Source organism: Cryptomeria japonica, chromosome 5 (genome assembly GCF_030272615.1).
Source record: "Cryptomeria japonica chromosome 5, Sugi_1.0, whole genome shotgun sequence".
In the NCBI taxonomy this organism is placed as follows: Eukaryota; Viridiplantae; Streptophyta; class Pinopsida; order Cupressales; family Cupressaceae; genus Cryptomeria; species Cryptomeria japonica.
In genome coordinates, this window is record NC_081409.1 from 159,335,113 (window position 1) to 159,479,291 (window position 144,179).

At 37.5% G+C, this 144,179-nt stretch overlaps 1 protein-coding gene across 1 annotated transcript; it reads right to left on the bottom strand.

Annotated features, from left to right (window-relative positions):
* Window positions 1-15,541: 15,541 nt before the first annotated feature.
* LOC131072701 (uncharacterized) lies at window positions 15,542-47,450 on the bottom strand. The gene is made up of 6 exons (XM_059220435.1): window positions 47,024-47,450; window positions 46,873-46,932; window positions 18,416-18,463; window positions 18,041-18,173; window positions 17,874-17,950; window positions 15,542-15,913 (listed from the first exon to the last, which is right to left on the bottom strand). The coding sequence occupies exons 1-6, from the start codon at window positions 47,315-47,317 to the stop codon at window positions 15,542-15,544; spliced, it is 984 nt and encodes a 327-aa protein (XP_059076418.1). The 5' UTR covers window positions 47,318-47,450.
* Between the last annotated feature and the right edge of the window lie 96,729 nt (window positions 47,451-144,179).

Consider the following 144,179-nt stretch of genomic DNA (forward strand, 5'->3'; position numbering starts at 1 on the left):
GGATATACCCTCATGTGCACCAAAAGGATATGTGGTCTCACTTTGTTGATGAATGACTATGAGCTACACGCTGATTTTTATGTGGTCAACATGGGAGTAGCGGATGTAGTCTTGGGAATGAAATGGCTCCAAGACATAGAAGAGTTTACCCTCAATGTGCCTAAGTTGGAGATGAAGTTCAAATCAAACAAGGATTATGTGTTGAGGGGAATTGTGGATGGCAGCTTGCACTCTATCTCGCTTTGTAGGGAGGACAACAGTGTTTGCCCTCTCGGGTAAACGGTTAAATGCAGAAAGTAAATGCATAGAACATAATGGAAATATATTAAATAACCAGCCTCTGTATTAATTCCACAGTCCATGTACAATAAGTGCTTATAACATTACATCTGACACAACTAACATGATCCTACTTCGAAGAAAAGGTACACAATATATAATACCCAAAGGGGTGCGACACAACCGTCGCGACTCCAACTACCTACCCGTCAGCTAACTAATTGACCACCGTAACTCATTATTACCGACGACAACATAAACATAATACAACAACATAACATAATGATTATTCCCGGCAACATCATCCCCCCCAAGAAAAGAAGTCGACTCCGACGACTTAATACAAAATGGAGATGAACGGCAGGAAGGAACTACTGACGCCAGTCGGGCCCGGATCTTATACACTTGCTGCGTCCTCGCCTGAAAACCCTTTTCTGCTACCATCCAATGCTCAAGTGCGGATTTCACCAATATTGCTTCCTTTGCCATCACAGTCCTCTTGTGCCTAACCCAAACTTGTCTGCAAAACACGTTTTTCAATCTCAGCTTCCACCAACTGCTACTCAAATGATACTGTCTCCCTAGCCAATTTGTCCTCGATAGCCACCCGTGCTGCTCTCCCGGCATCCAACTCCTAGGTACGTTGAACTAAGTCTCACGCGACTATTGCCTCCAACCTGGTGGTCAGCTCCTCCCAAGCCCTCTGTGCATCCACCAAGGCAACCTCACGTCCAGCCGAGACATACTCCGAGTTCCTCAAAGCCTACTAGTCATGCCTGGAGGTGGCCACAATCCGCTGGCACAAATGCTAGGAGACACATCAAATCCTCCATCACACTCCCCAAAGGCTAAAAACTGAACTGAATAACTCCCTGGTGTCATACAACTGCTCGGACCTACAATGCCTTCCCTCAAACTCTGTTTGTTCCCAACCTCCAAATCCGTCTCCCTCTACGGCTTATGGCTTCCTCGCCAATGCTTAGCTGCAGGCTTCTTTCTCACAGTACGGACAACCAAAACACTTCCCGTGGTATTCTGTAGCTCAAAAATAAACTGGGGGTCTGGGGGCAACGCCCCCAGCGAGGTCGAGGGGCAGTGCCATACGAAAGTCCATGGCGCACAGCATTTCTGTGATATTTTAAGATGCCAAAAACCCTTCTTTTCCACTCTGAATTTCCAGTGTCCTGGCTTCAAACTCCAGCGAATCATTTTAAATCTGGTCGTCGTCGTTTTTTTTTTTGGCACTGTAATGTCCTCGATGGCACCCCGGCCATACAACCTCCCTGTACGGTCAACAACAGCACTAGCACCTCCGATCGTGCGGCCACCTTCCCAATCGTGCGGCCTACACCCCTCCACCGTACGGCGGACCATGACGACGGAGCGGCTATGCAGGGGTTTATGCTAGGTGTGCGGTTGACCACCGCACGATGGCATCCACCTTTGGTGGCATCCACCATCGGTGGTCCCACTGCCGATGTGACCACCTTCAGTGGTTCCACCGTACAGTGGTTCCACCATACGGTGGTCCCACCGTCGGTGGTTCCACCGCACGGTAGTTCCACCTTCGATGGTCCCACCTTCGGTGGAGCCGGTGGCCTCACATCTTTTTTTTTGTTTCTTCCAGCCGTATGGTCATCTGTCGTACGGCCCCGTGCGGTGGTGTTTTTTCACAATTTTTTTTCCTGCCATACAGTTAACTGTCTCGTACGGCCATACGGTTTTTTTTTTTAAGTTGTCTAGAGAGTCTTCGGCTCGGGTCCCCTGTCTCTGGGATCGCCCTTCATCCTTCTCGGTTTTCCTTGCCCAAAAGTCTCTTGCTTTTGTCCTGTGCCTCTCGAGTCGCCTGCCCGGCCTCTCAGGTCCCCTTCCATCCTCTCGGGTCCCCCTTGGGGCTCTCGGATGTCCATCCGGCCTCTCGGGTCCCCTGCGTGCTTCACGTGGTAGGGTTTCAATTTGTACCTGTTGGTGGCCAATCTATTTTCAATGTCCATCCGAAGACCTGGAACCACAAATTCTATAGGGACCACGGTCTCCTTCCCGTACATAAGAAGAAGAAGAATAATAAAGATTTTTGAAGACTGCAGTCTTCCACACAGGGTTCCAATCGTTGCCAACACTCTTCGGATTATCTACGTCGCCAGGGTTTGAGGCATCTCCCTTCCAATATTCTTTGTATTCCGGCAGGTACACCTCTGTTGGTTGCTCTGGTTCCTCTACTTTGAGCTTGTAGCTTTGGAACATTTCATAATCCTCCATTTGCCAGTGGAAGAGCCCGTTAAGTGAGCATACCTCATCTTCAGAACATCCCTCCAATTCGAGCACCCCTTCAGTGTTCGGCTCCATCGCGTTCTTGCCCTTGCTTTCATCGGGACCCCCTTCCCCTTTATTAGAGTCCTTTGAGTCCGAGTCGGAAGAGGTGAGCTCTTCGCCGACATCTTGGGTGTGTAGGTCAATGGTATATTTCCGCCCTCCCTTCTCCATGGAAAGTGTATTTTTCTTCCAGTTGTGGTTTACCCTCGCATTGATGAACCACGCTCTCCCCAAGATGGCGTCATAGCCTTTCTTCTTCGAGGGAATAACCACGAAATCTAACAAGAATGGTTGCGTACCAATTGTCACTTGCTGGGCCATCAACAGGCCGAGTGGCTTAATGCCGTGTTGGTCCGCTCCCACCAGGTTGAATGTGGGTGGCCACAGGGTGGGCTTCCCCAGTCACTTCCATGTTTCTTCTGGTAGTACATTCACCCCAGATCCCCCATCCACAATGGTGTCCTTCAGAATGGTCCCACGGATACCCATTTCTACCACAGCTGGGTGTCTACCACTGCTCAAGGCTAGTAACATCAGGTCAGTCGAAGGGCTGACGGAAACCTCCACCTGTGGTGTACTCTTCGAAGCGGTGGCGGGAACCCCTACCTGTGGTGCACTCGACGATGCGTTGGCAGGAACCCCTACCTGTGGTGCACTCGACGATGCGGTGGTGGGAACCCCTACCTGTGGTGCACTCGACGATGCGGTGCTTTGCACATTGGTGAGGATGGCAGTCCTCAATTGTGGCATAGAGTCTAGAAGGTCTTTTACCTTTATCGGCACCTCTATCTGCAAGATTTGCCCAATGATGTTATTTTCCGCTTCCGTACGGAATGATGTACTCGCCACCTCGTTGTCCCGTCGTTCGGTCGTCATCTCACGTTCAATATTAGCCTTTGCCTCCCGTAATCTCTCCTTCTCCGTACGGGGGTCGAGATAAGTGGCTTTTTTCGTCTGGGCGCGGGTGATCGCCAGTACTTCTTTCTCACCAGTCTTCTCAGCCTTCTCAATGTTGAGGAGATTAACACCTGCCTGCGGGCAATTTGCGTCCTCATGGTCGCCTGGCCCACACCAACGGCAGAGGTGCTGAGGGGTGGCTTCCTTCGTGCAATCACAGGCGAAGTGCCCCCACTGATTACAGGCCCTACATTGGATAATTGGCCGGCCCTTGGCGTCATACTGTGTAATGTCCCCTTAGGTTAGTACTTAGGAAGAAGGGAGCAATTAACTTTTAAATCAATTGCAGGATACTTCTTTCCTCAATAACCTTAAATAGTGCTTAAGATATTAACAATAAAGCTGTGATACTAATTCACAATTGACGCTTATTACAAAATATAATTGATATTACTTATATTCCAATATTGCTACTAACTCTGGTATGGCTCTAAAACATATGCGAGATGGTTTGGCTTCCTTAATATAGTAATGATAAGATTAGCTTGCCATCACAAATATGAAAGATAGATAAATATGCAATGAAGATCTTTATTGTCTCTGATTATCACTTATAAATATTTATACAACTCTATTATTGACACGGGGTCAATTTCTCAACTGGAGCGATCCCAAAGGATAAGAATAAGAAAAAAATAAATTGATTCCATGCCCCCTTCCTTCATCTCAATGATTTGTCTTTATATCTACGTCTTGGTTTGTAAAGGTGTGATTCTTCTCTAGAGTCATATCCTTTGATAAATTATATTAACCTTTAATGAATCGCACCTCTTGGTAATACAATTTCTAATTATTGATTAGTTCCCTATTGAACCTAGTCCTTTCTGAAATAGTGAAGGTCTTGATTTAATTATTAATTCTTCTCGTTATAGTAATCAATAGTGTGGAGCATTTGGGCGGCACCATAGTTCTGATACATATTATTATTCACGACACTCTCAAATGACATATTCATGCTTTATCGTATTTGGAAGTATCAATTGCTCTATTCATACTTCTTATAGGGGATCGACCCATGATCATAGTGAATTTGCTTCAGTTGTACTATCAGTCGGTTATTTTAAACATAATCTTCATGTGGTCTTTCCATCATTTTCCTAATAGAATCTCTTGAGAAGTTATCTCAGACTATGGTCAAAGGAATTGACCACCAATACATAAAGGCACCTCACTTTCATCATACCCAGAATCTGCGTTCTCATTCTATGATTCGGCAATAGAGAAGATTTTCCTTATCGCCGTTAAGTTTGGTTCCATCATTGAAGATATGGATATATCAATCTTCGATATACCTTCAATTTTATGTGGCGCTCACTATAATGTGATTGCTGAACATGAGCAAGTATGGGAGCGATGGATATAAGAATATCGATATTACTACTCTTATTAAGTCATCGTTTTCTTTAGTACCTCATTACCAATATTACTGCATCTTAATTTCTCCAATTATTCCTTGATAGCTTTTGTTTACAATTATGAGTGACTCATATGCGATTATTTACTGTAAATGGCACGTCTTGATATGGCTATGATGGACCAGGATCTGGATGTTGTAATATGGTCAACTATCCTTTGATGACCCAAATCATTACCTTCATATAAGCACTGTTCTTTAAAATTTATTACACCCTTCATCATTTGCTCATTATCATTTTATATTTTGCTTTTCTCCAACATTTTTCTTCTCATGGAATCGAATCATATAATAGTTGATTCATATACATAATACAATGTATATTAATTAGTGAACTAAGTTGACTCGGTCAATGCAATATATTTAATATATCTATTTTATGTTTTAATGGTAAAACTTCTTTAATAGTTAATATAATATTAATAATGGAAATATGAACGTTACATTAAAATAAAACAATAATAATAAATAATAATCATAACAAATAATAAATATTAATAATCATCTATTAAAGGAAAATCGTGAAGTCTCATAAATGAGACGATTTTCCAATATTATTAAATGTTAATTAACAAATGTTTTAATTATCATCTTTATTTAATCCCATGCCCAAAGAGGGGTTATGACATACTGGATATGGCTTCCGTTATTGTTATTGTTGCTATTCCTTCCGCCGCCGCGTCTATTGTCCCGGTATCCTCCAGATGATGTCGTTGTGTTAGTATGTTGGCCGGTACCCGCTGGTGCGGATGTTGTGGTCTGCTCCGTGAACAGCACCTGGTTCATTTGCGTACTTCGAGTTTTCATGTTGTATGGGCACTCCTTGGTGGAGTGTCCCATCACTTGGCAAATCTCGCAGAACGCCTTCTTTTGGCAAGTACCCTTTGTGTGCCCTTCCTCTTTGCACTCAGTGCACCATATGTCCCCTTCGTTCCAACCAGTGCTTCTCATTATTTTGAATTCCTTTCTCATTTGCTCCATGTCTTTCTAGAGCGCTTGCACCCGTTTGCCAGCCTCATCGTCACTGCTGCTTTCTTGTGAAGAGTCATCGTCCTCGGATGAGGATTTATTACTTTTTTTCTTCTTTGATGTTTTGTGTTCGCTCTCCAGGTCCATCGCCCTATTATAAGCGTCGTCATATGACATCGGGGGTACAATTTTCATCTTCCTCCGTAGGGAGGATTTCAACCCTTCAACGAACCATCGTTTCTTCAATCCATCTACAGGTTGGCTTTCCATTTTACCCAAGAGTTCTTTTAGCCTCCGACTATATGCCCGTACTGTCTCCTTGGTACCTTGTTTGGTACTGTATATCTCCGTTACAATTTCATTGTCATCACGGAGCAACCGAAACTCCCCCGTGAATTCCTTCTATAGATTGGCCCACGTGGCCACTTTTTGCTTGTCCACATCGGAGTACCAATCTATGGCAACTCCTCGTAACGTGGCTGGGAACTACTGTACCCAATCATCCTGGTCTGTTACTCCGTTGGCGGACCAAATGGTTTCACATGTACGGCAGTGCCGTAAGGGGTCTTCCTTGCCCTCCCCTGTGAACTTTGGCAATTTTTGTTTACTCGCCATCCCACCGCTGGGTCTCGCTCCTCTAATTCCTTGTGTGCTTGTACCTGGCGATCCTCCGCCTCCTGAAATTGAACCTCCACTCGTGGGTCCTCCGGAAAAAGTTGCTGACACCGAACCGAACAAATTGCCTCTCGTACGGTACCCTTGTGCTCCCTCGGCACCTTCGGTCGTACCGTCACCTTCTGCTGTCTCCCTCCGGTTGTCCTCCGAAATGGACAAATTCTTTAGCAAGTCTCTGGTAGCGTCGATCAGGTTTAGACTTCGCCTTGTCTGTTCCACCAACTCTTCCCGACTTCTTACCCTACGGTGGTATTCTGGCGAACTGTAGAGTTCTCCTTCGGCACCCTCCGTGACTCCTCCTCCGTTCCCTTCGGGCAACCCTACGACAGTGTAATTCTCTTCGTCTATCTCTGCCTCTGCAACCTCCGTGACACCTCCTGGGTTCCCTTCGAGCAACCCCTCGGCCGGTCGTCCTTCGGCAAGCTGCCTTAGCCTACGCCTTCGTTCTATCTGCTGTCTGAGATTCAACGCAGTTTGTGCCACTTCCCATTCGTCACTCTGTATCTTTTTATTTTTGTCCTTATTTAGTCTATTGGGCATAAGTCACTTCCATACACAGCAAACACACGCCATGTACACAAAAAAACTTTTATTATTTTTATTTTTATTTTGCCTTTCGGCCACAATTTATATCAGCAGTGTGTCGGGATTATTACAAGGTTCAATTTCCTCCTGGCCTGGCGCCATCACGCTCTGCGTCCCACGACGATTGTTCCGTTTGCGCGTCATCGGCCTCTAGGTAAATCTCACCGACGGGTAGGCCAGTTGTGTCCGTGCGCCATCCGTGTCTTCCGTTCCCGAGTTTGTCTAGGCAACGGCGCCAAATGTTTGCCCTCTCGGGTAAACGGTTAAATGCAGAAAGTAAATGCACAGAAAATAATGGAAATATATTAAATAACCAGCCTCTGTATTAATTCCACAGTCCATGTACAATAAGTGCTTATAACATTACATCTGACACGACTAACATGATCCTACTTCGAAGAAAAGGTACACAATATATAATACCCGAAGGGGTGCGACACAACCATCGCGACTCCAACTTCCTACCTGTCGGCTAACTAACTGACCGCCGTAACTCATTATTACCGACGACAACATAAACATAATATAACAACATAACATAATGATTATTCCCGGCAACAAACAGAAAAGAAGAACAGTTGGTTATGCAGGATGAGCATGAGATGGTGGATAATCCATTGTTTGAGGTTGATGCTACATGGTTGATGGATAATCCACTTTATGTTTTGGATGTGGATCATTTCCCTGATAGTGATGATTAGAATTCTTCTAGTGCATCAGGATTTCACACAGGTTTCATGGCAAGAAATTCACAGGTGTATATAGTCGAGAGTTTATACAGTTACACATTTGATCCTCACGTTTATGGCTTACTTTAGAGACTCAGCTTAGGAGTACATGAGAAGGATGATTTATTTGATGACTTCCTTTCAGCAAAGTTTTGGGGCAAGAAGGATCAACCACTTGATTTGCTTTCTCATGAGACTTATACTCCTGTAGCACATGACGAGGTTATTGATTTGATTCAATAGATTCAACTGATAGAGCAGGAGTTGTGTGGTGATCATAGGGACATTATACGGGTTTATCCATGGGATCCAGGTGGAGGATTGATTGCTTGGGTTCAACCAATTTCAGGAGGGGTGGATTGTAATGTCCCCATTTTGAAGAAGAATTAATTAATTAAGCTGTCCAACTTAATGATATATTTTATGGATAGCTTGATTAATTAATTTAATTAATAATATTAAGTTAATTATTTATAAAGTTATCAAATAGATTAAAATTAAAAGATGACTTTATATTTAATTAGTTTAATAAAAGTGACTAATTAAAATATTATTTCATAAAGTCACTTCTAGAAGCTTCTGGATGTTGGAGTAAGAAAAAAAGTATAAAGGGAGATCAAGATGAAGCTTCAAGGTAGATTGGAGAATTGATATTTGAATTGAATTGGTTTTGTAAAACCAAGTGGTGTCTGTAGACTATGGTCTTTGGGAACGGAAACTCCCATTGGCAAGCATAATTGAGGGAGTGAAAGATCTCTCGAGGGGTTGTGTGAGGAGGTGATATTTCAGTCATCTCACTTGGACTTCATTGGTGGCCAAAGGCCAGTTTCATTTGGGCTCATATTGGAGACATTTCCGGCATCAAGTGTCTTCAACAATTCTGCTTATTGGAGCTGATCGGCACTTCCATTCACTGAGTTTAACTCAGTAATTTCTCAGGTTTATTTCAGATTGGGAGTGGTGCCATACTTAGTAATTTTTAGGCTTATAACAGATGGGAAAGAGCCACTATTAGGCTCCCTTTGACCTACATCTGCCATCTACATTTTGAGGAAGGAAAGATGTTTTGTTTGAAGATCTCTTGGAAGTGGAATTAAGTGAAGGTTGAATCAATTTGCAGGTTAGTTATCCAAAACCCTCGATTTGTTCATACATCACCATTGAGGCTTCTTACATAAGCAAGAGGACAGCATTGGAATTGGAAGTTATGGACGATTCTTTAGAAGCATTTTTGAGGAGTATTTGAATATCAGTGGCCAAACAAGTCTGACGACAAATCGTACCAGTTCCCTTGTTTCCCACAAATTTGTTCGCAAGTCCTCTTTAGAACATCAAACTTCATCTTGGGTGATAGCACTATGACTTGGAGGAGGAGGCGATCTTTTTTAGAGGTCTTGGCAAGAGTTAGAAGCTGATTACAATTATTATCAGGTCCACTGTTGCAGCAAGGGACGGTTCTGATACAAAGTTCGATTTTGGCTCCTCACTTCTGAACTTGCCTCCCAAACTTCATGTTGGGACTGGCGATACATCCCAGAAACTAGGGCAATCTCTTTGGTGGCGATTTGAAGTAATTTCGGCTGTCATATATTGAGATCTCAGTCCACATGTTACAGCAGCAGGGGCGGCATTAATAGAGGACCGATGTTGGGACTAGGGCAATCTCTTTGGTGGCGATTTGAAGTAATTTCGGCTGTCATATATTGAGATCTCAGTCCACATGTTACAGCAGCAGGGGCGGCATTAATAGAGGACCGATTTGGCATGTTGAAGAGTCATAGACATCAAACATTGCTGGCGTCTTGGTCAGGTTCTTACAAATTGCCCTCAGTTGTAATTCTTTGTAGTGTGAATGCATGAATGTAATCCCAGTCCTTATGTCCTCAGACATTCTGAAAATTGTCTATTAATGACAGCTCTTGTAATTGTTCTTTAGCTGCCTATATCATGTTCTTAGATTGTCAATGTAATGATAATTCGTCCATCTTATGAATTAAGGAAAGAGGAGTTGTGATTGCATCTAGTTACATTATCTTTCTGAGGATGCGTGACAAGTGTTTGATGAAATGACTGTTTGCTGTTAGCTCTTGATTTGAAGGATTATAATCATATGAGTCAGTTGTATATGCATCTTTGATCATTATCAGTCTTGAGGATTCATTAGAAGTTGTTTGTTCTTGAGATATTTATGTGTATTGGTCAACATTGCAATCTGAAAACATTATCAGCATAACACGTAAACTACAAAACTGCATAACACACAATTTGAACAGCAAATATCCCTTGATTTCAATCTTCAAAGGACGGGGGATGTTACAACTTCTGCCCTTTAAAATTCAAACTCATTCTTCCTAAGACAAGTGTGCCGCCATAATGGAATCAATCCTTGAAAATTCAATCTCATTCTGCCTCACCAGGCATTGCTCTCATAGTGCAATCGAGATTAATTTATCATAGTTTCAATTCACAGATGCACATCTCCATAATTGAATGAATGCAATTTTTGCAAGTACTAGAAATCTTTTTGTGGTGTCCACCTTAAGTGACCTTTGATGATCATTTCTTGGTATTGTTGATCATGCCCATGTACGCAGCTCTAAGTTTGCCAACCTCTAAACACTCTATCTTCAAATTGGTGCATCAAATATGATTGAAGAATTCCTACCATGCCTTAGTAACTTTCAAACTTCTTCTCCTTTGATTTCTTTCCATTCTTTGACATGAGGAGCTTTTGAAAACATTGATCATTGAAGGAAAGATGTAAGACATATGGATGAACAATACCACGCTCTAAATATGATTCATGCTTTTATAAAAAGAACAAGGTTTGGCTTGAGATTTGATACTCAATTAGTTTTTTGGCATGGGTACAACATCAGTCTCATTAATATTTTTTTGAAGCAGTAGTAAGACCAAAATGCATGACTAACCTTTCTTAAAACCAAATATACTTTTGAAAGTCTTTTTCCAAATAATGGGGCTGTCACAGGCTAGAGTATTTTTTTAAGTGGTGAGTTGTAGTCATAGGGGCTTATCGTATATTCTTATTTATTGTGTACATCTGTATGTACATGTTTTTTCATTTCTAAGCTTCCTTCCTCTAAAAGTTTCCTTGTATATCTTTCTTCTCCTAGAAATCTATTTATACTCCTTTTCTAATCTTTGTGTATAACTAATGAAACAAGTACAGAACGTTTACAATCACATTGATTGTTGAATTCAGCATTTGAATTCACCCAAAGGATCCCATGGACACATAAAACCTGTTCAAAATCCTGAATGGTCGCTGACTAAATCTGAATGAGAGTTACCCCATTGATTGAAAGGTGATTGAGAGTTACCCGTAGGGCAATTCTAGTAAATCCAATCATCTAAATTGATATTGAGTTCAATTAAGGAGTGAAGTATAGGTCCAACTTGAATACTAACTACTATTGACTTCTAATTCTATTACATGAGATTGATATCATGAATTATTCACATCTATAATCAATAATTGCATAATTCAAATAATCTAACTTAGGCTACCTAGCTAAACTAAGGTAAAATTTGGATAATTCAGGTCAACGCATGTTATACTTGAACATCTCTACTTAAGTTTGATTTAGGCTAGTTGGGGAAGGAAGGAGAAATTAGAAATCTATCTGCTCTTAAGGATTGCTTTTTTCCAACCCAAAGTGAGATGTTATATGTAAAAAGTGTGGCTCTATAAAGGGCCAGGAGGAGATGTCTGCAGCAAGACTAATGGAAGTCTCATGGAAGTTTCGTGCTAGATTAAACTTTGGGTTTTGGAACCTATTTGAAATGAACAATTTTTCTTTGGCAGCGGTTGACATCTCTGGAATCATGTGTCGATAAGGAGAGATCTATTGTTTTCTGTAATGAATCACTAACTATCTCAAAACATAAGTCATAGTTGCTTGAGTGATATGGGCGCCATGAAGTGGTGTCTTGCTAGTAATTGGAAGTGCAGGAGCCTGTGACTCAACTAATGGAGGAAGATTAAGGTATCCCCCCATAAACTTATCATTTAAAGTGCTATCATCCTCAAAAGAAAACAAAGATTGAGCAAGTCCAGCAACAAAAGCAAAAGTGGGCATGCAAGATTGATTAAAAAAGACCAAAGAAGGTGGTGAAAACCTAGAGCTGTCAAACTTGTACAGCTAGGATGAATCACCAAGCTTGATAGTGGCGACAAGTGAGCCTCTTTCAATTTTGGAGTACAATTCCAGTTGGCAAAAAACTGATAATTTTCCATCTCAGGAATGGGTGATCTGATAGATGGACATAAGGATCTATAAAAGTTCTAGGAAAATGGAAAGCCTTTTGAAATTGCTTCTTATCTACTTCAACATTGCCTACTTCTGAAAAATCACTGACAAATATTTTGTTAGTGGTACAGAATTTGACTCATTGCTTTCCAATTGATCGCATTTTGAGTGCTTTGACTCTCTGGATGGTGTCTTGATCTCCTTTGAATTCTTGAATTTTATGCTATGAGTGCATTAGAGGAGAAAATGTATCCATTTGTGTGAGCTTCTTTTGTTCACATGTCAATTGCTCACATATTGGTGTAAAAAGTGGAGACAAAACTGAATATGAGTCTTCCAATATGGAAAGAACAACCATGATTTCTTCTTAATTTTGCACTCTTTAGCTGTTGCTTGATTATGTTGAATTGCAATATGAAACTCTTGATGGTGTTTAAGTTTTGATGATTGAAGCCCATGATAGCATTTCTCCAACTATATACACCATATTGACTTTGAGGACACCAAGGTCTTGTTGAAGGAAGATATTTATTTCACAATAAAATTGAGAAAGGCAGCTGAAATCAACAAATACTGCCTTTATCTCAATATAGTGGATGGATGGGGTTTAAAACATGCTTGGCAAGCTATCATTAAGAGTCCTCTCCCTCACATGGAAAGATATAAAAGAAAGGAATCAAAAGCATCCAATGGCATCACCATCGATTAGAGAAGATAGAAGAGCAGTTAATAAGAACTGGCTCTCAAGCATTGTTCAAGTTTAAATTGCAATCTGCCATCAGACCACAGCCTGGTACGCTGAATCTATTTAATAATTAGAACAATTAATTATTACAAATTCATAAGTTAATAATTAACGATGAACGGCCAATCTAGAACACATAATATGAGCAGAATTATGCTATGTTACCCCGAGTTTCTGGGACGGGGACGGCGGGACGAGTCTCCGAGACGGCAAATTTTTTTGCCAATTTTGGGGACAGCGGGGGGACGGCAAAGGGGACGGCTATATAAAATATAGAGAAAATTTTAAATATATAGTGAAATTTTAAATGTTCATATGAAAATAGATAAAGCATGTATATATACATTATATTCACATGAAAACATGGATAAAGCAGGTATATGTACATTATAGAACCTTAACATACCACATTTGTGTTCAAAATTCATTGTCAATAGTCAATATGCATTCATAATGCAGAATTTATTGTCAATACTCAATATGCATTCATAATTGAAAATACATTGTCAATATGCCAACACTTGTTTGCATGTAGTTCATTGTTTCTTTGTGGTTGAAGGATATTTTGATAGTCTTCCATTTCTATTATGACCTACAACCACTTCTTTATGCACTACAAAGTTTTGGATGTTTGTGAAATTCTATACCAAGCCCTTATTCATATTTCTGAGTACTTTTGGCTATGATTCAGACCTGTTTACCTTTCATAATTGTGAAAAGTCCAATATTGCAGACCAACAACCACTTTTTTACGCACTACCGTGTTCTAAGTGTTTGTAAAATTTATTACCAGGCTGCTGCTCATAATTTCTAAATGCTTTTGGAAGTGATTCAGACATGTTTACCCATCATGTTAGTGAAAATCCAATTTTATAGACCTATAATTAAATTAAAAAAATGTTTTTTTGAGCATTTGAGTCTTTTTTTGTTTTTTAAATGTGCTGGGAAAAGGGGGATGGTTAGGGGACGGGGGGACGTCCCCTTTGAGAGTCATTGTCGTCCCCAAGTTTCTGGGACGTTTTCCACAAATTTTGCAATTTTGGGGACGGCGGGGGGACATCCCCTAGCCGTCCCCAAGTCCCCGAAACGTCCCCGGTACGGGGACGGGGGATTTTAGCCCAAGGACGCGTCCCCGGGTTATGTAGGAATTATCTTTATCTTTATATTCATATGTTATAAGCATTAATAATGAGAATAATTTAGCAAACTGCATTCATTAATGAAATCATTCTATTCACACACACACAAACACACACGCATATATATATATATGTATATATGTGTGTGTGTGTGTGTGTGTGCAAATGGACTAAGATAGTAAATTCATATAAACAAATGGTTAGAATATGTTCATAGCATTTTACATTCTTAAAACATTAAGAATTGTTATATGGTAGCCTAATCTTTAATCTTTCCTATTGCCCCTAAGAAAGTTTGAATGTGGGAATGTTAGGGAGAGGCAGTATTAATACCTCACAAGATAGGAAAGTCCTGAGGTGGAATGGACCATGCTACATCATACAAGGGCAATAGATAAGACCTGCGGTGGAATGGGCATGTGCTACATCATACAAAGGCACTATTTGTGAAAGATAGTTTCTAGCATCCTATCATGGTTATTCCCCATCCTTCGTGGGGTTGAGGATTAGGTTAGAGGTCGGGATTGGGGCTTAAATATAATAGTTATCAAATGTATTATGAAAGCTAAATGTTCATTAGTTGCAATAATTGAATCTAAGCATAATAGTTATGTTGAAATATGTTGATCTTCCTAGTAAGAAGTATCATAAAGCTTACATAGTTAAGAATAACCCTAACGCTAATTTGTTATAATTATAAGTCTAGGACAAAAATTGGAAGGGGACATTACAGAGAGGGAGTAAACTGCCACCCAAACTAGCGGAGAAGAATAGGTAGTCAACTCTCACTAACTAAGACTGATGGTGACTTATGTTCCTCAAGACTAATAAGAGGTGGTGAGCTAACTCCATGAGAGTTGCTAGATAACTAGCAAGTTATCTCCCACTAACTAGAACATTGAAGTACGCTTAACACCATGTGGAATTACCCATGTGCATGAGATAAAATCTACAATATCATTAAGAATTTGCATTTCCTTATGAAAACCGTAGTGAACAAGAAGAGCATGTGTCATTCATATCTAATGAGGCTTCATTGGATGACCTAGTCCAAGTAATAGTTCTTAACATATAGGTCATAAAACTATGAAACTTTCCTCTTAGCCCTACCTATCCTAGAAATAAGAGAATTGCCTCATGTCTCCATAGGGAAGTCTCTTCTTCTTAAAAATTCAATAAAATCTTGTAACGTGAACAACTGCTATATTTTGGAGGATGGCCTTTCATTGGGAACTCTTGTGTGACTAGGAACCTTTTCGAAGGTTAGGAAGGTTCTTAACATAGGTAAAAGCTCTGTTTTTGGCACAAGCCTAGAGGATGTTGGTAAAGGTTGCGAGATTTGACTTTGCACAAGATGTTTACCTTTGATTAAAAATTTTAAACCTTCCCAACAACTTCATCCTACACATATCCTACAATCATTGAATTCCATAAGATGCATTTTTTGAGGCATTCTATCAAATAATTCAAGAATCTTGTACAATAACATTACTAAAGTCCATTCCAGGAGGTGTGATTGTATAAAGACCATAGTAATTTTGATTGTGCTTGGCACGAGCTCTAAACTTTTTGTCCAATTGTAAATCAAAATCATCATAAAGACCCCATTGTTCTTCAATTTCTCGCCTTGTGTTGGAAACCATGAGCTCAACAAAGTCAAGACATAATTCTTCAACATCAATCTTGTGATAGATCTTGTATATTCTATCGATCTCTTCCTTGGATTGCTTTCCTTGTTTTAATATGTGTTCCAACTTATTTCGACCTAAGGAATGACCTATCAAAAACCATGGGAATGTTGAGAGCACTTGAAAGAAGGTGGATTGCATCACTTGCATCTGCATAATGACCATGAATAACATGAGGCTAATTTGCATGCTTTGACTATCCTTTTAACAATTGGTAGAGATGTGTATTAGGTCACTGCAGTGAATGCAAATTTGTGTGGCTAAGGTGCAAAGAGTTCCCAAAACCAAGAGAACTCTTGAATAGTTCCACATGATTCAAAAATCCCCAACAAGTTCCACTCAACTTTAAAATGCCCAATGAATTCAACTTAATCTTGAAATGCTCGGAACAATTAAAAGTCTAAGAATCCTTTGGAATTGTTGAGACTTAAGGAGGTATTAAGAACTATTGGAGGTAAAGAGGGAACTAAGAACTGTTGAGGGTTCCAAGAGTTCCTGGTACTCCACAAAGCTTTGATGAAATTTAATAAAATGCACTAACAACCAAAGGAAAGGGAAATTTGGGAATTTTTAAACCCTTTGAATCAAAATAAATTCAATAATAATGAGATTTTAGATATTAATATTCAAAAAAACTTTTAAAGCCTTTGGCAAGTAATACAATTTTGGATTATCTTATGAATTTTTGAATCGGAAAAGTGCCACCAAAAATGCAATGCCAAAATTTCGACAAATTGTTGAACTTGTGAACCTAGTAGTGGATTCAAAAACTTGAAAAGTGCCAAATTTTACTTTGTGAAAACCTCATAAATTTTGCCTAACAAATCTGCAAACATGATGGAGAATAATACCATAACTTTTGACTATAATAATATTTTTTCTTGATAACTTGCCACATCATCAATTATAACATCATAAAGCTCCTTATGAAACCATTTTGTTCCCAATGAAGCTCCCAGTTGAATCATCTCCACAAACTACTCGATGAAAACTTGATAGTTTAATATCTCTCAAACTACTCGATGAAGATGGGTTTTTTGTCAAAAAATTTGCATATTTTTTATGAAATCAGAACCAATGGTTTTGACCATAAAAATTGTAATGAACTCAAAAAAAAAATGTCAATCATATTTAAATTGCAAAAATTAAAGTTTCTACCAAATTTTCATGACTTTTTGGTCCAAAAAAATAGGGTTTCTGGGTTTTTCATTTCAGTGGCACTTTTTTTCTGATTTTACCCCAACCCTAACTCTAATCCATTTGTTTGAAAAAATATTTATCTTTTGGTATGCCAATTTATTGCAAAGAAAAAATTTTGCTGCTGCAGTCATTGTTGTAATTGTGTTCTCATCACTTTGTTAAACTAATGTCACGACTTAGTGAGTCAAAAAAAAACACAAAAGATATTTTTACAATCATTCCATTTTGACAAGGAGTTCTTCTTCAGTGTTCTATATATTCCAACTAAACTGTCAAAGAAATAGGTATAACCCTTCAACCTAAAATTTTGAGTTAATATATTATATCATTATACCCAATCCTGCAGGTTCCATAGTTTAGAATCCAGTCATCAATAAATTTGGCATACAAGATTGTGCAATTTTCAAAAGATATTAACTATTAAGTCATGGATGTGCATATACAAGATATAAACTCTAATTATATGTTAGAAAGGTAATCAAGTAAGGTTAACTGACTAGAAATTTGAGTTCCGGCAACTATTTACAATGCCCAAAATTTGTAGATTGAGTGGATATATGACTCTGTGACATGATTAAAATTGAAAATAAAGAAACTCGAAAGAATTACACACAAACATTAATTTACCATGAGAAATCATCTTCCCCTTTGATTTCTCGGGCCAAAGACAGCAGATTTCAAAATGCAAAGAAGAAACATTTCATGATTAAAGTCCAAAAGCCATAACTCAAAACTCATAAGTTTATTTTAAAACTGCATCCAGCCTAGCTTGAAAATACAGCATTTATCTAAAGCATCTATCCAGACAACCAAAATTTCTGACAGCTTATTTTGATCTGCATTGTTAGCAATCAAAACATAGATAAGACCAAAACAAAAATCTAACATAGCTGAATGAAATAGATGTGACCTTCTGCAGCTCTCCTTGACCATATTGACCCATTGATGCAAAACGTCTTCCAGCGCGTATTAAACGCCTTCCAATAGCTGCAGAACAAGAAGAACTGTAAATAAGAATCTCTTGGAACTGTATACAAACAAAAACCTGAGAAACCTATTAATGACTTAAAGCCTTACCTGCCTCTACATTTGCTGTCAAAGAGTCCTGTAAAGAGGGAAGAAGACTTGCAATTTCAGCTGCACCCTGTGTGTCTGCTTTCTCCCATGCTTGAGAAAGCTGCATTAATATTTCTCCAAACTTCACACCACACTACAAAGCCAAAAGTACAAAATTATTAAATAGAGTTACTGGATCTGCTGAGGAAATATTCTATTGATCACAACTTCAAATACAGAAAAATCCCAAATCAAGGATTTTTCCATGTGCAATCCGAGGTACTATTAGTAAGCTGTACATAGGTCTCAGATTATTTCATCCTGTTATAATTTAAAGCTTTAAAACTTAACAAATCAAAATTATGTGAGAAATCGACCGTTAATATTCTCTATTACCTCTTGATTCATAGGACCACTTGCAAGATCAAAAGCTGCATCATTCAGCTGCATTCACGAATGCAGAGTATTTCATAAGACATTCAGATGTTCAAACTACAATAAACACAACTGAGATCTCCTAATAACAATCCCTAAGCACTGTATCTCCACTATCTCCAATCAGGACTAAACAATTAAAATGCCTGGCAATAAATATGACTAACCACAAAAGCTCCATGTGGCACACAAACAAGGTGAGGCAACCATGTAGAAGCAAAAGCCCAATCTTGTAGTGAAGCATTGATACACAAATCAGAGAAGCTAAGGAAAATATATAATAGCAATGTTACCCCGAGTTTCCGGGACGGGGACGGCAGGGGACGGCGGGACGCGTTTCCGGGATGGCAAATTTTTTTGCCAAATTTGGGGACGGCGGGGGACGGCAAAGGGGACGGCTATTAAAATATATAGGAAAATTTCAAAATTCTAAATGTTCATATAAAAACATGGATAAAGCATGCATAAATACATTATATTCATATGAAAACAATAAAACATGGAAATGGCATGTGTATGATACTATGAAAAGTTGAAGACATTTTAGAATGTAAATTATGAACATACAACATTGTTAATACTCAATAGACAATATGCAATTATGCATTCATAAATCAGAATTTCAATTCATTCACATTGTCAATATGCATATCATAATAGATATTAAAGAAATAACATACAAAATGTCAAAACAAAGAGGTTAAATTTTCCCTACTTCTATCGACGCGGTTTCCCCCCATATTTTTCAACGGGGGTTTGGGGGCAGCGCCCCCAAGGTGGGGTCAAGGGGCATCGCCCCTTGTAGGGTCAAGGGGCAGCGCCCCTTGGGCGCTTCCTGTCGCGATACAGGGCGGGGTCGAGGGGCAGCGCCCCGCGAGGCCAAAAAAACTTATTCTTTCATAAAGGTGTTGGGTGTTATTTTTCTATTAACTCGCCGAGTTTGGCGATTTTTGGGCGATTTTCTAATCTCTGTGTCAAAATGCCCAAAGGCTACACTGCTGCCATATAGTTTCATTGTCAAAATTATGAATTAAATTAATGTTATCTTTTAATTTTTTTATTTTTACTAACAATTTGAATTAATAAGGGGCCTATATTAGAAAATTTTAAAAATAATTTGAAAATACAACTTTTTTTAGTTTTTTAATATTTTTTAATGGCCTTAGATAAGGGGGACGTCTAGCCGTCCCCGGGACGGATTGGGGACGTCCCAGCCGTCCCCAGCCGTCCCCGGGACGTACGGACGTCCCCCAAGGCTAGGGCAGGCGTCCCCCCGTTTCGGGGACGTCCCCTAAAAATATAGGGCAATTTGGGGACGGGGGGAAACGTCCCCTGGCCGTCCCCAAGTCCCCGAAACGTCCCCGAGACGGGGACGGGGGTTTTCAGGTCGGGGACGCGTCCCCGGGTAACTCTGTATAATAGTGATAGACATTGCAGCAACCCTGCAATCAGCAAAGTGAAAGAAAGAAATGGAAATGTAGTGACAACTTACTACTGAGAAAGCTCCCTCACCATCCTATTAATTCGCTTTATTAATGACCTTTGTCAATTCAATTTTTTTATTAACCAACCATAACTGCATTACATGTTTATCTACTGAATCATTATGAGGAAAATTCTTAATGAATGGACTTCTTATATTTATGGGGGATCTAATCAAAATTGCCTGTCAATGTCAAGTTCAGACCTGTTCACCCAAACATTGGAGTATGGATATATGTTTAAAGTCTGGCTATTTTATATGTTATTTGCAGTAATAATACAGAAAAAAATTCTCCTAATCATAGGGTATGCCAAGCTAGTGACGAGAACGGGTAAATTCCCCCTTCTAAGTCTGGTTTAAAATTAATGAGGATGGTTCCTTCAGAGGTAAACCTGGTCTGGCAAGTAAAGTAGAAGTTTTCATGAAAGCAGAGGTAAATTTGATCATTTATTGCTGATCTGATAGTTCTTTTTCTACACTACGGATTAATTGTCGATCTCTCTACTTACCATACAACTATTATGAATGCAGGTCTAAAATGCTAATCTTTTTAATGAACAAGGTATTTCTTAGAAGAACTATGGGAACAAAGATAGAGCCTACCATAGATGCAGAAAAAATCAAATGGTTTAACAAATGTGATAAGAACTATGGATTGTTGTGTTTGTTTATATCGCATGACCTTTTTCACATTGAGCTCGTAGTTACACCCAATCAAATTTGGACTAAGCTGGCTCGTTTGTTTGGCGTTCAGCATGCCATGAGGGTCACTACTTGGAAAATGAACTCATTAGTTTGATTCCTAGCAGTTTTGACACCATCTAAGACTTATTCACTAAATTAAAATCATTGAAATTGTAATTAAAAGTTAAAACAATGTGGAATCATAAAAGAAGACACCCAATTGATCCTTAGCATTCCATGGAAACTTGGTTCCAACTACTCAATCTTTGTTTCTAGCTTCTATGCCAGAAAGGGTGACCTAGGAGTCTAGTCACAATACCATCTTTAGATAACTTTTCCAACGGTCTTATCAAGGAGCAAGATAAGATAATCCAAACAGGTACTCACAAATCCTCTAAGTCGCATGCCCCAGTTGCTAACCAGGACACAAAAGAACACAAATTTGGGCAATAAAGAGTAAAAAAACAAAAAACAAGAATAAGAAGAAGAAAACAGACCAATAAACCATTGTTTCCAAAGTAGCTTCAAAGAACTTATCTCCTAAAGGCAACAAACCTAAGAAAAAAAAGTTCAAATGTGCTTATTGCAAAAGGCCTAGTCATGATGAACATAAGTGTTTGAAGAAATAGACTTCACTCGACACATATTCTTGAAAAGAACATCAATGTCCTTGAGTCAATGAGACAAATTTCTTCACATGAGGGATCCTTTAAGGCAAAAATGACAGCAAGGGGAAAGGAAAGAGCAAAGCTATTATATTAGTTGCATCTATACCACCTACTTGGATTTTTCATTTGTGCGCTTCTCACTGCAATGCTTCATCTCGTAATGATTTCACATTTTGGAAGCCTTGTACCATGCCAATTATTTTGATGGATCATGACACTCCTATTGAAGTGTGTGGGGAGAGGGTCTATTGATGTGGGGAATGAAACATCTCAAGATGTTTTTTGTGTACCCTAGTTGTCAAATAATCTCCTATTAGTTGATTAGATTACTCATATTGGTTCAAGCAAGCGGATTAAATTCAATTCCTAGTCCCAGTTATAAGTGAGGTGCATACTTGTCCTACAATTATGATAGAGAGAGAAAACATTAGTCTCAACTTTATCTCTTTTTTCACTTTGTTCCTAATCCTCCTTCAATTGTTCTACTAACTCATTCTAATGAAGTCAGTTATGGCATGAGAAGTTTAGCCATTTTACTACTTGCAACAACTCAGCCAACAAAGCTTGGTCACAAGGTTGCCTTATGTTCACTATTATAAAAATGTTTACTAAGGACGCATCCTTGGTAAGCATCTTGAAGAGAGTTCTAACAAAGGCAAGGATCCTATAGTTAGTTCACAATGATTTGGTTGGTCCATTTCCACATCCTTCTTTCAATAAGGCCACATAGATTTTTACATTTATTAATGAGTTTTCTAAGTATACTTGGGCATACCTTCTTTGACAAAAATTTGAGGTTGTTGACTTATTTCAAGACTTCAAACATTTTGCAAATAAATAATAAGGGAAACCCATCATATTTGGTGCATGGATGACAACGGTTTTCAACCATAGTTTTGAGCAATTTTGCACTTCAAAGGGGATTGATTTGTGACACACAATTCCTTGAAAAACTCAAAATGGTGTGTCAGAACGCAAGAACAAGTCATGTCCCTGCCATGTAGAATAACTGCAGCCTAATTAACTACAGATCACTGCCGTTATCCTGGACAAAGAGATATTAAAAGCAACAATTATAAATTTATAGGCCACATTGGATGTCAAAGTGCATCGCAGCTTTAAACAATTAAGTATAGGCAATTAAATGTATGCAAGGGGCCGACTAAGGGTTAATTATAAGGAGGCCGACTTGGGATGATTTAGATACAGCAATCCATATATACAATAAATAGGGAAAAAAGTGGCAATTCAATTAATTAATACAAGCAGCGAATTGCAAGGAAATATCCATCCATAAACAACGATTCAAAGATTGACTATGTTGAATATCCAGAATACTAAGAAGGGAGGGGTGAATCAATATTCCCTTGAACCTATTAAAACTTCTAACTAACCAATCACATAACATAATCTAAATGCAGTAAATGAAATGGACACATAACACATAACACCAGATTTTATACATGGAAAACCCAATGTGGGAAAAGCCATGGAGAGAGAGTTCTCTCGGGAATGATGGAATATGTAACCAGTTACACAGTACAAGGGGTGGCTCATTGCCGGTTTGGGCTCATTGCTCGAATACAAGAGGCTTACTACCGAATAATCGAATATACAAAATTTGAACTGTTAGAGTTGCATCTATCATATGCATAAGTTACAATTCATTTGATGTACTCAAGTTGTCTCATACATTCACTATACTTAATTCGCACAACAAAATTTCCATCCACAGTCTTTTCGCATATACACATAGTACACAATAGTTGTTTTTCAACAACCATGCATCTAACATGTAACACTGATGGCACTATATACCCGCATCAATTATTCTAATGAGTCGGCTCATCCAGAAAGGGTGAGACCACACTTATCCACACACTACAACAACCAAAATATCTTCATGCGGTGTCAGCTTCCAGATTGAATCGTTAGACAACTAGTAGAACACGCTTCCAACATATTCAGATAGGACCGGATCTGAAACATCTTGAAGAATCTTCTCTCATCACATCCAAACGGGACCGGACCCAAAAAACAACTTCTGCTAAGAGTAAATGTCGGACCTCGAAGCTATGCATACATATTACATACATTGCACAATAAGGATTTATTGTATACTTGAAGCAAACTTTTGGGCTGAATCAAATACATATATGCTGGATCAAAAATGACATCCAAGACATCAATGACAACAATGGCAATAGGCCAACAATCTCCCCCTTTGTCATTGATGGCAATATAAGGGTATACAATATAAGTTTGCTGAAATAATAACCAAAGTACCAACTGTCTGAGAGTTTGCATGAAATAACATAAAGATTAACAACACCTAACACTACTCCCCCTTTGACAACAATGACAAAGGGTCAAAAAAAGGTTAGAAACAGTGTAAAAATAAATAAAACTAAAACTCCCCCTAAAGGGGGCAACCACTGTCATCCAGAGGACTGCTTAAGATTCTGAGCATGAGCGGTCCAGACATCATTGTGCTTATCCCAATGAGAAATAGCTTCTAACAGAAACTCAATGTGTACCAACAGGGATACGTGCAACTGCTCTACCTCTTGAATAGAACCGGGAACAAAGTATGTGAATTGAGTTGCTCGAGAGAGGGCTTTGTTCATGAAGGAAAAAAGCTTTGTAAGGGAAGAATAATGCTATCCCTTTGCTGCTGCAATTCATAATACTTGTCATGGAGTTCCTCATTCTTGGATCTTCCAGAGCCAAATAAGTTCTTAGACAGTTTGTAATTATTATGTGCTTGTTGGATCTTATCTTCAATAATGTTCATTTCATCTTTGATGCTCTTGGTGGCATCCGTCCATTGAAGACTAAAAGCAAAGAGTGAGTCACCGTTTTCCAAACAGGACTGACCTTGAGAAACAAGTTGTGAAAGTTGGAGATGTGCCAATTCACATTTAGCTTTGAATTCATGTAAGAGCTTTTCTCAGTCATCAACTTTATCCTTTTCATACTTTTCTCTTATTTTCTCTATGTGACTACTCAAGGAACTGATTAACATTTTGCATTTCTCAGCACTAGGAGTGTTCAGATTCATTTGACACTCAGGCATTGCAGCATGGAGCACTACCAAAAGATCCTCAAAAATCTTGCCCTTTTTTCGAAAGTCCTACCTTGTAGACAAGATAAATGCTTCTCCAATCTCAAGCTTTTGAACTAGATCAACATTAGAAAAATCGACTGATTGCATAGATGAAGTGATAGGGGGAATAATTAAGGGAGCAAAAAATATTTTCTTCCAAGCATCTTCAGATGTATTGGAACTGACACCTATTATAGATACCTACACACTAGATTCTTTTGTCGGTTTATCTGGTTTGTCTTCTTAAGGAATATTGGAATGAGGTTTATCCCTTTTAGGCTTATTAGACACTTGATAAAATCTTCAATCTCTTTACCTTTATCGGACTCAAAATCAACTGGAGGAACCTCAGAGGTTCTTGGAATATCCACGCCACTGTCCATAACATTATCCGTAGCAATGTCCATGGAAGATACATCATCAACTGGGTTATTAACAGGATTATCAAAGGGATTAACATCAAGGGCATCAACAGGATTGACTAGCACATACTGAGGCATACCGGTAGAGGTACCAAAATCAATTGAAGGGAATAGACTAAGGTTCTTGACCACTCTCATTACAGTTTCCATGATCTCATTCTTGAGTTTTTCCTTGGCATTGGCTTCTCCTAGCTTAAGACTACCTAGAGTCTTCTTGGTCCTCAACTCAGTCTTGCATGCCTCAATAAGAGTGGCCTTGTTATCATGAGAGAGAGTGGAACCAATTAACTAAAATACATGATCCTTAATGAGTTGTTCCTCTTCCCTAGTTATTTGCCTGATCCTCATCAATTCATCATACAATTCATTTGGAATAGTATTTCTAAATTGATCAACTGTAGCATCATACTTGACACAATAAAGCAAAAAAGATTTAATGATAATGTTTTGATCCTCAACACTGGCTTCAAAATAAAGACCACCTACCTCATTTGGGCTTGTACCTTGTGCAAGGGATTCACATAAACTTTTTGCATTAAGCAGCTTCTTCACTTTCTTTCCTTTGGATTTCCAGACATGTATCCGATATTGTTCTACATCCTCCTCTTCTTCAAATTTGAGAACTATGGACTTCCTTTTGGTTTCAACTTTCTTCTTCGGATAACTCAACAAGGGAAGCTCTTTCTAAGCAACTTTAGATGCTCTGGATGCACCAAGCCTTCCAGAACGTCTAACTTCAGTGATTTCCTCCTCAATCAACTTCGCTTTGTCCATGGATTCTTGAATTACTTTTTTCACTGTCTTTTCACAATCCTTCTTGGAGTGCTCTAGGTGGACCTGCAAAGACTTTTCATCTGCAGTCCCAAAACGTTCTTGAGACTCATCAACCGGACTTTCTAGAAGAACTTTGGCTGCACCTTCAAGCATTTCAGCAGTTGCCTCGTATCCAAATGAAGGGACCCAAACTTTTCTTGGTAGTACCGCTTCCATATAGCATTTGTCAGTCGTGAGCACAAATGTGATATCGTTCTTATACTTAACAAAAATCTCCTACGAGATCTTATACCTACTCTGCATATTCATCTGAAAAATGGCAAAGAAGGCTGCAAATGCTTCATCTCTTGTCTTGTCATTGATAAGCCCTCGAAGCTTGTCCGCAATCTGATGGGCTACCGAAGTGTCTGAAGACCAGAAAACTCTACCTCGACCAGGTAAATCTTGCAAGAAATAGAATAAAATGCACACGACTAGGGTTCCAAACTTGAAAGAGTGTTTCTTCTTCTGACATTGGATGAAATTCTCAGAAATTGTTGTCACGGGATTTCACAGAGGTCGAAATCCTTGTTCAACTCCGCCATCTCATATGACATGTGAATTGTCGTGGCAAAAATAGAGTTTTCCTTGTTTGTGAAATAAATTTTATTTCCGACCATCATCCACAGATATTTAACTGCCGGATTCCAAACATTATCAATTGCCAGGGAGCGCTTGTCAAATGTTGCACCAGTTAAGTCCATAACTATCTTGTTCTTAGCAGATTTTGGTCCAGGGATCTCACCAAAGTCACTCAGACCAGTAATGGCTTTCATTACATCCTTAGTTATGAGGTGAGTTTGATCTAACCAAAGAAATCCATCATGAAACCTACTCATGACTAACTTAACCCATTTTTCATCATAGCAGAAATCGGGAAAATTATTTCATGTGTCCAAACTCTTCTTGGCTAGGTTAGCAAATTCAGGCCTTACCTTGTCGTGCTCATTAATCATCTTTTCGGTCAATAAATTCAGCATCTTTTTGTGATGGCTCAATTCTTCCAACTTGACATGGACATAGGACCTAACATCCTCAGCTAGAACAACCCCAATGGCTATGTTCAAAAAGGCTCCAACCGAATCAGTCTCTATCGCTTTGTATGGTGTCTTTGTGAATACAAGTCGGGGCTCGGAGGCTACATCAACTACGGTAGGAGTATCCATGATCTCTGACTCTGCACACAGTTAACCCTAATCGAACTAGACAGAGAAACCCTAAGCTCTCTAATCGCCTTGACTGCCTTCAATATTCTTAATTGCTTTCAGATTACTCCCCCTGGGCCAAAGCCACAGACTTTCTAATTTTCAGATGAGGTGCTTGCATCGGAGCTTGGTGTTGACGCTTCTGGTGTCTCTTTCTTTCTCCAAATTTTCTTCATTTCAACTTTTACATCCTCCACATTGATCTTCTTTGCCGGTTCAATTGGATTTTGAGTCTCATTTCTTCTACATTGTCTTGCCATATGTTTGTATTTGTTGCAGTTGTAACATCTGATGCTCGCCAGATTTTGCCTTGACCTGCATTGGTTAGCTTTGTGTCCAAATATATTGCACGTATAACATCTTTCTCTATAGTAATTATATCTATTCTGATTCATTGCCAGATTTATACATTGATTAGCTTTATGACCATATTTATTGCATGTGTAACATCTACCGAAGAATGGATTGGGAGTTTGATTTATGCTACTTCTACACTCTACTGCCTTATGTCCTACTCTATTACATTTAAAACAAGAACCATTGAGGGAAGTGTTTTTCATACTTACCTACTACTCAATCGGAGACTTACCCTTTTCTTCTTTGGTAGCTCCTGCTTTTACCAAAGGTGAATCTTCTTTGTGATTAGCTTTGGATTGTGAACATTCACCAGATTCATCCTTTGCTTCCTTCTTGGTTTTCAAACCTTCCTTTGTATTTGTCATCATGTCAAGTTTACCAGATTCAATCTTGCTCTCTTGTTTCTTCACTTTTTCTAGATTTGCCTTTAAAGATGTTACTTCTTGCTTAAGCTTCTCACATTCTTCTGATTTGCATTTCATCATTTTGTTCAAGTATTCCTTGGTCTTCTCATTTTCCTCATTTTGGGCTCTCAGATCTGCAATAGTGTTGTTGGCTTGTTTGAGCTCCTCGCTAACTTCTTTGTACCTTATCTTAAACTTTTGGATCTGCTCTCTTAGCTTCTTGATGCATTCATTAGCTTCTTTCAGATCTTTGTTTTCGGTTTCTACCACCTCAAGATCTTCAAGAGCATTTCTCAGATCTTCATTTAAATCCATATGTTCAACTCTTCAGATCTCCTTCGAGCGGTTAAACTCTTCCAAAGTACTTGGCTCTGATACCAATTGTTGAATATTTGGAATACTGAGAGGGGAGGGGTGAATCAGTATTCCCTTGAACCTATTAAAACTTCTAACTAACCAATCACATAACATAATTTAAATGCAGTAAATGAAATGGACACATAACACATAACACTAGATTTTATACGTGAAAAACCCAATGTGGGAATAACCATGGAGAGAGAGTTCTCTCACGAATGATGGAATATGTAACCGGTTACACAGTACAAGGGGTGGCTCACTACCCGAATACAAGAGGCTTACTGCCGGATAATGGAATATACAAAATTTGAACTGTTAGAGTTGCATCCGTCATATGCATAAGTTATAGTTCCTTTAAAGTACTCGAGTTGTCTCATACATTCACTGTACTTAATTCGCACAACAATATTTACATCTAGTACACAGAATAGTTGTTTTCAACAACCATACATCTAACACGTAACACTGATGGTACAATATACCCACATCAATTATTCTGATAAGTTGGGTCATCTGGAAAGGGTGAGACCGGACTTATCCACACACTATAGCAACCAAAATATCTTCATGCGGTGTCGGCTTCTGGCTTAAATTGTTAGACAACTAGTAGAACACGCTTCCAGCATATTCAGATAGGACCGATTTGAAACATATTGAAGAATCTGCTCTCATCGCGTCCAGACGGAACCGGACCCAAAAAAACAACTTTCGACAAGAGTAAATATCAGACCTCGAAGCTGTGCATACATACATTGCACAATAAAGAATTATTGTAAACCTGAAGCAAACTTTCGGGCTGAATCACATACATATATGCTGGATCAAAAATGACATCCAAGACATCAATGACAACAATGAAAATAGGCCAACAGATTAAAGGCATCATTTTAGATAGCACTGAACAGCAATTGGAATGTTAGAATATGGAAAGCAAGAAGCAGCGGTTTAATTAAGGATTACTTGTAGGAAATAACATATAAGTTTAGAAGGAACAGAGATCCTTCATGAGGCCAGCAACTCAAGCATTTAAAGTGATGAATAATAGTTATGAAGGGGGCACCACTAACAGTCAGATCCAAAGGACACGACCCCTTATGAAAGGGTAGATACTACCAAAGGACACATCTTCAAAGAAACGATAAGTTATAAATGGAGAAGGCCAAGAGGAGATAAGAAAAAGATCATGGAAGGAGGAGATCATTTATATTACTGGCAATCATTGTGTGACAGCAGATTGGTATGCTGTATTTCTTTTATGAACTAAACGCTTATGACAGTAATGTTATATTTGAATTCTATTAGGAATAAGGGGCAGATATATAGCCTATAATATAAGCTGTTTCATTAATTCTAATATATACATATAGCGGAAATAATGCCAATAAGATTTATATTTGTTAATAATAGGGAAATCAGATTTATATGATAATTATGCTTAATTTCATTTATTTACATATACATTCATAATACATGAAAGATTAGCATATTAATGACCTAATACTTAATCATTCGCTATTGCCCCTAATGAGGATAGGTCAGTTTTGTTAGGGAAAGGCAGTATTAATATCTCACAAAATTGGTGAGCCCCAAGAGGTGGTATGGACAGGTGTTCCTAAAACCCTTAGGGAGTCCAAGAGGTGGTATGAATGGGTGTTCCTGAAACCCTTGGGCCTATTTGTCAAGAATGGTTTTCTAGCGCCCTAACATAGTAATTCCCCATCCTCCATTAGGGTTGATGAATAGGAAAGAAGTAAGAATTAGGAGCTAAAATATGGTAATTATTGATTGTATTATGAATACTAATTGTTCCCTAGTTTTAATAATCTGATTTAAGGCATAATAATGTCTAGTGATGTATGTTTAATTATTGGGAAATAGGCAGACCCTAGTAGGGGACATACAGAACAAGACTTTGAAATAGTGAACTAACCATACGATACGCTAAAGATATCTTGCACCCCAATATTGGGTGGAGGCCATTAACTATACTTATTATATATGAAAGCAAGGTATGTAAAGACACTTCCTAAACTAGTCTTAGACAAGAGTATTGTGCAAATTTTAGATATTTATAATTATAGAAAAAAGAAACACATATAAAACATAAACAAAACCATACCACAACACAAGCATACATGGAGAAAACTCTTTTTGAAGAAAATCCCCAACACAGTGACAACATACTTGCAAAGAAAGCCTTTACAAAAGTATCACCAACTAGAAATTTGGAGTCTATTTGGTAGCATAATAATACCTACAAAAGTTACTATTTGTACCTCCATCTCAAGTACCTACTAAATAGAATCAATACATGAAACCATCAACGAGTAATAAGGAAACCATGAGCTAAAAACCATCTGAAATGTGGTACCTAGATACCTAGTAAGAAAACCAACACCAAAATCCTAAGATGAATTCAAAGGCTAAAAATAGCATAAGCATGTCATAATCCACTCACCAACTCGAACATTCCATTTTGGCTTCATTATCTCCATTTAAAGATGCATTATGATTTGTCGTAAACATGTCATAAATTCGTCAACAAGTGTAACTCCCTCTTACAACTCTCTTCTATGTCCTAAATGTTTTTACATTTCCGATGCAAGATGCCCAACTTCCAAGGGCCATAATTTTTTATCTAGGAGGTGGCAAGGGCCACATTTTTTAATTGTGGAGCTCAAAAAGATCTATGCAATAGGCATCCCTTGAACCAATGTCGAGCAAGCCAAAAAAATTATTTTGCCCAAAAATCTATAGCTCAAAAATTAAGATTTTATGTTCCATACTCTAAAGATTGCATTCTTTATATACTTAACATTTAGAAGCAAGATTGAGACACCTTCCTTAACAATATCCAAAACAGCATTCCTCGTTGAGCCTTAAAGGGAGTCAATCCTTGTGAAGCTTGGGGCAATCAAAAGCCAATAGTTAAGCATTTTAGGGATTTTGGTTATCTTATATGGGTCCACATTCCTATGAAGAAATGTTAAGGTCATGGATCTACAAAGCAAGCCTTGCATATTCATAGTTATGCAAATGACGTTAAGGGTTATCAGCTCCTCTATCCTAACACAAATGAGTTGTCGATTAAAAGGAATCTTTATTTTGAGAAAGGTTATTTGAGTTCCATTCTTGGCACGTCTTATCCTTCTGCATTCTTATTAGTGTCACTTGGGCTTGATGACAGTACTTATGAGGATTTAGATCCATCTAAGCAAATTATTGATGATAAGGACTCTTCTTCCTCCACTTTAGATGCTAAGAGTGACAATGAGGATTGACCTCCTCCCTCTCGTAGTCATCATTCAAAGGTTGAAGACTCTACAAATTCTCCAACTTCAAGTCCACTTTGAGTTATGTTGTCCTCATTTTTGTTTTCTAAAATGATGGACCATTACAAAAAAAAATTATCAAAAAATGAAAATTTTACTCTATGGCACGCTTCCTAATGCAAAATTTCATCTTATCCCTGGACTAGAATAATCCTTAGTTCATCCTTAAACTACTTTTCAAATTTCATCACATTTTGGGTCCGTTTGCTATGTCTTTCCTTCAATTTCGGGTTTTTTCTCCTTGACTGCAAGTGGGAAATTTTCCTTAAGTTGCAAGTTTTATGTTTTTTCTTTGTTTTAGTGTTGTAGGGAAATTTTTAGTTAATTACAAGTGCACTTTATGAAAAATAGAACTTGTAACTTACTTTTTATTTCCCCCTTGTTGCTTTTTGTCTTTTAAGTCATTGTAGGAATTTTTTGGGCATATTATAAGTGAACTTTAAATTATAAAGTTAAAAATAAAACTTGTAATTCTTTTAAAAAGTTCCACTTAAGTGATTTTAAGTTATGGTAAGGGTTTTTCTCCTCCATTAAAAGTTTTATAAAGTCACTTTAAGTTGTAATAGGGATTTTATTTCCCTATTACAAGTTTTATTTTTAAGTTGTTTTTGTGACTTGTAAAAGGAATTTTATTTTCCCTTTACTAGTCTTTTGTTGAGTTGTTTAAAACTTGTAATGGGAGTTTTATTTCCCTATTAGAAGTATTTTAAACTTGTTGTTTTCTCTCACAAACCCGATTTTGCCTTTATGCATGAAATTTGAACATTTTTAAACTTGCAAATGGGTTTTAGAAACCCGATTTCATGTGTTCTTTGCAATTTTAAACTTGTTCTTTCCCAAAAACCCGACCAGCAATATTGGAGGATTTTGTTGAAGATTTCCAACAATTTTTATGGAGAAATTCATGGAAGAAGGCGTTTTCATTTCATGCATTTTGAAACTCTCTTCACGCCATTTGGAAGACATTGTTGCTGGTTTTATGGTGTTTTAACAGCAAAAACATGTTTGAGAAATGCCACGATTTTCCTTTGAAATTTGCCACAAATCCATTCTTTCCTAAGTCGTTTTTGCTTCCTTCACCTAAGCGTGGGGTTTGGATGGAGATTTGACCATTTATTATGCCATTTTGATAGCCGTTTTTGCTGCACATGGTATTTTGGAAAAACATGGCTAGGGTTTGAATCTCCTCCTTGTATCTATTTAAGAGTTTCAATCTTCCATTTCAAGGATTGCTTCTTGTATTTTGGAGGACGTTTTGATTGATCAAGGTATGTTTCTTTCCTTTCTTTTTTGTTTTTATTTCTTGTTTGTTTGGTTTTCCTTGGTCAATTTGTAAATTTGTATATATGTTGGTTTTGCCTAAAAACGGTCTTGTGAGAGAGATTTTCCCCTTAGCAAAGCAATTTGTGAATTGCATTGTTTTTCCCCATTTTCCCTCATTACTTGCATTCGGGATTTTAAATCTCAATTGCAAGTAGGATGAAAATAATTGATCTTCCCTTTGGCTAGAATATTTTAATCATCTTTTGGTGAAATTCCAAGTTTCTAAGTTGAAAAATACCCTTTTTTTTCAAAATCGGGTTTTTAAAACCAGATTACATGTTGAAAGTTCTTCCCATTTTCATAAAGATGATCTTCCCAAAATCTTTTCATTTTCACTCATATTCATTTCCATCATCCGTACATACCATTCCCACCATTTCATCCACTCATTTCACACCTTCATTCATTTTTCCCATTTAAAGTCTTCACTTGCAGTCAGCCTTCTCGAACCAAAAATTGGTCCAAAATGGACTAAAAAAACACTTGAAAATGAGTCTTAAAGGTCCAATTATAAGTGCAAACTTGTAGTTACCCATTACACATATGAATCGCATGTTTGTTCTCCACAATTGCAAGTCAATGCTCTTGCTTTTCCACACATGTAATGCAGTCCTCAAAACCCGAAATTCACTTGTGAGCCCATTTTTGCATCAATTTATCCCTTCCCTTGTCAGTCTTGTTTGCACACACGACCTACCAAATCAATAGATTAAGACATGGGCATTATTTTGCAAGCAGATTTCAAGATTGGAGGATGATACAAAGAAGAGATACAACAACAATTCATGGTTCAGCCCTTTCCCTCTTGAAAAGCTAGTACTACCCCAAGCAAGAAGATAAGGATGCAAGTTCCCGTTTCGGTTCAAGATGTCTTTACCAATCCAGAATACTTCAAGTTCTAGCATCCTGAAGTGACATGAAGATCATCACAAACAAAGGATGATGCAGTTAGAGTCATGTCTTTAGACACATGGAATAGTTTTAGTTGTGCATTTGTAATTTTCTTTTGACAAGTTACATGAAAAAATAACTTTGTAATTGCAAGTTAACTCATTACTTGCACTTTTGTAATTACATGTAAAACAACTACAAGTTGTGTTCAATTAGGACTGTAGTTGGAATAAGTTATAGTTAGTTATTGAATAAGTCTTGGTGGTTGAGAGAATTTCTCAAGTTAGTTGGGATCCTCCCAGCTTTTTCTCATGACTCCTCTCCTATAAATACTGAGGGGGTCTATTGTAAATTTTATATCTTTTGGCAATGCAACAAAATTCTGCCAGTTTGTATGTGCACTCTAAGACTTTGAGCTTAGATGTAAATCAGATTGCTTTCAATAAAAGAGGCAAGTTGTGTTGAGACTTTGTGCCAATTCAAGTTGTTATGTGACGACATTTTCTGGAGTTGATTGTGAGTTTTGTTCTATTGTGAAAGAGGGATTTAAATTCAATCTTGCAGACTTTGAGCTGCTAATTGTATTTAAAGTTATATGTTTGGTTTTCAGATTTGGTCTTGCAGACTTTGAGCTGCTTATCATATTTGAAACTAGTGTGGAAAGCTAAAGTGAGAAGATAGCTTGTCGACTTTGTGTTGCTTCTATTTTTTAAGACTTGTGCATGTAAGGTGAAGTGCATCATGTAGTTAGACTTTGAGCTGCTACATATTGTGCTTAGTTAGCAGAAAATCATCTAAAAAGGTTGATAGGAGAATAGATAGTTGAAGACTTTAAACTTTCTTTTTGTTTTCTTATCCCAGGGAAGTGACAGAGGTCTTTGTGCTTTCATGGAAACTTTTCTTCCCTTTTTGTTCCAAAAATTCTACAAAAAAGTCTCATTTCTGTATTTGTTGTTATTTATTTCCAATTGCTATTACTTTTCTGTGAAGAGAAAAGAGTATTGTTTTTATTGAAAGAAAAAAGAAAGTTTGTTGTCCCACCCATATTAGATTAGTTTAGTTTGTAGATAGGGGGAGCCATCCCTAAATTAAGAGAGTATCATACTCACACACTATGGCTGAAACCACAATTTTGCACATCCCCCAGGTGTACAAAATTTTCAACCAACAAGTTCAACATATATTGTATGCTGCAAGTTACTGGATTGGGGATCCAACAAACACATTTACAATTTCAAAGACTTCCAAATGTTTACTTTGCTTTTGCCTCTAATTCACAATTCTTTTCAGAGGCACTTGGCATTCCAAAGTGGGATGCAACCATGCAAAAGGAATACAATTCTTTGGTTATGAATCACACTTAGGATCTTGTCCCCCCTCCTAAGGGAAGGAAAATTGTTTGCTGCAAGTGGATCTATCAAACAAAATTTGCAAAATTAGTAGCAAAGGAGTTTTCCCTAAGTTCCTCGCATTGATTACTTTGTGACCTTTTCACTAATTGCATATGAACTCTAATTCACACTTGCTGTCTTTGGTGCATCGCTGATCGATTTACTAAATGGACGATGAAGAGTGCAATTTTTCACAAAGAGCTTAAAGAGATATACATGGAACAGACATAGGGTTTTCTACAAGGCTGTTCCTTGGTTTGCAAATAGAAAAAATATGGCCTAAAACAAACCCCTCATGCTTATTATGCCAAGATGGATTCCTTCCTTCTCACAAATGGGTTTACTCATTGCCATTCAAATCCGAAAATCTACATTTTGCAATAGGATGATTCTCTCCTCATTCTTGTTCTATATGTCAATGACCTATTGATTATGGGGAGTTCCTCATCCGTTGTGGCAGTATGAAAACTACCATTAATGACAAGATTTTGATGACTATCTTGGGCCTATTGCATTATTTTTTCAAGATTGAAATGCCTCAATCTACTTCCAATATTATCATTGCACAATCCATATGCTCTAAACTTGCTATCGTGGGTTCACATGCCTAACAAGTAACAACAAACCTTACCTGATTACCTTTCTTTCTGAAGTCAAACTTATGACTCAGTGCTCTTCACATTTAGTTGATGGAACTCTGTCAACAGTATGTTGGGAGCCTCATTCATCTAACTCATGTGAGCTTTGATATGGTTGTGGGGATAATTTCTCAATTTGTGCAAGAGCCCAATGAGCTACATTGGACGGCAAACAAGTGGATTCTCCATTACATTCAAGGTACTCACAGTTTTGGGATTCACTATGCAGCATGCATTTATATTGACATGGTGGGAATACAGATTCAAATCAGCAAGACAATTCTTCTAATCACAAGTCCACTTCGAATTACAGCTTCTCACTTGGTTCAAGTCCTATTTGTTTACCCTCTCGAGTGAATAACTTAAAGTACACAGATAAAACACGGAATGCAAAATAATAATGCCATAGATATCAGATGCAATATAAGAGATGTTATTCCATTCCTAGTCGTTGTCCGTCACAAGTTACATTCGGAAGTATATAAAGATACCGAGGGGGTGCGAGCGCCAACCGTCGCACCGCAACTACCACCCCGCGGTTGCCAACTAACCAAGACAATCACAACTTAATTAACTAGTTTTATTTTCATGTACAATATTGCCGCCAACATCATCCCCCCCAAAAGAAAAGAAGTCGTCTTCGGACGACTTAATACAAAATAGAGATGACATTAAACAGAACTGCTGATGCCAGTCGAGCCCGGAACTTATACACCTGCTACGTCCTCACCTGAAAACCCTTTTCTGCTACCATCCGATGCTCAAGTGCGGATTTCACCATTATTGCTTCCACAAGGAGTTTTTTTTTCCTTGACATCACAGTCCTCCGGTGCCTAAACCAAACTTGTCTACAAAACACGCTTTTCAGTCTCAGCCTCCAACAACTGCTACTCAAATGATACTGTCTCCCTAGCCAATTTGTCCTCGATAACCACCCGCGCTGCCCTCTCGGCATCCAACTCCTGGGTACGCTAAGCTAAGTCTCACGATACTACTGCCTCCAACCTGGTGGTCAGCTCCTCCTGAGCCCTCTGTGCATCCACCAAGGCAACCTCACGTCCAACTGAGACATACTCTGAGTTCCTCAAAGCGTACCATTCATGCCTGGAGGTGGCCACAACCCTCTGTCACAAAGGCTACGAGACACCTCAAATCCTCCATCACACTCCCCAAAGGCTGATAACTGAACTGAATAACTCTCTGGTGTCGTATGACTTCACGTGTCAGCAATGCCTTCCATCAGACTCTGTTTGTTCGCAACCTCCAAATCCATCTCCCTCTACGGCTTATGGCTTCCCCGCCAATGCTTAGTTGCAGGCTTCTTTCTCACAGTACCGGACAACCCAACACTTATCATGCCTTCTCTGATGCCCTTCACCCAACTCAAAAAGTGTATTGTAGCTCAAAAATAAACTGGGGTCTAGGGTAGCGCCCCCGTGGGATCTCGGGCAACACCCCAACGGGGTCGAGGGGCAACGCCCCTCACGAGGTCCGGGGGCAGCACATCAATTTACAACCCTCAGAACCACACGAAAGTCCATGTCGCACATCATTTATGTGATATTTTAAGATGTCAAAACCCTTCTTCTCCACTCTAATATTTTCAGCGTCCTAGCTCCAAATGTCATCGAATGATTTTTCAATCTGGTCGTCGTCGTTTTTTTTTTTTTAATCCACTGTAATGTCCCCAATGGCACCCCAGCCATACAACCTCCCCGTACGATCAACAACAACACTAACACCTCTAATCGTACAGCCACCTTCCCGTGCCGTCAACACCCCTCCACCGTGGTGCCTTTATTCCTTGCGGCGGAGATGGTATCCACCGCACGGTGGTCCCACCGCTGGTGTTGCCACCGCACGGTGGTCCCACCGCTGGTGTTGCCACTTCACGGTGGTTCCACCGCCGGTGTTGCCACTGCACAGTGGTGCTACCGTACGGTGGCTCCACCATGGCTTTCTTCTTTTTTAAAAAAAAAATTTCCAGCCGTACGGTCAACTGTGGTACAGACACGTACGTCCGTACGTTTTTGTTTTTTTTTTACCCTTTATAATTTAGTTGTCTAGAGAGTCTTTGGCTCGAGTCCCCTATCTCTGGGATCGCCCTTCATCTTTCTCGGTTTTCCTCGCCCAAGAATCTCCCGCATTGGTCCCGTGCCTCTCAAGTCGCCTGCCCGGCCTCTCAAGTCCCCTTCCATCCTATCAAGTTCCCCTCCGGACTCTCGGGTGTCCTTCCGGCCTCTCGGGTCCCCTGCGCGCTTCTTGTGGTAGGGTTTCAATTTGGACCCATTGGTGGCAAGTCTATTTTCAAAGGCCATCCGAAGACCTGGAACCACAAATTCTACAGGGACCACGGTCTCCTTCCCGTACATAAGAAGAAGAAGAAGAATAAAGATTTTGAAGGCTGCAGCCTTCCACACAGGGTTCCAATTGTTGCCGACACAAATGATCTTGGGATTATCTATGTCACCGAGGTTTGGGGCATCTCCCTTCCAATATTCTTTGTTTTCTGGCAAGTACACCTACTCTGTTACTTGCTCTGGTTCCTCTACTTCGAGCCTGTAGCTCTGGAACATTTCGTAATCCTCCTTCTGCCAATGGAAGAGCCCGTTGAATCCCTTCGTCGTTGGGCTCCCTGCAGCCCCGTCCTTCGTCCCTCAGGTCACCTTTTCCTTCACCCTCCGATTCCGAAGATGATGCCAGTTCCTCGTCGACAACCTGGGTACTCAGATCAATGGTGTACTTCTGCCCCCCTTTCTCCATAGAAAGGGTGTTCTTTTTTCAGTCGTGGTTCACCTTTGCTGTAACCAGCCACCCTCTGCCTAAGATGGTGTCGTACCCCTTCTTCTTGAGTGGGATTACCACAAAATCTAGTATGAAGGGTTGCGTGCCAATGGTGACCGGCTGGGCCATCAGGGTGCCGAGTGGCTTGATGCCGTGTTGGTCTGCACCTACCAAGTTGAACGTGGGTGGCCATAGTGTTGGCTTCCCCAGCTTCTTCCACGTATCCTCTGCCAGTACATTCACCCCCGAACCTCCGTCCACGACGGTGTCCTTGAGGATAGCCCCGAGAATTCCCATCTCTACTACAGTAGGATGCTGACCACTATTTTAAGGCCAACAACATTGAGTCAACCGAGGGGCTAACCGGAACTTCCGCCCGTGTGGCACGCAAAGGTGCCTGCGCAGTGGTTTGTATGGAACTAAAAATGGCGGTTCTTAATTGTGGCATTGTTTCTAGAACGTCCTTTACCCTTATAGGTACTTCCATCTGCAGTACTTGCCCAATGATGTTATTTTCAGCTTCCGTACGGGATGATGTACTCGCCACCTCGTTGTCTCGTCATTCGGCCGTCATCTCACGTTCAATATTGGCCTTTACCTCCCATAATCTCTCCTTCTCCGTACGGAGGTCGGGATAAGTGGCCTTTTTCGTCTGGGCATGGGTGATCGCCAGTACTTCTTTCTCACCAGTCTTCTCAGCCTTCTCAATGTTGAGGAGATTAACCCCTACCTTTGGGCAATTTGCCTCCTCATGGTCGCCTGGCCCACACCATCGGCAAAGGTGCTGAGGGGTGGCTTCCTTCGTGCAATCACAAGCGAAGTGCCCCCACTGATTGCAGGCCCTACATTGAATCATTGGCTGGCCCTTGGCGTCATACTAGATACAGCTTCTATTATTGTTATTGTTGCTATTCCTTCCGCCGCCGCGTCTGTTGTCCCGGTAACCTCCAGATGATGTCGTTGTGTTGGTTTGTTGGGCCGTACCCGCTAGTACGGATGTTGTGGCCTGCTCCGTGAACAACACTTGGCTCATTTGTGTACTTCGGGTTTTCATGTTGTATGGGCATTCCTTGATGGAGTGTCCCATCACTTGGCAAATCTCACAAAAGACCTTCTTCGGGCAGGTGCCTTTTGTGTGGCCTTCTTCCTTACAATCAATGCACCACACGTCTTCGTTTTTGCTCGTGCTTCCTTTCATGTTCTTAAATTCCTTCAACATACGGTGCATATCCTTTTGATGAGCTTGCACCTTCTTTCTTGATGATTCATCACTACTGCTTTCTCCCAAGGACTCCTCTTCTCCAGAGGACTTGTCCTTTTTCTTCCGCGATGTTTTGTCTTCGCTTTCCAAATCCATCGCACGATTGTATGCGTCATCGTATGAAGTAGGCGGTACAATTTTCATCTTCCTCCACAGGGATGACCGCAACCCTTCCACGAACCATCTCTTTTTTAGTCTGTCAGCCGACTGGTTCTCTATCCTCCCCAGTAATTCCTTTAATCATCGGCTGTATGTTCGCACTGTTTCGTGCTTTCCATGCTTTGTGCTTAATATCTCCACCACGATCTCATTATCATCTCGAAGGAGTCGAAACTCCTTTTCGAAAGCTTTCTGTAGGTCATCCCATGTTCCCACCTTTGTTTTATCCACATCAGAGTACCAATCAATGGCTACTCCTCTCAAGGTGGCAGGGAACTACACCACCCAATCCGCTTTGTCAACTACCCCGTTGGCTAACCATATTGTCTCACATGTACGGCAGTGCTGTACGGGGTCATCGTTGCCATCTCCGTTGAATTTAAGCAACTTCTGTTTGCCCGCCATCGATGGGGGTCGTCTTCCTGGAGGTGGCTGTGGCTGCGTCTGTGCGCCGCTCCCTCCGACGCCAATGGTGTGTCCTGCGTGGGTGACTGGAGGTACAGTGTTTTGCCTGTTGTGTGTGGCACCTACAACCGTACGGTTGTCCTCCCCTCCATTCTCACCCGCACCCACTCCTGGCTCCCTTTGGTGATCCTCACTTCGTGGCGTAAGGGATAAGTTTCTAAACTGATCCCGGGTCTCTTCAACTAGATTCCTTCGTAATCTTGTTTCCTCCAGAAACTCTTCGTGGCTTCTCACCCTACGGTGTTCCGGCGACGCGTAGAAATTTCCCTCGGCTTCTGCACCCTCTGTGACACCTCCTTGGTTCCCTTTGGGCCACCCTTCGGCAGGTCGTCCTTCGGCAAGTTGCCTCAGCCTCCGTCTACGTTCTACTTGCTGTTCCAAAATCAAGGCCCCCTGCGCGGCCTCCCACTTGTCCGTTTCTGCTTTACGATTGTTCTGTTTGCGCGTCGTCGACCTTTGGGTTAATCTCACCGACGGGTAGGCCCATCGTGTCCGTACGCCATCCGCTCCTTCCTTTCCCGAGTATGTCTAGGCAATAGCGCCAAATGTTTACCCTCTCGGGTGAATAACTTAAAGTACACAGATAAAACACGGAATGCAGAATAATAATGCCATAGATATCAGATGCAATATAAGAGATGTTATTCCATTCCTAGTCGTTGTCCGTCACAAGTTACATTCGGAAGTATATAAAGATACCGAGGGGGTGCGAGCGCCAACCGTCGCACCGCAACTACCACCCTGCGGTTGCCAACTAACCAAGACAATTACAACTTAATTAACTAGTTTTATTTTCATGTACAATATTGCCGCCAACATTATTTATAGGTCTAGCAAGAAATAATTTGCTATTGATCTATCTTCCATTGAGGCCAAGTATTGGGGTGATATTAATGCCACTAATAAGGCCAACTGACTTTAGCATACTCTCACTAAATTTGGTATTCAATTCAATTGACTGTCCATTTGGGACAACCAAAGTGCCACATAGATTTCACAAAACCCAGTTCATCCTCAATAGGCCAAACAAATAGAAGTCGACATGCACTATATTTGGGAGCTTATCCATGGATAGGTCATTGACCATTGATACTACCTACCATCTGAGCAAATTGTCAACATCTTCACCAAGCCATTCATAGAAAACAATTTTCTTCATTAATGAGCTTTGCCAATGGTACAAGGGACAGTTACATTTACGAGCTTTGTTGGTGTTGCAAAAGGCTATTCTTCAAGGGGCACTTCTTAGTCATTCCTTTCTCTCACTACTTTGGAGGAGGGGGGCTTCTATCTCTCTTCTTGGGGAGCTTTTTCTCTCGGAAGGATCTCTTTGCACATGAGTGCCTCATCAAGCTTCATTTACCGAGACCCAATTTTCACCCACCTAAGCAACACTTATAGGGGATTTTAGTGCAGATTTTTTATTTTCCCTAATTGAATATTATGTATTTTCCTACACATTTAGTTTTGTTGGAGTAATTAGGTTAATCATCTAGTGATTGATTAATCATCAATTAATTACTTAGGTCCCCTATTACTTTAGTACACTTAAGTAAAACTTAGGAGTACTTTTCTATATTTAGATTGAGCTAATTATAGATTATTTTGTCTCAATTCATAAGATGGGGACACTTGTCATGATCTAACTTAATCCTCACCTAGGGTTTGGTCTAGGGTTTGCTTTTATAAGCATTCATCGTAATTATCCAATTCAATCCATTTGTATCAATCCAATACAAGTTAATCTCAATATCAAATTCCTCTTTGGATCAATCTCTCTCTCAAGGTTGCATAGGACAATCATGGCTTTTTCTCTTCAAATGTGATAAGCGCTTTGGTTGCAACTGATTTCGAGGAGTTATCCAGTTCACTATCAACTCCAACAGTTTTAACTTGCTTAGTTGTAGTCAATAGGTCGATGACATCTTTGATATTTCATAAATATAACTCCCACCTATGTTTAGATAGTTATACTTTGCCCATTGGTTGATTTGCCTCCCCTCTTTGCTATATGTATCCACTCCTCTAGCTTGTTTTTCGTTCATGTTTTTGTGAGCTCTCATAACACTATTTTGTTTTTTGAGTATTTGCACATCTCTTGTTGGAACTAACTCTATTGTGTTATTTTAACTTATATCATTGCTAAAATGGTTTTATTTGATGTATTTTAGCACTAGGTATTAGGTAGCTTCAATTTATTTTTTGAGTCCATGAAAATCAATCTGAAAATTTTCTAAATTACAGTTTAGTATTTATGGACAAAATTGTGTAGTAAGATTGCTTTGTGCACAAGCAAACTTTTCTTACTTTAAGAATTTGTGTTAATTTTATTTAATTATATATGATGCAAAGTTTTATGAATGATTATAACTAAGTGCCCTTTGCACTTTCATATTATCTATCAATCAATAGAATTAATATGAGTGCTTCTAGTTTGAAATCTATGTGAATTTTGTCATCAACGTTTTGGACCATGCTACATGATCCACAATCAAGAAGAAGAGAGCAAATGTGTAATCAGAAATGTTGATGACAAATAAAATGCACCCAATTTAAACTAGAAACATTCATACTAAAAATTACCATATTTAGCTCGTAACAAATAACATCCAACATATGTGTAAATGAAGTGAATTGAAGTGTTTCTACTATTAACAACAAACTTTGTACGGCAGGTCACAATGAAGTGGGCTTTGTAGTTTTGTATCTCATTCCTCTCTTCAGTCTTGTTGAGTCCTCTGTGTTGTTTAAATTGATTCTAGCTTTATGTGTACGTGCACTACTTAGTGTTGGGAATTAGGTGTTGTACACCTTGCATAATATTTATAATGTATTATTTATTATTATGTGTGTGGTACACCTAGGGGAACCTAGATGGACGTGCATCACTAGGAGTTAACATTCTTCAAGGCACTTTATGTATTGTATGTCACATGTAATGTATTTATTTGATAATGAGGAAATTAATATAATAAAGTGAAAACTTAGTACCAAATATTAAATGAAGGTCAATAGTATTGTATTCACATCGTTTTGTGGTACATAGTTTTACTTTACCACTAGTTGTATTTTGTGTGAGCTTGATTCTATAAAAGCAAGCACATGTTAGTGGTTTAGGTTGGCTAGTTGAATGAATTGTCATTATTGAGTCTTTCTAAGGGTTGCATATGTGAAGAATGGCATGGGATGTGTGGATTCATGCTTGGACACATGGAGGATGCATAGGAGAGACTTGTTTCAGGAGTATTCATTGTAATTTTGTAAGTGCTTTGTACTGCTTTTTTGTTGAATAATATGGAGTATGGATGCTTTTGGAGGTTGGGTTTTTCCCTCATGAGGGTTTTCCCATAGTATATCATGTCTTATCTTGTGGCTTGTCTATTTGATCTATGCATAATGGTTATTCTATAAGCTTGTAGGCATGCTTTTCTCTCATGGATTATGTAAGAAATGAGTTAAATGTAACCGGGTATGAAGCATTATTTACTAACACTTAGTCTCTACCTTTACCTAAAAAGCATAAGCATGGTAATTGTTAAGGTTTACTTTCAGTTAGAAAGAATAAAAACCTCTCACCTTAATTAGAAGTGTGAATCATCCTTTTCCCTAGCCCAAGAAGAAAAAGATAGTTGTCATTTTAAACTTGTTTGCATTGCATGCTTAAAGACACACTTATGTTTTGTTTTGTATGTATAAACCACCCCATAAAACACACTTGTACAGATTGTAAATAGCAATTACATATTGTTCAAAATAGGGTTTTAGAATATTTTTGTTACAAGGCATTGGAAGAAGAGTTCTACTATGCACATTATTCTATTTTCTTGTCACACTAGGTGTAAATTAAATGCTAACATAAAACTCACCATCCAACCATATAGCATCATCAAAGAAGCAGCTTTAGCCAACCCACAAACAAATTTGCAGATTTGACCACATATCGAATTTTTGCATTTTCAATTCTCATTAAATTGTTATGAGAATGAAATATCAATATTGAAGTTCTAGTCAACCAACTTTTGGAGGATAAGCACCCAAAGGACGCTCAAACAACACCAATAAACCTTTAGATACTCGACCTTTAGCTCAAGGAACTCAACCAATTGATTAAGATTGAGAGTTTTTAAGGACGCTAGACCAACAGGAGAGGATCTTTAGATACTTATTCAACATTGATTGATGTCCTTGTTCAAAAATTTACTCTTTCTTATAGCTTTACAAGGTGAAAACACATTGCGAATACCAAAGTTAATTGTAAAGACCACTTTTGATCAGTTGGCCGGTAATCAAATGTCAAATAATAGAGGTTTTATTCATTGGATCATTGTAACCTAAGGCCCACTTTAGCCACTAGCTGGGTGGTTAGACTAATCATCATAAAAATAAAGGTAAGGATAATTTTTAAGGTTCACACCAAGTAAGACGCCAATTTGATGCATAAGAACCCTCTAGTGGAAGCCCACAACAAGATTGTTTTTCCATTTCCCTTATATATAGTTTATAGGATGTGCATACCCAACCCCAAGTTGGATTCAAACATATGCCTCCTCTATGGAACTCACAGAACTTCACTATTAAATCATAATCGAAGATTTTTCATCACGTTATCCAGGGGCAATTCCTTAGAAATTCAGTGGATGTTCTCTCCATTTAATGTCTATCAGACCTGCTTTGGAAAATGCATGCCTTCTAGCATACTAATTGCCAGACAATCTGATTTGAAGCCAAGGCTCTATTACACATAATACACCCAAGACAATCCTTTGTTCCATGTCAGTAGCTTGAACTCTTAACACTACTAGTTTACTTGCCCAAGTACCATTGTAATAACCCAACCCATTACAAGGGTGGGGTCATCAAATGAAGTAATATATATATATAGATTATAGAATAAAGGGGCATACATAGAGGAAAATTTCTCTATAAATATTTGAGTAACATTGGTTTAAGGCAGAAGTTATCTCCAATTCTTTAACACAGTGCAAATACATTAATGTGGCAGACATATGTACACTTATTACATGCAAGTCCCCATTAAGCCACTTTGGGGATCAGTTTTAGTATTGTTTTTGGTTCGATTGTTCCTTGACTTGTTTTATAATTTATTGCAGTTCTTTCTCTTGTACCTTGAATTGGAAGAGTCATTATTTGTAATGATTACGGGTTTTTCATCTGCGAATCCTCAGATGAAATTATTAGCACTGTTACCAGATGTGATCCAGACTCGGCTGGATCGACTTGCGGGATTTGTCTGTTTCTGTCTGGATTTTTCAATTCCTATAGAACTTTTATCATTTTTTTTAATTCTATATTTCCAAATTTCAAATTTTTGAACCTGGCAACTATAATTACTACTATTAGATATACTTTCTGGCCTTGTTGCTCATGGATTCTGAATGCAAGGTCAGGCAAGGATCACAGCAGTGGTCATTGATTCTAAGCAGAGGAGAAAGTTTTACTGCGTATTACAAGGCTAATATCAGATCTTTACCAGAAATTGGCCTCCATCATCGTCATTTCAGAAGAGACTAGAGCAGATTAGACATGGGATAAGTGTTGTGTTTTAAAGATTTATATGGACAGGTTTCTTTATCAAGATAAATTACACTACAGATAAAAGGCAATATCCAGAAGAATTATTCTGGTCATAAGCAGGACGAATTAACCAAGATGAGTTCACAGAAAATACTACAACTCAAGGTGGAAGGTCTCCTCGAAATGAAGCTATGATTTACAAAAGCCTATATTCCTTTAAAACAGTAGAAGAAACAACCAAGCAAATTGTGAAATTAGGTAAATTGTGGTTATGCCCATCTTTCAGGGGGTGAGGGAAACAGTAAAGTTCGCTTCAATTAAGACAAGACAACTTGAGAGGTAATTTACGTCTTCAAACTTAATCCTTGTTTGTCATCCCTATAAATAAACATTAATAGTTTTTATTTTGATCAGGTAAGGCTCGGAGCTCAAACATGAGCTTATTAATACATGAGTTCATTGGTTCAAAGCTGTGAAAAACTTATACAACGAGGTTTACACACCGACCACCGGAGACCGGTCTCTGAGAGCCAGAGATTACTCCTAATTGCAGGAAGAATCACCAAAACCCTATCCACACCCACAAAATGGTTTAACCTAAGGAATGAGACAATTGCAAAGTTTGGGAAGCACAATCTGTAAAGACAACAAACCATAAATAAACAATGCTTCACATAATCAATTATAGCCACTAATATCCAATGGGTTGTGTGTGATGGCAGTGGTGAAAATTCACAAGAACACAAGCAGGATTCAAATGCAACGACAAGACTGGTCCATAACTGCTGTAATGAAAATGGGGTAAATTTGAAGATTACCCTCGTTTAACGGAAACATTCAAGAGGGACCCATCCAAAATCTTAAGAGTATGGCCCAAGCTTACTCCACAAAGCATTCGAGACTCTATTATAACCTCACCCTTGGCCAACGCTTATTAAGCAAAATGATTTAAAAAAACAAAGCAATTAACCCAGATCCGCCCAACATTATCAAGCAAAAACATTAATAAAATAAACCAATTAACACAGTTCCACCCAACTTTTAAAATAAATACAGCGCCTCCAAAAAAATGTTCGCAAATTTTATGCAATTTCAATATAAAATAGCCAATTCAATATTCAGTCCAGAGATACCCACATCAAGACGAAGATCATTGGGCAGCTGAATCAGATAGTTTGGAGGAAGCACCAGACTATCCTGCAATGCTAACGTTAAGAATGTCAATAATCCATTCATTGTATTCATATGTTCTGCGAATTTGTATTTATTTGTTACGTTATGTACTTACAGCAAGTTCTTGCAATCTCTGTTTAATTGTAAGGTCGCTTTGTTCATTTTCATTCAGCTCAGTTAAGGCATTGTTTGTTTGGGCCTGCAACAAAATGGAGCTGTGCTTCTTGCTTAGATGTGGCCTCCTATGGCCTGCTACAATTTTTTCAATCGACGGGTATACGCGTGAACGTGTAAGAGATGGGAGGGAAACAGAGTCAGCATGAATATATTTGTAATGAATGCCACTGCCCTGAGAATTGACTATAATTCTGCAAGGAAGATTGGGAATGTTCAAGAGCAAAGTATTCATGGTAACCAGAAGTCATAACAATCTTTTGAGCGCTACATGGCCTATATCATCCATTATCCAGAAGAAAATCATCCGTTATCCAGAAGAAGGATAAGAACACCCAGTTCAAAAAATATATGATCGATTCAAGTTTGGAATATTCTGAATAGAAAATTTGTAAATACTATAAATATTAGGAAAAACACAACCTTTTTATTAAGTTTTTAAAATTAAAAATATATAATTCATATTTTCAACTTTCCTTATCAAGTAGTGTTTCTTTAAATATAGGATCTTTATATAGAATTTTTAAGAGCTTTTATAAGAAGGGTTCTATGGATTTTGTAATAATATGTAATTTTAAGTTTCAAATTTTGAAAAAGTTGTTTTCATGATTATTTTTTAATAAAAATGTTAAATTTATAATTGTAAGAAGTCAAGAAGGAATCTTTGAGCTCCGCCATAAAAGAGTACCTTAAATCTATGGTTTAAAAATGTATAGGTTCGTAGGATTTTAAATTTTTTTTCTTCATGAAACATCTTACTCCAAAAAAAAGTTCATCTAACAATTTCATGGGACTCGACCATTACATATTTTTATTAATATTTGAATTTTTTATATGATATTTTTTAATGATTTTAAAAGTAAAAAAGTAATTATAGAGAATAAAAGTGTATATATTTTTTAATTATTTTTATATTTGTGTATTTAAAAGATTTTTCTAGAATTAATTATTTTGTACGTATATTCATGTTCATAAATAGCCCTAAACATTAAAAGGTTTTACTTGTGTTTCATGTGTTTACTCACCTATCTAGACATGCAATAATTTAAGAATGGTAAATTGGTTGTACATTCATAAGTGATTCATATGAGGATAATAGAGAATTTCAAGAGATATCATAGTTGTTTGTTTATTCATTTAATATGTCATTGCTCCCTTAAAAAAATGGGGAAGGGAATTATTTCTCAACAACATAGTCTTTTTTCTTGACTACAAAAGAAGTATATAAACTTGTTGACGGTTGTCAAAGAATTCCAACCATCAACGACTACCCAAAACTAATTTAACCAACCATGATTGTTATCATTAAATAACCAAAAGTATAGCATAACTAATAACTAATTACAATATTCTATCTACATCATCCCAAAAAAAAAGTTGTCTTCCAAATGACAAAAAGTGGACAATGTTTTCAAGGGTAAATTCAATCATAATTAATCAGATAATAAGAGCGAATCACAAATTCTAATCTAGTCAAAATTAACTCCTAAATGACAATGAAATATAGATGCAAGAATTGAATAATTAAGTTAATCAAACTCTTGATTCTGCATCATGGCTTCCATTGCTCTTCTCCAAATTGTGTGATAGGTGGCTCTCAGATGTTGCACTGGGATTCCTACATATGATTGACACAATTGTTTTGAAGATAGTGATTCTCTGATTTTGTGATTCTAGGAAAATTGATGTGAAATGAGGTTGAATTTATAGATTTTCAGGTGGGATGGGGTGAGATTTGGAACAGAAGTGTTGATTGATAGATCATTGATTTTGATTGATCAGTTAAGTGGATTGATTGATCTATTAACTCATTTGATTGTTTAGTAGACTGAATTGATTACGGAGATGACTGAATTGATTAGCCAGTTGACTTGATTGAGAAGAAGACCGAATTGATGGATTAGTCAGAAAAGATGATTTGGAGTGAAAAGGGGAGTTTGGAGACTTAACTAAGTTAACTGATTTGGTCAATCAATTATGATTCTCAACATGTGATGTAGGAGATTGAATTGAAGTTCATTTTCATTTTTATTTGAATTTGAATTTAGATTTTCGAATGATGAAATGCACCTGAGATTTACTGAAATTAATTGAAATTCAAATCTGATGAAATGTGAATTTGGAGAAATGAAATTAATTGGAATTAGTTGAAATTCGAATTTGGGGAATTGGAGGAATAAGTTAATTAATAAAATTATTTAATCATAAGAAATGAAATTAATTAAATAATAAAGATTATTTCATTAAGGGAATTAATCGTAATTAATTAAATAATTAATATTTAAGAAAGGGGTTTGATGATGAATTGATTAAAAGATGGAAATTGATTAATTAATAATGTAGAAAGTGATGATTTGAATTAGTGCAAAAGAATAATTAGCTTAATTAAAGAATTAAAGAATTACTTAATTAAAAAGATGAATAATTAGTATGTGATTAATGAGACATTTTTAGGTGTCTACATTTGCCCTCTTTGAGACAATGTTGAAATGACGTTGTTTCAAAGAAAATGAAAAAAATTTGCCCCAGTGACGCTTAGGGTACAATACCCCTCGAGAGATTGTTTGTTCACTTAAGCCATGAATGATCTCTCGAAAGAAGAAGAATGTTAGATGAAAGGTGAAGAATGATTAACTTGATGACGCAAATGATTTTGATTGGATAGAAGAAATGGTTGGAGTGATTTATAGATTGATTGATTGATAAGATTCATTGGATTGATCGATGATTTGATTGATAGGATTCATAAGATTGATTTCACTGATTTCAAGGTCTGGTTTCAGGAAAGAGACAACTAGTATAAGTCAAAGATGATCAAAACGTCTGGTTTCAGGAAGGATACATCGTGTATAAGATGAAGATAGATGATCATGTCTGGTTTCGGGAAGGATTGATCCTGTATAAGACAAATGATAGATCAAAATTGGATGAATAATGAAATAGGATGAAGGTGAGGAATAATTGATTGATAGATAAAATAGTAGATATGAGGAAATGATAGAATTATAGATGAAAAGATTAGAACTAAGTGATGAGAGAGATCATGTTAGATGAAAGAATGATTGGAAAAAATTAGAAAGGTTGATCCAAGAAAAGATGCTTGATGAGATAATGATTTTGAAGAGACAATCAGCATGATAATATGAATGATGGAATCACAAACTTTTGTGCCTTTATTTTTTATCGTAATATATATTCATCACTAAGCCTTATTATGTAACAATGAAGTTGTGTATATTATGGTATAGGGAACCAAGCTGTAAAGATATCTCATTGCAAAGAACAAACATGTAGCAGACAAGGAGTGAACCCTCCATTCAGGGAATGATGCTAGGAGTCAAGGTATGTGTGGTAGTCACAAGCATAGATATCCTTGACTTCAATTTTTGTATACGATACTTGTTGAATGAATGTACTAATCACAGACACCCACTGGAACTATTGCCCCAAAACTTCAATGGTTCACACCACAAACAACAAACAAAAAAAAGGCTCATGCCCATCATGGCTCCTCTAGTCACTTTTGGCCATCCTTGAGTAGCATAGAGACATATCCTGTCACCAATTGATAAAAAGATAAAGACCGACTAGGACAAAGATATGGTAGCCTTGTTGATATGTGTATTTGTTTTGATTGCTTGATGTGATGGTTGATAATGTCTAGTTTCAGAAAGTTTGGACCTCATTTAAGAGTGACCTGTCTAGTTTCGATTGTATCCTCTTATGTTTAAGACAAGATAATGATCACTCGATATGGATATTGATACGATTGATAAGACATTTTGATTAGTTTGGTTGCATATGTTGATTAGATATTTTTATCCTTTGTGAACTTCATGCGAAGTGTTTGTTGGATATCTGTTAGGGTGTTTGATTCTTGCTTGAGACATTTTATCGCAAGTTTTTGATGTTTTTTATTTTTAGTTCTTTTTGAAGAGCTTTTCGATGTTTAGGGTTTTTTCAGGATCGTATTTGAATGTTTTTGGTTGATTTTTGTTGGATTTTCTAATGTTTTTGGTATTTGTTCGGGATTTTTTTTATGATTTTTATAATTTTTTAGATCTTTATCTGATTTTTTAGGATTTTTTTTCAGGATTTTATCTAATTTTTATGAATTTTTCTGGACTTTATCTGATTTTTTAGGACTTTATTTGATTTTTATGATTTTTTTAGGACTTTATCTGATTTTTATGATTTTTTCAGGACTTTGTCTGATTTTTAGGAGTTTTTAGCTATGCCCCTAGTATGCAGACCTATTATGACATAATGATCTAGGTGATGCATGTGGAGACAATGAATTTAGACATGACCTATGGTAATGCAGTATGTAAGATGAAGATGCAGTTCCTATTTGAACAAGGATGATTGTGTGTGTCTCTCATTTTGAAATGCACTAATTGAATTAAAGATATGAAACATTTCACAAATAAGAGTCCAATCCGTTCTCAGAATGGAGACATGAAAAAACTTCTCCATCAATTCTTGAAACTTTGATATCCTTTTGCCCATGTGTGTGCAATTGAATTTATTATGACTCTTATAATCATCAAAGACCCTTGAAATCATATGTGACTAGCTACGTGAGTTATTCTAACTTCAAAATCATCCTAGATAGAGCCTCGTTGCTAGTCAAACGTCTATATCCCCGATGAGGTTATACATTGTAATCTCTCGAATATTGCTCCATTGTTGGTAGGCGTCCATAGCCCTGATGGAGTTACTTGCATGTTCCCTTAGTCAAGCTTTTATTACACTTGTATGCATGATATTTTAGTTATATATCTTTGCTCTTTTTTTGCCATGATATTTTGACATTGATTTGGCATAGCAATTTTTTCTTTTATTTTCTTGCCTTGACTTGTAAGTAATGAAACCAACTTGGGTATGACAATTAGAGAAGCGTTGAAGTAGAATTTTGGATTTTTCACTAGCCACATGACCAACTAGGTATCTATACTGACTTAGAGCTATCGATTAATGTGTGAGATATATAGCAATTGATAGATTTTGGGTAGCAATACTCGATAGTGAAACCTCTACTCAACCATGGATAAAGCTTAATCACAAGGTGTCATTGAAGGTGAATGACCTAAGACTTCCTAAAAATTCATGTACCTATATCTTAAAATGAGACCACGTTCTCTCCTTTCAGTGCAGACAGGTGACCGACTCATTAAATCTCCTTGTTTTATCGATGCAACTATATGCACAAGCAATAATTATATGAAGTTATATGTTGTGCAATGGTGATATGCAAGCAACTATGATGCACTCTGAAATGGAGATGCAATGCAATGCAATATAGAAATATGCAAATGCAATACTAAAAATTTAAATGAACCCATCCCTTAGATGTAATATCTTTTTAGGTGCATGTTGTTCATAGGGTTGGGGAGTTTTGTGTAGGTAGTTCATTGGTCTATGTTTGAAGAGTTGGATAAAACTTTATTTTTCCATAGGATGTTCAGCTGGGTGTATTTCATGTACATAATTGGCATCTCCAATGTTGATTTACTCGATTTTAAGAGTTTGTGGATCATCGAAGAGAAATTCAACTTTAACACCCATAAATTTAGCTATAGCCTCGTCATTTTCAAACCAATCCAACCATGGTAGATCCTCTTTCCCCCATTCTATCAAGTGTGGGTGTATTAGGCAAATAGATTTCGGTTCTGAAGTTGTGACATGAGTGAGTGTTATATTTGTTTTTGTTGATGCACTTGAAAAGGATGATGAATCCATCCACGAGTTGATCTCATTAACTAGTGCTATGCTTGTTTATGTCACTACATTGGCATTTGATGATGGCACGCATACAATTGTTGATAAGTTGCTATGTGTAGTATGATCTGGATTGGCAATTTCATTGATAAGGGGTCCATGAACAACTCGTGTAGAGGGATTGGGATCATGAGGGAGATTAGGAGAAATGGTAAGTTCATTTGAGAGGGAATCTTGTGAGGAACATGGAGGATTATGACATGGAGATGAAAGGATGGAGGGATCTTGATGAGGATCTGGAGATATAATGGGATCTTGCTTAGGACATGGAGGTAAAGGAATACTTTGAACTTGACTTGGAAAGAGATTATTAGGAAGGATGGAAGGGATGCCCTGATTTTTCTTAGGAGGTGGATGTTGGATGGGACTTGAAAGAACATCTTGCTCTTTAGATAAAAGGGTGTTATTATGAATGGAATATAAAATAATGAGGGGATCATCGTAATATTCTTGGTCGATGGGATCTTGATCAAAATTTGGGTAGGATGGAAAGGTTTGTTCTTGATCTTGACTTGTTTCATGACTGATTTATTCTAATTTTGGATTATCCTCTTGACATGGGGAAGGAGTTTGGATATGCATGGGAGAGTTTTGGAAGGTTTCAACACTTTGGCCTGATGAGAAAGGATTTTGAATGAGACTCTCTAAAGTGGGTTTTCTTAGAAATGGAATATATAGTGACATTGGATCTTAAATTTCTGAAGCATGGAAAGGACTAGCATCACGACTTGGATTAGATTGGATTTGTATTATAGATAGCCCTTGGGAGATTGTGTTATTGGATAGATATAATATGGATTGTTCTTGTGTGAGTTCAGGGGATGATGAAATGATTGATAGATATGGTTGAAATGGACTTTGGTTGAATGGGATTTGATTTTGGTTGAAAGGGGCTTTAATGTTGGGTTGATGTGATTGATATGATTGATATGTTGGGTTGAAAGAAAAAGAAAGTTCACATGTCTCTAATGTTGGTTGAACTAAAGTGGGAATGATTTTGTTAGAGAATGAAGGTTGGCATATTTGAATGGTCTCACAAGAGAAGGAATATTGGCATGATAATGATTCCCTCATGGTTATCACTTCCATCATCATTTTTTATAACCAATCCCTATGGTTGTTAGGACTAGTCATGTCTCTCATTTGTGGTTGCAAAGTCTTAATTTGTTGAGCTAAAATCTCAATGGATGACAATGGAATAAGAATGGAAGGGATGAATTATTCACCTTCCCTATGAAATTCATAATGCCATTCCATGATGTTTGCTTGATTGGTTTGGACTTAAGATTGCAACAGATAAGAGTTTTTCTCCATTTCTCTCAAAGTGGCAATTTTGTTTTAATATGTTGATCTTGACAAACTTGTTTGAGTCGAGATTGAGTTTGATTGATTTCTCCGATAGTGTTTTGAATGTTTGAATTATGGCTTTTTGAAAATGATCACAACACATCAACAAGTAAAAAGGTACTCATAAACAAAAGAAAGCATGTTTAATAGGATCTTTTCAAATCCTAATGTTTTCGATAGATTTTGGACAAACGATAACACATCAAGAAGAATCTCCTAAGGTTAAAAGGTCACAAATAATACCACAACCCACATCTTGATACTCCATCAGCTCAAAGATCCCTATCACACCCTAGGATGTTCCCATTTTTTTGCCCTTTTCCAAAAGTTGAACCAAAGAGAATTGCTTCTCAATTGGCTCATTTTCTTGGGAGATATATGGTGAGTGTCTTGGGGATAGATTATTCTATTGGACATTGTTGCTGCTAGGATATGTTGTTGTCATTGATGTCAACATATTCCTGCTCTGGTGATTGCAGATTGGTTTGTTGGGATTATGGTTTGGTGTAAGGAGTATCATTATATTCTTCTGTATTGGTTTTGGTGAATTGATCATATCGTATGATTCGGTTTTGCAGTTTATTTTTCTGATCAGTGCTTTACATAGTTCAGTATTTCCTATAGTATATTCTGATGTGATCAGATCTTGTGCTAATATTTTGGGAGATTGTTTGGGATGGTCTTGTGTATCTTCATTTCATATGGATCGTGATTTAGTGCTCCACAAGTTATCTTTCTTCATGACAGTTGTTGTTGTTTGAGTATTCTTGAATTCCAGATTTTGATCGATGAAGATTTGATAGGTGGTGTTGATGTAGTTGTTACTAATGATTCTAATGTGCTTTCTAGTGTTTCCTAGTTGTGTCCTATTTGTTTTGATGATACACATTGATCGTTGTGCAAGTTGTTTGTGATTTTGCTGAACCGATGATGTTCTTCATGTTATGCGGTTTTCCTAGTGGTGTAGCATCTTGCATTTTATCTTGGCGGCATTTCCGATGATGATGAGTGTTTGGGAATTTGAATTAGGTCCATGTTATGTCATGTACATCATTATATTGGTCTGGTGGTCGATCTTTGTATCGTGTGATGTAATTTTGTAATTGTGAGTTGAGGGTTTAGCCGACCTTGTTGTCAAGGTTGATGAATTGTATAAATAGGTGATATTGTCATATAATTTATTGATAGAGAGGTGTCTGCATTATTAGAGAATGGTGTATGTGTGAACAAGGATTCATCTTTCAGTGTGATGCATTGAGCAAAGATTAGTGCTGCAGAGCACACAAATGTGCTTAACCAGAACTGTAATCAGGCATTTGGAGATGCTATTCTTTCAGTTCATTTCTTTTGGATTGTAGTCTGAATCTTGTTGTAAGTCAGTGAGACTTCCCTGAGGGTTGTAGCCTTCTGGATCATTATCTTTTGAGCAATGAGCTCTAGGCAGTGTGTCTGAATGCATGTGCATTCCCCATTGTAATATTTTCGCATACTACTGTAGAGTATCATCTTATTATGGGTAGGTTCTCATCGTGGTTTTTCCCTTAACCGGGTTTTCAACGTCAAAATATTGGGGTGGCGTATTATGTTATCAATTTTCTTATCTTTGTTGTTGTTGCAGTTTATCTGATCTATTTTTGTGATTATTAAGTTTATAGATCCGGTGAAAATTGATTCACCCCCCTCTCAGTTTTCCCTCATTGTTGTTGCCAACATCTTCCCCACCCTTCCACTGTGATATTAAGTGTCTAGTTACTTACTCAGCTTGTCCACTAATTACTGGCTTTTAATGAGGTTTTCGTTTGAGTCGTCACAATCAACAACGTTTTCCACTCCGTTAAAGGAGGTCTCCCATTTTGTAGAGGTTACGCTCTACAAATTTTTGTGTGTCGTAAGACACTAAGGGAGGCATGACGTCATTGTGATAGCATGTAACACTCGTCACTTGCAACTTTTGTCACAAACACATTTATTTATAGTGGCTTGGATTGCTTGGCTTCAGTCATTGCCACTTAAATTGTTCCCTCTCACTTGGCCCTATGGGCTACTTGGGAGGAAATCCTGCTAAAGGTGTTATCCTATTGCAAAAAATGATAGAAAGCATAAAAGGTGGGTTTGGATTTTTTGTCACCTAGTTAAGGGGAGATCATATGCCTATCACCTTGAAAAAATGGAAAACAAGAGAGTTATTTTTATCCCTTCATTGCAAAATTTTCTAAACTATTTGAAGATGTTGCTCCAAAGAAAAGCATGATGTTCATTTTATCCAACAAAGAAATGATGAGATAAAGAAAAGTAAGTTTGTTTTTATTCTTTTTAAAGAGAACCAAAGTAAGTGTTAGCTAAACTAGGTCCAACTATCCCTGCAAAAACATGAAAGTATTAGCACATTATGGGCTCACAAGCCTAATTCTTCTCTTTCGGTTGCAAAATTGACTTCACTATCTATTGGAACAGAACATTACAATAATAGAAATTTGAGAAAAGATGGAACATTAATCCTCTGTTGGTCTCTGAAAAATGTGAATCAGGGTCTGCACAAATGCGAACTAGCATCTGCACAATTGTGAATTTTTGTGTACACAAATGCGAATTACTATGTAAACAATTGTAAATTACTATGTGCACAATTGTGAATTACTGTGTGCACAATTCTGAATTGATCTCTACACAAATGCGAATCACTTAAACACGGAAGAGAAAGACAGGAGATAGAAGTTAAATTTAGAAAGTCTCACTCCAGACAAGATTGGCTAGGACTTCAATGTTATCATAAAATGTTAAATGTCTTCAAGAATTCGCCCATAGTGTGTTGGTATTGAGTTATAACTTGTTCTTCCTCTAGGTCTTTGAGTTTCTTTTTTGCCTTTAGGGTTCTCTAGTAGGCTCTCTTTTGCCTTTTGTGTTCTTTTCTCTTTGTGGCACCTGAAATCTTGAAGGTTACTCTTCGTGTCATAGGGTTAGACACATTTTATGCAGAAAAAAGAAACTTTCAAGAATTCAAATTTTTTTATGGGTTAGCAACGCAAATGCTTAAAAAGCATAAACGGAAATTAAAATTGAAAATTTGAATAAACCCTACAAATGTGAATAAATTTTAACAAATGTGAATTGTTGTCTGTAGTACAAATGCAAATTGTTTCCTGCACAAATGTTGATTTGTTATGAACAAATGCATTTTTTGCGGGGATAGATGCGTAGCACGTTTTCCCGAGTCCATACAGAATCTGTAAATCATGAAAAATAAATCAAAAAGTTAGTTCACATTGGGTTCACCAATTATTTCAGGGGTAAATTCAATCATAATTAATCAAATTATAAGAGCAAATCGCAAACTCTAATCCAATCAAAATTAACTCCTAAATGACAATGAAATATAGATGCAATAATTGAATAATTAAGCTAATCAAACTCCCGATTTTGCATCGTGGCTTCCATTGCTCCTCTCCAAATTGTGTGATAGGTGGCTCTTAGATGTTGCACTGGGATTCTTGCATATGATTGACACAATTGTTTTGAAGATAGTGATTCTCTGTTTCTGTGATTCTAGGAAAATTGATGTGAAATGAGGTTGAATTTATAAATTTTCATGTGAGATGGGGTGAGATTTGGAACTGAAGTGCTAATTGATAGATCACTGATTTTGATTGATCAGTTAAGTGGATTGATTCATCTGTTAACTCATTTGATTGATATGTTAACTCGTTTGATTGATTATTAGACTGAATTGATTAGGGAGATGATTGAATTGATTATCCATTTGACTAGATAGATTGAGAAGAAGACTGAATTGATGGATTAGTCAGAAAAGGTGATTTGGATTGAAAAGGGGGGATTGGGGACTTAACCAAGTTAACTGATTTGATCAATCAGTTGTGATTTTCAACATGTGTTGTAGGAGATTGAAATGAAGTTCATTTTCATTTTGATTTGAATTTGAATTTATATTTTCAAATGATGAAATGCACATGAGATTTACAGAAAGTTATTGAAATTCAAATTTGATGAAATGTGAATTTGGAAAAATAAAATTAATTGGAATTAGTTGAAATTCAAATTTGGGGAATTGGAGGAATAAGTTAATTAATTAAATAATTTAAATCATTTAATCATTAAAAATAGAATTAATTAAGAAACAAAAAAATTTAATTAAGGGAATTAATTGTAATTAATTGAATAATTAATATTTAATTAATATTTGAGAAAGGGATTTGATGATGAATTGATTAAAGGATAGAAATTGATTAATTAATAATGTAGAAAGTGATGATTTGAATTAGTGCAGAAGAATAATTATCTTAATTAAATAATTAAAAATTTACTCAATTAATAAGATGAATAATTAGTATGCGATTAATGAGACATTTCTAGGTGTCTACAGACAAAACTATTGTTAAGGAGCTACGTGGAAGATGGACTTCGTAATGTAGACACTGAAGAGGAAGGAGTCAAGTGTTGAGAAGCAGTTGTCAAGATTTTTTTGTGGAGTGTTGTCTAAAGGAAAGCGTCAACTTTAGGAAGAATTGATGAGTGCCAGCACAACTTTGTAAGCCACAATGGGATTATTGATTGGGGTCTTTTGAATCGTGTAACATATCTATACTGAATATTCTCCCCATTTGGATTCATACCATATGATCTCGTCCACTCCATGACTTATGTGAATTGTTCATGTCTAAAAACTTGCTTCGCATTTTATGGAATCGTAGTAGAAATATCATTCCATTTGAAATATTCTCCAACGCACCCTTCCACTTTATAAAAATAGTTAACTACCTTTCAACCATATATTTCTCAAATCATGACATCATATAATTCAATCCAAATTCTGGGAGGTTTATTAACAACCTATGCATATTCCATGATTCTACCCAAAAATCAACCATCCTACAGATGTTAATCATCCATGTCAAGTGATTCATAATGAAATTTCTACTTTCCTATTGAAATCACCATATAGTTGATCCCCCGTCCGAGTTTCCAATAGTGATAATCCTATTCAAATTAGCATAGCCTAAATATTTTCTTTGAAATATCTGTCACTATAAGCGATTTGGCTCTCTATATATCTTCCATGTGATCTTTGCCCCTAAAATGATGTTTTATGCACTCATTCTTATTAATACTACACCTCCAACTTTCTTGGGTAAACATATGATGCAAACTCTCCTTAGATCCTACAATTGAACAATCTTTGTTGTGCACATAACACAAAAAATAAACAAAATAGAATCATAGTTAAAAAAATCAACCAGAATATTGGGCAGTTATGCCTACAAACTCTGTTTTGTATATCGTCTGCATATGATATCCAATCTTCCATATATCGTCTACATACATGATTTAAACTTTCTGCAACCTTTTGGAATTGGTTACAAATCTCTGAAGAGGGGGTTCTATGAACCTGCATGAAAAGCTCCCCCTAAGGCCAAAAAGCCTTAGTTATCGGATGAAGATCCTACACCGGATTCAGGTGTAGATCCACTATTTGTCTTGGATTCATCTTTTCTAACCCACATCTTCTCATGCTTGTCTCTGATCTCTTCTATCTTTGCTTTGCCTTTCTCATCTAATTTGCCTTTGTTTTTGGATCATTATTCTTGCTTCTCCAATACTTTGCAATGTGATCGGTTTTGTTGCATGTACGACAAACAACATTTATCTACATAGGTCTAAAATTCATCTGATTTGGTCTCATCCTGCACTGGTTAGAGATGTGTCCAAACATCCCACAGGCATAACTGCACTACCCATATTTGACTTGTGACTAAAATTATTTCTTATGAAACAATGATCGGTAAAGGTACGACCATTGTTCATATTATTCATTCCATTATTCATCCTACTTCTGCATTGATTTGTTGTATGAACAAATTTATTGCAAGTAAAATATCTACTATTGAATTTATGAGCATTGGGTTGTCTTACTGGAGGATTCTTGCTCTTCTTGTGATTAGGTTTTGCATTGCCTTGTCCAGATCTAGAGGATTCTCCCTTCTCAGATCCAAGTCTTCGCATGTCCTTTCCATGTCTTTGTCTTTCCAGCATCTCATCAAGCCTTGCTGAGCTACCATTGAAATTGTCTTTATATTCATTTGTGGTAGCAAGTTCATCTCTTAGGGAAACAATCTGTCTCTCAAGTTCTTGACCATTATTCCTTGATTGTGTCAACTCAAGCTTCAATTGATCATTCTCATAGGTAAGCCTGAAGCATTTGATGCTTTGTCCTTTAATGATTGAGTCAAATTCTCTTCATTCCTCTTCCAGTCTTCAATCTCCTTAGTTAGCTTCATTACAATGGATTGCATCTCATTCTTCAATACAACATTCTCTCTAGCAAGCTTGTCACATTCATTGGCTTTGTCCTGATTTTCCATGCTTTGATCTTGCTTCTCTTTCTGCTTGTCTATCAGCTCTTTCCTCTTGTCTCTTGAAGTGTTGACGCGATCTTTCAAATCATTAATGAAGTCTTCTGCTACATTCAGGTTTCTTTTTAAGGAGCTTATCTCATATCTTGTTGCATTAAGGTCCTCAAGTGTCATAGAAGTTGTCTCTGAAAACTGGAATCCATTGATTTAATCTCTCTGATCTTCCTCAAGTGGCTAGGCTTACTCACCGGAACTAGGCTCTAATACCAATTGTTAGAGGAAAGGATCACTGAGGGGGAGGGGTGAATGAGTGATCTACTGGCAAATAATTTTTCTGACTTGTTTTAAAACCACCAGAAGCATATGCAAGAAAGTAAAATGCAGAAACGTGTGATAATCAACCACAAAATCATAACACCAGGATTTTTACATTGAAACCCAAATGGGAAAACCTACGGTGGAATTTGAACCCACAATATTATTCCACTATGGCCATTAGCAAAATAATATTACATGAGGGGAATGCACTTTGCATTCAAGCACACTACCTAGAGTTCACTACTCAAGTTACAAGATAGGGCCAGAACCCTAAAGGAAGGCTCATTTCCTTACAAGTGTTTAAAAAATGATTACAATAAATGAAGAATTGGAAAATAGCATCCGACTATGTCAAATATCACTTTCGGTTAGGCACAAAATGATTTGCTGCACTATTCTGCTAAACTGCTCCATTCTACTCTACAACTTCTCATCAGATCAACCAAGATCAAAATGCACACATGAAACTGCACTCACTCGCTCCAAAATAGTCTATCACATCACACCACACTCATAATACATCATCCAAATAGATGTTGTATAAATATCCTTTTAGCAATATTAATCTCCCACAGGTCGGCTTCTAAAAATTGCATAACACGCAACATGAAACGTGTAGCTGCAAGTTGGCTTCAATCTTATCAAAAAAATTGTACCAGACCCAAAACATATTATCACATGCTTCCTATAGGTCTCACATAACTCCCGAACACAATTTCAGCCACCAGAATAAACTTAAATAATCCAGACACACACTACATCATCACACATGAAGAATACTTTGCTTTGCTCCTCAACCGGATACCGGATCATCAAACAAGTGATAGAATCAATAACATAGGGTATATTTGCATGATATCAGGATTCTGATACTTAACCAATCAACTCTAATCACAAAAACCAAAATATGCTTCACCGAAACTGAAAAGTGCTCTCAAACTTGTACATTGAGCTTCACTAGGCAAATTGATCACATAAGACATATTCCGGACTACTGGTTAATCAAAACTTCATACCAAATCCAATCAATAGGCTGAGTTGCCATCACTAACAACTCCTAAGCATCTGCAATCATCAGAGACTACCATCTTCACCGGAGCATCACCGAAACATCAAATGACAACAATCTCCCCCTTTGGCATTGATGGTGACACATATGAAAAATGATAAGTATCCCAAACTTGTGCTAACACCACATATTTGAATTTTGTAAACTCAATCTATACTGACTCCCACTGAACTGATTACTCCATTCTTCAATGTTCTCTCCCCCTTTGACATCAATGGCAAAGGGTGGGAATCCATCAACATATATGAATAAAAGAATGAATGAATGTGCTTATTTATACAAACTTAATGATGTCTGAGTAAGTCACCTTTCAGGACTTGAAATACTCGTTTCATCCTCTTAGGAAACAACTAAAGACATTTATTAAAGCATTGTACATAAACGCATGAATCTCAACACTTGGAAGGTCAGATGGTACCGGTTTACTTAATGAACCAATTGCATCTTGTTGTGCTCCCAGCAAGGTATCCATTTGGGGAGTTATAAAACTCCTCAATTTGCCAACTCTACTAAAAATTCTATCCTTGTCTTGATTTAAACCCATTATTTTAGCAGTGTAATCCAAAATTTGTGCTTCAAGGGTACTCAGGAAAACTGATTGAGGTGTGAAAGAATGTCCTATACTGACTAACTTACCCTCAACTTCTCTTATTTTTTGAAAAAATGTCTGCAGTGAATTTCAGCAAAAACAAACATGTTTCAAAATTTTCCCACCTCCATCTAATGCCTCTTTTGCACTCTTCATTGCAAACTTTAGGCTCGCTTTATCCCTCTCTACATCTTTCAACTTTTCTTGCAGTCTCATCTCATTAAACCTCTTTTGTACAGATTCATCTGCAGTATTTTCTAATGATACAAAATTGGAGTTAAAAGCATTCAACAGGTTTTTAAGCTTTCTGGAGGGAGAAGCACTGAAATCCTGACAAAAATTGGGTAAGAATTTCTCCAAAATCTCAATGGAAAGAGAAATAACTTCCTTTTATTCTGACAAAGATTAAAAAAAATCTTCACTTGCCTTAATTTGAGCTTGGGTGGCAAGTCTCAACACTTGAAGAGGGGAAAGAGTTCTCAAATCAACTAGACCATGAGAAAAGTGATCCTCTCCATCAATCTCCTTACCTTTGATGATGACAACTTTCACAAACATGGTTACCAGAGGTTTCTATGATTGCTCATTACTCTGCTCCTTCTCAACCTCTACATTCACACTCTTTTCAACCTTGGAAATCTCTTCTGCTATCATTTATGCAATTACCTCAATCTCAGGATGGTCTTGCGTAGCATCACCAGAGACATCTACAACTGGATTTGCATCCCATGTTGCTTCTTTCTCAACCTTCTCAATAGATGGTTGATCCATCTGATCACCAAAGAGCTCTGCATGTACTTCTGGAATGGAAGTATCTTTAGGAATGTCCTCTACCGGATGGGTGCTAACTTGAGGTTGATTTACCTCATACTTCTGCTCAAACGAAAATTCTTTTATAATTTGCTCTATCTTATTGGCAACTTCATCAATTTTACCAATCATTATTTGATTGACCCTTTTCTTACCTATGAACTTTTATTTGGCAAACTTATGTAATTTACTGATTTCTTCTCTAGAAATATCCGAACAAGAATTAACCAAAACATACTCTTGCATTTCCTCATATTTCCAGCAGATAGTATTTCTCTGGATGTCCCAAATATCATACAATTCCTTAGGAAACTTGGATGATAATTCAATTAAGGCTCTACTGAAATTGTTCATATATAGTACAATTACTTCCTCTAACTCTCTCCTCTCATTATCATCCCCATTCTCATAATATATCACAAGATTTTTCAAATTTCCATCCTTAATGATTTCATCCTTTATTTCTTCTAAAGATTTTGGAGGAATAATATCAACCTTACCAGATTCCAAGGCTCCAGTTTTTTGCTTCCTTATTCCCTTGGACTTCCTGAATGGCTCGCCTTGAATATTTGTCTTCTTAGAAGGAGGAGCATCACTAGATGGCTTCCAGACTACATGAGCATAGGTTGCAGTCTTCTTGACTTTTTGAAATTCTTCATTCGACTCAATTTCTTCCACTCCTTCAGCATACTGCCTAGAAGGCTTCTCCTTTTTGCTCTTCTCAACTCCACTGGTTGATACTGCAGGCTTGGGCTTAGGTGGAGGAACTGATTTCTTTACTCTAGAGATAGGTGCAAACTTACTAGGTTTAGCTTTGGGTTGCATAGGAGGGTTTACCGGTTGGGGTTTGATTGCATCCTCCTCCCTTAGAATGTTCTGAGCTCTTGCCCTCTACACAACTTCCTTAGTAAGTCCTATCTTTTCTGCCACCACCTCTACTTCCTTTATGATCTTCCTCTTCTAGGCTGGTTTGGAGAAATTTTGATGTAAGCTTAAGTCCTTCTCCTTGAAGGTACCAAATCTCTCTTCTTTTGGACCTAACAATTGGCTCAATAGGTATTGAGTGTATGCCTTAAGCATGATAGGGTCAACTTCATACCCCATGGGCATGATCCAAACTATCATAGGCTCAACCACTTCCATTTAACATTGATCTTTATCAACCATGAAGCAAATAGTTTGCTCATACTTCTCCACAATATCCTTAGGTATTCTTTCTTTACTCTTCATGGATGCTTGAAAGGTTTTGAAATAGCCCCATAATGTGGATATTCTCATTGTGGCACCTTCTATTCCCCACAATCCCTCTTTGATTTGCATTGCCACCGGTTTATCATAGGCCCATTGGACCTTTCCTTTTACATCAGGTATCTCATTCAAGAAATACAAGATCAAGCAAATAAGAAGTGACCCATACTTAAAGGTGTGCTTCTTGTCTTGCTTAGTTTTCTTCAAATTGCTTATCAATTCATTCAGAAGGATTGTACACAGATCATACCTCGTGCCATTCTTGAGCATCTGATATGTTGTATATATGACAATTCCAGAGATGAAGTTTTGTCTACTTGATTGATAGACTTTGTAACCAACCACCATCGATGCAAACCTCACATCATGATTCAAAATGTCATTGATAGTATTGCTCTGTTGTCAAACTTCGAACCAGTAATAGCTATCATTGTGTTATTCAATACTTTTCTTAGGCCAGGTACTTCACCAACTTCACTGAGGCATGTCATAGCTTGAATTGCATGTTTAGTGATCTTATGAGGTCTATCAAGCCATATGAATTCACCATGAACTCGACTCTGAATATACCAGATCCACTCCGCTTCATCGAACAATGGAAAATGAACGAACTGCAAAAAACCCTTGTCCTAAAGAACCTTATATTCTGGTTTGAGGCTACCCAAGTTGTCTACCAAATGTTTGTTATACAAGGTCATCATATCACCATTTCCAAGCTCCTCAAGGTCACAGTGGATGTAAGCCCTAATATCCTCATTGTGAAGGATGCCTTAAGGTACCAAAGATAATGCTCCTTTCAGATCATCTTCAAAAGACTTGAAATGATGTTTCTTGAAAATAGGTTTGGATCTATCCTTAATCTCAACAACCAATGGGGTAGCAATTCTAGATACCGATGCCATTTGAATCTAGGGTTTAAAACTAATAGCTTCGTGGAATAGATAAACACCTTAATTCACAACTGGGTGGAAGAATCGGCCTTTGGCTCATTGTAATCTTGGTTTAGATTGCCAAATTGCTTCACTTCACTATACTGCTCTATTCTCTTGGTTGCATTGTAAAAAATAGATCTTAGAAATGCGTTTTTTAACCTTGGAAAGCCTAATTAGGCATCGTAATAAAAACTCTAACTGATTACTATGATATTCATGAAATCACTTACCGGAGCCTCAAATCTTCATCCAATCTTTTGGATATTGTCTACATACATGATTTAAACTTTCCTCAACCTTCCAGAATCGGTTACAAACCTTTGAAGAGGGGGTTCCATGAATCTGGATGAAAAGCTCCCCCTAAAGACAAAAAGCCTTTGTTACAGGATGAAGATCCTACACCGGATTCAGGTGCAGATCCACTGTTTATCTTGGATTCATATTTTCTAACCCACATCTTCTCATTCTTATCTCTGATCTCTTCTATCTTCGATTTGCCTTTCTCATTTGATTTTCCTTTGTTTACCAGATCATTATTATTTCTTCTTCAATGCTTTGTAATGTGATTGGTTTTGTTGCATGTACAACAAACAGTATTTCTCTGCATAAGTCTGAAATTCATCTAATTTGGTCTCATCCTGCACTGGTTAGAGATATGTCCAAACATCCCATAGGCATAACATCTCTTCTTCTAAAAAAATTTCAATATTGCTCTGCACATATTTGACTTGTGACCAAAATTATTGCATATGAAACATTGATCGGTAAAGGTATGACCATTGTTCATATTATTCATTTCATTATTCATTCTACTTTTGCATTGATTCGCCATATGACCAAATTTATTGCAAGTAAAACATCTACCATTGAATTTATGAGCATTAGCTTGTCTTACCGGAGGATTCTTGCTCCTCTTGTGATTAGGTTTTGCATTGCCTTGTCTAGATCCAAAGGATTCTCCCTTCTCAAATCCAATTCCTCGCATGTCCTTTCCATGTCTTTGTCTTTCCAACATCTCATCAAACCTTGCTAAGCTAGCGTTGAATTTGTCTTTATATTCATTTGTAGTAGCAAGTTCATCTCTTAGGGCAACAATATGTCTCTCAAGTTCTTGACCATTATTCCTTGATTGTGTCAACTCAAACTTCAATTGATCATTCTCATAGGTAAGATTGAAGCATTCATATGCTCTATCCTTCAATGATTGAGTCAAATTATCTTCATTCTTCTTCCAGTCTTCAATCTACTTAGTCAACTTCATTACAATGGATTGTATCTCATTCTTCAATAAGACATTCTCTCTAGCAAGCTTTTCACATTCATCGGCTTTGTCTTGATTTTCCATGCTTTGATCTTCCTTCTCTTTCAGCTTGTCCATCAGCTCTTTCCTCTTGTCTCTTGAAGTGTTGACCTAATCTTTCAAATCATTAATGAAGTCTTCTGCTGCATTCAAGTTTCTTTTTAAGGAGCTTATCTCATTTCTTGTTGCATCAAGGTCCTCAAGTGCCACAAAAATATGTCTCTGAAAACCAGAATCCATTAATTCAATCTCCTAGATCTTCCTCAAGCAGTTAGGCTTCCTCAGAGGAACTAGGCCTTGATACCAATTGTTGGAGGCAAGGATCACTAAGAGGGGGGGGGGGAGGGGGTGAATCAATGATCTACCGACAAATAAATTTTCTGACTTATTTTGAAACCACCAGAAGCATATGCAAGAAAGTAAAATGTGAAAACACAAGATAATCAACCACAAAATCATAACATCGTGATTTTTACGTGGAAACCCAAATGGGAAAACCGACAGTGCGATTTGAACCCACAATATTATTCCACTATGGCCAGTAGAAAAACAATATTACATGAGGGGAATGCACTTTACATCCAAGCACACTGCCTAGAGTTCACTACTCAAGTTACAAGATAGGGTTAGAACCTCGAAGGAAGGCTCTTAGCCTTACAAGAGATTACAAACTAATTACAGTAAGTGAAGAACTAGAAAATAGCATCTGACTATGTCAAATATCAATTCCGGTTCGGCACAAAATGATTTGTTGCATTGTTCTGCTAAACTTCGCTATTCTGCTCTCCAACTGCTCACCAAATCAACCAAGATCAAAATGTTCACGTGAAACTGCGCTCAATCACTCTAAAATGGTATATCACATCACACCAAACTCATAATACATCATCCAAATCGGTCTTGTATATATATATATATATATATATATATATATATATATATATATATATATATATATATATATATATATATATATATATATATATATATATATATATATATATATATATATATATGTTTAGCAAGATTAACCTCGCACAGGTCGACTTCGAAAAATTGCATAACACGCAACATGAAAACGTGTCGCTGCAAGTCGGCTTCAATCTTATGAAAAAAATTGTACCAAACCCAAAACACATTATCACATGCTTCCTATAGGTCTCACATAACTCCCAAACACAATACCAACCACCAAAATTAACTTAAACAATCCAAACACACACTACATCATTGAACATAAAGAATACTCTGCTTTACTACTCAACTGGATACCAGATCATCAAACAAGTGACATAATCAATATCGGAGGGTAGATTTGCACAATAATAGGCTTCTAATACTTAACCAATCAACGTTGATCACAAAAACCAAAATCTACTTCAACAAAACTAAAAATTGATCTCAAACCTGTACATTGAACTTCACCGGGCAAACTCATCATAGAAGACATATTCCAGATTACCAGTTAACCAGAACTTCATACTGGATCAAATCAACAGGCTGAGTTGCCATCAATGACAACTCCTAAGCATCTGCAATCATCAAAGACTACCAATCTTCACCTAAGCATCATCTGAACATCAAATGCCAACATCTTTGTTGTGCGCATAACACAAATAATAAACAAAATAGAAGCATACTAAAAAAAACATAAATTAACCAGAATATTGGGCAGTTATGCCTACAAACTCCACTTTGTATTCAACCTCAAATTTGGAAAATACATCATTCCCAAAAACTAACTAATCCATTATTAACCATCCCTTTTAATCTAGAAAACTATCATAAGCCTTCCTACGTAGACTCCCAATTACAACTGATAAACTAGAGAATCATCTCCTTATTTGACTCCAACTAACTAGAAATCAGTAACTAACTAACTAGAAATTAGCACTTGATTTGACTCCTACATAACCACCCCCAACTAACAACTAATACTAATAAAAAACATGACTCAATTGTTACAATGAAGACCAACCCAGACAACCAGTTGAACTGGTGTATCTGTCAAACTAATGCTCTGCATCATCCTCCCCTTGTCTTGAAAAGTTTGAAGATCCCAATCCTCTAGATTTGAGTTCATATTCTGGAACAACTTGACTATATTTCAACAAATCAGATTATAAGACCCAAGATTTATAAGAATCGTGAAGGCCTTATCACTTAACAAAATATGGTTTGTAAGTTTTGGATCGAGGGTAGTCATCAATTTGGTATCTAGCACTCATTCAGTCTTCTCTCTTTTCTTCTTTAGGAGGTTTTTGGTCCAATTGTGATTCACCTTCTCCTTTTTCTCATCTTCTTCCTGATCATCACAATTTCTAGCTAAGTGTGAATATAGGTCAACAACATTAAAGATGGGACTAATGTCCAAATCTTCAAGCAATTGAATTTGATAGGCATTATATTTTTTCTCTTGATGATTTTGCAAGGTCCAATTTTCTTGGGCTTCAACTTGTTGTAGGTACCTTAGGGGTACCTTTATTTGTGTAGATGTACCATGACCAACTCTCCTTGAAAAGTTTTTCTTTTGTGATGCAAATCCGCCTTCTCCTTATATTGTTCATTCATGGACTGCAATTTGACTCTAAATTGCTAATGTATTTATTGAATATTTCCCAAAAAATATGTAGCTTATTGGTTATTGCATGGTCTTATTAGCAAGCCAACTAAGTCCATAACTCCTTTATGATTTGCACCATATATAATTTGAAAAGGAGACTTTAATTATAGACAAATTCAGCTTGAGGTATGATCAAATCCCATTGTTGAGGATTATCTCCAACTAAACACCTCATTAGGTTGTCAAGACTTCTATTAACCACCTCCATTTGACCATCAGGTTGAGGATGATATGTTAAACTAAATTGCAATCTGCTGGCCAACTTCTTCCACAATACCCTCCAAAAGTGACTTAAGAACTTGGTGTCCCTATCTCTTGTTATAGTTTTTGGAACACCATGCAGCCTCACCACTTCTTTGAAAAACAAATGTGCCACTTGACTTGCATCATTGGTCTTCTTACATGGTATGAAATGGGTCATCTTAGAAAAGCGGTCCTATTGGACATTGGCTGATATGTTGTCATTGATGTTAACATATGGGGAGATTGTTGATGAGGAGATTGTTGGGAAGTTTTGTTAACATATTATTCTGTGTATTCCAATGTTGCAGTTTAGTGGAATGAGTTGGTTTACACTGTGTGTTGCAGTTGAGCTGATGCGGTTTAAAGGGTTTCTCGTATGTTGTTTGTAGATAGTTCATCCCCATTTGCAGAGGTCCACATGTTGATTTTATATATTTATGAGATCCGGTATTGAGGATGTTATGTAGTTGTTCATGTTATTCGGTATTCTGGTTTGTGCTTCGTATTTCTCCAGAATTGCTATATCTTTAGTTGCGGATGTGTTATGGACGTTGATGTATGTCCTCAGTTCGATTGGTTCATGATTTGGAAATCTACAAGCAAATCTTTCAGGTTGACAGTCAGTTATGTTGATGTTCTTGAGCTTCGGTATTGAGATGATGATGATCCGAGTTGTTGCAGTTAATATGGTACAATCAGCGTTGCTTGTGAATATCTCTAGATCATGTTGTATGTGTATTGCTAGTCTGCATTGATTATTATGCGCGTTATTGAAGATTTTCTTTGTCTGGTAGTGTCCTTCGTGTTATGCGACATTCTTGGTGGTTGTAGCGTGTTGCAGAAGATCGAGGCATAATTATTGAAAGTGTTGCGTGCAGTATTTATTTGGGTCCAGACTATGTCTTAGTTGATATTGTTTTGGTCCGCATGTATTGTTGTAGCATGTGAGGATATTATTTGGTAATTTGTATTGAGGGTTTGGTCGACCTATTATTCATAGGTTGACGTTTTGTATAAATAAATGTAATAATCATTTAAGATGTATGTTTGCAAGTGTTTGTGATCTTTGAGAGTGTGAATTGTCGAGTTGTATGTGCGGACAAGTGATTTGATCTTTCGGAAGTGTAAAGAAGAGAAGTGTTGTAGAGTAGATTGTGTGCTTAACCGAAACTGTACTCAGGCATATGGAGATGCTATTTTCATAGTTCATGTGATTCCAATTGTTGTTTGAATGTTTTTGTAAGTCGGTGAAACTTCTTGTAACGCAGTGAGCTCTAGGCAGTGTGCCTGAATGCATGTGCATTCCCATTGTAACATTCGCATTTACTCATGTAGACGTATTAAAATGACCACTTTCTTAAGTGAATATTTAATATTCATTTTAAACGTCATTCCCCTTATTAATTAAATTATATTTAATTAATTTCTCAGCACTCATCTATTTGATTAAATAAGTTACTCTATTTATTTAATTAAGTTCGTCTAAGCCTTTTCTAACCTTTAATTAAATAAATTGCTTTATTTAATTAATTCCCCTTTCTCCCTTTTGAATTAAATTTACATTTAATTAAATTGATCATTGCAAGTAAATAAATCTAATTTATTTATTTTAATCCCCCACTTGTATTTATGCAAGTTGCTTCTATTTTGTTGAAATAAAGTAATCTATTTTAATTAAAATTACCCTCCATCCACTTGCATTCTCCTACATCTCCCACTTGCCTCTCTAAACCCCCTTCTAGATTCTTCTAAACACTTCTAATTTAGCCTAATCCATTTCCTAAATATTGTCACATCCCTAAACAAAGGGAAGTCACTTCTCAAACCCTCAAAGTCTTTGAAAACCATTAAAGGCTTTATGTCCTCAACAAGTTAACCCTCAAAGTCTTCATAGCCATTAATGGTTAACTCAACCTTCTTGCATGATTAGAGACTTTCTCTCTAACTCAACCCTCATCTATCCCAAGGGTCTCATCAAGCAATCATGGCTTTAACCTTGGTTATCCCTTTAACCCTTTCACAAGAGTTTATCCCTTGGGTAAAAGCTTTATCCAATGGATAACCCTAACCTAGCCTTAACCCTTACCTCCTAAGGTAACCTTCATGTCTTCTCAAACATTTAATGCTTCTTTCATCTCCTCTCAAGCATTCTTATATTGACAATTGTCACCATTTCATTGGTGAGAATTGTGAACATGGATTGATAACTTTCAATCTTGGCCCTGGATAAGATTATCCAATCTTGACCATTCATTGCCCTGTTTTTCCTATAAATAGAGCCCTCCTTCTCTCATTTTCATATCCAAGTCTTTAGTATCAAATTAATAGACATTTTACTAAGCATCTAATATAAATCATTTTAATCAAGCATTTAGCCTCTCTTTGAATAGAAATCATCTAAATAAGCATTTTTAAGAAGCATTTCTATTATCATAGCATTCTCATATTAGACTAGTATATCATGTTAGGATAGATTTTACTAATCTTTCATCTTATCATCATATCCATGCTAGTTTAAATCACTCTAGTTTCAATATCGTACATAACTAGGAATGCATTCATATTAAGTTGGTCAATATCCCTCGTTCTCATAGTTGTCATTCCTAAGTCACTTTGCTCAGTGATCTGAGAGCAAAGGCATTGGCTTGAGGGATCCAGTGAGATAGAGAACAATGGAACATCCTTTGGGGAGTTGAGTTATTTCAATATAGCTCCATAACTTGCACCAAGAGTCCCATTGGTGTGTGGACTTGTTTAGAAATCAAAATATCCGTTTCATTGCACCACTTTTTCCGCACACAACTCTTAACAGGGTGTTATCTCATTGTGGGTAGGTTCCCACCACGATTTTTCTCTTAATTGGATTTTCCACATAAAAAATCTTGGTGTTATGTGTGTTATTGATGAGGTGTTGTTTCATGCTTTAAATTGTTAATTATTAGATCTATTTTGTGGTTTAAGTTGTAGAAAGTTTTGTGCAAATTGATTCACCCCCCCCTCTCAATTTGTTGCATTGTTGCCAACAGGTCCACCTCTACAAACATAGAATCATTGCCCCTTTGGTTTCTTGGAAGCCCCATAAAATCCATAGAGATATCAATCCATGGCTCCTTTGGCATGGGTAAGGGCATGTATAAGCCTGCATTTTCACTTCCTCCTTTTGTTTTTTGACACACTCTACAAGCAACAACAAACTTGTTCACATCTCTTCTCATATTGGGCCAAAAGAACTTTTTCACTTGCTAGTGCAAAAGTCTCATCCCTTCCAAAGTGTCCACCTAAACCATTTGAGTGCATCTCTTTCACAAGATTTTCTCTTTGTGATCCAAAGGGAATACAAAGTTGTAACCTCTTAAATAAGAATCCATCTAACAACATGTAATCTTCAAATGGTTGCATATGAGTATGGTTTGGACTGGTTAAAATTGCTAAGATGTTGATAAAATGAGGATCATCAACATACTCATCCTTCATCTCTTCAAACCCAACTAGCCCATGACACATAACAACTAACAGATGACATCTTCTACTCAATGTGTTAGGAACCACATTGGTTTTACCACTCCTATGTTGCACAAAAAAAGTATAGGCCTGTAAGAATGAAGCCCATTTAGCATGTTTATGAGATAGCTTACCTTGTGAATTGATGTACTTCAAGGCCTGGTTGTCAGTCATTAAAATGAACTCCTTGTGTAAGAGATAATGCCTCCAATATTTTAGCGCCTGTACCACAACATAAAATTCCTTATCATAAGTGGTATACCTCTTTTTAGCCTTATTCAATTTCTCACTAAAAAAGGCAATTGGTTTACCCTCTTGACTTAACACTCCTCCAATAGCTACCCATGAAGCATCACATTCAACTATGAAAAGTTTCTCAAAGTCAGGTATGGAAAGGATAGGTGCTTTTGTAAGCTTCTTCTTAAGCTGTTCAAAACTAATATCAGTTGCCTTGGTCCAAGTAAAGACCTTCCCTTTTGTGCAATCAGTCAATGGTGCACTTATGCCACTACAATTCTTGATGAATCTCTTATAGAAATTTACCAACCCATAGAATCTCCTTACCTCAATAATACTTTGAGGAGTAGGCCACTCAAGAATAGCTTTGACCTTTTCAGGTCCATGCTCAATCCATCTAATGAAATAACATTTCCCAAAAATACTAGCTTATGCTTGGAAAATCCACTCTTTTCTTGATTGATAAATAATCTTTCTACCTTAAGTATTTCAAGTACTATCCTCAAGACTATCACAAATTTTCCAATGTACATTCTAAATACCTGATTTATTGTTCGCATAAATGAAGTTGGAGCATTGGACAATCCAAATGGCATCACCACCCATTCAATTAATCCATCCTGGGTTTTGAAGGCAGTTTTCCACTCATCACCTTCCTGAATCCAAATCTGGTGATAACCACTTCTGAGATTAATCTTGGAGAAGGTCTTAGCACCTGAAAAGCAATCTAATAAGTCATCCATCTTGGGTAGTGGATATCGATACTTCACTATGATTTTGTTAATGGCTCTTGAAGCCATACATAGTCTCCACTTTCCACCCTTCTTAGGGGAGTAGAGAAGATATGGCACATGGACTCATACTTTCTCTCACAAACCCTTTCTCCATTAATTATGTGATTTATCTCCTCATTTCCTCATTATCCAAAGTCATTCTATTAGTTGCTTGATTTGGAAGTTTAGCACCATGAATTAGATCAATTTGGTGAGTAATGCATCTAAAGGGAGGCAAACCAACTGGTAGATCACTTGGTGTCAAGACTAAATATTGTTCCAACAATTCCTGCACTTCCAAAGGAATTATTTGTTGGTTTGATTTCTCTTTTCCTTGTGGGTACAACAGGTAACATATACCTCCCTTAGATTCCCTTAAAAACTCTTTCCACCCTACTGTAGATAGTGACAAAGTTGTAATTTTTGTTGATCCTTCTTCCTTAAAAGGATTCAAAATATGGAGTTTTCCTCTATGTTGTATTTCATAAGTATTATTTGTACCATGATGGGTTACATCTCTATCACAAAGCCAAGTCCTACCCAATAATGGTTGGCAAGCATCCATTGGCACTACATCACACAACACCTTGTCTTCATATGGGCCAATTTTGAATTCAACTAAGCAAGACTGGTTCACAAGCACACTATGATCCTTCTTTAACCAAGAAATCTTATAAGGATTTCGTTTTGGCATGCAAGCAAGAATTTTATTTTTGTACCATTTCTCCACTTACCAAGTCATCCATGGACCCTCCATCCACAATCACCTTGCACACTTTGTCCTTGCACTTGCATTGTGTTCGAGAAACACTACTCCTCCAATCAACTTTGGTGGTTTCTTTGTCCCTACCTTCCATGGTCCTTCTCAACATCAAACTCTCTCCTATCTCTACTTCCACCTCTTCTACCAAAGGCTCTTCTCCCTCTTCTTGAGTCATCATAGCTCTTTTGGGGTTTTGAGGGCATTCTATAGCTCTATGGGCTTCATTGTAAATCTATCACCTCAAAGGTCTCCAACCTCTCAAGAATTGTTGTCCTCTTTCTCTACCTCTGAAGCCACCACCCCTTGGAAATTTGGTTTCTCATTAAACATGAGCTCTTCTTCAGTAGTTGATTTGGAGGGACCCCCTCTTCCTCTATTTGAACTACTATCACCTCTTTTGTTGGCCACTTTATTGACTATTCAATTTCTCCTCAACCTTCAAGGCTAGTGCATATGCTTCATCTATGGTGCTTATTTTGAGTAGAGCCAACTCATTTTGGAGTTGGAATCCAAGTCCATTAATATATCTAGCCATAGTATGCTCATCATCTTCTTAAAAATTAGTCCTGATTTGTAGCTTCATGAATTCTTCGATGTAGGTAGATATGGAGGACTCCTTTTATTTTAAGTTCTGAAATTCTCTAAAAAGTTTATGTTGATAATATGATGGCATAAATCTAGATTTTAAATGCTTCAGCATTTTCGGCCACAACTTAATTTTCTCCTTTCCTTGACTCTTCCTAATGTTCTGAAGATTTTCCCACCATAGAGCTACATGAGACTTCATCTTCAAGGTTGCAACTTTGACCCTTCATGGATCATCTTCTTCAATTCCTTCCATGTCATAGTATTTTTCTAACTCTTGAATCCCATCCAAGTACACCTCAGGTTTTAGTTCTCCCTTAAAATCAAGAACTTCAACCTTGTCTCTAGTTCCTTGTTTATTGATCAATAAGTCTCTGCATTGGATTTAAGGTTGTTGCTCGCCCTCTTTGAACTTCTTGTTCTTCTTCAGATTCCTTATGAAGCAATCTAGCCTCTAGGTCTTGCAGCCTTCGAAGTACTTCTAAGGCATTATCTTTCAATCTAGCATTCATCCTACCTCTTCTTCACCAAGCCATTCGAGCCCCTCTTTGAGCCATTTTTCAATTCTTCTCTGATACCAAACTAATGCAAACTCTCCTCAGATCCTGCAATTGAACAATCTTTGGTGTGCGTATAACATAAAAAATAAACAAAATAGAAGCATAGTAAAAAAAACATAAATTAACCAGAATATTGGGCAGTTATACCTGCAAACTCTGCTCTGTATTCAACCTAGAATTTGGAAAATACATCATTCCCAAAAACTAACTGATCCATTACCAGCCAACCCTTTTATTCTAGAAAACTAGCCTAATCCTTCCTACGGTGACTCCCAATTACAACTGATAAACTGGAGAATCATCTCCTTATTTAACTCCAACTAACTAGAAATCAGTAACTAAATAACTGGAAATCAGCACCTGATTTGACTCCTCCATAGCCTACCTAACTAACAACTAATACTAATCAAAATGACTCAGCAGATCAAAACGTTGACTAAGCTGTTACAAGAAGACCGACCCAGACAACTAGTTGAACTGGTATAACTGTCAGACTAATGCTCTGCGTCAACACGATTTTTTGCCAATGATTTTTTGTCATATATGTGTACCACCAAAAGAACCGCATAGATCGTCAGTCCTCATGCCAAGGTGAGTCACTTGCTCTACCATGAGGAGGTTTTATTTCTACCATTATTAATAACTTCTTTCTAGTTCATGGTTCGACAAGCACTCGAAATCAGAGGAGCACCCAAGTATTTTGGAGGAAGAGGGACAATAGTGAACCCAAGTATGTTACATAATGATATCGGCTTGTAGTCTCCATATGAAGTGCATACATTTTTCTCAGGGATTAAAGCTATCACTATATTGTTCATATCCTTAACAAATCTCTTGTTTGTTCTAAAATCTTCAACCACCTTCTAGATGTCTGTCCCGATGAAATGCCAACATTTTTCACAGAAAGAGGTAGGGAAACCAACCAGATTGGGAGACCTGTTGGGGTGAAGCTGGAAAGTAATCATTTTAATTTCTTCCAAAGTAATGGGGGCAATAAGCATAGTATCTGAGATAATCTTTGGGATGCATGAGAAGAAAGAATTATCCCCACTAAAGCCTACTACACTTTTAGTTGTGAGCAAAGTTTTCAAAAAAATTCATTGCTGCCCATTTTATGTCCTCTCTACTCCTAGCCATTAAGTCATCCTCTTTTAATATTTCGTCAATTTTGTTACAAACCCCTCTTGCCTTTGTCGACACATGGAAGAACTTAGTGTTTGAGTCCCCGGACTCTCTAGCCTTATCCCTGCAAACAAGCTCTTTCTTGGTGAGCACCTCCAGATGTTCCTATTTGAGTTGGAATTCCTTTTTGTAGTCCTCATTATACATTCCAAATCTAACTACTTTTTCATTCAATTCTTCGTGCTAGCTTTCGATTCTATCTATTTCTAGGAGTATTTTTTAAATTTTTCCTTGTTCCACTCTTTTAGCTTTGATTTACGGTACTAAATTTTTTTGGTAGATGCAAAACTTGGTGTGTCTGCCCTACAATCTTCCCACCATGACTCCAGTGCTTGAACCAAACTTTCCTCCCACCACCACATACTTTCAAGTTTGAAAAAACTTATGATTGGTTTCATGCCCATTTTGATCTCAAGTTGGATCGAGAAGTGATCTAAAATAGAAATAGGGGGACTCTTCGCTTCCATCATAACCACATCTGCTAAACAATTCTAAGAAATAAAAAGGTGATCGATTCTTTCTAATATGTTGTTGAAGTCGATGCCCATATTTGTCCATGTATACAAACCAGTTTTTGTTACACAATCCATCAACCCTGCTTCGTCAACAAAGTATTGGAATTCTTGGATGTTTCTATTTAGCTTGTTCAAACCCCTTCTTTTCTCACTCAAGCCCAAAATCACATTGAAATTTTACACCGAGGATACTATGTTGACCCCCCATGACCTTGATTTTTATATTTATATTTCTCTAGGTATCTTTTTCCTTTGTTTCAATAGGCCCATACACATTAAATAAAATAAAATCTGAATTTGAACTACTTACCTGGCAAGACATCCTCTATTGTTGGAATTCAATTTGTTTGACTGGAACTCTACCTGCTTTCCAAGTATTCCTAGTCCATCAACATATATATGTTTGCACTTTAAAACATTCTTGACCATGATTTGCAATAGTTAGTAAACTTTATAACCTCCTCAAAACTTATCTTAGTTTCTTAGATCAATACAATGTACATTGCCAACTTCTCAAGGTGGTGCTTAATCGAGCACTATTTGTTGGGGGCATCTAAGCCCCTAACATTCTACAAAAGAATCTTCATTTCTCTCCAAGGGAGGGTTTTCCTCTTGTGGATCTAGTTATATGTTTCTTGGTGCTCGTGAAACCCTCTTTGTGGCTTCTTCTTCTCTCTTTTGTTTTCTTGTTTTCTTTCTATGTCCTATTCCTTTTTTCAATTCGCCAAGGGCCTCAAGAGCAGATTGGCTAATACACCTTTGGTCAATAATCCCAAATCGTCTGGGTTTAAATCACCATCAAGACCCCAATCATCAAAATCACCATCATCATCTATTGGTTGACCCTCAATGCCTTCCAAATCTATGACCTCTAAAGCCTTGAAGATTCACCCCATATTATGTATTTTATTTCCATTCTTCTTTGGCAACACATTTGTGCTTTCTTCCAAATTATTTTTATTATCCTTCACATTCATTGCTTTTCTTTTATTCTTTTGCTTTTTTTGTTGATTTTCTCTTGAACCTTTTGGTAGTATATTTACAAAAGGAGGGGGAATACATTTCTCCATTCCCCTAGCCTCAATTAGAGGTAGATTGCTCATATTGGTAGATCCCTGGGGGAAATTTCTTTTATGACCCATCTTTTGGTTGGTGGACTAGGGCAGCCACCTTCATTATAATCTCTACTTCCACATCTCAAGCACTAATAATGTTTTTCTTCTATCTCTATTTTCTATTCCCATAGTCCTTTTGAGGTGGCCAACCTAATTGTATCTAGAATCAATTGGATTAATATTAGTTTAATCCGCACATATAAAGACAAACCACCATTTTCCATATCAATTCCAAGAACCTGGCCAAGATTTGATCCAATTAGGTTGAGGAATTCCCCAAACCAATTACTTGAATGGTAAATTATATAATCTAATCTATTACACACTTTTGCAGGGAGCCGTCAACTTTGGATTGAAATTCCTTGTCCATTTTTGGACATATACTAATAATTCTTCGCACCACCATGGAGCTTTATCTAAGAAATCATATCTAGCATGAAGAAATGTTTGGGGAGAAAATTAATCGAGGTATTGAACCCTAATCTCCTCTCTTCTTGCATTGTGCCCAATAATCTTCCCAACTATTGCAATTTACTTGAAATCCTCGACCACCATTGAAGACACATTGATTTACAAAGGGCTCGTCTTAATCCTCAAGTAATCGAAAATGTCATCGAACAGTGTTGGCCAAAGGTCTACACCCTTTCCAATTCTATGCTCTTCTCTCTACGATGTTCCCATTTTTGTGTCGATCTTTGATCTATGCCATCTCTTTATTTTATTAATTATTCACTTTTTCTAATATTATACATTATTATTATATACTTAATAATATAAATTATTTTGTATTAAATATTAAATTATATACTTTTTCATTATTTATTAATTTATGATAAAAAAGTACAAATTTTTTCAATAATTTGCTTAAGATATAATATAAAACATAATACATGAATATTAAATTATTTTATATTATATTGTATGTTAGCAAAATATATATACAATATGATACGTTTTTCGTTTTAACATGAGATGGGAACTTGTCAAGAACCTTCTTTTAGTTTGAAATCCTTCATATTATTGCTCCAAATGGTTCTTGAATGCTATGAAAGACTCAACATCTCCAATATCTCCCTTCTAGTTGTTGTTGAAGGACATTGTAAAGAGGATATTTGTTAGACATTTTGATTGGAAACACTCAAGAAGACATTTATGCAATATGAAAAATCACATACAAAGCACCATGCATAGAGGAATTTTGTCATATGTTATAGTTGTTGATATCCTTGTAGACATGTCTACAAAATTGAAAACATGGAAAAGACAAGCATACTGTTTGAAAAAAAACCATTTAATGAGACGTGGTCTTGTAGAGTGCAATGGTTACAAGTTTTCACATAACATATTTGATGAAAAGGCTTTAGAAGCCCTCTAGCAAATGAATTCACAAGTATAAAGCTAACAATCTAACAATCTTTGCTAGTAACCTTGTGATTATGGCAAAATAAAGGCAACAAAACAAAAAATGGGCATTTGTTGGTGGATATGTGTGCATTTTAAATCATGTTGTTAGTACTTTCATGACTATCAAGAACTAAAGTGGTTCTTAATATTTTCTTAGGCCTTTATATTTTGAACAAAGGAAAAAGAACCATACACGAGGTATGAGAAATATTAAAGGCTACATAGATCTTAACTATTACACATGGACATAACTCAAGGAGGAAATAGATAGTTTCCACAACTTGATGCATGTTAGGGTCTTTCAAAGTCATGGAAATAGGTAAAACCATGATGTATGAGTAAAGGAAGCAAAGATCAAAGCGAAACCTCAATGCATAAAGATAAAGTGAAGAAAAAAGTTCAAATGAGAAAATGAAAGGTAAAAGGTGAAAAAAATATAAGGCATCATCATTTGAAATTAAGTGAAACGAGTGCTTGAATAAATGAAATAATTAAAAGTTTAGTATATATTATATTATCTTATATATGAGCATCTCTTACAAGATAGAACAAGGGAGAATTTGTCAGATTGTGTCATTGCAACTTCCCTAGTAAGCATGTATGCAAAATCTAAAATATAGATGAGCCACATGAACCTTTTTGTAAAATACCATTGCACTCCATGTGTTAAGTGTCTGCTAGTTAATAAAAAATGTTACACAACCTATTGATGTGTCAAATAACCTTTTTATTTTGTGTTACAAAGGCTTTGGTATCTCATAACCATCATGAGTCAACTTTGGTGTAAATTTTTTGCAATCTTATCTACTAGTTGCTCTTGAATCTTCCATGCCTCTTACTGATAGAACATTTGCAAAATCACTCAAATCTACTTTTGATCAATCAAATGTTGCTTATACACTCCTTGTGTTAGGAGTACTTAAAGTTATATTTTGGTAATTCATGCCTCATTGATGTAGGGCAAGTGACAGCCCATCAGGACCAACACACAAACAAATCTTTGTAGCATTTAAAGTGATTATTTATTACCCATTTTTTTACTATTGAAAGTTATCCAAGTTTAATTTGAACAATATAGATGATGATAAGAGACTACATAAATGGATGACATACAATAATATGTGATGGTAAGAAGCATCTATATAGTTATCATGCTTGATTGCCCTTAATAAAAGGTTATTAAAAAGTATATAACAAACTATTTTAAAATAATAATAATAATTTATGCATTCATGGCTTTGAAAATTCCAAGAATAAAATGTAATCCTTGCTATGGTGTAGTATATAGCAATATTTATTCTAGAAATGGTGATTTCATTATAATAAAAGAACATTCAGTTGAATAAGAAACCTTGTATTGCTCCTTCCCTTCCTAATAAAAGGTTGAAGAAAAAAATCATAAATACCTTTAAAAAAATATTTTGGTGAAAAGAAAAATTGCCTTCAAAGAAGCAAAGTAGCGTAATTAAGCTTAAATAACTTTTAAAATATTAGTTGACGACTGTGTTACATCAAACAAAAATGCATTGTATAACAATCAAAGAGAATATTGCTTTGACCATATACAATTTTATATGTAAATATAATAACACATTACGATCATAGACAATATTCATCTTCACCAACTATAGTGAAATGGGTCGTGCTAGATTTTCCTTGACCATAGAAAAAGATAGGAAAGGAAAAGTTTTTTTGAGGTTCATAGAGCCTAGTGTCATGTGCACCTAACTATGCTTATCTATTGCAAGCTAGACTTTTGGACTAGATTGTATTATAGCCAACTTGATGCTTATACAATTATAAGAGGATATAGATCTACATGTCTTTGTTGTTGAAGTGGCTCTATTCCTAGTTTGGTAAGTTTAAAGAGTCCATAGGAATTGTTGTTGGTACCAATATTGATTTGCTTCAAGAATCAAAACTATTGTCTCACTTATATGAAATAACTATGATGGACATTCATTTTCATTTTCTTTAAAAACTTTGAAATTGAAACAAATTTTAAAAACATTTGTTCAAATGTAGTGTAATATTTGATTCATTCAATTGTTTAAGAACATTAACCGTCCTTTTATTTAATTCATTTTGTATATTATGTACCAAATCAACCAAGCAATATATATACATGGGTGTTTACTTCATCGTTATGATAACATTGTGTTGTAAATTTGTAGTTGATCATTTCATTCTTAATAATAATTTCCACTTTACCTTTCATTATCATTACGATAATATTTCCTCTTCTTGATAATTATATATGATTTAAAGTTCAATGAGATTGAGTACATGCTCATAAAAGTAATACTTTATGCAAGTCAAATATGGCAGATAAGAGGATTAATGTATCTTACTCGTTGCTAAGGCAGCTTCCACTTCGACACAACTAAGGATGACCATATTACATTCATTTTCGGTTAATTAGAAAAATGGAGTTGTTAGAATGTTACTCAGTCTTTTAATGTTCAATGTTAGTTTCTATTTCAGTTGTTTCATTTAGCTTCTTTTAAAAACTTATTGTTTGTATTTCTTTTATAATGAGCTTAGTCTCATTTGTTAATCAATGAATGCAATCTATCATTTAACTAATTTTGCATAATATGGTATCAGAGCAGTTTTCAAAAAAATTGTTTTTCTAAAAATTTCGAAGGCAATTTTTATGTTATTGAAAAACAAATTTTTTAGGACTTGCAAAATTTTGTGTAGCCTTATCATGGGCTTTTGTTTCTTCTTTCCACGTTGAATTTCGGGATTGTGCTTTTTGTTTGTGCTGACAGGACTAAATCACGATGTGATTTTTCTTGGTGTGTCCCTATTCGACGGATTTCGTGATGTTTTTTGGTGACGGGAATTATTCCGACGGTGTTTTTTGCCCGCACAAAAATCATTGGACGATTTTCTGGTGCGATTTTTCTCCCGCGACGACCTACATCTCTGCATGCGACGTCATTCTCTGGCTGTGACGTCATTTTTCTCTTGTGCAATCGTGCGAATGGATCTCTATTCTTTTAACAACTCGTGCAGTCTTGTTTCACCTTGACCGAGTCTGTTTTGGAAGCCGCGATGAGATTTTTTCGGCTTGCATTTATCTTTTGGTTCATAGATATGCGTTTTCCACGACTGATGCGATTTGACTCTGCAGATTTTCTGCAAACATAACTAACTTCAATCTAGGGTTTTCTCTTAACCTTCTGCGTTTTTTGCATGCGCTTAAGGTTTTTTCTTACAAGAAAACAACAACCAATTTTCGGGTTCTGCATTATTCTTGTGCCCTAGGGTTTATACTCTCATTCTGTGTTGGCTATTTTTTATTCTACACCTGCATTGGAATTTATGCCAATTTCTATTGCCTCCAGAATTGTGCCATTTTTTTCTGGTTTTCAGAAATTTCTCGAAAATAAAAAATGGCATCTTTAACAAATATTATGCTTGAAAGTAGTCAGAAATTTAATGGGCGCAATAATAATACTTAGAAGCAACGCATGCTAACAATATTTGAATATCGTTGCCTTGATCAAGTTGTTATGGGCACTCAGATTAGACCCACGACAATTGAAAAGGACCAAGAACAAGTATTTCAGTGACTAATGATCAATTGCCCCAAGTGTCGTCCGACAAGATAGTTGTTGAGATCTAGAAGCACCTGAAAGATCTCCATGAAACGTTAGATAAGAGCCATGCGTTCTTTCTCAAGAATATGCTCTTCATAATTATGGTGGATGAGAAAACATCTCTTCAAGAGCATCTAACAAAGATAAAGGATATTTGTGACCAACTGGAGGCTATTGGTCAAAAAATGGAGGAAGAAGATATGGTTGTGATTACTCTGAAAAGTCTACCAAAATCTTATGAGCATTTCATTGAAATGCTCAACATTACTTCAACAAATGTTAATTTGAAGTTTCTGGATCTTTGTAATAAGCTTCCATAGCAAGATCGTTGGAGATATCAGTTTGGTAGTAATGCCAATTCATCCTCCACATAACAAATGTTCTATGTTAAATCTTTTTTTAAGGACAAAGGTAAAGGTCAATCTTCTCAGCCAAAGCGTTCAGGTCCTTCTCAAGATAGCAAGAAGAAAAAGAATGTTCAATGTAACTATTGTCATAAGTATGGTCACATGAAAGCTGATTGTCACAATCGATTGGCTTATGAGAAAAAGAAGGTAGGGTCTCAACCCAAAGCAAATGTCGCAGAGCACTCTGATTAGAAAGAACCTGCCTTCTACGCCTTTATGGCCCAAAAAACTGCACAAATCCATTGAAATCGTCTACTTGGTATATCAATTCACGGGCTTCTCAATATTTTGCTCATCGTCAGGATTGGTTCACAAAATTTGAACCATTCTCTAATTCAGTGATCTTTAGAGGAGTATACTGTTGTTGGCAAGGGCAATGTACAAATTCACTCTAGAGGGAGAAATCTGATATTTCTCGATGTATATTGTGTTTCAGACATGAAACTTAATCTTCTCTCAATTAGCTAGATCATGAGGCATTCTGTAATGTAGCATAAACATACGGCAACACAAAACTCCTCGTACGTTCAATATCGTCCACCCCGACAACACACTTCACATCACGGTCCACCTCGTATGGACGACACGCTCCACCGTACGGTCAATTGCTACCTCCACCGTACAACCCACTCAACCCCCGTACACCCTGCAACTTTCACTATACGGCCCTACACTCCATACCCTCCTGCCTTCAGTCAGTTGATTCTCTAGTGCGGAACTAACAATCTCGACCCCGAAAAAATGGTTATGCAATATGTTGGTGCTATGACTATGTGAGAGATGTAAAGACATGCAATGATGTTACGGACAATTACAGGAATACTGGAGTGCTCTGATTATGAATATTATTCCGAATACAATATCAGATATCGTTGTCTAATACAAATTTGTCTTTGAATGAAGACTTCACAAATTTGTAGCATAATTGAAATATCAAAATGATATTTCCAATGGCAGACTAAGGTGGCTGTGAACCACCAAAACTACGATCACAAAATAGGGAGGATCTTGCACCTCTGAAACTGCACAGTGCCAAACTCCAATTGGAATTCACAAATACAAGGAAACATCAAATTCGCCATCCTACTTACAACTATGCCAAAGTCGGCCTTATAAATGGGCTCCAGGAAGTTTCCCGAAGGGTTACAAGCAGACGGACAATTATTTTATTAATTTGAGCCCTTTATTTAATAATTTAATTAATTTAATTAATTAATTAAATAAGTCCTTATGATATTATTTAAAATTTAGTACCACTTAATTAATTAACTTAACTAGTCATTTTATTAAAATTCGGGACATTACCGTCCTCTCAGCCCAAAGATTGCTTGCCCTCAAGCAATCTATAACTATCTATCATCTAACAAGCTCCAGGGTCCCAGACCATACGCAAATGCTAGTAGCGGTAGCCTCTGAATGCTTGGTGTCGCACCATGACTGGGATCACCACCTGCAAATCCCCAATCAGCTTGCACTGCTCTGCTATGATATAAACATTGCCTTCATACCCAACCGAAAGGGAAACTTTGTATTCAACCAATTGTAGAGATTGCTCCTATAAGGGATCATTGCTAGAGTTTGCATCTCCATGAAGTTGATCAACCACTGTTGTCTTGACAAAATTCATACAAACATCTTCATCCTTACAGTTGTCATGAAAGTTTAAGTGTTTTCCACTCGAAGGGACAATTGTTGTCTCTGGCTTGTCCATATCCTCTTGACGTTGGGGTGAACATGTGAACTCGTCTTCATCTTTCTTTGATTCTGATTGAGTTCCTAATTCAGGATCCAACTCCTCTTTTCTTTTCCTTGCATAGTATGTATCAAAGGATTTGGCAGCCTTGATCTACTCAGGTTCACTTGAGTATTCATCAAAGATTCTGATAACCTCCTCATGCACAAGTATACTTTTTTTGGTCAAAACTAGATATTCTTCAAATGTCAGAAGATTCTTCCTCTTTTTATATTTGTTATACCACTTGATGATTTTATTGGCAACAATTTCATTATCCCTTTCTTCCATTTTTGTAGTCATCCCAAGCATTTTGCAGGCTGACAGCATTTTAGCTCTGATACCACTGTAATGTATTGTACACGTACGACAGAACAAAACTCCCTGTATGGTCAATAGCCTCCACCTCGACAACACACTTCACAACACGGTCCACCTCGTATGGATGACACACTCCACCGTACGGTCAATTGCTACCTCCATTGTATGACCAACACCCTCCATCGTACGATCAATATTCTCCCTTGTATGACCAACCCATCGTACGACCAACTCAACCCTCGTACACCCTGCAACTTCCACTGCATGACCATACACTTTGTACGCTCCCTTCAGTCAGTTCATTCTCCTGTGTGGAACTAAAAATCTCGACCCCGGAAAGATGGTTATGCAATATGTTGGTGCTATGACTATGTGAGAGATGTAAAGACAAGCAATGATGTTATGAACAATTACTGGAATATTGGAGTGCTCTGATTATGAATATTATTCTGAATACAATATCAGATATCGATGTCTAATACAGATTTGTCTTCGAATGAAGATTTCACAAATTTGTAGCATAATATGAAATATCAAAATGATATTTCCAATGGCATACTAGGGTGGTCGTGAACCACCGAAACTGCAATCACGGAATAGGGAGGATCTTGCACCTCCAAAACTACACAGTGCCAAACTCCAACTAGAATTCACAAATATAAGGAAACATCAAATTCACCATCCTACTTACAACTATGCCAAACTCGGCCTTATAAATGGGCTCCGGGAAGTTTCCTGAAGGGTTACAAGCAAGCAGACAATTATTTTATTAATTTGGGCCCTTTATTTAATAATTAAATTAATTAATTGAATAAGTCCTTATGATATTATTTAAAATTTAGGACCACTTAATTAATTAACTTAATTAGTCACTTTATTAAAATTGGGGACATTACACATTCTCCTCAGTTGGATATTATTTTTCAGTTCACACACTTGCAACATTATTGATAGGGAGACTCGTACTATAGTTGCTATAGGAATTGAGGATCATAGTCTTTATAGACTTGTTGATTTAGGTGATTCTCAAGAGCACGCCACAGCAACCAGAAGTTCTTCTATCAACAATCTTTGGCATCAATGTTATGGGCACTTGAATGTACACTATCTCTCTCGATTATCTTGAGAGGGCTTGGTTGTTGGTCTACCTGAGATCCAAACTTAAAATCATGGAATTTATGGATCTTGTCAAGCCGAGAAGCTACATTGGACACCATTCTCAGATGGAAATTCTTGGCAAGCCTCTAAGGTACTTCAATTGGTTCACGTTGATGTATGTGGAACAATGAAAACTCCTTTTGCTACTAGGTCTAGGTACTTTTTAATTATTTGTTGATGATTTCAGTAGAAAAATGTGGGCGTATTTTCTTAAGAATAAATCATATGTGTTTAGACATTTTAACAATATAAGGCCTTAGTTGAGAAAGAATCAAGTTCTCAAATTGTTACTCTAAGGTCAGATAATGGGAGGGAATTTTGTTCGTTTGATTTCTCCATATTTTGTGCTACACATGGCATTAAGTGATAGCATACCACACCTTACACCCCTCAACATAATGGTGTCATTGAACATCAGAATCACACCAATACTAAAATGGCTCATTCTATTTTGGAGCATTGTAATGTTCCCAAGAAATATTGAGCTGAAGCGGTTTATACTATAGTTTATCTTCTAAATCGGTCTCCTACATAGGTTGTTAATAAGATGACTCCTGAAGAAGCTTAGTCAAGATGCAAGCCTAAGGTGGGCCATCTAAAAGTCTTTGGTTCTACTACTCATGTATGGATTCTAAAATCCGAGTGTGCCAAGCTAGATCCCAAGAGCTAGAAACTTATGTTTACTGGTTATAGTGACAATCACAAGGTATACAAGTTGATTGATGTGGAAAAAAATCATCTCATATTCAGTCGTGATGTTGTGGTTGATGATCTACTACTGACCCTTTTCTTTCTTCTACTATTGTGAGTCTTGAGGATCAACCTATGGAGGCTTCTGATTTGGGTGTACGTCTTCCTTTAGAATCACCTGAAGGGAGGGCTTGAAATCATTCTGACCCTGAAGATGAGGAGTCTCCTCGACATGATATTGCACCACCTGACTTTCCTCAAAATCTACAATTAGATGCCTTTGTTCCACTACCCCCAACAAATGTTGTTTCTCATATACCAAATGTTGGTACTTATACTCTCCGGCCTAAATGGTGGGCCAAGACTATCGGGGCTTTTCATGATGATGAGCTTATTGAGGGCAAATCAATTCACAGAAAGAGAAAGCAGCAAAGCACAATCAATTTTTCTCTTATGGACAACATCCACAACATTTATGAGCTTCATACATATTTAGAGGTTAAATGAATTCCTGAGTGAGAAAAGGTTATGGAAGCTAAATACCATAGTCTTCTGAATAATTACACTTAGGACCTTTGTGATCTTCCTCCTGGGAAGAAGCCTATCAACTGCAAATTAGTTTACAAGGTCAAGTATCATGCAGATGGTACTTTGGATACATACAAGGCAATGTTAGTAGCTCAAGTCACATAGCGGGAGGACATTGACTATGAGGAGATTTTTCCTCTTACTACCATGATGAGCACAATTTGTCTTCTTCTCGCTATTGCAACCCAATTTGGATGGAAACTCCATCAGATGGATGTCAAGAGTGCATTCCTTGACAGTGAGTTGTAGGAAGAAGTTTATATGATGTAACTTCTTGGATTAAAGGTTCCTAGTAAGTAACATTAGATTTGCAAATTGGTGACAACACTCTATGGCCTGAAACAGGCTCCTCGGGCTTGGTACATCAAGATTGATCGGTACCTAGTTGATCACCATTTTCAACACAGTCCCTCTGACACTAATCTATATGTCAAACACTCTGGTGATGATGTTCTTTTTCTTGTTGTCTATGTTGATGACTTAATCATTACTGGTAGTTCAACACATTTGATTGCAACAATCAAACAAGATTTGTGCAAGGCTTTTGACATGACAGATTTAGGGCTTCTCCATTACTATTTAGGTGTTGAGCACTGGCAAACTGGAGACAGTATTTTTATCTCCCAATCTAAGTATGCCAAAAGTATACTTGACAAGTTTTGAATGTAGGATTGTAAACCTGCTTCCACAGCTATGGAGAAAGGGCTGAAGTTATCAACCAAGTCTGATTCACCTATGGTGGATGAAACAACATTCAAGTAACTAGTGGGAAACCTCATATACCTCATTCCCACTAGACCTGATCTTAGCTTTGTCATGAGCTACATTTCTTGCTTCATCACAGCCTCAAAAGTTGATTATTGGGTTGCAACAAAGGGCACTTCAGATTTTGGCATTTTGTATAGCAAGTGCAAGGATCCAAAGTTGAACGATCATACAAACTCAGATTGGGTAGGTTTGACAAAAAATCCACTTTTGGGTATGTATTCAGTTAGGGTACATGTGTTGTAACATGGACCAACAAGAAGCAAGAGGTAGTGGCTCTTTCCTCTATTGAAGCAAAATATCAGGGAATAATTAAGGCAACATGTGAGGCAGTTTGGCTATGAAAGATGCTTTTTGATATGCAAATGACGCAAGCGGGTCCTTCTCCCTTATACACTGATAATTAAGGGGTACTCCAACTAGCCAAAAATTCAGTCTTCTTGAGTTTACCAAGCATGTTGAGCTTCATTGTCAAATTACATTTGCAAGCTGGTAGAAGATGAATCAGTTTTGTTGTAGTATGTTCCAACTAAGGATCAGACTGATGATATTCTCACCAAGTCTTTAAGCTTGGATAAGTTTGTCAAATTTAGGGGGAAACTTGGTGTAGTTAATAGATTGACCATTAAGGGAGGGTGTTAGAATGTTATTCAATCTTTTAATGGTCATCGTTAGTCTAGTTAGTTAGTTTTTATTTCAGTTATTTTCATTAGTTTCTTTTAGAAACTTCTTGTTTGTATTTATTTTAGAATGAGCTTAGTCTCATTTGTTAAATAATGAATGTAATCTACCATTTAGCTAATTTTGCATAATAGGAGTGTTATATTAATCTAGAAAACCATTTCTAGGAAATTTTCCATTGTTGACTTGGTTGAAATGAATGTCATATACAACATCATTTTTTGGGATGCACTTGTTACCCACATTCAGTTTGGCTTGATTAAAATTTGTTCACACCATAACTTACCATTGGACTATAGATTATTTGATCAAGAGATAATTTTCTGTCAAATACATCTAGAACAAGATACAAATCATCCATTATCGATAAAAAAAAAAGAAGATACAAATCATCCATTGATTATTGTTCATTGTAATGCGAAAAGTAGCGTGCATATGAAAATTGTATATTCTACTAAGACACAAGAAGTATTTAATATTTAAGAACTATAAACACCATGCACCAAATGGTACTATACAATACTAATATTTTAGAAGATATGAAAGGTGAGATGCTATACAACACTTTGCTCCCTCTATTATGGGTAAGAGGAATAGAGATGCAAACAATATTACAAAGGAAAATTACAAGGGCTATACCAACAACACAAAAAGTCATGGTCATATCCAAATAAATCTTTCAAAAAGGTAAAAATAAGATTCTTTATTCCATCAACTATAATATTTTTGTTTAGATGTCCATATTGTAAAATGGAGAGTGCAATTAATGTCCATGATCTTGGGTAGATCCAAAAGTATCATTGCCACTTTTTGAAGATCCTAAATAATAAAACAACTTTTAAAATGAATATTTTTCCTAGAATGCATTTTCCAAATCATTTATTCTTTAACTAAGAAAAAATATTATCCCAAAACCAATATGTAGATTATCCACAAAAGCTTTGGCAAAATAACTTTTATTTTTTAAAGATCAATGAAAGTGGTGTCAGAAATAATGTGAAGAATGAAGCCGATTCTCAAACTAGACAAAAATTAACACAAACTATTAATAAGAGATCCCAAGCTTTCTAAAATTGATAAGACTAGTTGAAATACTTGTATGGGCCATAAAGATTATATAGATTGAAGCAATGAGAATCAATAAATGCTTCCCAACATTAGTAAAAAAAATATGGTTCACTCTTGAAGAAGCAGTAAAAGATTAGTGCTTTGCCTCACGATGTCTCCATCTTTGTAGATGCCATTGTAGTGTTCATTGGACATGGATTCTATCAATGGTACATTGCACAAGCTTGTTATACAAGGGGATATTGAGTTGTTTCCTAATGAACCCTAAATGCACCATATTGCTTGCCTCCACATGGTGTTCAATAAATATTTGCATGATTTATCAAGTACAATTGAAGCAACCCCAAATGAATTTTTGGTTGAAGAAGTAAAATTACGGGATGAAGCTTAATGCGTTCATCTTCCAAACTTCCTACCTTAGTTTGCTATAGTCATTCTTCTATGAAGTTGAATGGAGTTTGTTTTGGAGAGGAGCAACAATATAGTAATAAAGGTTTGTGAGCATATGGACAAGGTTTTACCACTAAACTATTAATTAATTTGTGTCAAAACTCTGAATGCAGGTTAAAAATAATTCATTTTTAGTCTTTGATTTGATCTTTTCAATAAAAAGATTTATAGAAACAAAGGCTCATGTCTAATCAATACAATAATTTATAATAAAATAACTATAATAAATTCAAAAACGCACATCGATGTATAAAAATATTATTATATTTCTTAAATGACTAAAAATTTTGGATGTCAACTTTACAAAAGATATATACTTTCTTATAATTGAAAAAAAGAGATAAAAAGAAGAAGATTGAATGATATGCCTTCCCAATAAGGTTTTGCTACGACTTTTGCTTCGATTGTCATCTTTTCTTGACTCCCCATTTTCTCTACTGGTAGAAAATGAATTCTTTATTTGTGTCAAATTATTTTTTTAATAGCTTATTTAATGGAATAAGGTTTATTAATTGATAATATGGAATGGAAGCGACTATTCTCCACATAAAATAGCATGTCATACTCAGCATGGGCATTGGGCCATACATAGGTGGAGTTTCGTGGGCCCCGCACGGAGCCCTTCATGTTCTAGCGTGGAAATTTGCGACAACAGAAAGAGTGTCGAGAAAAACAAACGTTGGGCTATCACAAGGACGCAAACGACAGCCGGGAAAAGTGAAGTCATTGCGCAGGTGTTTTTGGCGGTAAACGCACGGTCGGTAGTTGACGACCGTAGTTATTGCACAGTCAACGAGAGGTTTATGTTGGCGACCAGTTGTGTGGTAAACACAACATTTTCGTTAAGACTGTGGGTGGAGGGTTTGGACATCGTAAAATAGAGAGGAGGTAGAGAGGTTGTTGCAGATATAGGATTGGGACTAAGACGTGGGCTACGAAGATTTTTGGACGTGGGATAACAACGGTTTTTTGTACTAGGCGAAGTAGTAGGTTGGAGAGGGTGAAGGAAGAATTCAAGAGAAAATGCCAATAAGGTACACATCATTTTAATGTTTCAATTTTCAGTTATTTATGGAGTTTGTTTAAAGTTTTAGGTCTTTGAAAGGGTATTTTTATGGCGTTTCAAGTATGGATTTGTAATTTCGGCCAACAAACACAAGGTTTTGTGCATTCGACATTGGCATAAACAAGAGTTTTTGTCACCGTGGGAAAGGTGGTTGGATTCAGCGAGGGTTAGTGAAGATTTCGACACAAAAAAACCTGTGAGTAAGGAACCCATCTCTTGAATGTTGCAATTTGAGTTATCTGTGGGAATTGTTTGGGTTTTCGGCCTCTCAAGTTGCATTTTTTTGGCGAAATAAAGTGCATTTTTTATTTTGGGTTCTATGTTGCTTGGCTTATATGTTTTTTTTTAAATTTTTAGCAATGTTTCCTAATACCTTTTTGTTTCAATATGATTTTCATATATCTATAATTATTAATGGTATAGTTATAAGCTATAAATATTTTCCTACTAGACAGTACCATGGAGTTTTTGCATAAAGTTGCAATTGATCTTTTGTGAAATACAAGTATATATAAGCTTATGCCTTTTATTTAATAATAATAATAATAATATATAACATTGAAACAATAAAATTATATAATATAAATAAGCTCAACATATGCACCCCATAATTCATAGTAAAAAAACTAATGCCAAAATAAAACCTAGCTGGAAATACCTCAATGGTCATACAAGCATCTCTATAATAGAATATACATTATCAAAACACCTCGATGGCATAATAAATCTCATAATTTTTTTAGTTGAATGGATTGAATCACATGAATCATATAATAAACTAATGAAACACTCAATATAACATATACCATAAGAATCAGAAAGAACACAAGAAAAAAATGAGAGTGGGCATTACATTGATTCTCATATACACGTGTATAATTAAAATTTCTCTCTATTTTAACTACGTATTCAATGTACCCATTGTTTTCTTGCTTGAATGTCATGCGTATTAAGCTAATTAGCAAGTAAGAATGAATCACCAATTCTTAACTAATCAACAAACATCAAAGATAATCAATGAAAATCGATACAAGAAATGAGAAATAAATTCAAATAAGAACTCCCTCATTCTGCATCTTTGCTTCTATTATGCTTCTCCAATTTGAGTGGTTGGTGGCTCTTAGGTATTTCACCAATTTCCTGCATACAAATACTTTGAAGACTGTGATTCTGAAAAAGCTAGATGTTGTGATTCTGAATGCTGAATGCTAGATTGAATTGAGAAAATGATGTTGAATTTATAGATTTTCAACACAAACAGGGTGAGAAATAGAACTCAAGTGTTGATTGAGAGACAACTGATTTAGATTGATCAGTTAACAGAGTTGATTGATTTGTTAACTAAGATTGATTGACTTGTTAACTCATTTGATTGAGTAGTCAACTAGATTGATTGGAGAGTGAACTCATTTGATTGATCAGTAAACTGAATAGACTAGGGAGATGACTGAATTGATGGATTAGTCATAAAAAGTTGATTGAGTTAAAAAAGATGATTGATGAGTTAACTAAGTTAACTGATTAGACAACTGATTTGATCAATCAATTCTGATTTAGCATGTGTTGTAGGAGACACTTTCAATTTGAATTTGAATTTGGTCATTCGAATGCTCAAATGCACATGATATTAACTAAAATTCAGATTTGGTGAAATGTGAATTTAAAAATATGAAATTAGATGAAATGATATGAAATTCGAATTTGGGAGAAATGAAATGAAATTAGATGGAATTATAATTTGGGGAATTGGAGGAATTTAATTAATTAATTAAAATTATTTAAATGAAATTATTTAAACTTATGAAATAGAATTAATTAAATAATTGGTATTTAATTCATAATTGAGATATGGTTAACTGGTTAAAATGATTTGAGAATAGAAATAGAATAATTAGAAGTGTTGAAGGGCGATGATTAGAAGAAATAGTTAGTTTATTCAAATAATTAAAAAATTACTTAATTAAATAGACGAATAATTAGTGTAGAATTAATGAGGCATTTTTAGGTGTCTACACCCATTTTTCATTAAATTTTTATACCATTTTATTGTTTCTACTCTTTCTACTAAGGGTAATACCCACACTTACATCTAACTCAAAAATATTTTTGGTTGTATCTCATACATTAAATCCTTGACACAAATTCATATGAGCTATGAAAAATATGTCATCTAATTAAATATTTGATTTAGGAGGGTTTATAGATTTGAATCGTAAAACTTTTTCTACAACTCTAATATTGAATCCTCTTAATAAGTATATCTTGATTATAAAATACATATTAATTAAATTGCAATGAAAGTATTTAAGAGATACATAGTGATTCTTCTAGGTTGTGACATTACCAAAAGGTGTCCAATAACAAGTTTTAGAAAAAAATGCTATAATTGAACTAAAATTGGACAAACATTGTATTAGAATTGTTTACTTTATGAACTCTACCAGTGTTTGTATTAAGTAGGCACACCTAGGAATGCGAGGCTTTGATACAGTATAGGCCTATGAAGTGTAGAAAAATGACAATTTCATGACCCTTGCAAGACCCTCATAATTAATGCTCTTTCCATTGATTGACCAATACAATGTGATTTATAGAGTTTTAAAATCCCACTTATAAACACCATGTCTCTCTTTTATACATTGATGTAGGAGCATCCCCGGTTCGCAGCAATCTTGCATCAACCAAAAACATTTTCCTTTCTGTTTGTTTTCTGTTTGTTTTTTGTTTGCAGTTTCAGTTTTCCTTTCTGTGTGTCCCGGTTTTGGCTCATCGGATCCCGTGGAGTTAAATTCTAGTTGAAGACTTGATCATCTTTCTTGCTTCCAAACCGCATCGCATTTGGATCATTTTTTCGACAAGATATCGCTATCGGTTTCCATGACAGTTTCTTGTTACCAGTTGTTCCTTTGTTAACGGTTGCCTAAGACCTATTATGGTGATCTATCAGAACCTATTTCGAAGCTTGCGGAGCCTTGGGCATTGATTCTGATGTTCCTTGGCATGTGACCGACCTTTTCTCGTGATCTACATTTCATCCTTTGGATTTTCTGGAGGAATCTCTTGGCGAAGATCGACCTTGTTTATTTTGCACATTAGGTCTTGTTCTTCGGGTTTTGATCCCTTTTGGGCCGACTAGATCCTTTGGATTGATATGTATATATATTTGTAATTACGCATTAGAATGTAATAAATTAGAATCAATCAGAGAATCAGGTAGCTAGACTGTGTGCAGAGATAGATTATAAGATTCAAGGTCCCGGTTGTGACCTATTCTACTAGGCTTGTGAGCCGGTATGTTGTAACCCGGTCCGATTAGATGTAATCAAATTTCATGCAATAAAACAATTTGTTCTGCATTGCCTCTATTATATCTTTGTGTTTCCATTGTGTTTACTCTTGTTGATCGGTCTAGATTGATCTCTTTGAGGTCCCTCCTCACCGGTGACTGCTTAAGGTGGTATCAGAGAAAAGTTTCATTCTGAAGGTTGCGTGTCCTAAAATTTTGTTGTAGGTGGTGGATTGCAGATCCGACCTACAGCTGCAGAGGACTAGTGTGAACGATGGCGCGAAGAGGAGATAGGAATGGTGGAGTGCGTGGGAATGCAGACCCTATTGTGATGGAGATGTTGTGATCTATAGCAGCCCGATTAGAAGCCGTGGAGACAACCCAGAGAAGAGGTTGACATATTGAAGATGTAAGTGAAGATGAAGGAGAAGAAGCCCCGACAGAACAAGCAAACCTACTGGCGGTTGATACGGATGAGGAAAGGTTTTTGAGGGTTTTGAGTAGGGAGAAAACTAAACCTCATTTTACGCCACCAGAATATGATGAGAAGTTAGATTCAGATGAATTGATGGATTGGATCTCGAAAATAGAGAAGTATTTGGATTTTGAAAACACTGCAAAATAGAGGAAGGTGAAATATGCCTATACCCGGTTGAAAGGTCATGCATCTCTTTGGTGGGTGCATTTGCAAGTTGATAGACTAAGAAGAGGTAAAGAGAAGATTAAGACATGAGATCAAATGATTGCTAAATTAAAGTCAAAGTTTGTGCCAATGAATTATCAAGTGGATCTATTCCGGAAGTTGCAGAATTTGAGACAGAAGGAATCTAGTGTGAAGGAGTGCACCGAAGCATTTTACAAGTTGAACATCAAATCCAGACATGTTGATGATGAAGTTGAACAAGTTGTAAGATATTTGAATGGATTATGGGTGTCTATACAAGATGAATTCAGTATGATTAAATTGGAGAGTGTTGAAGAGGCTTACCAGTATGCCCTAAAGGCAAAAGAGAATTTAAACAAAAGACATGAGCAAAGAAAGAGATGTAGAGGTGGAAGGTTTACCGGAGGAAGATTTCAAGGAGAAAGAGGATATATCAGAGGAAGAGGAACTAGTACAAATAAGAGCAAGGACAAGGGAGTGAGCAAAGAAGGTAATTCATATCGGAAGGATGATATAAATTTCTACCGAAGGAGAGAACCAGATGGTTACCGGAATGAGAATTTTGGAAGATAGGACAAGAGGACATTCAGAGGAACCTTCTTTAAGTGTGGAGGAGAAGGACATCGTGCATTCAAGTGTAAGAAGAAAAAAATTACCGGAAGAGCAGTAGTGGTGGAAGAAAAACCCACTGGATCAAACAATAAACCAGAAGATGGAGAACAGTTGATGATGAGGAGAGCTTTGCGTCATACCGGAGAAGATGAAGAGCCCTTGTAGATGAAGAATCTATTCAAGACCAGATGTAAGGTATCCGATAAGTGTTGTAAAGTTGTTATTGATAGTGGTAGTTCAGATAATCTTGTTTCAGAAGAGATGGTGAATAAGTTGAAATTGGAGAGATTGAAACACCCTAAGCCTTATCAGATAGCATGGATTCAGGATAAACATAAGTTGTTAGTAAGTGAACAATGTCTAGTGAAATTGAAAATTGGGAATTATCATGATGAAGTCATGTGTGATATTATGCCTATGGATATTTGTCATCTTTTGCTGGGTAGACCTTGGCAGTTTGATAGACAAGCAGTACATGATGGGAGAAAGAATACATACACTATTGTGGCCAATGGGATGAAGCAAACCTTGTTGCCTTTGGAGGAACCTTTGAAGAATGAAGTTTGTATGAATGCTAGAATTTGTTTAGTAGATGGAAGGAAATTCATGGATGGATTGCGACATGAGAATGTGTGCTTTGCCTTAATTCCTAAGAAGACTGAGAGACCAAAACCAAAAGGAGAACACCTAGAAGAGATGAGAGATTTGTTGATAGAATATGAGGATATCATTTCAGATAATGTACCTGATAGATTGCCACTTGTGAGAAGTATTAGTCATTGCATGGACTTCATTCTTGGAGATAGTTTTCCTAACAAAGTTGCACACCAGTTGACACCGACAGAGAATGAAGAACTGAATAGACAAGTGCAAGAGTTGTTGAAGAAAGGTTTGATCAGGGAGAGTTTGAGCCCTTGTGCAGTACCAGCATTATTAGCACCTAAGAAGAATGGAGAATGGAGGATGTGTACCGATTCAAGAGTGATAAACAAGATCACAGTGAAATACCAGTTTTCTTTGCCTAGGATGGATGACATTATGGACTGTTTGAGTGGAGCAAAATACTTTACAAAGATACATTTGAAGAGTGGATATCATCAGATCAAGATCAGAGAAGGTGATGAGTGGAAGACATCATTTAAGACAAATGAAGGACTGTATGAATGGTTAGTGATACCTTTTGAATTGACTAATGCACCGAGTACTTTCATGAGGCTGATGAATGAGGTATTGAAGAAATTCTTTGGTAAGTTTATTATTGTGTATTTGGATGACATTCTAATTTTCAATAAGACAAAAGAGGAGTATTTGTTGCCGTTAAGACAAGTTTTGCAGAGATTGAGAGAAAAGAAGTTGCTGATTAATATCAAGAAGTGTACTTTCATGAAGGATGAGTTAGTCTATTTGGGATTTGTGATATCTGAGGATGGTTTGAAGATGGGCCCTGAGAAAGTGAAAGCAATTGTTGAATGTCCTACACCGGAAAGCATCGGAGAGGTAAGATCATTTCATGGATTGGCTAGTTTTTACCGGAAGTTTATCAGAAATTTCAGTTCAGTTTGTAACCCTATGACTGAGACCATGAGAGGAGATCAGAAGGAATTCAAGTAGACCACCGGAGCAAACAAAATTTTTGAACTGTTGAAGCAAAACATGACTAAGCAGCCTGTGTTAGCTTTACTGGATTTCAATAAAGTGTTTCAAGTGGATTGTGATGCAAGTGGAACAATAATAGGAGTAGTCTTAATTCAAGAAGGAAGAGCATTAGCCTATTTTAGTGAGAAGTTGAATGATGTCCAGAGGAGAAGTTCAGTTTTGGAAATGCATATGAAGTGGAGTTACTGGATAGTCTGAGTATTTCACCTATATTCAACATTGCAGATCTTCATGAGTACCATGAACCAGAATTCAGTGAGAACAATGTTGCAAACTTGGAGAAATAGTTACCCTGAAGGAACCAGATCAGATTGAAGAGATTTTGGATAGTAGGATTGGGCATAGTACCCAGAGTAGGAGTATAAGTAATACCTTGTGAAGTGGAAGGACAGACCAGTTGAAGATTCATCGTGGATTTCTCAGGAAGAGGTAGAAAACCTTGGTTTTCCTCTGACCCCGACAAAGTGAGAGGATCACTTTTTCAATAACCCCAGATGTTTGATGCAGGAGCATCCCTAGTTCGCACAAATCTTGCATCAACCAAAAACATTTTCCTTTATGCTTGTTTTTTGTTTGCAATTTCAGTTTTCCTTTCTGCGTGTCTCGGTTTTGGCTCACTGGATCCTGTGGAGTTGGATTCTACTTGAAGACTTGATAATCTTTCTTTCTTCTAGATCGCATCACATTTGGATCATTTTCTGGCAAGATATCACTACCGGTTTCCATGACAGTTTCTTGTTACTGGTTGTTCCTTTGTTACTAGTTGCCTGAGACCTATTCTGGTGATCTACCGGAACCTATTCCGAAGCTTGCAGAGCCTTGGGCGTTGATTCCGATGTTCCTTGGCGTGTGGCTGACCTTTTCCCGCAATTTACATTTCATCCTTTGGATTTTCCAAAGGAATCTCTTGGCGGAGGCAGACCTTGTTTATTTTGCACGTTAGGTCTTGCTCTTCGGGTTTTGATCCCTTTTGGGCCTACTAAATCCTTTGGATCGATATATATATTTGTAATTATGCATTAGAATGTAATAAATTAGAATCAATCAGAGAATCAGGTAGCTAGACTGTGCGTAGAGATATATTATAAGATTCAAGGTCCCGGTTGTGACCTATTCTACATACCAAGCTTGTGAGCCGATATGTAGTAACCCGGTTGTTACTGGTTGGATGTAATCAAATTTCATGCAATAAAACAATTTGTTCTGCATTTCCTCCATCATATCTTTGTGTTTCCGTTGTGTTTACTCTTGCTGACTGGTTTGGATTGATCTCTTTGAGGTCCCTCCTCGTCGGTGACTGCTTCATACATAAGCTCCAACACCTAACCATATCATATTGATTGAAGTACGATCCCCTTTGTCCTTGATACTAAAGTGATATATTAAAGATAATATTTTGGTTAATTAAAAAACTCCATTATATATGCACATAATAAGGTATTGCTTAAGAGATGAATCACCTAAGACATAGACAATTTGTTGTAGAGGATTCATGCACATGCATCACTTGTATACTAAGAAATATGTCAAGATATCTCTTTAGCCACAAGTAAGATAAATTGTAGATTGGACCTAGAAAACTTGATTATCTTTATAACAAAATATTCACAACACCTAATAATCCCTTCTTTAATAACTAGTCTCATTTTGATCTTGTTGTTACTTTGCTACTGATAACCTTCTGGTTATGTTAAGAGTCACCTTTTGACTATGTTAAGAATCAACAACCTCGTTAATGTTGCTTTTATTATCAAAAATTTAAGTGTATTTAAGAGACCTAGAAGATATAACCCTAAATAACAATTACACAAGTTTGTCGCTTTATAAAATTTGAAAAAACCATATGATTGATACTTTCTCATATAAATTCTCACTATATTAATATATCATGACAAAAGCAAAAATTTGTATCCGGTCATGATTACAGTGACACATTAAAAATTCAATGGCTCGTTGTAAAAGAGATGTCAATGAAACACGCTAATTGAAAGCGCACCCGACTATGCTCCCCTAATTTACCACACAACCATCATGTTTTCTACAAAGATTATTGTGTGTAGAAAATCACAGTTTTGTTTATTGTGTTTTGAATTTACATTGTGTGTTGTGCATTTATGATAGTTTAATTTAGATTAAAAAATGGGAGTGTTTTAAAAATTTGCCTGTAAGATTTTGATAAGTGCAAACTTAGGGTGCTTAATTAGTACATCCTTTGTCATAAATAGATGCCAATTTGATAATAGACAACCTTGAATTGTGATCATAGTCTTTAGATAAAAGAAAAGATATATGTGTTCAATGCAACATATAGAGGCATTACATATAGCTAATCACATTGCATTTCGAGACATTACATATAGTTGATGATGTTGCCTATGTGCAATTTTATAATGTTGCATTTGGTACAACAATTATAGGCATCTTCCTAGTCATTAATCAAGTGCTAAACAAGAACAATTAAGGAGCACATCTCATTAAGTTTCAGTGTTATTCTTAGTTGCATAGTTGAATTGAGATCAATTCTCTTCATTTTTAAATTGTGTAGTTATTTAATTGAGTAAATATCAATTTAGTAAAGTGATTTAATTTAAGTGTGGACAACCTTTATGTTTTCGACAAGAAATGCAATGAAATTTTAAATGAAACGCAAAGCAGAGATATAGACTGAGTAGATTTGAAAAGTTCCAAATTTTTTCCAGTTGTTTGAAAACCCCAAGCGGCTCCCCTTACAGTGTGGGAATTTCTTTTCAATAGTTAGGTTTTGTTTTAACTTGAATATGATTTGAATGTTGCAGGTAGGATAACCACTCATGTTTTCCAACTCCCGAAATCAAAGTTTTTGGTTTATATGATGTGCAAGCACAATTTTAGTGCCCAACAAGAGAGATGGGCTTAAGGTATTTTTGATTAAAGTTAGGCCAAACACAAAAACAATATTTGGGAGTTAATGAAAATGCGTTTTCTACAGTTGCATTTCTTGACAGACTCTGAATTCTCTTTTCTAGACCTCCTATCTAAACTACCATTTGTTTCTGGTGGTGCTGGAGTTTTAGTTGTGCAATGGGGTACTGGATCATTGTTTTGAAAAATGATTCTTGTTTTATTTGTATACCATGATCACCTCTTTCGGTTCACTACACAAAATAAAATACATAACCAATGAGAGAGGTGACGATTGATCATTGAATGCTCTTCACTACGTACAACTTCTAGTCACCGTTCATAGGATGCATCATATTTTTAAGATTTCACTCCTTTCTATTACTGATTGAGCTTTGTAGTCACACAAATCTGTCCAGCTTAATTAAATAAATATTCGCTATTTATTTGATTAAAAATCTACTAGCCATCAGTTAATTAAATTAATATTTAATTAATTCATCCCCAAACATTCTTCTATTAATTAAATAAATTATTCAATTTATTTTAATTAATTCATTAAGTCAAATTCCATTCAATTAAATAAATAAAATCTATTTATTTAATTAAATCCCCTTTTCCTCTTTTAAATAAATTAAATAAAACATTTATTTAAATCATTATCCCCACCCCACTTGCATTTTCCTACAAATGCAACTTGCACACATTTATTGAAATAAATGAATTTTTATTTTTAATAAAATCCTATTTTCCCTCACCCACCAAATCCACTTGCAAAATCTAATCCCCTTCTAGATTCTTCTAACCCCTTCCTAATTAGCCTAATCCATCCCCTAATTATTGTCACATTCCTAAGCAAAGGGAAGTCACTTCTCAAAGCCTAAAAGTCTTTGATAACCATTAAAGGCTTTCAACCTTCAACCACTAAATGTCTCAAAGTCTTGGATAACCTTTGAAAGCTTCCAACCTTCAACCACTTAATCCACAAAGTCTTCAAAAACCATTAATGGTTAACCCAAACCCTCCTACATAGTTAAAACATTTGTTTTGACTCAACCTCTACCCAACCCAAGGGTCTCATCAGGCCTTTAATGCTTTGACCATGATTATCTCTTAATCATTTGCACAAAGGTTTATCCTTGGATTAACTCTTAATCCAGTGGGTAATCTTAATTTAGGCTTGACCCTTACCTTCTAGATAACCATGAGGTCTTCTCAGGCATTCAATGCCTCCAACCCCTTCTCTCAACCCAACCCTATGTTGACACTTGTCACCATTTCATTGGTACAAATTGTGCACATGGATCCCCAACTTTCAAGCTTGACCCTTGATTAAACCCTTCAATCCTGGCCATCCATTGCTCCATTTTTCCTATAAATAGAGCCTATTCCTTCATAATCCAGATCCTGAAAACTTATATGCATTTAGGTTATAGACATTTTTAGAGAGCATTTAGCATAAGCAATCTAACATCTTATCATTTTGGTTAAAATACATCATTTTAGCATTAGTATTAGCTTTTTATTTCATATTTAGAGCTATACTACAATCTCAATCCTCCATAAGCATCCATAGTGCAAAAAGCTGCTGAGAGCTACACTATTTTGGAACTTGGAGAGGAGAGGAACAAGGGAGAAGAAGCTAAAGCCATGCTAAGACGCAGTTGGAGATGCCTCATAATTTGTGTTTTGTTTATTAGATAAATTAGCATGTCTTTTGTGTCTCTTTTGGTATGCCTTCATAGTTTAGTTTTAGATTGATTAACACTAATGTTTTGTGTGTTTTTGTGTTCTTTGATCATAGACTAACCTTGTGCCATTTAGGAGGGCATCATTTGGTGAACCCGACGTGAATCCAAGCACCTAAAAAAATAATTTTTTTTAACCTAACTAACATGTTTGATTGTTGAAAGTGCCACACAGGTCGCGCTTCGGCGCTATTGAACACGTTTCAGCGCTACCGACAATTTTTCTTTTAGCGCTATTGTTTTTACAATAGCGCTATTGTAAAAGTTTCGGTGCTTTTGAAATCTTTTTAGCGCTTCTGTTGTTATTCTAGCGCTATTGGAAACATTCTAGCGCTTCTGCCTTTCTATAACTTTTGTTCTTTCAACGCTACTGTTTAAATTAGCGCTTCTATTCAACGCAGACTAGCGCTATTGTATAAATTAGCGCTTCTGTAAAAACACAGACTAGCACTATTGCGACAGAGTGTTGTCCAAGTCGCCTTGTAACCGAAAAATTGAGTATCTTAGGCTTGTGGAAGCCCCCCTTGAACACCGATTTTTACTAATTTGTTTTTGTTCATGCAGATTAACAACTCGCCATAAAAATCACAAATTTGTCATTTAGTGCTTAAAAAGAACTTGAAAAACAAAAAAAAAATTCATTGTTTTCTAGTTAGGACTCATCTTTCTATTGGTGCTTAAAATCAACACACAAAGTTCTTTTCTTGCATAAAACTACAAAACAAAAAAAAATTCATTGTTTTCTAGTTAGGACTCATCTTTATTTTTGGTGTTTAAAATCAACCAAACAAAGTTCTTTTCTTGCATCAAATCTAAAAATCACAAGCCACACTTCAAATTTTGGTGTAGTTAAAAACTTACAAATCACTTGTTTTGATTTTCTTTGCAAAAACGATTTTTACTTCAAAGCAAACGTGTTTTCCATTAAGTTGACTAGGATTTTCGAATTCTAGATTACAAAACACATTTCTTTTGAAGTTAAAAAGAACACCATGGTTGTTGGAGCAACATCTCCAAATAGTTAGATCACATTTGCAATGATGGATTAAAAAGAACAAGTGAATTTCGTGTTTGGCACACTTGTGCACAAAGGTCAGTCGGGTGGTCCTACTTCTAACACACACTATCCTCTCCCTTGGCTCTCGTGGTCCAAGGTGCAAGAGAAAAGTGTTAGTAACACTCAAAATTTTATCTTTTTAAGAGAGGCCTACCAAGGGATCGATACTCTTGGGAACGACCTCGAGCGGTAAATCCTTCGAGCCGCTATAGAAATCAGGTGAGAGCGAAAGCTGTAGCCTTGGGTATAGTTGTTCCTACAGTGTAACTGGCTGAAAGGACAAATGGGCCCCACCACCAGTTACAAGGCTCTTAAGTGAGTCACTGCAGAATGAACTTATGTCCAAAAACATCGAACATGACTAAACACCTTTAAGTAGTAGCCCACCTGTTCTATTGATTGAGGATATTTGAGATATAATTTAGTGCAAGAGCATAGATGGTTTTGCTCCCAAGATACTCACCATACATATTTCCTTGAGTAGAAACATAGCTTTTTGAAAAGTCACTTGTGGCTTGATAAAAGTGGTGACTCCCCCATCATAGGGATCATCTATTTGTTATGCTCGTGCAAGACTTAGTATATCACATCCTTACCTACCACGGTGGGATTCATAAGGTATGTAGTACCAAAGTCGAAGAAATATCAAGATGTGGGCTAAATTTATCACAACTGGCCATTTGACCTTAGGGATAAAAAGTGTTTGAAGTGTATTCGTTTTACAGACCTAGTGCAAATTGAGCCGACTTCAGGCTTTGGAAATACACCTTAAAATACATCTAAAGGAAGGGTCAAAAACAAGTCCAAGGATTGGGTTAATCTAGACCCATACTCATTTGTGCCTTTTTATGCAACATTCTTGTGTTTGTGTGCTTGCTTTGTTTTCTTGTCAAAGAAAAAATCAAAAAAATCAATCCCACAAACACAGTATTCATCCAACATCTGTCAACACAACCAAAAATACCAAAAACAAAGTGCAAACAACACAGAGTCACAACTTTTATGACCATTCTTCACATCTTGCGAAAGAAGAAGTGTCATCAGAATATCAACTTGAAAAGAAGACCATTGAGCTCAAAGGCTTTAATCAAAAGGAGGAAATTCTTCTTTATCAATCGACAAATCTTTGTCTCCCATAGAGTCTTTCTACATCGCATGCGTCTCTACCTTCAAGGTAAAACAAACGAGTTTGATTCAGAATCATTGAACCGCAGAGCTTTTATGCAATATAGAGCTCTGAGTTATCACAAAAATCAAGGAGGAAAGATTAATCCCAATTTCTTCCCAAACATCTGTATCACCTACAACACAGCTCGAGAAGTGCCACCAACGTCTGAAAGGGAAGAAGAAGAGTTTGCCCCATTTGTGACACAAAGTTTTTATTGAAAGTTGAAACACAAAACATCCAGCATCTTATTCATACATCATCACTTCATCATCAATCCATTCCAACTCTCAAAACATTAAGAGGTTCTTGTCCCAAGTTCTCTTTTAGATATTGCTTGAAATCAAACACATCACATCACTTTTTAGATTGTTTCTACATCTAGGATAAGCTCATCCTAAGAGACACATCTACGCAGGTTAAAACTAGTTCATGAGTGAATCCTCTCATTACTAGGTAGTTCAATCTGTAACACATCTCAGATTGTTCTACACCTTATCACATCAAAACTTATCAAACAAGCAAGCAATTCAAAGAAGGAATTTTGGTTACTGTTTATGGTGAAAATGGATAACAATAATAACAAAATTGAAAGGCTAAATGAATTCAACCACCAAACCCTAGCCTAACAATGAACAAAGATCCACCATAACATATGAAGATAACCTAAGACAATGCAAAATAACTCAAAATCACAAAGATTATACCATCACATGTCCAATAGGGTTTTGATCTCCATTCTTCCTATCTCCATTGATCTTGTTTGATATGCTTGCTCTCAGATTTTTGTATGCACAAGAGCTCAACAAAGAACGGAATGTGGTTGCAAGTAGGATCGTAGTGTAGCCAAGTACTCCAAAATTGTTGATTAGGCTGAGTGATTAGGGTTTGACAATGAAGGAAGCATCTCCTTAAATAGAAGACACAATAAGAAATGGAGGGTTAAGATTGAGAGGTGTAAAAAGAGAGGTCGGCTAGGATTAGAGGGTAGGTAAAAGAAATAATAAAATAATGAAAGGGGTAGGTAGTGTATGAATTAAGAGATGAATGACATGTGTCATGGGTAGAAAAGGTTAATGAATTAATTAAATAAATAAAGATTTATTTAATTAATAGAAGAAGTGGGATCAATTAAATAAATAAGATATTTATTTAATTTAGGAAAAAGATAATTTAAATAAATAAATGTATTTATTTAAATGAGAAATAAGGCTAGAAGAGGATAAATGAATTAATTAAATAAATAAAGATTTATTTAATTAATAGAAGAATTAAGCTTAGATAATTAAATAAATAAAATATTTATTTAATTAGACATGACAATTTTAGGTGTCTACATTTTGCCCCTCTTTGAGACAATGCGGCTTGTCGCATTGTTTCAAAGAAGATAAGATGAACTGATACAGAGTTGCCCCAGAATGAGAATGATATGCCCCCTCGAGAGATTGGATGAAAATATCTAAAAAGATTGCAGACAATCTCTTGATAAGAAAGAGAGGCTAGAATGGACTGACCGGATAAAGTGACAAAGTCACGGGATAAAGAAGACTGACTCGGGAAACGAAGGCTAGGGGTAGTCTATAAGATAAACCACGGGGGAAAATACATCCTCATTGTCATCTATACATCCACGAGAGCAGAGTGCTAAGCGAAAATAGAGCAGCAGCAGTCAGCAGCGATGGCCTTTGTTCACAGTTTCGATTGCGTTCGCCGATTCCAGAGGCCAGCAGAGGCAGGAGAGCCAGTAAGTACCACAAAACCTCCTTGTACTTTGATGCATTTATTGTCATTAATGCATGTCAAATAGGGTAATAAATGCACTTAGACTAGGGTCCAAAAAGTGTCAAAAAACATCCAGGCGTGTCTGTGCAGAGCATAGGCACGTCTGTGTCAAGAAGGCGCGTCTGTGTTTTTCAGGCGCGTCTATGCAGTCTTTGAGCGCGTTTATGTCATGTAAGCGCGTTTGCATTTGAAAAGTATGAATTTACATCTTCTAGGTCAAATCGGCAGTTCTGTGATGAACATACGCTGTCGATTGGATAAGTTGCTGAGAGGATACACTCAAACAGGTCCTCTAGGAAGACTAGGATAGATCAAGGCACTTTGTGATGAACAGTGAGTACCAAGATAAAGTACTTTGTGATGAACAGGGAGTACTAAAATATGAGCAGCACTTTGTGATGAACAGGGAGTGCAAATGTGAGTAACACTTTGTGATGAATAGTGAGTGTCACACACGTAGTACTTTGTGATGAACAGGGAGTACTACTAGGATAGATAGCAACACTTTGTGATGAACAGTGAGTGTCACTAGGATAGGTAAGCGTATGCATTGAGGTAGCAAGTAGCATTTTGTGATAAACAGTGAATGCCACGATAACTGACAAGATTGATTGTGTGACTGCAGGAGTATCTGCCTATGTTGGAGTCACGGGAGAGATTCCCATCGACTCAGAGGTTGCGACCAGAGTTGTCGATTCAGGATATGATTGCGATTGAGGAGATGGGTCTTACACATGTGCTATTTGTGCCTGAGTTTCGGGCAAACATGGGTTTGCTGACTGCGTTGGCTGAGAGATGGCACTCTGAGACATGCACGTTTCATCTGCCGATGGGTGAGATGACAGTCACCCTGGAGGATGTATATAGGATTATGTGGATACCGATCGATGGGGAGCTGATTCCGTACGATCGAGACGGAGACAGGGATGCCCTTAGACGAGTGTTCTAGGATCCCAGACTGGAGATGAGGGTGGGACACGTGGCATGGGATACCATGACATGGATAGGATTAGCACTACCAATAGTGTTGGCAGGAGTGATCAGTGAGTTCCTCTATATCAGTTTTGTACCATTTTATATAATGATGTAGACACCTGCGGGTGATTGTAGCCATATGATTTTGACATCATTGTATCATGACACTTTATATATATATATATATATATGAGATGATGCATCTTTGCGGCAGCTATATGCATGTGTACCTATGTGATGAGATGTTCTTATGTGATGCTTATGATATGGATGCAAATATTTACATGATACAATGCAATATTTTTGTTCTTTTATGTTGTATATGTGATGCATGATGCAAATGTGAATGTATGTAATGCAAATGAATATGATAATGCAAATGATTATTTACATAATGAAAATGTGAGATGTGCTAACATGTGTTGTATGCAGGATGTGATGCAATTGTGATATCTATATGTATGTATGAAATGCTTATATGTGGTGATGTAGGTGTAACTATATGAAATGCAAATGTTTTTGGTGTGTCATTATACTCAGTCATGTGATAGCGGGCTACGCAGACTCGAGAAGGACAATGGAAGTCAATCAAGAAAGGGGGATGGAAGACAGAAGATATGAACGTGAAAGAGCTTCTTGTGCGTTATCATCATTGAGCTTTATTATGGCAAGTAGGTTATGACAATCGAGGCATATGTTCGACCCAGAAAGTCATTGTACCTGTTTGCATGGAGATAAGACAGTCACAAACAAGGAATGCCCCAGTTCATACTAGACTCACAGTGTCCTCATATCCTTGGACAAGTCATAGCATTACTAAAAGACAATCGACAGACAGCAAATGCAAATAGGTGACGATACCCCATCCTCGCCTTTCTAGTTAAAGACATCCTGGAGATAGAATCTCTAGTCAAAGACATCCTGGAAAAGCTAAAAGACATGTCACCAAAAAGATAAAATCAAAAGAAAACCAAGACTCGACACCAACATCCACTGTAGTCCTCAAGTTTAGTGTCTCTTGTCACTTGTTTAAGTCTTATTCGATTGTGGTCACAATGTTCACTTTCACAAAAAGGATAGATAGCACTGAACCATATGTTGTCTGAGTCTGTTGAAAGATTTGATTTTGTTGAAGCCCATTGTTGCTGCTGTGTCTCATCTGAAACTGACTGAATCCATGAAACTGATACTTTATTGTGGAGAAGATGGAACTTTATTGCGGATCTGTGATGCAGATGTTGCTTTATTGCGGATTGTGCGTGAATAGACTGAAGAAAGCTGGAAGAAACTTTACTCCTCGAACCATGTGATGTTCTTAGTTCCACACCCATTACTAGACGTAGGATTTTGCCTTAGCCACAGATAGGATCTGATTTATTATGGATGGAAAGGGAGTGAAAAGGGAGGGTTATGGATGGCTAACCAATCTTAGGTAGATCAATAACAAGCCATGATGGGAATGGGTAAGTTTATTGTGAGCGAATAAGTTGTGAGTGTGTGCAAAGTGAAAGGATGAAAGTGAATCCTGAAGGAGGGAGGAGCAAAGTCCCTACGCATGGCGCTAGTGACCCAGTTTTCACCATGGTACTTGCCCAGGGCGCCACCGAAGTGGTTTTCACCGTTGGACGAAATTATTTCTCTTTACTTTTTTGGATTTTTCAATTTTTTTGTTGTCACAAGGCGCCTGTTGGCCAGGTTTTCACCATGTAACGATTTTTTTTGTTTTATAATTTTTTTTTGTATTTTTGAAATTTTTTGATTTTTTGTATTTTTGCGTTAAGATGCTCTGAAAAGCTATGTGTAGAACCTGCGAAGGTGCATGCTGTTGATAGGATCCTCCAAGGGTTCACCTTCTGTAGTTGAGAGCTGATATGCCCCAGATCCATATACTGCTGTGATGATGTAAGGACCAAGCCAGTTTGGTTCGAACTTGCCCTTCTTATCTCTGTCTTGCTGATTCTTGGGGTTCTGTCTGAGTACTAAGTCACCTACCTCAAATGTGTGAGGCTTAACTTTGTGATTGTAACTGCGACTCATTCGTTGTTGGTAAGCCTTGAGATGATTAAAAGCAGTGTGCCTTCGTTCCTCCAGCAGTTCTAGTTCTTGTAAGCGAGAAACCCTGTAGTCTTCATCGTTGATTATGTTTCTCAAGGAGACCCGTAAAGAAGGTAGCTCGACCTCAATAGGCAAGATGGCTTCAGCGCCGTAGACAAGTGAGTAGGGTGTAGCTCCTGTAGGCGTGCGGACACTTGTTCGGTAGGCCCAAAGTGCAGGATTGAGTTGGATATGCCAGTTACGGCCAGCGTCGTCGACTGTCTTTTTAAGGATTTTGAGAATTGTTTTATTAGACGCCTCAGCTTGGCCATTACCTTGGGGATAATATGGTGTGGAGAAACGATGGGATATATGGAAGCGCTCACAGAGTTCACGAACATCCTGATTTTTGAAAGGACGCCCGTTATCAGTAATAATGGAAGTAGGAATCCCGTATCAGCAAATGATGTAGTTCAGGATGAAAGTAGCGATTTGTTTCCCAGTAACTTGTGTGAGAGGCATGGCTTCAATCCACTTTGTGAAATACTCTGTGGCTGTGATAATGAATTTATGTCCATTGGAAGAAGGAGGGTGAATCTTGCCTATGAGATCGAGTCCCCACTGACAAAAGGGCCAAGGAGACGCAAGTGGTTGTAGTTCCTGTGCTGGTGCATGTATAAGGTCTCCATGAATTTGACACTGCTTACACTTCTTGACAAACTGATATGCATCTTTTTCCATAGTAGGCCAGTAGTATCCAGTCCTGATGAGTTTCTTAGCCAAGGTAGGACCACTAGTATGCGGACCACATATCCCTTCGTGCACTTCTCGTAACGCAATCTGAGCTTCGTCACTCTCTAAACATCTAAGAAGGGTGCCATCTAGACCTCGTCGGTATAGGATATCAGCTAGGATAATGTATCGGGAGGATTGGCGAATGAAAGTGCGGCGTTGGTTGTTCGATAGATCGGGAGGTAAGATATTGTCATGAAGGTATGTGAATATGGAACCATATAACCGGGATTCAGGACCAACAACACATATCATTTCAGTAGGAGTGATCTCGTATGAAGGAATCAGCAGGTTGTCTACCAGGAACTCATAGCAAGTCTCATTTTGCGGTAGATCAATGAGCGAAGCAATTGTAGCCATGGCATCAGCAGCGCGATTCTGTTCTCTTGGTATCTGCTCAAACTCTATCTTTGCAAAGTGCTGTTTCAGATCATCTACCAGTTGTTTGTAAGGCATTAGCTTTTCATCTTTTGTTTGATAATCATCAGTTGCTTGACGGATGACAAGTTGAGAATCCCCAAAAACACGAAGTTCTTGGATCTTCCATTGAACTGCAATTCTTAACCCAGTTGTTAATGCCTCATATTCTGCTATATTGTTAGTGCAAGGAAATGACAAACGGTATGATTTTGGTATAGAATCACCTTGAGGAGTTATAAAGAGTATACCCGCTCCTGCCCCGTGCTGTGTGTATGAGCCGTCAAAATATAATTGCCATGGCTTTGCAGGTGATATTGTTAGAATGGACTCATCTGGAAATTCTGACTGTAGAGGAGCATCATCTATCATGGGAGCATCTACCAATTGGTCTGCAATGGCTTGTCCTTTGATTGCTTTTCTGTCCACGTATTCAATGTCGAATTCACTCAAAATCATTACCCACTTGGCCAGCCGCCCAGTAAGTGTAGCTTTGTTGAGAAGATATTTTAGTGGATCAATTCTGGCAATCAACTTAGTCTTGTGAGTGAGCATATAATGTCGTAATTTTTGTGAAGCGAAGACCACAGCGAGACATGCACGCTCGATTGGTGTGTAGTTTAGCTCATATCCCACCAATGTGCGACTGATATAGTAGACTGCTTTTTCCTTGCCGTCAGGTATTTGCTGTGCTAGGAGTGCCCCCAGTGCTGTCAGAGTAGCTGATATGTAAAGTAGCAATGGTTGATCTGGAATTGGTGGCATCAAAACTGGCGGGTTCAAAAGATAGTCTTTGAGCGCCTGAAAAGCCTATTGACAGTTCTCATCCCATTTGAACTTGATGTTTTTGTGTAGCAGGTGCTGGAAAGGGTTACACTTATCTGCAAGTTGTGCTATGAATCTTCGTATGGATTGGAGTCTCCCTTGTAAAGATCGAAGTTGACTGATATTCTTGGGTGGTGGCATGTCCACGATAGCCTTGACTTTTGCTGGATCAGCTTCTATTCCTCTTTTAGACACAATGAATCCTAGGAGCTTCCCGGAGGTTACTCCAAAGACACATTTCTTTGGGTTTAATCTTACCTTGTACTTTTCCAACCGATCAAAAGCAACTGAAAGTATGTCCAAGTGTGTATTTCTGTCTATGGATTTAACCAAAAGGTCATCAACATAATCTTCCACCGTTACATGCATGAGATCATGAAAGATAGTGGTCATCGCTCTTTGATAAGTGGCGCCTGCATTTTTCAGCCCAAAGGGCATGACATTCCAACAGAAGGTTCCCCATGGACAAGTGAATGATGTTTTATGTTGATCTTCAGGTGCAATCCTGATTTGATTATATCCAGAAAATCCGTCCATTAAAGATAACATTTCATGGCCTGCTGTGAGATCCACGATCAAGTCAATGTTTGGTAATGGGAAATCGTCCTTTGGACAAGCCTTGTTGATATCTCTGAAGTCTGTACATATTCGGATGCTGCGATCCGGTTTGCTGACAGGTACTAAATTGGAAATCCATTCAGGATAATCAATTGGGCGTATGAATCCGACATCCAATAATTTCTCCAGCTCTGCCTTGACTAGCAATGCCACCTGTGGATGCATTTTCCTTAATTTCTGCTTTACTGGTTTTGCCCCCGGTTTGACTGTTAAATGATGCATCACCAAATCCGGGTCTAGCCCAGGCATATCCGCGTAAGACCATGCGAAGTTGATTTGTCGTCCCTTAAAGAAGCTTATGAATTTTGCTCTCTCGGCCTCTGTCAATGATTGAGCCAAAAATATGTTGTGTGGAACCTCTGTTGTACCAATGTTTGTCTTTATAGTCTCCTCTACCAACATGGATGATTTTTCCTCGTATGATGCTGGGAGAATGTCGAGCCTTCCATCTTCGGGCGCCTCAGAGAGGTTTTCACCCTCAGATACGTCCTTTCTTTTTACTTTTTTGGAGTCAGATAGCGCCACAGTGTGGTTTTCGCCATAAGACCCTTGTTTTGTTTTTATTTTCACATTTTTGCGACTAGAAGGCCCGACACCCTCACCAAAGTATGCTATGTTGTTGAGCTCTATGGCGTATCCTGCTTTGTGGTCTCCAGGGGGAAGATCATCTCGAATGCCAAGGTAGTTGATAATAGCTTCGTCATTTTGAAATGTATCAAATTGTGTTGGTCCTTCATGATCCCAGTCAATGAGTTGGGGGTGAACAAGGGGAAGGTCTTTAGTGTTTTCAGATTTTGTAGGACTAATAGTGAAGATGTGGTTATATTCGGGTATGTCAAGGTAATCGTCGAGGTCATCGATGGCACTCTCCTCATCAGTTTCGATCGTGAGCGAATCCAAATTGTCATCACTAGTAGAGCCTTCTGGGACAGGTGTCCTCATCCTATGTGATTTTGACCTAGGACCTTGAAACGAAGCTTGTGCGGGATCCTTATGGGTTGGTTCTTGACCTACTCTGAACTTTTTGTAAAATTCCTCCTCCTCTGTGGGTTCATCTGGCTCTCTGAATGTTTCAGTGAGCTCATAGTCACTGGAGGATTTGTCTGAACCCCATTCCCACTCATTGGAATCTGTGGAATAGTAATCTTCTTGTTGAACTTCGGCAACTTTAATTCGCCATACCTCTTTTGTTCTTTTATTTTGTAGTCTGGGATTTAGAAAACCAAGCCCCTTGGAGCGTTCTCTTCTTGTAGTTAGCTCAGGTTGCAAGGGCTCCATGACACCTTCTTTGCGTAGTCCGAGAGGGCTTTTTCCATCATACCCGAATCTTTGCAAAATTTTGAAGCCTTTGCCATAGTTCTCACAGGGTATAATAATCTGATCATGTGTGTCCTCTTCAACGTCCTTATAGAGCATTTTATACAAATTTTCTTCTTATAGTTCACCCCATTTTTGAAAGATGGTAGGATCCCATTTGAACATCATGATAGAGATTTGCTTGTTAGGATGTGGCCTCCCATATTCCTTGGGAGAGGTCATGACTTGTCGTAAAAACATTGTTTGATTCAAAGTGTATTCTCCCATGCCTTTGTCTTGAAACTTACCTCTAAGTTCACCTTGTTTGGATGTCGAGGGTTTTAATGACTCAGGGTCAATGTATGCCGAAGAGGGAGTAGCCTCACGGTTACTGGGAATGATAGTCTCAGTATGTGATCTCAAGTTATTACAATATATGAATGGATTTGGATCACCATTGACGGTTACCTCGGCTCCATTGTGAGGAAACTTAATGCACTGATGGTATGTTGATGGGACTGCCCTCATTTCATGAATCCACGGACGTCCTAGCAATACGTTATACGTGAGATCTAGATCTAGGACTTGACAAACCACATCCTTTGTGACTGGCCCTATTCTTAGTGGTAAGGTGACCGTGCCCTTGGACGAGCACTCTTCATCATCATAAGCCTTAATGGTGATTTGGTTTGTAGAATTCACAGCTTTGTCAGAATATCCCAATTGTCTGATGGTGCTCAATGTACAAATATTAAGACCTGCTCCTCCATCTATCAAGACTCGCTTTATTCGATGTTTATGTATGAAGGCTTCAACATGTAGAGGTGCATTATGTGGCTGACTTATGGAGGCGTCATCAACTTCTGTGAATGTGAGGGAGTGTGGAACGGATAGGTATCCCACCATGGCTTGAAACTGGTCCACGTTCAGATCAGTAGGGATGGCAGTATCTCTCAAGATTTTGTCAAGGATAGCTTTATGTGCAGGAGATATACGTAAGAGCTCAAGAATAGAGATGAGCGCAGGTGTCTTCCCTAGTTGTTCTACAAGGTCGTACTCAGGCTTAATTGATAAAGGATTGGTATTCTTAGTGGAGGCACCTGGCAATGTAATCTTACCTCGACGGGTTGTAACATGACATTTAGAGGTAGATGCAGACGAGGATCCCACACCTTTTAGGACAATTTTGGGTCTCTGAGAAGAATTCTCAGGATTTTTGTTCTTGATGGTAATAGTAGAGATATGATTGTCCATGGAGATGTGATTGATAGTAGAATCATAAATGTAAGATGCTCTAGTGTAATTGGCTTGATCATCTGTGACTTTGCCTTTTCCTTTGTCATGTTTTGGGAATGGTTCCTTAAACACCTCATGCTCTTGATTAGATGAATGTCCCTCAATCTCAATGTTGCCTCTATCAATGAGATCTTGCACAATGTTTTTCAATCGATGGCAATTACCTGTCTTGTGACCCTTGCTCTTATGAAACTCACAATACTCATCATCATTCCACCAATTTGGTTTTACCTTTGGTTCATAAGGAGGAAAATCTGGAACTGTAATTACTTTGTTTGCTACAAGCTTTTTGAATACTGATTCAAGTGGTTCTCCCAATGGAGTGTACTTCCTTCGTGGTCTAGAAGTTGTTTGAGTGTTCACCTGATTGTTGGTAGAACTTGATCCAGAAAAGACGAACTTTGGTCTCACTATATTGGCATCAACAACGCCGTCATTAACTGTGTTCTTGTTCTTGTTCCAAAACTTTGGTTTGTCCTTTCCCTTAAAGTCCTCTTTGTTTTCTTTGAATAGTTTGATAACTCCTTGTTCAATTAAGACATTTTCTGTTGCTAGGCCCTTTTCAATGACATCCTTGAATGTAGACAAACAAGCTTTTCTGAGATCATAGCCAATAGCCTTGTTAACATTTTGTGTGAACATCTCCACCATTTGTTTCTGCGGGATTTCACAAGAGCATCTGCTAGCTAGGTTTCTCCATCTTTGTAAAAATGACGCAAAAGATTCTCCTTCCTTTTGTTTAGTATTGCACAAGGTAGTAACTGAGACATCTGTTTCTATGTTGTAGGAGAAATGCTGAATGAATGCCTCTTCTAAGTCGCCCCATGACTTAATACCAGGAGGTAATTGAGAAAACCATTCCATAGCTTGATCGCCTAAGCTCTGTGGGAATAACCTCATCAAGTATGTTTCTTCTGCCGCTACCTCAATGCAAGCTGTGAAGAATTGTCTTATGTGTGCCTTGGGGTCTCCTCTCCCTCTATATTTGTCAAATTTTGGCATTACAAAGTGTGGAGGAAATGGAGGCATTGGAATGCTCTTATCAAAGGGATAAGGACATATATCTCTCATAGTGTATGTAGGTTTTGATGTACTCATGTCCTCCATTTTCTTTTGTAAATCTCTAATTTGTTGCTCCAAATTATTCTTGGGAGGAGATTGATTTCTTGTTGCATACCCCATGTTTGAAACACCCATTTGAGGAGGAGCTTGTTGCATGTATGGATGATACTGATCGTAGACATGTCCATATGGAGGTCTATATTGTTGCGACATGTATGGAGCACTTGGCATAACTTCTTGTTGGGCAACCCCATATCTGTTTTGTGTGTATAAACCATATTCAATGGGCCTTTCATTTTCCATTGTGTTGCCCCCAATTTTGGCATGAGGTCTCCTTGTGTCAAAATTTTGAGGATGTCCTTGAGTATCCACTTGTTTTGATTGATTCATACCTTGAGCATGTGATTGAGCATAAGGCTTCCATGAGGGTCTTTGAGTGTAAGTATCATATGCTTGAGCTTGTGTATGTGGGATTGCTGGTTTTTGAAGCAAAACTGATGGTGACTCCGGCATCATATTATTTGGTCCTCTATTTCCTCCACTATTTGGTCTCCTTTGATCCATGTTGGGTTGAGTTTGTTGTGAGGGTCGACTTTCCATAAGTTGAGATAAGTCAAAATCATGCGGTATTTTAGCTCCACTTTGTGCCATCATGTTTAGAAAGTATTGACGATCTCTCCTCATTATCTCTTCAACCAATCTATTGAATTGAGGATCCATTATGGATTCTTGTATGTCTGCTGATAGTATTGAAGAATTGCTAACTGTGTCATTGTGTGTAGCATTGTTGTTTATAGTGTTTGCGCTTTCCACATTTGGATTGTGTCTATAAACATTCATATCTGGTAATGTAGTGTGCTCAGGATTGAAGAATAAATCATTGTCATACTCATAAGAACTCATGTTGGCGGATTCTTGAGCTTCTTTAGCTATTCTCCTAGATTTTTGAAGGTGGGTTTCAACCATGAACTAGGTATTAGACCAAGATGTGAGAAACTAGATGAAAAATGAAAAGAGTATGGAAGACCAAGAGTTGTATGGAGTGTAAATGAATCTTGAGGTGTACTTGCAATGTCCAAAGTGTAAGACCAAGTATGTAAGTAGTAGAGTAGGTGTGACTTCCAAAGAGAGGATAGTTTCTCTTGATGAGGTAAGCTGACCTTGACCCTAAGTAAGACCAAATGAGACCCAAAGGTAAAAAACCTTGATGAGGGACCACTTAGCAATGTGTAGTTGTATGTAGTGTGTTGACAAAGTATGATAAGGACAAGCAAGTGACCTTTTGACTCAAGTTTAGACAAGTATGAATGTAAAATGAGATGTGAAGCAATGATGGACTATGTGAGACCCAAGGACAGGTTGAATGCTAGATGAAACCTGAAGAAACAACCTAGGAAGCTCAAGTATTCCGAAACTGATTTCTCTTGTTTGCTGGACTGTGAAATTTTTCCAATTTGTGAAGTTTTTGGTTGTGACCAAATCTGAATGTTTGACTATTTTTTGTGACAAGAGGACACAATGTTGATGAGGACTCAATGTTTGCAAGTGTTTAGACTGCAAAATGACTCCAAGAAAGTGTGTTGTTTGATGTAAAATTGTTTTGCATACACTTGAAAACACAAAAGACACAATGTTTTGTTATTTGGTCTTGATTGTTTGAATGTTTAACATAAGTCAAGCACAATTCTTATGGCTGGCCAAGACAATAGTTGTTGATCCCACATGGGGTTTTACCCCCGAGGCTACGCTATTCAGAGCGGATACTTAGATGCTTGACCTCACTGGCTCCACCCTCGGCACTCACTTCTCGGGTCAGCCAAGCATCAGTCCCCATGAAAACTCCCCATGGCGAACTTTGTATCTCTACTAAGAACCGTATGTGTGTGGGCCGCTACCAGAGGTCCGACCTCCTGCCCCAACAACTAGAAGGATTTGGGCTTCTAAAACAAAAAGGTGCTAGTAAGGGCATCCGCTCGTGTGGCCATACATGCGGCACTTTCAGCTCTGTAAATATAGAAGGCTCCCAGCCGGTAGGGGTTACGCCCTACAAATGATCAAATAAATTTGATCAAACGGGTTTATGGGGAGACATAGTGTCGGTATGAACTAATCAGCACACGTTATTCATAGTTTTCACCATGAATACATTTGATTATAGTGGTTTGGATGAGGTGGGTTTTCCTCACTACCACTTGGGTCGTTCTCTTCTCACTAGTAGTCCTAATGACCACACGGGAAGACAGGCCCTCTAAAGATTGAACAAAAAGAGCCTATTGCTCAAGACACAAAAGACAATGATTCAATTTTAGTGCACCAATTGAAGTGTTTGCTAGTCTATGAAAACAAGGCACACAATAAAAATCCAAAAACCCTTGCCAAGGATCTGCAACAAAGATTTATTAGTAGTTTGGATTGTTTGAAATAATCACCCCTTCCTGCAAGCACACAAGTTAGGTAAATTTTAGATCCAAAAGACTTTGTGAAATAGGGGCCTTCAATAATGCGTTTTGTTGACCAATTCAAAGATCTGATTCATCATAAAAAAAAGGCCACCTTTAAAATTTCAAGAGATTTCCAGAAATGTAAGAAAATCCAAAAAATTTGCTAATTTGCTCCAAAAATTAATTTTTTATGAAAAATCATAAAAAATTCATATAAAATGCAAAATCGATTCAAAAAATCTGAAATTTTTACTGGAGAGTCCTTATGGTCTTCCAAACCTGCACAAAAAATTTTCTGCAACAAATCCAAGCAGTTTGTGAGATATGAGTAAAATAATGCAAAACCCTAATTTTCAAAGATCTGATTTTTGAAGAATAATTTTGCATCAAATTTAAAATAAAAAATAACATATCCTGTGTATAATTCTGAGAGATTTCCAAAAATGTAAGAAAATCCAAAAAATTTGCTAATTTTCTCTCAAAATTAATTTTTTATGAAAAATCATAAAAAATTCATATAAAATGCAAAATCGATCCAAAAAATCTGAAATTTTTACTAAATCTTTCTGATACATTTCCTGACCCGCACAAAAAATTTTATGTCAAAATTCGAAGCCGTTTGGGAGATCTGATCAAAATAACGAAAAACCCTAATTTTTAAAGATCCGATTTTTAGGGGAATATTTTGCATCAAAATTAAAATCACAAAGAATAGATCCTGTGTATAATTATGAAATATTTCCAAAAATGTAAGAAAATCCGAAAAATTCTCTCATTTGCTCTCAAAATTAATTTTTTATGAAAAATCATAAAAAATTCATAGAAAATGAAAATGTGCTCCAAAAATTCTGAATTTTTACTTGAGAGCTCCTGATACTTTCTTCAACCTGCAAAAAAAATTTGGTGCAAAATTTCCAAGCCGTTTGTGAGATATGATCAAATCTCTCCAAGATCTTGATTTTGTGTCCAAAACCCTAGCTGCACAAGGTTATTCTCCAAATTGTTTTACAAAATAGCAATATAGGGTTAGAAAAATCTGCAAAAAACACAGATCTAAGAAAAATCCATGTCCCACGGGGCGTGCCAAAATGTTTATGGTGAAAATGGATAACAATAATAACAAAATTGAAAGGCTAAATGAATTCAACCACCAAACCCTAGCCTAACAATGAACAAAGATCCACCATAACATATGAAGATAACCTAAGACAATGCAAAATAACTCAAAATCACAAAGATTATACCATCACATGTCCAATAGGGTTTTGATCTCCATTCTTCCTATCTCCATTGATCTTGTTTGATATGCTTGCTCTCAGATTTTTGTATGCACAAGAGCTCAACAAAGAACGGAATGTGGTTGCAAGTAGGATCGTAGTGTAGCCAAGTACTCCAAAATTGTTGATTAGGCTGAGTGATTAGGGTTTGACAATGAAGGAAGCATCTCCTTAAATAGAAGACACAATAAGAAATGGAGGGTTAAGATTGAGAGGTGTAAAAAGAGAGGTCGGCTAGGATTAGAGGGTAGGTAAAAGAAATAATAAAATAATGAAAGGGGTAGGTAGTGTATGAATTAAGAGATGAATGACATGTGTCATGGGTAGAAAAGGTTAATGAATTAATTAAATAAATAAAGATTTATTTAATTAATAGAAGAAGTGGGATCAATTAAATAAATAAGATATTTATTTAATTTAGGAAAAAGATAATTTAAATAAATAAATGTATTTATTTAAATGAGAAATAAGGCTAGAAGAGGATAAATGAATTAATTAAATAAATAAAGATTTATTTAATTAATAGAAGAATTAAGCTTAGATAATTAAATAAATAAAATATTTATTTAATTAGACATGACAATTTTAGGTGTCTACAGTTACATCTACCTTAAAAGTGCTAGAGATCCACATACAACACAAATCACCAACCATCAATCTTTCATTTCATCACCAACTCATCATCATCTTCAATCAACTTCAAAACAAACTTGCAAACAAAATGGCTCAAACCCGATCACGGTCAAGGCAACGAGAAATAGAAATTGAGGAAGAAGAAGACGAAAATCTCAATGAATTTCAAGAAGCACTTGGAGGAAATATAAATGATGAAAACCCAAGTACTCCCACTCCTTCAACAATCGAAAGGGTTCAGCATAACCCTCATTTTAACAGATTGTTTGATGAAATACTCAGGAGCAATGCGGATGCTCACTTCTTAAAACTCGCTCAAGAAGGAGCCAAACTCCCTTCTGACTTTGATCTTGCCCAATTAAGACAAGCATCAGAAAGACAAAGTCGCTATGAGGAGGAAAGAGGTAGAAATCACATCAGATATAACATTCCTCGAGGTAACCCACCACCTCCTCCTCCAAATGAAATGGAGATGTTGCAACAACAAGTCGAGAATCTCGCCCAACAACTTCATAGTGGGGTTAAGACCAATCAATTCTCACTTAACGACATCTGTCCCTATCCGTTTGATAGGAATCTTTATATGCCACCCTTTCCACGCAGGTTCGAAACACCAAAATTTGAAAAATATAGAGGAAAGGGAGATCCCCGCGATCATGTCCGAGAATTTCATTCCGCTTGTCTCGAAGTGGTATATGAAGACACATACCTAATGCGCCTTTTTCCCCAAAGCTTGGGAGGAACAACCACATCATGGTTTTCCCGACTACCAGGTGGCATTAGAACATTTGAGGAACTCATCCAGAAGTTCCTATCTCATTACTCTTATAATATTGAACGCGACATCACCATGGCTGATCTATGCAACACCAAACAAAAACCAGGTGAATTATTCTCAGTATTCCTGCAATGATGGCGCCAAATGTCTAGCAGACGTTCTCTTCAGTTACCTGAACGAGAACTAGTGGAAATTTTCATTTCCAACTTAAACGAAGAAATGGAATTTCACCTGGATGTCAAAGACACAGATTCTTTTAACGATATGATCACCAAAGGTATAAAATGTGAAAGGGCACTCATCAAGAAAGGACTCATCAAAATCTTTAATGAACCAAAAGATGGTCCTCGCCCGCGCTTCAATAGTGATAAACCAAGCTTCTGGAATAAAAACAAGAATGTCGTCAACGATGGAGTTGTGGATGCTCGGACTATCCAGAATGCACAACCTGTGGTTCGGTTTGCAGGACAAAATCCTCCACCTCAGAATAACACAAATGTTCCTCCTAATCAGGGTCGCATCACATCTCATGATGAACCAAGACCTCATCCACAAAAACAAAAACGCACATACACTCCCTTAGGGGAACCCATTGAAACAGTATTGCGACAACTCCTCTCTCAAAATTTGGTCACTCTACCTAAGCTATTAAACTATGAGCCTCAGGTCAAACCGGCATGGTGGAGAGACACTGAACATTGTGAGTTCCATCAAGGAAGAGGACACAAGACAAGTAATTGTCACCGATTGAAAGATCTCATTCAGAATCTTATTGACCGAGGAGAAATTGAAATTGAAGGACATGACCCAAAAACAACCAATAATGATCATCAGATGTTCAAGAATCCACTTCCATCACAAGATCAAAGGGGTCCTTCCACTTCCTGACGAGGCACTGATACCACTGATTATACGCAGGCTGCGTATAACTACACTGTAAATCATCTGTATGATGCCAGTGAACAAATTGCAACCATAACCTTCAAAAATCCCACCTCAAAATGCAATGTTGTTACACGTCGTGGCAAGGTCACCATCAAGGCAGCTCCACAGGGCACCACCTCCGTCCCAAAGCAGTACAATCTTGTGGAACAATTAGACAAAACCCATGCGCTTATATCCATTTTAGAGCTTTTGCGTCTATCGCCATCTCATAAAACTATCTTGGATCAAGCACTCCAAGAGGCGGCAGTCCCCACAAATCTAAATACGGACCAATTTCAAGCCATGGTTGGAAATCTAAAGTCATCACCTTGTCTCACTTTTTCCGAAAGTGACAACTCTTCTTTCCAACAACCTCATAACGCCTCACTCCACATCGAAGGATTTATTAACCAGCATAGGATCAAGCGAGTCTTGATCGATAATGGAGCAGGCCTAAACATTTGTACACTACAGTTGGTCACAGCATTGGGATATGCAATAGAATCAGTGGATCCTCGCAAGAAGATCACCATCAAGGCCTATGATGATGCAGAGTGTTCATCCAAAGGAGCTGTGGTACTACCAATCTGAGTGGGCCCTGTGGTAAAGCACATCATCTGTCAGGTTCTGGACCTTCCTCTGCCATATAATCTATTATTAGGGAGACCTTGGATACATGCCATGCAAGCTGTTCCATCTACCTACCATCAATGTATCAAATTCCCACATAACGGTGCAGAGATCACAATCCTGGGCGATGCAAATCCCTTTGCATTTTGCCATAATATCAGCCATCAACCAGAAATTACTGTTCCTAATAATAGGGAAGCCATTTCCTCCACATCATATGTAAGTCCCGCCTCTCTTGCCAGTTCTAACACCCCTATACCCAAGCAAGAAAAGCTAAAGATGAAAGTAGCAGAGGAAGGTCCTGGAGAATACAACTTGAGTCAACTCTTTTGTGTGGGACAAATGCCCACTTCTCCTAGAACACATGGTAAACCACAACAGTTACTCCAGCAACCACTAATCACGCCAGCATGTGCCTTGATGCCTTTCGTCCTGGGAAAGAGTCAAGAGGAAGAAACACAAGATGAGGACCTAGCGGACTGGATCTATAAAGATCCCATCACCATTGACAAACCGCAAGTTACACTTCCTACGGAACAATATGGCAAAGGCCTCCTCATTATGCAAAGAATGGGATATGATGGTCAGAGTGATTTGGGATACTGCAAACAAGAACGACATGAACCTCTGCTACCAGAATTCAAGCCCAAAGGTAATACAGGCCTCGGTTTTGAAAAAGAGATCCTTCCTAAACTTAGATTCAAAGGAAAACCTAGCAAACCATTTTGCCCACCTACTGCAAAGAGGACACCTTTCATAATCAAAGCACCATCAAACACTATCCCCACTGCCCCATCGAGGCTCACAAACCCACCACAACCATCTACAATACCAATCATCCCACCAAACGAACCAGTAATCCCATCAATAACACCAATAGCAGCCGCAACTATATCAGAACCCGCAGCAGCATCTATGGCACCAACCATTCCAACAGAAGTCACTAAATCAACACTACCGATACTTCCAGTGACAAATCCTTTAAACCCCATCACGGTTCCTGCAGCACCGATCACTACAAAGATACATAAACCAATCACACCTGCCATGTTTAACTCCAAAGACATCCCAGTATGGTATAGCAATCGGATGTTGGAGAGTGATTCAGAGACCGACTCACATGAGTGGGAATTTGATTCTGTACAACTTAACACTTTAGATGAGGAAGACACATCACCACCTCTGCCCCGCAAAGACATCCCTGTTTACGGAGAAGCACAGATAAGGACCACTTGGGTACCTGAGCTGGAAACATCTTCCACAGACCCTACATCTCATCCTACGCCTGATTCTGACAGGGAGAGTACCATCAACGACCTTCACCACACTGTCTTAACCCTCACTAATACCTCTAACGAACTTAACCTAATCGATGAAGTAATGCCCATTATCCACCCTGAACTCATCGAATGGAACCAATCAAATCCTCCATGTCTTGACCTCTTCCAAAACGATGAGGCTATCATTGACTTTTTGGAATTAAGGGATAACCTACCAAGCGGGGATCACAAAGCTGGATTCGCCATTGAACTTAATAGCGCAGCATACTTCGGGGCAGATGCCAAACCTTTCAGCTGCAAAAACATAACAATAAAACATGGATCTTCCAGTGAAAACCACACTGTGGCGCTGTTTGATCCGACAAAAGTAAAAAGAAAGAGCATATCCAACGGTGAAAACCTCTCTGAGGCGCCTGAGGATGAAAGGTTTGACATTCTCCTTGCTAGTACACAATAGGAACGATCCACGATTCTTATCGAGGAAACCAATGAATACAATGTGGGGACTCTTGAAAATCCTCATATTATACATCTGGCATCTCTTCTCACTCCAGAGGAACAGCCTAAATTTATAGAGTTCTTCCAACAGCGTTAGATCAACTTTGCATGGTCATATGCGGACATGCCTGGGCTTGATCCTGATTTAGTCATGCATCACCTCACCGTAGCAGAAGGAGCCAAACCTGTCAAGCAGAAGCTTCGTAAGATGCATCCCCAGATTGCAGTGCTAGTCAAAACAGAACTCAAGAAACTCCTAAATGTTGGTTTCATTAGACCAATTGATTATGCAGAATGGATCTCCAACATCGTGCCAGTTGGCAAACCAAAAGGGGGCATCCGCATTTGTACCGACTTCAGAGATCTAAATAAGGCTTGTCCTAAGGATGATTTCCCCCTACCAAATATCGACATCATAGTGGATCTAACAGCAGGACATGCCATGCTTTCACTCATGGATGGCTTTTCAGGATACAATCAAATAAAGATCGCACCAGAGGACCAACATAAGACAGCCTTCACATGTCCATGGGGCACATATTGCTGGAATGTAATGCCTTTCGGTCTCAAAAATGCAGGAGCAACCTATCAAAGAGCAATGACCACCATCTTCCATGACATGATGCATACCATGATGGAAGATTATGTTGATGACTTACTAGCAAAATCACTCACCAGAGAAGGACATCTCCACATCTTAGATAAAATCTTTGATAGACTAGAACAATATCATGTTCGACTCAACCCAAAGAAATGTGTCTTTGGAGTAACCTCCGGGAAACTTCTAGGATACATTGTCTCAAGCAAAGGTATTGAGGTCGACCCAGCAAAGGTAAAAGCTATCATGGACATGCCACCTCCAAAGAATATCAGTCAGCTAAGGACATTACAAGGGCGACTTCAATCCATCCGAAGATTCATTGCACAATTGGCTGATAAGTGTCACCCATTCACACACCTGCTACACAAGAACATCCACTTTCAGTGGGATGACAAATGCCAGCAAGCATTTCAGGCACTTAAAGACTATCTCATGAATCCACCATTGTTGATGCCACTAGATCCAAGTAGACCGTTGTTACTTTATATCTCAGCGACAAGTACAGCATTAGGTGTACTACTGGCACAACATAATACAGAAGGAAAAGAGTGTGCTGTATACTACATCTCTCGCACATTGGTTGGCTATGAACTCAATTACACCCCTATTGAGCGAGCTTGCCTAGCAGTAATCCTAGCAGCCACTAAACTGAGGCACTATCTGTTGACGCACAAGGTACAACTCATCGCAAAGATTGATCCACTCAAGTATTTACTCAGCAAAGCAGCATTGACAGGCCGCTTGGCCAAATGGGTGATGATTCTAAGTGAATTTGACATTGAGTACGTGGACCGTAAAGCTATCAAAGGTCAAGTTATTGTAGATCAGTTGGCTGATGTACCTCTCATAGGTGATCATCCTCTCATTTCCAATTTTCTAGATGAAGAGATATTCATGATCACAGCAGCACAACCATGGAAACTATATTTTGATGGTTCATACACTAGGCATGGCTTGGGGGCAGGCATTCTGTTTATCACACCTCAAGGTGATAGCATCTCGAAGTCTTACAGGCTCACATTTCCATGCACCAACAATATAGCAGAATATGAGGCTTTGATCACAGGACTCAGATTAGCCATACAATGGAAATTACAAGAACTACAAGTATATGGCGACTCACAACTGGTCATTCGACAAGCAACTGATGAATATCAGACCAAAGATGATAAACTCATGCCATAAAAGCAAATGGTGGACACTCTAAAGACATCATTTACTACTATCACTTTTGAGCAGATACCAAGAGATCAGAATCGAGCTGCTGACGCTATGGCTACTATCGCATCTCTCCTAGATCTTCCATAGAATTCAACACGCTACGAGTTCTTGGTAGAATAGCTTTGGATCCCCGCTTATGATATCCCTGAATCCGAGATGATATGTCGCCTTGTAGGTTCTGAATCCCCATGGTACGGTGAGTTCTACACTTATCTCCGCGATCACACCCTTCCTCCCAACCAATCGAATAACCAACGAAAAACCTTCATTCGCCAAACTGCTCGATATACCATTATTGCCGAAACCCTATACCAACGCGGTCTTGATGGTACTCTCCTTCGATGTCTAGAACAAGATGAGATAACAAAGGCTTTGGAAGAGGTACATAAAGGAATTTGCGGGACTCATTCAAGTGGTCCGTCACTCGCCAAGAAACTCCTGCGAGCTGGATATTATTGGCCATCTATGGAAAAGGATTCCTACTACTTTGTCAGAAAATGCAAGAAATGCCAAGTTCATGGCGACCTGATACATGCACCAGCTCAGGAACTGCAACCAATCACGACACCATGGCCTTTCTGTCAATGGGGCCTTGACCTTGTGGGTAAAATTCATCCATCTTCATCCAACGGTCATAAATTCATTATTACCGCCACCGAATATTTCACAAAGTGGATCGAAGCTATTCCACTTACCCAAGTCACCGGCAAGCAGATCACCTCATTCATCCTCAACTACATCATCTGCCGGTATGGTGTACCCATGTCCATCATCACAGATAACGGTCTTCCTTTCAAAAATCAGGATGTCCGTGAACTTTGTGAGAAATTTCATATCCAACACCGCTTTTCCACTCCCTATTACCCACAAGGCAATGGTCAGGCTGAAGCATCCAATAAAAACATATTGAGGATCCTAAAGAAGACAGTCAATGATGCCGGTCGTGATTGGCATGTTCAACTGAATCCAGCGCTATGGGCATATCGAACTAGCATTCGGACCCCTACAGGTGCAACTCCTTATTCATTGGTCTATGGTGCTGAAGCTATCTTACCTATTGAGGTCGAGATACCATCATTACGGGTTTCCTTGCATAATCTCATCGATGATGAAGCATATAGAGTATCCCGTCTTCAGGACTTAGAGTTACTTGATGAGAAGCGACAAGCTGCATACAACCATCTCAAAGCCTATCAGCAGCGCATGAGCAGAAGCTACAATCACCGAGTTAGACCTCGTACATTTGAGGTAGGTGATCTTGTTCTACGAGAGAATCCTCGCAACCAACCAAACTGAGAACATCAGGGCAAGTTTGAATCAAACTGGCTGGGCCCATATGTTGTCACTGCTGTGTTCGGGTCCGGGGCATATCAGTTGGCTACATCAGAAGGAGAACCGCTTGCAGATCCAATCAATAGCATGCACCTCAAACGGTTTTACACATAAAGATGTACAAAGCATCAGGCTCCCCTACATATCAGAAAATACCAAAAACATTCAGAAAAATGTACTGAAGAAAATATGAAAACATTCAAAAAAGTAAAGAAAAATCATGCATCCAAACGGAGAACAACCACTCCGGTGGCACCTTGGGTAAGTACGGTGGTGAAAACCTGGCAAACAGGCGCCACTCGTAAAGGCTATGGCTCCATTGTCTTTCAGACTTGTTGCGATCACATCTACTTCATACATACATCCATCCATCTGAAAACCATGGCTTGTTATTTCTCTGCAATTATGATAAATACTTCATGCGTCTAAGCATCCCGCTTTTTCATAGTCATGTCTAAAACTGGGGGCAATGCCCTTAACCTATTGATGGAAGTGGATTCTACATTGTATTATGATTCATTAAAGTTCTTCATTTAAAACAATCTCACAAAATCCAAAAAACATTCAAAACACTTCAAAAAACCAAAAAATTCAAAAACAATACAAAATCCAAAAAACATCAAAAAACATCAAAAATAAAACAAAAACATGGCAACACATTGTACATACTCATCCGCACAGATACCAAACAAACATTGTGATATACTCCACAAAATGACCACTTATCAATCGACCACACAATCAACATCAACACTCAAAACTGTCTTCAACAAGGATGCATCCTTCCTTACCAAAACAAAGACAAGATGACATTTTCTTTGACAAGAAAATTATGTTTATGCTATCAAATACTTGGTTGATTTATGGTCTAGTAATTTATATCAGGTTCCTACGGCATTGTTTGTGTATCTTCGACGCATTATTCCGATGAAGTACTGGGGCATGTACTAATGGTGTCTACGTGGGAAGTTCACCAAGCTACGTGATCTTATGCAAAATGTAGTCATAGATCACTACGGCTTGCTGACTACAGCATATACCTTGACCATATGAGCATGAACCATTACCAAGGATCCTTATTCTTTATTCTTTATGTATATATACTGTTTGGTTACAGGTACAATGCTTTTTCTTTGGTTCCTCCTACCTCATCCAAACTGGATAAAGGTTTTATTTCTTAGTACGGTATGCACTTGTCTCAGGATCTGATCAGCCTAAGATCAAGGAGGATGATCCAAGTCATGCACGAAAGGAGATAATCCTTGTCTGTTCCGCAAGCAATACTCAGGTCAACTTGATCCATTCTATCAAGTTGCTTGTATTAACTTGCTATATCAAATCCATGTAAGAAATACTCTGGTCATCTTGAATCATTATGTCAAGATGCTTGTATTCTCTTCCAACATTTTAAAGCTCAATGATGAAAATAGAGCACTATGGATCGTCATTCCATCTCATCTATATATACTACATTCCGTTGCATTCCAACCATCCATACATTCATAATAGCTACATATCATGCATACATAGTCATAATAATGCGTACTCTATTTTCCTCTTCTTCCATAGGAATGAGTCATCAGTCCTCCATTTCTTCTAACATCGAACCCCCCCAACCCTCCCCATCTCGATAATCAACATCACATACCCTTCATTGTTTCCCATCAACCCAATCAAGCCACGTTCATCACCGTCCATCTCTAATAGGAGGGATTGTGTTTCCCATCCTCATTCATCCACACAATCAAGCAAGTTACTCTGTCTACACAGATACATCGACTCACACACACCTAGACTATCAACAGATACTCTGATCAAGTATCTTCGGGTCTCAACAGGTAATCGATCATGGTAATCCTAGACTATATCAGGCATTTATCATAATGGCCTAGTCTCAACGGGGCTGCCATGATTCCCCACAACCATCCATCACACACACACACTATCAATTGATCAACCAATCAAACACAATCCAACGGACAATTACATCAATTGTCTACGTCTCAACGAGTATTTTGCTTCATATACCTTGACTTCATCGGGCAATTGCATCAATTGCCTAAGTCTCATCAGGTCACTTTGATTCACTTACTCAGACTTTATCTTGTCCAAGCGACCAACTGACATCAACTGTCACGCTTTGACTCGACCGGGGCAATTAAACCGATTGCACCAGATTGTCCAACCAATTTTCATCAATTGTATAGCATCAATCCAAACCCCACACTACATCTTCTATGTATCTCTTGCATGACCTCAGGGTACTCGCTGGCTTGTTGTTTCTTCATATTCACTCCATTTTCTCCCATTCTTTCATCATTAGTTCTAACTTCTTCTCTTCTCACACCCTGCCAATTTTCATTCTTTTTCGAGAGATCGCCCGATTTTTCAAAAAAATTCGGCCCATCTCTCGAGGGGGCATCCCACCCATTAAATTCACATTTTATGGGGCATTTCTTCACACCTATTTTTCTTTCTTTGAAACGATGTGATAAAACCGCACCGTCTCAAAGAGGGGCAAATGTAGTCACACAAATCTGTCCAGCTTAATTAAATAAATATTCGCTATTTATTTGATTAAAAATATACTAGCCATCAGTTAATTAAATTAATATTTAATTAATTCATCCCCAAACATTCTTCTATTAATTAAATAAATTATTCAATTTATTTTAATTAATTCATTAAGTCAAATTCCATTCAATTAAATAAATAAAATCTATTTATTTAATTAAATCTCCTTTTCCTCTTTTAAATAAATTAAATAAAACATTTATTTAAATCATTATCCCCACCCCACTTGCATTTTCCTACAAATGCAACTTGCACACATTTATTGAAATAAATGAATTTTTATTTTTAATAAAATCCTATTTTCCCTCACCCACCAAATCCACTTGCAAAATCTAATCCCCTTCTAGATTCTTCTAACCCCTTCCTAATTAGCCTAATCCATCCCCTAATTATTGTCACATTCCTAAGCAAAGGGAAGTCACTTCTCAAAGCCTAAAAGTCTTTGATAACCATTAAAGGCTTTCAACCTTCAACCACTAAATGTCTCAAAGTCTTGGATAACCTTTGAAAGCTTCCAACCTTCAACCACTTAATCCACAAAGTCTTCAAAAACCATTAATGGTTAACCCAAACCCTCCTACATAGTTAAAACATTTGTTTTGACTCAACCTCTACCCAACCCAAGGGTCTCATCAGGCCTTTAATGCTTTGACCATGATTATCTCTTAATCATTTGCACAAAGGTTTATCCTTGGATTAACTCTTAATCCAGTGGGTAATCTTAATTTAGGCTTGACCCTTACCTTCTAGATAACCATGAGGTCTTCTCAGGCATTCAATGCCTCCAACCCCTTCTCTCAACCCAACCCTATGTTGACACTTGTCACCATTTCATTGGTACAAATTGTGCACATGGATCCCCAACTTTCAAGCTTGACCCTTGATTAAACCATTCAATCCTGGCCATCCATTGCTCCATTTTTCCTATAAATAGAGCCTATTCCTTCATAATACAGATCCTGAAAACTTGTATGCATTTAGGCTATAGACATTTTTAAAGAGCATTTAGCATAAGCAATCTAACATCTTATCATTTTGGTTAAAATACATCATTTTAGCATTAGTATTAGCTTTTTATTTCATATTTAGAGCTATACTACAATCTCAATCCTCCATAAGCATCCATAGTGCAAAAAGCTGCTGAGAGCTACACTATTTTGGAACTTGGAGAGGAGAGGAACAAGGGAGAAGAAGCTAAAGCCATGCTAAGAGGCAATTGGAGATGCCTCATAATCTGTGTTTTGTTTACTAGATAAATTAGCATGTCTTTTGTGTCTCTTTTGGTATGCCTTCATAGTTTAGTTTTAGATTGATTAACACTAATGTTTTGTGTGTTTTTGTGTTCTTTGATCATAGACTAACCTTGTGCCATTTAGGAGGGCATCAAGCTTTATGTCTACAGATGAAAAAAATGAGCTTTATGATTGAGGTTGGTGGCAGCAATGGACATATGTGGGTTTTGGAGGTTACCGCATGGGTTTTGGTGTACATGCCTTTCATCCTTTCCATGTAACATTTTTATATGTGAAACGCAATGTCATTCTCTTGTTATATGCTCTTAGATTTTGGTAGTCATCTACATGGTATGTTGACTCATGTATTGGAGGTTCTTGAACTAATTCACGATAGAGGCTTGCAGATTGTATATCACATTGTTTTTTACAATATGACTAAGTTAAGTTCATGGATGATATGAGGTGTACTTGATGGCGTATGATGCACATTTCTTGAAAGCATTCATTTGATTTGTTAAAATCTCTCCTCAAGTAAACGAGGTTTGTACACCCCTTAAACAAAAATTATCTCTATGCTATTAGCTATATGATTACAATGTTGGATTGACGAAATGTGTAAACATGAAGTTAGTGGTTGCTGGGAAACTAGTATTTGGCAGCTGTAGCGTCGTAAATTGTACGCACTTGCTAGGGTGGTACAATTTCACACCTAGTTTAGCACCCGCCTTGGTGCATTTTGCATTTTGCATTGCATTTCCCCTTTAGCACTTAATTAATCAAATTAATTAGGTCTAAGGTCTTATTTCATCATCTTCCATATCATAAAGTTGGGCCCTTTTCATTAAAGTGTGCCCCTTTCACTTTATTCTTCCAATACATCATTTAATCAAAAACCCTAATTAGGTCCTATTTTGAACTTGGGGGCTTGATTTCGGGGGTCAAAACATCTCGAAATCACCTGTAACTTCGGGATTCTCTCTAAAATCATCATATCCGACGGCCCTGAAAATTTGGTGAAAAGTTGTCGGGACCATGGCGCCCGGAGAGGACCATGGCGCCCGGCGTGCACATGGTCCCAGACATTTTTCCCGAAATTTTAGGAGCACGATCCAATCATAAAATAAAGCTTAACCCCAAGAAATTGGCGGGAGATTCAATCTCTAGGTCGGCCTAAAGTTGAAATTAAGACCTAGGGTTTCATATATAAGAGCTCTCTTTCTTCATTTGAAAGGATCGGAATTTTGGTTTCAAGGACCTTCTATGCAGCGAAAGAGCAGATCTTTGAAGACTTCAACAACATTCAACATCCATCCATCAAGCATTCATCAATTTCATTCATTTAGGGCTTTGAAGGCATTGAAGAGCAATAAGGGATCACCGACTGAAGATTGGCTTGTACCCCTCCCTTGGGGTTGGGTATGATTTCATGTTGTTTTCATGTCTTTGCATAAGCCTCATTATATCATTTATATTCATGCTTTAGATCTCTTTGCATCTTGATTTGGAGCATTTACATTATCATTTACAAGCAATTAGGGTTTACTTTCTAGGTTGCTCTAGTTGCTTACTTTCATTTTAGGATCTTGCACACACACAAGGTCTGCACACACTACTTTTACAATACAACTTGGCTATTCGTGGAGTTGGAAATCACCAAAGCGGGGGTTTGACTAAGGCAAAACCCTATATAGCTGCCCACCACACCTTTTCAGATATAAGTGCAGGTTTCGGAATTCGGACGACGCCGCAAGTTACAGATCCGGGAGAAGCAGATCGAGACAACATTCCACACCAAGTTTCAGAGAAAAAGACCAGGACAGGAACATGGGGCGCCCTGGTCCTGCCAGGACAGGGGCGTTGGGCGCCCTGGTCCCTGGTACAGGGGCGCTGGGCGCCCTGGTCCTCCTGACAGACAGCAGTTTTCAGCATTTTTGACAGCTTTCTAGGTTGCAAAAACAGCAGTTTCCAGAGCAGTTTCAGGGGCAGAATCAGGACAGTGGTGCCCACGCCCCCATCCCGAACATTTTCATTCATATTTTAACACCGGGTACGCATTTGCATTCTTGCCTTGTTCTTGTGTTTACAGCTTTCCATTGTTTAGTTTCAATTCTGCAATCTTGTTATTAGTTCATACTTGCACTTTGGGGTTAGGAATTGAACTTGCATCATTTTATCTTCCAATTACAACAAAGGAATAGAAATCCTAATAGGTAGCTCGTGGCTCTCTCTTCCACAAAAAGAAGTAGCCAATTGTGTGATACCTCTAGGCTCTTTCGTATTCCACAAGTGTGTGATTGAAAGTGAGATTAGGGCATGTTTGCCTAGTGTCACTTTTTCCCCCACACATTTTGGTGAACCCGACGTGAATTCCAATCTTCTCTAATTCTGATTTATGTTTTCAAATTTGAGTGTTTATGCTATTTCAAGTTTTAATTTCTTGCAAGATTCAAAAATTCAAAGTTGAACTTGTGGATAGCTTAATCGGGATCAATAATTTCAAATCTGATTTAGGAAATCATTTGAATCATAAATTTCATTTTCTAAATCTACATTCTAAGTGCTTGCATTGGTTAAAATTAAACATTTCTTTCTATTTTGCATGTGTTATCATTTGAAAGAGGAAAATTGTTGTCATGATGCATTCATTTCATAGATGTGATAATGGGTTAGCTTCCCTTGTTTCAATTTTTCCTTCTCCTAAAGAACCTCTCCCCATATATAACAACATTTTAGTGCCTAAAAGAGTTGCTACCAATCCCTTTGAGACTCTCCCATGCTCTAAGGATGAAGACTTTAAGAGTGATCTTGACAATTCTCCTAAAATGTGCCCTTCCTATTTAGCTATCCTAGAGGAAGAGAATGATATCATAAACACCTTTCTTAATGTTACTTCACCTTCCCTACATGATGCCTCTCTAAGTGAAAAGGTATTGATGGACATTGACTTATTTTCTCCTAAAGTTGGTCCTTCCAATGGGGGCATGTTAGTGCAACAAGAGGTTATGAACACTTCTTTCAAAGATCTCTTTCCTAAGCATGAATCTTTGGAGAAATATGTTCATGTTCCTCCTAAAAAACACTCCCTTCATGAGGATCCTTTCGTGCGAGAAGATGACATTATCCCTACATTTCCTAATGATGGCATTTCCTTTTCCAACAAAATTCCCACTAGAGATGATGAATTAATGCTAAATGCTTACCCTTCTCCTAAAGTTTGTCTTACCCATAAGCATCCCTTAGAGAAAGAAGATGAAATAATAAGAAATTTCCTTAATTCTCTCTCCCCTAAAGATCATATTGAACATATTTTGAGGAAAGAGGATGAGTTTAACACATCTATTGATGCTCTCCCTCCTAAGGATGAGGAATTAATAAACAATGTTATCTCCTCTCCTGAGATTGACAATACTTCAAACATTCCTTTCAACCACTTCACTATTTGGGATGAACCATTAGAAGAAGGTGTAGATTATTCTCTACCCCGTGAGAGAACCCTAGCCAAAGGGGATGAAATCAAGATTGAAAACTCCCTTGATGTTTTCTCACCTTCCTTGAATCTCAATCATTCTCCCTCTAAAAATAAAGCATCTCCCTCTCCTCAACTTGGTTCTACTCATAAGGAAACCCTAGTTCAAAGCAAGATGGTTAACATCTCTTTCAAAGATCTCCCTCTCAAAAGTGAGACTTTAGAGAGTGATGTTGATCCTTCTCCTAGAGAGTTTATTCCCCATGTAGATCCTTTGATGATAGAGGATGATATGACCTTTCCTAGTATTACTCTGCCTACTAGAACATCAATGCCTACCCCTTGTCTCTCTCCTAAAATTGATTTAATCCGTGATGAGATTTTAGTGCAAGAGAAGACTATCAACAATTCTTCCAACACTTTTGTTCATTCCTCTAAACCATCCTCAATCAATTTGATACATGTGAATGAAACACCTAACAAACCTCTCTTCACTGTCCAAGGTGCTTGTCCTTCTCAAAATTCTCAGCCTTTAAATAAGCCTATCTTAGTGGTTCAAGGTGGTTATGCTAATGATTCTTTTTTCACTCCTAAGAAACCTATTATTACTGTGCAAGGAGGTTATTCTACTAAGAGCCCTTATGAGTATGCTAAGCAATTAACTAGAGAGAGTTATCATGCGGTTGCCCATACTTATCATACTAGAAATAATAGGCAGCCTAATCCTCCTCCTGTTACTCCAGTTTCTCTTCCTAATCCTCAACCAATTCTTCCGCAAGCTCCTCGTATTTCACAAATGCTTAGTAAGGGGATTTGATCCAAACTTCTTCCGCTCATCATGGAATGTTACAAGATGCCTTGAAAGATTTGAATGTTCCTCCACCTAATACATCTAGTAATATAGTGTGTTTGGTTAACTCTGTGATGAATCCTAAAGCTCAAATTGTGTTTACTCAAGATGAGTTGCCTACTAGTGAAATTCAACATCAATGTGATCCCTTGATGATTGTGGTTATCATAAATGACACTTCTATAAGACGAACACTGGTAGATAATGGTTCTGGCCTTAATGTGTGTAGCATTAATCTATTGCATAAGATGAATGTGGATACATCCCTTATTGAGCCTGACTCTCGTCCCATTCGAGGCTTTGATAATGTGGCTAAGTCTTCATTAGGTATTATCACCTTACCCATCACAGTGGGACCTGTTACTTTGCCTACTCCTATCCATGTTATGTCGGGAAATCTAACATACAACTTGTTATTAGGGAGACCTTGGATTCACAGTATACAAGCTGTCCCCTCTACATTGCATAGACAAGTTAAATTTATTTATAATAATAAGACATATACCTTGATAGGTGATACTAATTTTCAATCCTGTTTGCAAACATCTACTTCCAAAGGGAGTTCTTCTAAGCCTTCCTCTTCTAGTGATGACTCGTTAAAAAAGATACCTATGGATGAATCATCACCCTCTGATAATCAAAATTCTTTGGATGAGTCTGAAGTTCTTGAAGAAGATTCTTCTCAACTTGAATCTACACATGAGAAGGCTTTGGATCCTGAGAAGGTTCTCGTAGAAGACGATTGGGGATCTCTTGATTTTAATCCCACCTTTGCAGGTGAGTATAGGGTTCCTCCTAGAGAGCTTAAAGTTAAAGAGAAGGAAGAAACTAAAAATCAATCAGTCTTGCCTGAACCTATGAGCAATAATTTTGTGGCCGCTTCTCAAACTTCTTCTCCTCACACCTCTAATTCTGAAGAATTTGATTCTTTGTCTTATGAAAAACCACCTTTTCTTTCTGAAATGGCTAATCGTTATGGTCGTGGTTTCCATATTTTGGCTAAGAGTGGCTATAGTGGAAATGGTTGTGGCGCAAATGAACAAGGAATTAAAGTTCCTTTAGAACATAACATGCATGAATATTCATTTGGACTTGGATATAATCTTTCTAAGCCCACCAAAGCATCTAAAAGACCATCTCTCAATGTGAATGCTATATTTAGTAGCGATGATGATCTCACTTCAACTAAATCATCTTCTACTTCTATCAACTCTCATTCCCCTCATAAGGAAATCTTGGCGATGAACAAATCTCTTTATGACTCCCCTCAAATTTCTAAATCCACTTATGAATCTTTATCTTTTATTCATCATAAAGTCCTTTCCTCCAGGGATAAGGCTCTAATAAATTACACTCACCCCTCTTCTAAGATGTCTTGTGACTTTTCTTCTTCAATTTTTATAATTTTATACATGTTTTTAATCTCACTTATAGTTGAGCATTTAGCATGTCATATTCAAATACCTCATTCAATCTATCATGTCTTTAAATAACATTAATGGCTATTATGTTGCTCATCATTATGGGACATTGGTAGCTCATTTACTGGGGGCTCATTGTCATTCATGATGGTACAATTTCAAGTGCAATCATATTTTTGAAGCAACATAATAGCCTAATTTTTCTATGTTATCTCTTGTTCCTATGGGGTAATAGTGTGGAAATATTGATCATCTTTTCTTTAGAATCCTCTTTTCCTAGATATGGGAGAAGATGTGTATTCTCTTTCTTATCCTATCCACTTCTTGTGAGGAGCATTTTACATACACTAATGTCTTGCTTGCATGAACTTATGTGAGTATGTAGTACATTTTGCTTATGTCTAAATATCTCCCTAGAAGATTGTGTAAGTCCTTCTCATTGACCTTGGGAGGCAATGATATTTTCTTATTTTTATCTAAGGATCCACTTTTTCCTATTTTGTGGATGGTGTGAACTTTATTATTTGATGTTATTCCTTGTATGCATTTGTTGTTGTTTGTTCAAGGATTCTCTCTTACAAGAGGTGTAAGTCCTTGACTACAACCTCTTTTGCACTTGGTAAAATACATCCATAATGAATTCACTCTCCCAATTGGGTTAAAAACAGCGTCATCCTTCATTAAGAATCACTTTCACCTCGCAAAAGAAGGAAGTATTGTATTCTTATTCTCTTCTTTGTCTTATTCTAGAAGATGTTATACTTGTCTAAGACAATTCCTCTTGGGGATAGGTGTCTTTTGTACAAAGATCTCTTCTCCTCTAAGGATCTCCTTTACACATACTACAAGATATCCCTTTTCAACTATTTTATCCTTGCTTAAAGAGTGCAAAACTCTCTTGCTTGGATCTTTGACATTGTTGCATTTTTGGGGTATCTTCTTTTGTGATAAAGGTAGGTATCCTTGTTCTACTTTGCTTATGACATAAACATTACACCTTTTGAGCAATGGGTCATTCTCGGAACCAGAGCACATACTCTTAGAGCGAGATGTCTCCATTTTTCTTTTATGCAAGGTGATTATTCTCGGAACCAGAGCACAGACTCTTAGAGCGAGATGTCACGCTTTTGTACTATACATATACAGGTTGTAGCATACTCGGGCATAGACTCCTATGAGATGCTTCTAACCTCACTTACACACACATGCACGAGGTTGAGTGGAACTAGCGGCATAAGGCTAGACTTTCTCACTCTCCTCCCTTACATGGATCACCTAGACAGACTCTAGGGGCTAGTTTTCCATGTCCTTTTTCCCATGGATCACCTAGACAAGATCTAGGGGCGAGAAGTCCATGTTTTCTCTCTCATTATTCTTCTCATGGATCACCAATGTGTGTACTCATGCTTTTTCCTTTCTTTTCTTCTCTTTGCATTTTGTTTCCATTTATATCCTTCATCTTGTGTTAGAGAACTCTCAAATCCTCACACTCTTTGTTGTGTTGGAATTGAGATTTAGTCCTCTTTCTTACCAAATGATTCTCCATTAGTTTTTGATCTCATATCAAATCTTCTTGTGAGCATTTGTCATCAATATTCTTTAACAATTCGAAGTGGTAAACATGATACCCTGTTTCAACTCACTAAAATTAGCAAGCCGAAACAGGGGGGGGCATATAGCTACCCTCGAATTTTCATCACCTTCCTTAGTAAGCATTAGGTGATTTTGTGATCTAATGTGTGTTTTGTAGGGTGCGGTTCCTAACTGTGTACTGCAGATACCGCTGGGGGCTTCGTCCGACAACTTATGGATATATCCTTTTTCAAATAATGTTTACTTTTCTGTACTTTCGCTTGCATATGCACGTAGTATTCATATGACCGCTAAAGTGGGGGCTAAATGTAGCGTCGTAAATTGTACGCACTTGCTAGGGTGGTACAATTTCACACCTAGTTTAGCACCCGCCTTGGTGCATTTTGCATTTTGCATTGCATTTCCCATTTAGCACTTAATTAATCAAATTAATTAGGTCTAAGGTCTTATTTCATCATCTTCCATATCATAAAGTTGGGCCCTTTTCATTAAAGTGTGCCCCTTTCACTTTATTCTTCCAATACATCATTTAATCAAAAACCCTAATTAGGTCCTATTTTGAACTTGGGGGCTTGATTTCGGGGGTCAAAACATCTCGAAATCACCTATAACTTTGAGATTCTCTCTAAAATCATCATATCCGACAACCCTAAAAATTTGGTGAAAAGTTGTCGGGACCATGGCGCCCGGAGAGGACCATGGCGCCCGGTGTGCACATGGTCTCGGACATTTTTTCCAAAATTTTAGGAGCACGATCCAATCATAAAATAAAGCTTAACCCCAATAAATTGGCGGGAGATTCAATCTTTAGGTCGGCCTAAAGTTGAAATTAAGACCTAGGGTTTCATATATAAGAGCTCTCTTTCTTCATTTGAAAGGATCGAAATTTTGGTTTCGAGGACCTTCTATGCAGCAAAAGAGCAGATCTTTGAAGACTTCAACAACATTCAACATCCATCCATCAAGCATTCATCAATTTCATTCATTTAGGGCTTTGAAGGCATTGAAGAGCAATAAGGGATCACCGACTGAAGATTGGCTTGTACCCCTCCCTTGGGGTTGGGTATGATTTCATGTTGTTTTCATGTCTTTGCATAAGCCTCATTATATCATTTATATTCATGCTTTAGATCTCTTTGCATCTTGATTTGGAGCATTTACATTATCATTTACAAGCAATTAGGGTTTACTTTCTAGGTTGCTCTAGTTGCTTACTTTCATTTTAGGATCTTGCACACACACAAGGTCTGCACACACTACTTTTACAATACAACTTGGCTATTCGTGGAGTTGGAAATCACCAAAGCGGGGGTTTGACTAAGGCAAAACCCTATATAGCCGCCCACCAGACCTTTTCAGATATAAGTGCAGGTTTCAGAATTCGGACGACGCCGCAAGTTACAGATCCGGGAGAAGCAGACCGAGACAGCATTCCACACCAAGTTTCAGAGAAAAAGACCAGGACAGGGGCGTGGGGTGCCCTGGTCCTGCTAGGACAGGGGCGCTGGGCGCCCTGGTCCCTAGTACAGGGGCGCTGGGCGCCCTGGTCCTCCTGACAGACAGCAGTTTTCAACATTTTTGACAGCTTTCTAGGTTGCAAAAACAACAGTTTCCAAAGCAGTTTCAGGGGCAGAATCAGGACAATGGTGCCCGCGCCCCCGTCCCGAACATTTTCATTCATATTTTAACACCGGGTACGCATTTTCATTCTTGCCTTGTTCTTGTGTTTACAGCTTTCCATTGTTTAGTTTCAATTCTGCAATCTTGTTATTAGTTCATACTTGCACTTTGGGGTTAGGAATTGAACTTGCATCATTTTATCTTCCAATTACAACAAAGGAATAGAAATCCTAATAGGTAGCCCGTGGCTCTCTCTTCCACAAAAAGAAGTAGCCAATTGTGTGATACCTCTAGGCTCTTTCGTATTCCACAAGTGTGTGATTGAAAGTGAGATTAGGGCATGTTTGCCTAGTGTCACTTTTTCCCCCACACAGTAGCCCTGTTAGAAGAATGTATCATTTAGTTTATGTTGTTGGCCATATTCGATGCACAAATTGCAGGATGTCATTCTTTTTTACGCTTTGTTTGTTTCTGTGAATTTTTAATTTCACTTTTTTTAAAGAGATGTCAATGATTTCTTTGATATCTGAGTTTGCTTGCAGTAATGTTACTTGTTTCAAATTACTGGAAATGATTCACACGGTTTCCCAGCATCTTTCATGTGGAGAAATTGGTCATAGGGATAGGATGTTGCATTCATTGTATATGTATTTTTAAGGTGTTTAGGCCTTGCCAAATTCAAGGTCGTCAACCCCAAGAGACAATATATTATTCAAAATACATCGATGTGGGGTGGCCAATATCCCCAGACTGCAAATGTCATTATGCACTGTGTAGAACAGTAAGTTCTCTTCCACCTGCATGCCTTCCACCCACACTTGCTAGGGTGTCGTTCGGTGACACGCTTTCTTTATTTCTCAGTATCATTGATTCAACATTTTGTGTACAAAATGCAACAATTTCTCTTCTTCTTTTTTTTTGTTGTTATTTTCACGAAACCAATGGAATGACATACATAGGCAACATCTTCATAAACCATATAAACATTGATATTGTTATGTAAGGTTAACTACACAAGTGAATCACTTCAGCGATGGAGGATATGAGTATATTTATGGTCAAAATAATACATTACTGAAATATCTTTGAACAACTATTTCAATGTATTAATGATGAATTGTTATAGACAAAGAACCGACGTAGTTTTTAATTTATTTATTTTTTGTTATATGTTATCTTTCACCTATGGGAAGCAATAACGTTTGGCATTCATGAGAAGATTGTTCTGTGGCATATGTTATTAGGATGGGGAGACAACACAAATGGCATTTGTTAATGGACTTACAAGTTCAAGATGTTGGCAATGGAGTTGGTTGTTTTTCAACCAACAATCTCCATTGGAATCCAATTGTTGTTGAAGTTGTTGGTCATACTGACCATTGTACAACAATTCCTCTTATAGATTGGATGATTTTCTTACAGGAGAAGCCTTCACTGAAAGTGTGGAAGTCGCATTTATCCGTACACATCATAACGAGAAGCACAGTGGAAGCTTAAAAGAGCACTCAACGATAATATATTCGTGGTGAGTACATTGCATCATTCATGTAATATGTACCCAATGTTTTCTCTATCTTCAGATTGGTTATTTACAATATGCATTTCAGTTATTGGTGTGTATGGTCCAGACGACCATAGGAATGATCCTCCCACAAAGGAACAAGCAAGGCACTTTACGAAGAAACGGGGCTGGCAGTGCCACATTATTGTTAAGGTGATGAAAGGTAGACCGAATGTAGCTATACTAATATTCGATCAAAGGCTTAATGTGGATGCAAATGGCCAATTTTTTCATGGTGTTGATGATATAATGAACGATCCATGTTTCCGATTTGCTCCAAACCTTTCAGCTGAATGCAAAAGTTATGTTGAGAGCTTGTTGCTAATGGATGTTAGTGTTGATGCCATCATGGATAGACACCTATATGATCATCATTTTTGTACCTTGTTGAGGAAGAGAGACAAATTCTTAACACGTAAGGACGTCTTGAATACATGGAGGAGGGTGAAGTCCAAGCGCTCGCAAAAGCATGCCAATGATTTCAACAGTATAATGCTATGGCAATTAGACGATGCATCTAATTTTTTTTAATTTCTAACCACCTCAAGGCACTGACTAACCTTTCATCATGGGGATCCAAACTCCCTGGATGTTGAACACGATGGTCGTACAGTCCCATGACTCGGTTATTTCCATGGATTCCACTTTTGTAAACAATAAATATGGGGTTACATCCTCTAAATCCTTTCTATGCATTCTTATTTATGTTTTAAAATATGGATGCATTGATGGCAGTGGCTAATCTCCACACAAAATAGCATGAAAAAATAAATTAAACTCCCATATTTGCAAAACACAAAGTTGTTTTCGTGTCATTTTTTGTTATGTTATAGGGATTCAGATCATGAAGATTTAGGTACTCAAAATTATGCAAAAATTCGTTGTGGTTGGAGGATTTTTAGAAATTATATGTAGTGTTGTTTTGTGCAGAGATTAGTTGAGCACTACCCTTATTTAAGCTAACGATTGTGTTTGGTTGATTGCCAAACAGTACCAATTGTATTCGCTATTAGTTTTCAATGAACAACAATCTGGGGTGCCTATTGCATGGGCAGTGTTCTCACAGAACAAGAGTGAGGACATTCAGGCTTGGTTGGTGGAGTTGCAGCGACGAGGAAAGCAGGCCAGACCTGATTGGAGGATCAATGCCTTTTTGATCGATGATTGCACTGCAGAGATACAAGCCATACAGTATGTTGTTTT

Excerpts from the sequence above, each read along its gene's own strand:
- LOC131072701 (XM_059220435.1), bottom strand. The coding sequence starts at position 47,317 with ATGAATACTTTGCTCTTGAACATTCCCAATCTTCCTTGCAGAATTATA. Across the intron at positions 18,464-46,872 it reads CCAATGATCTTCGTCTTGAT|CTGAATGATGCAGCTTTTGA; the intron begins GTGGGTATCTCT and ends TCGTGAATGCAG. Across the intron at positions 15,914-17,873 it reads GTCAAGGAGAGCTGCAGAAG|ATGCAAGTGATGCAATCCAC; the intron begins GTCACATCTATT and ends GTCATTATGCAG.